General features: G+C 32.4%; 1 protein-coding gene across 16 annotated transcripts; it reads left to right on the top strand.

The window, feature by feature from the left end:
- Window positions 1–6946: 6946 nt before the first annotated feature.
- Window positions 6947–40262, top strand: LOC145246636 (putative RNA-binding protein Luc7-like 1). 16 transcript variants are annotated; one of them, XM_080108336.1, is made up of 13 exons: window positions 7342–7644; window positions 20179–20236; window positions 20617–20700; window positions 23697–23791; window positions 24778–24853; window positions 25651–25749; window positions 28271–28381; window positions 28932–29075; window positions 29224–29400; window positions 34836–35020; window positions 35953–36045; window positions 37521–37706; window positions 39212–40262. In XM_080108336.1, the coding sequence occupies exons 6-13, from the start codon at window positions 25654–25656 to the stop codon at window positions 39213–39215; spliced, it is 996 nt and encodes a 331-aa protein (XP_079964462.1). In that variant the 5' UTR covers window positions 7342–7644; window positions 20179–20236; window positions 20617–20700; window positions 23697–23791; window positions 24778–24853; window positions 25651–25653; the 3' UTR covers window positions 39216–40262. The 16 variants fall into 16 exon arrangements, with proteins under 16 accessions (XP_079964450.1, XP_079964459.1, XP_079964461.1 ...); XM_080108335.1 differs by lacking the exon at window positions 20617–20700 and having other exon boundaries at window positions 7330–7644; XM_080108330.1 differs by lacking the exon at window positions 20617–20700 and having other exon boundaries at window positions 7340–7644; window positions 39216–40262.
- The last annotated feature ends 81634 nt before the right edge of the window (window positions 40263–121896 follow it).

The following is a 121896-nucleotide window of genomic DNA, read 5'->3' as shown; positions in this document are numbered from 1 at the left end:
GTCGACCCGTTGCATTCTTATCACGGACGCTGAATCTGAACGAAATCAAACATCATGCTGTCGAAAAGGAAGCTGCTGCAATCATTGAAGCTCTTTGAAAGTGGTGCCATTTTTTACTTGGCAAACACTTCAAAGTCATTACGGATCAAAAGAGCATTAGTTTTGTGTTTGACAATGGTAGAAAATCGAAAATTAAAAATGACAAAATATGTCGATGACACGTTGAACTGTCAGTATTGTCTACCTTCCAGGAATGGAAAATACAGCTGCTGACACATTCTCTCGCATCTCAGCTCTTATGCACACTTTGCAAGACCTATGTGATTTGCATATTCAATTATGCCATTCTGGTGTTACACGGCTCTGACACTTTATCAGAACAAGAAATCTCCATAACCATGTCTAAACCTGCTGCTTTCAATTTTTGGGATGTATTTTCTTAGATATTATTTTCAGTTCATTATGGTGCTTATTTCGATCAATAAACTTTTGTTTGAGCAGACATATGTTCATCTATATATCTATATATATAAAAGCGAAAATGTATGTATGTATGTATGTTTGTGTGTCTGCTAAAAACATTCGACAGACAGAACAAAAATTAACAAACTTGGTATCATATGGAAGCTCCATCTTTCGCTCGAAAAATATCGAAAAATTGGCCAAAAACGTTCATTCTTTCACCCCGAAATCGACAATTTTCGACAGGGGGGGTCAACAAAAACAGTCCTCTCGTGACGACGACCGGTTCTACGCATCCGCCAGATGACGTCATGGCCTGATTTACTTTAAATAGTTGAAAAACTGACTAAATTTCATATAGCTCACTTTAGCTCAGTTGGTTAGCGCGTTGGTTCGTTATCTAAACATTTTGGGGTCCGAATCGTGGTGTGAGATGTCTTCTTTTTTTTTTTTGATTTTTGAAATTTAAATATTGAATCAGTGTTATTTAAACCATTTTTCACGTAACGTTCGTTTTTCTGGGTTTATTTTTTTACCTCGCTTATCCACCCCCGACCACACACCCAAAAACACTTGAGTACCCAACGATTTTTTAAATTTTAATATCGAAACAGGCTTATTTAAGCCATTTTTCAGGTGTTCGTTTTTCTGTTTTCTTTTTACATTTAACATCGTTCGTTTGCCTTACGTTAGTCTTTTTGTGTTTTTTTTCGATGTTTTGATCACCCCCCCCCCGCAGCTTAAGTTTTAACGTTGTTTTCTTTTTTTACTTCGCTTATAACAAACAAACCTGGTCATTGACCTCATTTGCTGTCGTCGTCGTTGTCGTAACGCACAACGACTTCCGTGCGCGCACCTGTCAATTTGGTTCTTAAATAAATTCAAACATCTTTCAGTAACTCATTCTGACTGGCCGATTTTATTTTCAAACTTCGCCTCAGGGCTTCGGGTTCGATCCTACCAACTTTTACCCCCCCCCCTCTCGGTTTCTTTTTTATTTAACAGCACACACACCTCCAAACACCCGGGCAACGCCGGGAACCCCCGCCATATATATAAAAAGCAAAATGTGTGTGTGTATGTATGTATGTTCGCTTTTTGTGTATGTCTGCAAAAAACTTCTTGCTCGGCTCGCTCCTTAAAATTTATATCGCGTCTAAATCGTAATATCTACGACTTAAGAATGGGGGTCGCGTGTGTATTTAATTTGCCTGACTTTTACCAGCTCGTCACGTCTTCGAAAAGCAGGGGAAACAGTAACTGGCTTGCAGCACAAAACTAGGTCAAACATCACACCACCTCCCCGCACCTGTATATTTCGCTTTATAAACCTTAACTTATCAATTCCTCTTCCCTTGTGGCCAAGATGGTTAGGTGTCTGGCTAATTTTCCCTTTCGTTTCCACCTTCGCGTCAAGGCTTAGGGGCTCAATCCTACCTTCCTATTAAAACTTTTTTTTCTTTTACACCTCCAACACCGGGTACCCCCCGCTAGTCTATCCATAAATATAAAAGTGGAAATGTGTGTTTGTGTGAGTGTGCATTTTTTCTGTATGTCCGGCAAAGGCATTTTTTCGGGTGCTTCTCGGGTTGCTCGCTCATTCTTATAACTTTTTATATGCTACCGAGATCATAATATCTAACACTTACAAAACGACGTCATAAATATTTTTTGTTCAGCCACTTTTATCTTACAACAAAATTTGCGCTGTGAATTCATTTTCTCTGCTACTGCTGCTATGGCGTGAGATTTGACCTAGAAAACCACCTTTGTTTTTAAACGCTTATTTTGGATTCATCTAAAGTTTCTGCCTTCGTGGTGTCATGCTTTGTCATCAGACTATTAACCTCAAAGCTTCGGGTTCTAGCCTACCTCCCTCCCAAAACTTTTTCCGCTGTTTTGTTTTTGTTCGTTTTTTTTTAATATTTAAATAAGGTTTTGTCAGCCTACCTTCCTACCAAACCTTTTTTTTTTTAACCGGGCAATTTGTTTTTGATCTACCCCCCCCCCAATACACACACCTACAAACACCCAGGTACCCCCGCTAATCTGAATTTAAAAATTAAAAACCGCAAGAACTTTCTTGTCAACCTGATAATACTAAATTACTCAACAATTTAAGGTGAGTAGAAAGTGCACCCTGGGTTTACTTTCAGTAGCCTCGTAACTCTCACTTCCCTTATTTTGTCCTTTAGTTTTCACATTCTATTAGCAATGTTTTCTGGATCAGAATTTTTCTATCCAACGCTTATTATTCATTAATTTTTTATCTTGAACTAATATTTTTTTTTAATCTTTTACTAGTCATATTATTGACAAAGAAAACATTCGTCCCCTGCCTGAAAAGATTCAATCTCTTGTCAATTACCCTGTTCCCACTTCTCTTCATAAACTATGGGAATTTCTTGGTTTAATTAACTTTTACAGATGATTCTTACCTCACTGCACCGAATTAGCACACCCCTTAACTGATCTTCTTTGGAATAGAAAAAAAAAGAATGAAAAGATTACATTAAGCAAACATGAACTGCACTCTTTTCCAGTTTTAAAAAAGACCTTAACGAACACTACATTTTCCCAAGACAAACGCACCACTTGCATTACTCAAAGATGCTTCTGATTTGGGCATCGGAGGAGTGTTACAACAATTCGTTGATGGTTTATGGCATCCATCATCCTTCTTTTCTAGAAGATTTTAAGATTCTGAAAGAAAATACAATACTTTCGACAATAATTGCTTGCTGCTTATTTCACAATAAAGCATATTTGATTTATGTTGGAAGGTCCAAATTTCATTATTTTTACCGATCACAAACCACTATCACATGCCTTAATTGCTAAACCTGGCAAACATTCACCCAGAGAAGCTTGTCACTTGGATTACATTTCACAATTTACTTCGGATATTAAATATATCAAAGGCACCAAAAATATGGCTGCCGACACACAATCGCGTATGCACGTCAACGTCAAGCAACCTGTTCACGATATAGATCTTCATCAAATCGCTAAGTACCAGGAAAGCGATTAAACAACTTACGATGATCTCCTGGTTTCAACTTCCAACAAGTTCCCTTGCCTTTCTCAAACGATTTTATTTGGTGCGACACTTTGACTGGACACGAATGTCCATATGTACCTCTCCAACACAGACGAGTGTTTTTTTTTTTTCGAAATTACACAGTTAATTGCACCCAGTCGTCTGAGTGACACAGAAATTGATGATGTCATGTTTCATAGGGACTGCTATTAATAAGGACGTATGCGACTGATCACGGAGTTGCAGCCCTTGCCAAAAATCCAAAGTTACTCAACATATTAAGAGCCCCCTAGCAAAGTTCCTTATTTCTTAGACTTGTTTTAAATATGTTCACATCGACATAGTGTGTCCATTACCACCTTCAAAGAACTTTATGTATCTGCTCACTTGCATTGACAGTTTCTCCAGATTGCTCGAAGCCTTACTCATCACTGACATCTCTGCTGAGTCTGTCACCAAAAACTCATTTCACAGTAGATATCAAGATTTAGTCTGTCAGTAATTATTACCATCAACAGAAGTAAACAGTTTGATTCCTATCTTTTTGCTAAACTTTCACATCTACTTGGATGCAAGCATATACGAACCATGTCTTATCATCTGTCCTTGAATGGCTTGGCTGAATGCTTCCATTGCCAACTCAAGACTTTTTTAAAGGCACATTCCGATTCTAATAACTGGATGGAATTCCTCCCTCTCATACTCCTTGGTATCAGATCTACCATTAAAATAGACATTGGACTTCCATCAACCAAGATATACCCTTCAACCAGGGTAAGCTAAGCCATGCCTAACGATACAGTGCTACCTAGTGCTACAATTTCCACCAAATCCGGCAGACAATAAAGCATCCACTTCGTGTTGCTACCTACACCTAATGAAATATATGCAGTATTTACATTCTTTCTTCTTAGATTGATTTCTTATCTAGGAGGGGAATCTTGTAGCAACCGCTATGCCCGGCCAGAAGAGGTCCCTGGTGGGAACGTTTCATAGCGATCACAGCTTCAACGCCCACACATGTGGGTGCATGGCATCATGGTATGACTACATGCATACATAAAATGGGGGGGGGGGGGAAACAGTGTTACGCTACCTCGTGTGGGAATGCAGTGAATAGGCTGGAACGGTTGGGAAGGCCCGTGTTTAGGGATTTACCCGCCAAAAATCAAATTGTTTTTTTCTCCGATTTCTCAAGAATAGCACATGTTCAGGATAACTCTGTCACCGGGAGACATTAAAACTTCCATCCTGATATTGTGTACGATCTACATGAACTTTAATTCCCATTATGGAAGATTACCACATCGAACGAGAATTGGAATCTTCCTTTAAACAATTTTATTTCGGACTACTGTTCTTATGATATGTACACACGTACGCGCATGCATTCACTTATATGATTTGTAGATTATTTTTCTCAAAGAATTTTAACTTTGAACCCATGTGTGACACTCTGATCATGAAAGATCAGTAATTTCAAGCTTAGTGCGGGTCTCACAATGTCCTCGCTTCAACTAGCCTTTCATTATGAACGTTCCAAACATGAAGCACTTATGCTGGAACAATTTAGACTAGTGCTCCTAACACGTAGATGAGTGTTGTTTTTGTTTTTTGTTTTTTTTTTTTTACATGGGGGTCACCATTTATCAAGGCCCAAAGGCCACTCAGGGATAAGTGTTATTGCGTGTACAGTAATCAATGAGATAGTATTGTAGTAATCATTAGTATTGGAGGTTTTGATAGAGTGTCTTACTTAAGGGGGCGGTTTGTCAGGAGTTTGTTTATGTTGGACTTGAAGACGCCCCAGTTGTAGTCAGGTGGGAAACAGGCAAGCGGCAGAGAGTTCCACTGGCATGCAGTTCTAAGAAAGAAGCTTTGCTCATGGAATCTACGTTTGGATTTAGGCACAGATAAAAAGTGGGGAAAATTATTGACAGTAGTTTCAGCCAGACGGGTGTTTCTCGTGAAAGATTCGCGAGGGAGGGGGACGAGGGATTGGTCTCAGATGAGCACCTGCAATGGAAATAGCGATAAAACAAAGACAGGCTCGCAACGTCTCTTCTGTGGGAGAGAGGTTGCAGGGAAGAGAAAAGGGCATCCACCACTAAACCACAAAGTATTTTGTACTCTGTCAAGGCAGGATAGGCTGTTTTTAGCAGCTCCTGCCCAGATGTGGCAGCAGTACTCCATCCTTGGACGTATTTGGCTTTTATACAGATAGAGAATTGCATTAGTAGTGAGATATCTTCTGGAGCGGTAGAAGGATTCCACCATTTTACCAGCGTCCCTGGCAACAGATTTGATGTTTGTTTCATGTTGGTGCAGAGATTTTGTGTTCTTTGTCGAGTGTCGTTATTTTCCAGATTTCATTTTTATTTTTTTGTGTATGGATGTGGATTGGTGAAACCTTTTTATTAATCGGCGATTCTGTTAAATTTGCTTTTGATGGTCCCACGGATATGCTCTCGCTTCAATAGGGCTGCGGCATGCACAGCCCCTGTCCTAGGAGTTGATAGGCCCTGGTTATAAATTTGTTATCCTACTAAATCACATTTCCTATAAGTGGTGACTCCAACGTGTCCTACAATTTTTACCGAGCTCATTATGCCCACTGTGTATGCATCAATTTCGTCATTTTTTTTGTCTTGCCAACTGGACTTAGGGCATTTTTTTTTTTTTTTTTTTTTACAGTTTTTTATAATTGGCACGATTATTCACAGCGATATGTGACTTGCAAGCCTTCCTTTGAAAAAAAAAAAAAATGATAGAGAAGAAACTCCTTATGTGCTACTGCTTGAGATATTCAATTGTTGAATGGGCAGAAAAAAAGGTACTACGGACCGTGCTATATTTAGGATAGAATTTTGAAGTTAAATTTAGGGTATATTTTATTCATTAAATTGTTAGGGGAGAGGTAGAGAATGGTTTACTAACATTATTTCAGCACTGTCTGTATTCTTCATACGTACAATAAGATAGATAGATAGATAGATAGATAGATAGAGACGTGGTAGCACAATGGGGGACAATCAACGCTCAACGGTAAATTTTTACGATGTGCCACAACGTGTTTTAAACATCCCGACCTCCCCATGTTAAGAATGGCTTTCGGAATATCCCCCCCCAACCTCGAAAGCCGTTCCTAACATGGGGAGGGGAGGTTAGGGGAGTTATTCCGAAAGCCGTTCTTAACATGGGTGGTTGGGGAGGGGTGTTATAATACGCTGGGGAGTGGGGACACATCGTAAAAATTTACCCAGTCAACAATCAATTTCATCCTCGTTTTATTTTTATAGTTTTATTTTTAATAAATATTTGATCGATGTGATTGATTTTTAATAAATAATCATAAGTTAACGTGTAAAGCCACGCAGGAGCGAGAAACACACACACGAAGTTTTATCATAATTTTATTAAATAGATTTTAAAATTATACATGCTGGTTTTAAATCAAACAAATTTCTTCATTCAACCAAGGCGGATACTTTGCTTCTTTTATTTGTTTGCAGAAAAAATTCCTTTTCCTGGTTTTATTATCGATCAACGATCAACTACTATTCTCCAAAGAATCCCATCTACTTTCTTCATATATTTTTTATTTCTAATGTGCTAGAATTTTCTATCCATATATTTAACAATAATTAAGAAAAAGCTGTACATTATATTTATTAGTACACTTGTCTATGTTGATTAATTGTATTTTAAGTAGTGACTCATCAAAAACTCATTGCGATTGCACGTTTTATTTCGCCACGAACAAAAATTTTACTCGCTACTCTTCGGCATTTTCCGTATCTTTCCGGTTGATGACGAATGCAATCTTCGTCTATTTCCGTAACTTCTTGTTCAGCTATTGACCATAAAGTAATACGTTGAAAAACTCTATACGGATCAACACCATTGTTTTTTTTTTTTATCGTCTGTTGTCTCATTGTATGTTTTTTGATCGGCGAAGGCATACAACTTAAACAAACAAACAACAAAAAAAGTCCAGCTTCGTCATTTTTAGTCGAGTTGTTTTGTAGAAACAATAAGGCGCCGCCGCCATTACGCACAGCGGAATCTTGTCCTTTTCAAGATGTCGGCTCACGATCAGATTCGAGCTATGCTCGATGAATTAATGGGCACAGGTCGCAATGGTAAGTAACAAAAATACCCCCAAAATATTTCTTCTTTAATTTAAAATGTTTATTTTGTTTAAAAGAACATTTCCGATAGAGATGATCAATTTATGTATTCAAATGAAATGTCTTTTTTTACCTCCCTCATGTTTTGAAAAATTAAAAAAAAAATGATATTTATCGATTTTAATTCCGTTTCAGTATTTATTTGTTATATTCATTTGTTTAACTTGTTTTTGTTTTCCTTGTGACGTATATTCAAATATGTATTAGTAATTTATTTCCTTGTATAATAGCAATAAAATATATTCTCCCCCCCCCCTTAATCACTTAACATAATTTGGTTGTGTACGTTTTCAGCGTCCAAAATTCTCTTTCAAAAGACGTCATTCTAAAATAACGATTCGATTTGTAGTTTTAAAGTTGGTAAATGTAGTAACAAAATAAAACTATAAAAATCTTTTTTTTTTTTTTTTTTTTTTTTAAAGGGAATTATGTATTTTTTTATATATTAGAGAGAAACAAAAACTCAATCGAAGAGAAAAATTCGTCATAGATACAGTGGAAGGACGATAGTTCTAAATTTAAGTTGTGTGTATCCATATATATGTATAAATTATTTTATGTGTAATATATATATATATATATATATATAAACTAAGGCATTCTCTTAAAATATTTTACTTTGTATTGATTATTTTTTTTCTTTGTTACTATATTTTGAATTGCAATGTAATTTTAAAACTGCTTATCTATTAGAATGACGCCTTTTGAAGAGAAATTAGGACACTGAAATCGTACACAACGTATAATTTTGTTTATCATCTTTTTCCCGTTTTTTTTTTTTTTTTTTAATTGTGAAATTTTAAAATTTTTCTATTTTTTTAGAATCACGTTTTATTAAAAAAAAAATGTTAACCCCTCCAGAAATCTTTGAGTTTCCCAAATCTAAATTATGTTATGAAATCGCCTTCAAATATATTTAGGTGACCTTAAGCAGTTAAATATGTAGGTATTTTTTTTAAAGTAGAACATTAAATGTGTTTATTATTGAATTTCAAAACTAAAAGGTCTCTTGTGTTTCTCGCATATAATGCACATTAATTTTTTATTTTTATTTATTTTTTTTTTTTGTGACTAATATCAAATATTGAGATAAAAGAAAACTGAAAAGATTGTGTAAACCTGGCATTTTTTTTAATTTTTTTTTTTTTTTTATTAGTAATTCGCCATTGAACCAGACTTCCGCTTAAGTTTTAAACAAATTGTTTTGTATAATCTAATTTTTAAATATTTCATTCATAACCTTTTATTAATCCTATTTTTTTGTACTCGTGCAGTTTAGTCAAGACATTAAAAAATGAAAATATCGAAAGTTTAAATTGTATGTATCCGTTATGGGACGAAGTTCTCTGAAAAAAAAAATTAACTTAATTTCATCAAGTATTTTTTTTTTTTTTTTTTTTTTTTTACGGCGAAAAAACAATTTATGATACCGAGCAAAATGTTCGATTTTTAGGAAGAAAAGCTAGTATTTAGAGATGGGAGGGGTGTCAGCGCTTTAACTGGAGTTATCTCCCTTTGTCATTTCTAAAATTCAAACAAATTTCAACGCGCTCTCATAAAAACGTGTTTTTTCGCTGTAAAAAAAAAAAAAAAAAAAAAAAAAAACCTACTTGATGAAATTAGTGATTTTTTTTACTTTTTTCGGAGGACTTCGTTCTATAACGGGTGCATACAATTTTAACTTTTTTTCGATATTTTCATTTTTTAATGTCTTGACTAAACTGTACAAGTACCCTATTTGTATATAAATTAAATCTCGTTACAAATCTTGATATAAAAACAATTGGTTTAAAACTTGTGGAATAAATGGTCTTTATACATTTTATTTAAAGATAAAATTACGGTAATAAACTTGGCGATCGAATATGACGTCAACACTTTAAAGGCCGGTATTACTCTAAAAATATTAGTTTTCTCTGTCTATTTTTTAAATGAAATAACCTGAAACAATTTTAATTTTTTTGGTATTTTTTAGATTAGGTCCACCTCCACAATTTTCTTTTAAATGACAACTTTTATATGTTTTCGACGATGCTGAATACGAAAATCGCAATGAAATAAGTAGTTATCGAGATATAAAAAGTTATGCATTGTATCCTTTGGCGGACATCTTTTTTGCGCGCGTGCGAGCGCGCCATAAACAAATATACTCATGCATGCGCGTGCAAAAGATGGCCGCCAAAGAATACAATGCATAATACGTTTTATATCTCGATAACTACTTATTTCTACAAAATTTCAATGCGATTTTCGTATTCAGCATCGTCGAAAACCTACCAAAGTTGTCATTTAAAAGAAAATTGTGGAGGTGGACCTAATCTGAAAAATTACCCTTTTTAGCGATTTAATAGTAAGTCATAGCCATTACAAGGTTGATTTTGATCTCGATAGTTCGAATTGAGTTGTCTCCCTTTACTGCAGGCCGGAAAAATTTTACGCTGAATTTACGATTTATCTTAAAGCCTTTTGTTGACAAAGACTTTTTGCATGGAGTTGTTTGCAAAATAGTACTAGATTTTGTTTTTGTACTTATGCACCTTTGTTACCGTGTTATGTTATTTAGAAGGCTCTTCTTAACATGAGGTGGGAAGGGCGTTTTGTAACAATTTAATAAAAATCGTAAAACTTAAATACTATTTAAAAATAGCACGGTAACGAAAGTTTTTTTTTTTTTTTTTTTTTTTTTTTTTGAAATAAGAAAACTAAAAATCTTGGTTATCAATTTTTAGTTAGTTTTTGCTTACAATTGGGGAGGGGGGGGGGCTAGCTTCATGCAACTGATAGATCTGCGGCGTCTGCGCAGTCTATTAACAAATGGTGAAGAAACTTGAAGATAACAACTAGTTGGTTAGTAAATAATAAAAATAATTTAAGCCTCGCATAACACCAGCCTTAAATTACTGACGTAATATTCGACCGCTATGGGTGGGTGCGAATTTTTAATATAACTGAAATTATTCTAGTTATTGCATGACATTGTGTAATTTCAATGTTACAATATACCATTTTAAATAAAATTATTTTTTTAGCTTAAAAAATCCTTGAAACTTCATTTTTATTTAATTTATATTTTTGCCATAACTAGCAACTTTGCCATTAAAAAAAAAGTCAGCTGTTTTTTATTAGTCTTTTTGCATTTCTTAAAAAAAAATTATAATCGTTTTATGCTTACACCTTGGAACTTGTCATTTGCGATTGTTCTTTTAAATGTGGCCTCGTTCAGTCGTGAATTTGGAAAGAGGCAAATAGCAAAGGTCGTGGGCGAAGAACGGTGTCCGAAAATTGTCCGCTTAGTTTGACGGAATAATACGTTATTACTACATTAGACTATTTTCAATATAAACTAGTTAAAATATTTTTCAAACAAACGGGAGCATTGATTATTAAAAAAAAATGGTGAAAGTTCAATGGGGACCACGCAAAGACTTTTTTGAAAAGTTGATTACGGGGAGATTGAAAATAAATGTCTTTCGGAATAAGCAATCCCCAACTTTCTCATGTTAAGAACGGCTTTTGGAATGGACAACCAGTAGTGCACATTGACCAAAAAAATTATAAAATCAAACTGCTTGTTTTTATTTTCTTTGTCATAACACCAGTTTGCCTCTTTCCAAATTCATAACCGAAAAAGTCACGTTCAAGGATTAATATGCTCTTAATCCCCCACCCCCTTAAAACAACAAAAAAAAACTATAATTCTAATTCACCTGACTGGCAACCAACCAGGGTTGAAGGGGTGGGTGATTTATTTACAATGTTGCATTTTATTATTTTCCTTTGTATAATGTTGGATTTTTATTGCAATTTATATATATATATATATATATATATATATATATATATAATATAAAGTTAAGTGTGGGAGAAGGGGCTGCACAAGCTTTCATCAAATTATAAATTTATGAGAACACAAACTGCTACAAGTAGCAGTTTTTCAGTTAATTTGGAACTGCGATTTTCACTTGTAAAATGTTATAAAAAAATATTTGAAACTTTAAACAATGCTTTATTAAATTATAATATCGATCATTTGATAAAAGTTATTACTAACTGATATTTTTCGTAATATAGAGGCCTTTTCTTGTAATATATAATTATGTATTGTTTTGATTGTACGGGCAAACGTTGTGCCAATAACAGCCAAGATGAGAATAATTGTCCGAACAATCAAAATAATACAAACCTTCATACCTCATCTAAAAAGTTCAGCGTTGTTTCAGTATCGTGCTTTATTTTCCTTAAATTGGAAAAAATCTTTGTCTCCTAATAAAATAATAGTTCGTGACTAATCATTAATATATATTAAAAATTCATTACAATTGGTTTATTTATTTAAATGTAGGGTGAATTCATTTCTATTTTTCATACATCAGTCGATGTTTTAATAATGCTTGTTAAGATAGTTGACAATTTTATTTTTTATTTAAATATGTCGTTTTAATTAAGAACAATATTATTTCATTATGTCGTTTTAATTAAGAACAATATTATTTCATTATGTCGAAAATAGTAATATATCCAAAAATTACGAAAATTCACCGATAGAACTATCATGTTTTTATTTAGATAACGTGCAATATTTTATTTGTCTGCTATCTATATATATAAAATGTATGTATGCTTTTCCTCGATGTCCACAAAAGGCTTCTTTCTCAGAAGCGCTCGCTCGCTTGACGTTTCACTACTTCTTAAACCTTTTTATACCATCTATAAATTGTAATATCTCACACTTAACCACGGAGCTCGCCTGTCTATTTAATTTTATTGACTTTCAAACATTATTCCACATTTCCCGCATCGGCACGCGTTACATTCGGTTTTCGGTATAAACAAAAAGCGAAACTCGACTCTAATCACAGGCCCAGAGCCAGTGGTCTCTAGAGAGTTAAGTAACGTTTGATCAATGTCGACTTCGTCATATCAGACGGTAGCTCGGGTTTTTAAAAACAAACAAACCGATTTATTGACCTCATTAAAAACTGTCCCGCACAAAATGCTAACTACTGAATACCTATCGCCGTCACGTCAATCAAAAACGCGCACCTGTTTTTTTTGTTTTTTTTTTCTTCACACTACTATTTTCCAACTGCGCGTCGTCAACGTTTCCTTTTTTTTTTCACGGGCACCTGTTTTTTTTCACACACACCTACAAACACCCTGGCAACGCCGGGTACCCCTCGCTAGTGGACAAATAATTTAAAATATTTCTTCCGAGTTATGTCCCCTTTGTGAGTTCTTCCTTCACTGTCTACTCTATAACATCGAACAAAAATGCAATTTTACTCAATTTCTCATAAAAAATACTTTTCACTATAAATAATTTCTAATCGATAAATTTTCGTAATTGGGAATGGTGTAGATTAGCCTTCCTTTGTTTACAAAGCCATTTGACGGAAGTGACGTCAGACATTATCTACGGATGGTCCAAACTGTATAGAATGAACCTTTTTTTTCTTTTTTATAAGTTTTATTCAAACAGTCTTTATTTGAACTTAATTGACTGTTTTGTTTTGTATTTAACTGTTTTATTCTTTTTATCAAGCAAAAATAGAACTTTTATAATGACATATTTTGGACTGTTTTTCAAGCATCGAAATTTTTAAATTAAAGTTACATTTATTTAAAAAAACAAAACAAAAAAAACGGTGTTATTTTTTTATTTTTCAATTAAATTATAAACTTCATTTGAACTTTTCAACAAACTTTTACAGACATAAAAAATAGACTTTATAGATATTTTATAATTTTTAAAAAATATATTTAACGAAAAGTTTTTTGTTTTATCATTTCATTGTTGAATAAAATTTCAGTGATGATAAATGGTGTAAAAAAAACAAAAAACTTTTTTTTTTTTTTTTTTAATAAAACTTAAAAATTCGATGTTTGAAAAACAGGCCATAATATATATTTCATTATAAAAGTTCTATTTTTGTTTGATAAAGAGTATACAACAGTTAATAAATACAAAAACAAATAAAAGTCCATTAAGTTCAAATAAAGACTGTTTAAATAAAACTTATAAAAGGTTCATTCTATACGGTTTTGGCCATCCGTAAATAAAAATGTCTGACGTCACTTCCGTCAAATGGCTTTGTAAACAAAGGAAGGCCAATCTACACCATTATTACCGTGTAATTTTTGGATAAATTACTATTTTCAACATGACAATGAAGTGCGCAATATTGTTTTTGCTTAAAATGACATATTAAATAGTAAAAAAATCGATCTGTCGACTCGAGCACCAATATATTATAGTATTCTCTAATGTAAGCTATCGATGAAAGATACCGTGTCAATTGAAATTAAAATTTATGTAACTTGTATATCTTGAAGACAATTTTTTTTTAGTTTGAGTTTTATCTAGCAGAATAAGTATGCGCTCCCTCCACCATTATAGGTATTTTTGTTATGAATATTTGCACTTTTCTTTTTTTTCATCGTGATTGTAGTCTTACAAACTTCAAGGGATGGTTCATTTTCTAATAGAAACCTTTATTTTAAAAAATGATAGCTCTATAACATGGTAATTATAAATTGGCGATATTAAATTTTCTCGCTCACTCTCCTATTCGGAATTCGTGACCTAGGACCACCACCACGAATACTCATTATGGGTGTGTGAACGAGAAAATTCAATATAGCCTATAAATTTCTTCTGTCACAAATTCGGTCTAGTTATTGCTGATTAAAACAAAAAAACAATGAAAATAGACCATATGTGTATGTCGCCTTTTTCGTTATGTGGTTTGGTTACTGTCACTTGTGACTGGATTTTACCGAACCAATGTTGTCTGCTATAGAGCTGAACTGAAAAAGTACTAGCCATAAAAAAAAAAGTTTTTTTTTTTTTTTTTTTTTTTCCAGTCTCGTTACTTTTATAGTCTATAAATGTTACTTTTTTGGGTTTTTATTACTGTACACATAGATTCGAAAAAGTTGTCAAAAAACAAATATATAACAAATAAATGTTATCAAAAGCAAAATAAGTTACTTTTCTACCAAACTGGACACATTTTTTGTTTTTATTCAATGTAACATGTTTATTCAGCTCGAAAAACAGTGTTTGTCTATTTGATTTTGTAAAAAAAACGCAGATAAGTTGAAAATATAAACAAAAACAAATTACTGTATTTAAGAGTGGAGTGAGGACTTCGGTAGGTGTATCAGAACTTTTGTAGGAATTTTTGACACCCCTAACACGAAACTGAATAAAATATAAAAACTCGTAATTTCTCTTTTAAAAGTGGGTTGTTTATTTTCTTTATGGATATACTTCCAAAATAAACTATTAAAGTTGTATAAAAAGCAATAGAAATATTTTTTGTTTTTTAAAAAACAGTAATGAAATTAATTGAATTTTACGAATTCAGTATTTTTCAATTTTTAAACTTAAAAAAATCTATCAATTTTTCTATTGATTCTATTTTTACGATATTTTCAGGGTCAATGTGAAATTTTCTGCTTTTCCCAATAAACCGAATATATCTTAGACAAACGTTTTTTTTTTTTTTTTTAATTCACGCTCCCACCCATTTTGAAATGTCTATTTGAAGATAAAAGATCAATAAATTATATATTAAAATTTAAGTTTTTTTTTTTTTTTTTTTTTTTTTTTTTTTTTTTAGAAATTTACCTGTAAAGTCCGAAGTTTAAAACCTTATTTTTTTTATTTATTTATTTTTTATTTATTTATTTATTTTTATTTTGAAACCTTGGTCCTTGCTCCTTTTAATTGAAAAAAAAAGAATTAGGGGTTGAATTGCATTTTTCGAGTAGTTATAAGCTTGGAAAGACAGGGGGCCGAATTATTCAATATTTTCAGTTTCTGACACACCTCGGACTTCGCTACCACTAAATCAGATTTTTCAAAAGTTTGAACAATAATGTATAAGCGATCACGTGTCTAACATAAATATATGTATTAAATGACATTAAAAACGTATTGGAGTTGGGATCAATTTAGTTTTACGCAGATATGGGCAAAAATGGGAAGATAAAGATATAGGAACCTAGTTTTGAAAGCCGATTTTTTTTTTTTTTTTTTTTTTTTTTTTTTTTTTTTTTTGTAGGTTTTCAACTACTTTTTGATTGTATTTGAAAGATTAAAGACTAAACTTAATTTCCAAAGGGAAAAAAATATTTATGAAAAATGTTTTCATGGCAATTAATCTAAATTTTGAAATTAAATAAATTCATTGTAAAAATTCTTTAGATAAATATTAGTTTTCTGGGTCTAAGATATTGAATTAAATAATAATAAAAACACATTGTTTGTACAAAACATAAATTAGCCTAAAAATCGAGTGATTTTGCCGTTCGCAAAACGCAACAAACGAAAGTTTTGTAAACACGTAATATATGGAAGCTCAAAAATTTCAGTCAGTCGAAAGACTGGAAATGACGTCATGTAATTAAAAGGAGGAAGGGGGATGCTAGTTTTTTTTTCTCCAGACGTGCATCCGTACATTCCTATTCTGGACGTTTGTATAATTTTTTTTTTACCATTTTATAATTTAATTTTTCTATGTTCCTGTTTTTTAAATTTTTGGTAAATATGAAGAATTACTCCACCCTCGAAAATTCTTTTAAAATTTCCACTTTTATAGGTTTTCGGGGGCGCTGGAAATGGAAATAATGTTAAAATTGTAGCAAACGAGTAGTTTCCAAGATATGAAGAAATGTTAGTGCGAAAAAGTGGGGGTCACTTTTCTATAATCTAATGTATGGCCACATTGGTGGAGAGGGGGAAAGCAACATACAATGAACACAATTTAACGTAAAATACTATTAACGTTTAACATTGCAGGAAACAAGTAGCTTCCATGAAGCATGGGGGCAGGGGGGGGCTGCCAGTTTTTGTTTTTCGAGAGGGATATTCAGTTATAGAACTTGTATAGTTTTTTAACATTTGTCGTAATTTTAAATGTTATTTCCGTTTTCAGCGCTCCCAAAAACCTATAAAAGTGGATATTTTAAAGGAATTTTCAAGGGTGGAGTAATTCTTCATATTTACCCTATTTTTATTGCCTGTTAAAAGAAATATTCTGCGTAATTTTTACGATTACTTTTTTCACTTTACTTCTGGTTGCCCCTCTCCATGTTAAGAATGGAAACATTAATCGTAAAGATGACCATATTCCGTCGTTGGAGGGCATTAAAATCATTAATTGAAATTAAGATATTTTAAAGTATATTTATAAGAATCTTGCAGACAAGAGAAACATAACTTTTCCCATTGTATTTGAATAATTTTTTTTTTTTTTTTTTTTTTTTATAAACTGTTTTTAAATTTTGATGGCAAAGGAGGAATTAAATATTGTTTGTTCATTCTCTTAAACTAGTATTATTATTATATGAAATTTTTTTTTTATTACACAGTGATCACCACTTATCAAGGCCCGGAAGCCACTCAGGGATAAGGGTTATTGCAAGTACATTACGTTAGTGTGGAGATTTGATGAAGTGTTTACTTAAGGGGGCGGTTCATTAGGAATTTGTTAACGTTGGACTTGAAGACATCCAAGTTGTAGTCCGGTGGGAAGCAGGCAGACGGAACAACAGAGTTCCACAGGCTTGCAGTTCTAAGAAAGAAGCTTCGTTATTTGATGTGTAAAGTTTTTCTGTTGATACTCAGTGTATTTACCTACAAATCAGGTTAAATTCCTTATGTAAATTTTCAATCAACTCCAGATAAGGAAAATATTAACAGTTGAGCTTAAAATGTAAAATTTCCTATTTTAAAATGAACAAGATAAACCAAATTTTATTAAAGCAACATAGGGTTGTAATTTAACTGAATTTTTAATATATTAATCATAAAACAAGTTTGTTTCCTTTTCCCAGTTGTTTTTGCAGACAATAAAACTTGCTATGATTTAAAATGTGGCTTTAAGAAGAAAATATTTGATAGTGATGAAATTCTTCTATTAAGCAGCTGTAAAACATGACCAAATTCTTTGAGACCCGTATTTAAATCTGGCAATGTTGTGAAGTTATGGCAGAAAACTTAGTTTTTGCTGAAAACCTTTTCTCCTAATCATTATCCAAATCATTAACGTTTTTCTATCGCCTAAGTTTTGCATTGTTAATGTCTTTTTTTTTTTTTTTTAGACTTTCAGCTTTTAACCTGCATTTTTTTATTCACGATGAAACCCAATATACTTCAATTTCTCCAACAAAGCACTTATAAGTTCTAGATTAACTTAAGTGATCAGCTTGAAATTTTAATTGCATGCATGATCCTCAGCTGAAGTTGCTTACTAATTATGTATTAAACCTTTTCTTTTTCCAAATGTTACCTTTTTTTTTTAATTCCAATTCTTTTGCTTGAGATTTATTGTGCATTCTAATTGAGAGAATCTAAATCTGCACAAAATTTTGAATCTTGAAATTGACTTGATTGTTGAAAACATTGAAGTTTCATCCCAATTAGGATTTATCTAACTTCTGTTATAATAAAGGAAAGTTTTTTTAGTTTCTGACTAAAAGTCAAAAACTATAAAAGCTACACTTACATTATCAGATTCAGTATGGTTATGATAAAATATTTATTCCTTTTGATCACCAGAGAATTGGGGTAAAAAATTTCTTACAGGTAGTTGCATTTAAAAAAAAAAAAATGCTAAAATTAGATCAAACAATCGGACAAATTTTTTGTTTTTTAATTATACTAGATATTAAAAGAATGGTACTCAGAGGTAGAAAGGTTTCAAGAGAAAGTTATTGAATACTTTCATTTATTGATTTATGTATTTTTTATACTAATTCTTGCCACCAGAGGGAAACCCTTATCTCGTAGAACTTTTTTTTTTTTTTTTTGCAGATTTACTTATTCCACTTTGGTGCAATAAAGTAAAAAAAAAAAATATTCGTCTTTTGACTTGCTAAAATATAAGCATAAATTAAATTCATTTTGTGTCTTATTTTTAGTATGTGCTTTTTTTTTTTTTTTGATTATATGATGTCTATATTTTAATACTAACTACTAGTTATTACTGTCCAGTTTACTGCTAGCAAATCTTTGCTTATATACATATATAGTGGCTTGGTTTTTAAATAACTTGACTTTTTCTATATGCTTTTTAAATCCATGTTTTCTGCTGTGCTTTTTGTGATTTTTTTTTAAAGCTAATTTTTATTTGGCCCTACCATCTGTTGCTGACAATGCAAATTTTTCAGACCATTGATTACAGCAAAAGTTTCTTGGATTGTAGAATTTGGTTCTAAGTTTTAAGGATTTTCTTATAAAGTCATTTTCTGATTTTTGTTTAAAAAAATCTTATTTTTAAATTAAAATCAACCTTTTGCCAGTAAATCTCTTTCAAGAGTGAAAGTAAAATTTGTGTGTTGCAGTCTTTTAGATTTACTGCTTGAAATATGTTTGGTTTTAGTTATTGTAAATGAATTTTTATGTAAAAGTCTTTTGCAATTCTTATAATTGTAGGAATTTTCGAATAAACATCCTATTTTTTTTTTTTTTATCTCTAGTTATTTTTACTTAGTTATAAAATGTAACTGCATGCAGTCACTTAACTTTGAGGATTTAAAATTAATTTTTTTTTTTAATTTTGAGGTTCTTAGATTTAAACGCATGATTCTAAATAAGAAACAGATTTTTCCCTACCTACTACTTGCTTTCTCTGTCACATTTAAGGATTTCTTACTAAATACAATTCTAGTGTGAATATTGATTTTGTACCTAAGGTTCCACAATATATTTGATCAATATGTAATTCAAAAACATCAAATCCATTTTTTTTTTTTTTTTTTTTAGTTTAAAAGTCCTTTTCAATACAGGAAAATTAAAATGGAACAAAATACAAATATAGAAAAATCACATCAACCTTACCACATGGGGGGAATCAATATTTCATCTTTTAGTTTATTTGAAGCTTTCTTGTCATGACCAGGCTTCCAATAAATGGTGAAATATCTTCCCACATGGCTAGCTTGTAGTTCTGAAAAGAAAAAAAAATGTCTTTATTAATTTTTTAGTATTTTTTTTTTTTTTTTTAGTTACTTTTAAGTATTAAAATTTTTTTCACATTCACATATTACATCAAAGTGATTAACCATATGAAACCATTGGGTTCTAGTCTGATTAGTCATTTACCTTGAGGGTCAAAATTTTTGCTATTGTTCTCGGCTGTCAATTGGCTAACCTGATGTGGACAGTATAAAAAAAATTATCACCCTCTGGTCAAATGTCCAATCTGTGTATTCATATGTCTAATCACTTTCTACTGTTATACAGTATCAGCTACAAATAATAAATATTGCTCTTACAAATTTAACAGTCCCTTCTGTGTTTGTCTAGTCATTATTATAATATCTATAATTGTTTTTACATTTGTTTTGATTAACATGCTATTTGGTTTGATTTTTCTAGTGTGGATTTCTTAGCTTATAGGTATGTATTTGTATAAAGTTGCTGCCCAAATTCTGTCTAAACACCGTATTTATTAATGTCAATCCCTATTTTTAAAGGGGAGAATGTTATGTGGTGTTATCAAGTCAGTATTGCAAAGCTGGTGAATCCCAAGCCGTGAGTTCAATTTCCTAACTATTTCCAGAGGACCCTTGTTTGCATTATTTCCACAACTACTGCTACTACCACTATGTTGGTCCATTAATTGGTCCCTATTTTTTTTCTCTCTTAGTGTGATTGTAATTTGGCATGTAACACTGTATGAATATATATATATATATTTTTTTTTTTTCTAATTCGTAAATAATTGATAAATACATATCTGTACTGATATACAAAATATAAACAAATATTAAAGTTTAAATTTTCAAAGATTATTTCTAGGTAATTAATCATAATTTGTAAGTGAAGTGTTGCCAAATAATTTTTATGTAGTTAGTTTGTTTTTATTTTGTGTACAAACCTGGGAAGCAATGAGCTGGACAATCTTTTTTCAGGTGAGGGTTCAGATTGAAGCCATACCATCATTCGCTGACGGCAATAGGTGGGGATTTTGCTGTTGCAAAAATGGATAATTCGCAGTGTGTATTTAATTTCTCCTGGATATTTGTGTACAGCTTTTCTTTTTTTTTTTTTTTTTGTGCACATTTGTTTTAAGATTTTCTCTCTGCCCCTTCCTTTCTTTTATCCTGTCCTTGAAGAAAAACTAGAATTTTACTTTTGTTTAGTAAATTGTAATTTTTTTTCTTCATAGACTGATAAATTTTGATCAATTATCATTATATCAATTTATATTAGTTTCTTTAGGCCCACAAATTTTGAAATGAATTCGACTAAACCTCCAATACATAATGTATTTTTGCTGCTTTATAAATTTTATTTAGTATTGGTTTGCATTGGTAATACCATTTAAATAAGCAGTCTATTCTAACTTCTATTAGACCATTTGTGAAAAATGAGACTTGTACAAAGTTAAAATCTGTGCCTACTAAAGGACTACTTAACATGGTTGTCATCTTATAGACTGCTTGGCTAATAAGCCACACTGTGAAAGAAAACCGAATCTATAAGTAACTGCTTACTTCAAGCTCTGCAATAAATCTTTGTTTTTATCATTAAAGGAATCATGATCTCAAAATTCTGTTGTACAAGTAAATGGAATGAATTTATTAGATCAAATATTGAAATTTATTTCCAACATTATTTATCATGCTTTTTTTCCCCATTGTTGACATGTTTGCATGTAATTCCGTCAAGTCTTTAATTCTCTCTGAGAATCCACTGTGTGGTTCATTAGTCAAGCTAAAACAACACGCTCGTGGGGTATTGTTCCTTCAGAGACACTGGTTAAAAACTTGTAAGAGTTTCATTTTTGACTTTGTGATTTTCTTTTTTTTTCCAGTTTCATTAGACTGAGTTAACTGTTACTTAATTGTATTAGCTATGCAAACCTGTATCAACAAAAAATTAGTAGGATACATAATATACTGTTAGAAACAAATTCCAATATTAACGATGTATCAGAATTTTATAGTATTTTATACTTTAATTTTACTACAGAATTATTTTAAAGTATAAATTATAAAACTATTTTTGATATAAAATCAAATTCTGATAAGGTATATTTAAATGATTTCATTTTAAGAAATTTTGTCTTATAGTAAATATACTCTTCTGAAAGCTTGCATGATTTTAAAGTTATCGATAAGTACATTTCACTTTGTATAAATATTGTGCATATGAATTTAGCTTAAAAATCCTCTCCAGATGTGTTGATTTTAATGCTACTTAATTCTGCTACTCTAGTAAATAATGAATTTATTGCTACAAAACTAGCTGTTGTATGCTGAGGAAGGTGCCCTGTTCAAGTTCTGGTAAGTTGTCACAAAAACAAAAACTGTCTGTCATGCTTTGGATCCAAGAATTATAAGTAATCAACTTTGACCCTTTCACATTAAACAGCTTTTGAGTCCTTCTTCACCATAAGATATTGTTCAGTATAGATTGGCAGTGTTTCATCAGCAGTTTGAGATTACAAGACAGAAGACACCTTCACCTTTTTACAGGGTTCTTTTCAGTGGAGCTTGACGCCTGTTCGTAAGTGTAATGCCAATCTATATGGACGTATGTGATTAAATTTTTTTTTTTTTTTTTTTTTTCCCTCTACAATTAACCTATAAAAATAATCAATTAATACTGAATTGATTTGTTTCCTGTTCCATATTTATGAGGAAAGCTAGTTGTGAATGGGTTAAAGATCTAACCTTTTTTTCTTAAATGGAGTGTTGTTCTGCTGTATATGATCTGGGAAATAAGATTTGACTGGATTTAGTTAATAAAATCATTTCGCTACTTCCAAGTTAATTAAATTTAAAGTTTTTATTATTTTTTTTTTTTTTTAAATATTTCTAATCACATAATCAAAAGCTTTTTTATATAAATTTAAAATAAAAAATTCTTGTTCAGTGTGCAAAGAAAAATGATTGCTCGCATGGCTGCTTGGTAAAATCAGCTAATGAGTTACTAATGGTAACACAAAATGAAACCCAAATTCTTGAAATGGGAAACTAAAATTCTTTATCTACCTTTTACATAAATGATGTCTAACAATTGCAAATTTAATACATGATTATAAAAATAAAATGCAACATAAATTTTTTTTTTCCCTTAGTTTCAGGAACTTGGGTTTCATTTTGTGTAGTTGCTTATAACTTATCGGATTTTGCTGAACCAATATTTTCAGCCATGAGTTCTGATCTATATGTATTTTTTATTTATTTATTTTTTTTTTCAATGCATTCAGTCAAAACTTTATTGTCCCCCTCTTTCCCCTTCACAAAAAATTAACAAAGTCCTATTCACTCTCTATGGTTATTTTCAATGAAATGTTTTTATGCACTTTTTATAGCACCTTCATTCGAGGATTTATTTTTTCCTTTCTTCAACTATGTTAATTCCAATATTCTATGATATATATATATATATATATATATATATTTTTTTTTTTTTCTAGAAAAAATTAAAAATATTTAGTGCAACGCAGGATTTGTTTTTCGTGATAGATGACAAGTGGAAGGGAAATAATTATGTCTTCCTAACATTTATCAGTTATAATTATTTTAGTATTTTTATAAGTTTAGGTTTTTTTTTTCTTGATATCATAGAGTATTGAAAATTGTATGTTACCAGTGTATTGTTAGTGACTAAATTGTAGAATTTCCAACATTTTTATAGTAAATTATTGCACTTGTTTCAATTTGTTAATGCACCATTGCTGCATATCTCCCCGACTCATTATTTCACCAGTTTTGTATAAATGTCAGTTGAAATGTTTGTGCATTACTTTAAGATGAAAATTGCCTTGACATTTAGTTCTTAATTTTGTCAGAATATAACGATCTAAGAAAATGTACCTCCCTCTCAATTTCCCTCTTTTTCTTTCATACTTTCACCCCCCCCTCTTTCCTCTATGTAGGGCTTTGTTTCTTTTTTGATCATTATGTATTATATGTATTTTTGATTTCTGTATTTGCTTCTTCTGTTATTGAGAATTGTGGCTATGCTGGATTGTTTTTAGGAGAAGGCAACAAATACAGTGTGAAGTTCAATAACCCTGGGGTATGTAAGAGTTTCCTGCTTGGATGCTGTCCACATGACATACTTTCTAGCACGGTGAGTGCTTTTTTATTTTTCTTTTACGGCTCGCCAAAACAATTCTTCCGGCTGATTTTGGTACGTAATGATTGTGCTAATGCACTTTCAGATTAATTAAAAAAAAAAAAAAAAAGCAATTATTTAGTTAGATTTAGACCTTTTTTTCCTCCCCCCTTTTTTAAATACCCAACTTTGTTTTATAACTTTCATTATAACCCTAGTTATTTCATTTTTCTCATAAAATGAACAAAATTACTATTTCATTCAACGTTGAAAAATGCAATTGAAAACGAAAGAAAAATGGTGTGCAATTAAAAATTTTAAATGATGCAGATGTTTTTGAATTTTAATGTTCCTTCTATGATTTAAACGGAATTAAAAACAAGTCTTGATTTAAGTTAGATAAGTCAGTATCATTTGAAAAAAGATTACAAAGCAAACAGCAAACTAATTCTAATTAGTTATAAAGAACACTTTCAATTTTATTTGTGCTGCTATTAATGGTTGCCCTTGTGGAAAAAAATATAGAAGGGTGCACATAAAAATCTTAATTTTGTGTTCCTCAAGATATTCCTGTGATACTTATTTTTTTATTTTTTTTTTTTTAAATATTTCACTCAAGTTAGTTTTGATCTCTTAGGGTTTTTCCTGCATGGCAAGGGCATCTGGTTAGTACATATTTTTTTTTTCTAACAATATTAAATTGTGATTTAATAATAAAAAAAAATTCCTGGGGCCTTTTGTTAGTTTTTCTATCCAGAATCTAGTTGTGAAAATAAGACTTCTAACTAAAACAATTATTACTTCTGAATTTTTAGTTTACTTTAATGAAATTGTAAATAATATTGTTTTAGTTTAAAATAAAATAAAACAAAAAAAACTACCAGCTGCTAAGTCATGCTGGAAAAAAAAACCAAACGAAAAAAACAAAAAAAAAAAACACCCTACTGCTACATGTTTACTTTCTTGATCATTGGAACAGGGTTGCTTTGTCTTCATTTCAGTAAACCATTGCTACAGGTTTGATGGAGTCTTCTTGGTACTAGCAAATTGCTATTAATTCAGTGCTTTTTACTACATGTGAGTAGCACTATCAACTGCTTTTTGTCATGATGATGATATTTTAGGGTTAGTGTTGGGGTTGTAACTTTTGTTTGGGAATATATTTTGTTAACATTGACTTTAGGGGAAACCTTAAAAATGCTGGTTGGCACTTTCAAAAGCACTTATTAAAGCATAAAAATACTAAAAAAAAAAAAAAAAAAAGATAAAATTATCAATTTTGGAACACTTAGACTTAAGATTGGGACAAAAAATTGAATAGCTTTAAACATTAAAAATTATCCCATCATAATGCATTGACAAGATATCAGTAGCAGTGTTCATTAACAAAGAAATGGCTTCAAGTCGCATTATTTTATTATTAAATACTGGATATTGTAAATGTTTTTATGCTTTAAAATGTTTTGAAATGTTGCTAAACAACATTTTTATTTTAGGGTTCTTGTAAAGTTAATGCTAACCCATATTTTAGTTTAGTGTTTATGCATGATGTTTCTGATTTCACGTCTTAGCTGGGTGAATTGCAACATTTTATGTGCAAGCATATTTTATTTCTTAAACAAAGCTCAATAAATTTAGAGATTTGAGGTGACAAAAATTTTGAATAAAGATGTAAAAAAAAAAAAAAAAAAAATTAAGACTGATCGACAATGTGGACAGGTTGTTTCAATCAATAAAAAGTAGACAAATCACAGTGATAGCCATCTATTCAAATGGGGCTTTAGAAACTGATTTTGATGTTTTGCTTTCTTAAAATAATTTTCAAATATTGTTTTCCCTGTTTAGAATTTCTCAAATCTTTGCTATCTTTACAGCGCATGGATCTTGGAGAATGTCAGAAAATCCATGATTTGGCTCTTCGAGCAGACTATGAACAAGCAACTAAAAATGAAGATTATTACTATGACATTGATGTAAGTAATTTTTTTAATTTGAATAACTTTAACCATATTTTAAAAATTATTTGTATTTAAATAAAGTCGCTAATTTCGATTCATTGATAATTGTTTAATTTTTATATTTGTTTATGAAAATGCATCTTACTTTAATTTTAAAACTGTTCAGCCCACTAAAAATTGCATGAACTGTTAGTATAACCATATCTCGCTATAATTGTTTAAATCTTTAAATGCATTTAAAACGTCAAAAGAAGAAAAATAATTCTCATTAGTTATCCTGAAATTTACATTTAGCTTATTTTAATCTCTTTATATTGTAGTTTATTTTAATATGCTAAAATGTCTGCTTTTCATAACTGCAATAATTTGTTGAATGAATTAGTTCCAAAGTATATAGGTGAAAAATCCACAACTGCAGAATCTTCTGTATAATTATAAAACTCAAATGACCTTGTAACGAGTGTTGTAACCCAACATCCGGTTTACGACTTCCTGTTGCGCATGTGTACATAATCAACCCGACAATAAAACGTATTGTTTTACTGTGTACGTTTGCAGCGTCCCAATTTTCTTTTTTTTTTTTTTTTTTCGATTAAATTAAGATATATCAAAATTTGAATTAACTTTAAGTATTATGGTATCTGAGTACTTAATGACGAGTATGGACCCTGCGCAAACATTGGTCTATTTCAGGCCATAAAAAATAATAATAAAATGCCAAAGAAAATGCTAAATTGATTTTAAACTCAAAATAATCGAGTGTTTTCTGTTTTGACTTTTTTTTTCTTTGAGTAAATTTCATTCATACTTGTATTTTGTGCTTGTTTTTATTTTATTTCATTTTAAATTTATTTTATTTAATTTTAAATTTATTATTTTATTTCATTCTAATTTAATTTAATTTTAAATTCATGTTTATTTTATTTTCTCTGCAAAATATTTTTTGTACATTTCTAATAAAAAGTGCTAACGCAACTATTTAAATCAACAAAGGACTTTGATTCTTCTCATAACTTCCACGAAAAACACTTGCATCTACGATGCAATGTAGTGTTTGTCATTAGATGCCTCTCATAAAGTATCGTGATACAAAGATTTTTTGGTGCAAAATTCATGTGTCAAGACATCCAGTAAAAAAGGATCTTTTTTTAAAAAACTTAGTTTACAAAAATTTACAAAAATTGTGTATGTCTGGTCTGGACGGATCACTTGTGTTGTCACTGCTTATCTATGCAAATTAAATGTGAGTACCATTTATCAATTTGGCATTTTCTTGGGCTTAATTTTTTTTTTTTTTTTTTTTTTTTTTTTTGCCTGAAAAAGTTTTTCATGGCTAAATAGATCATAGTGCAGGGTCCACACTTGGCATCAAGTGCCGGTATCTGTTCAGTATGGCAAATCACTTATAATTCAATGGCTGTAAGTTTTTATTTTCAAAAATAAATAATTATAAATATAACGACTCATAGAAATCTATCTATATTCTTTTTTCATTTTAATATACTTTCATAGAAATGTTTCTGTTATATCACAAAAAACTATTTTCTTTACGTCACAAGTGTCATGGTCATACATTAATTCCATAGCTAATATAACATACTGACCCAACGGGTCACGGGTAGTCTAGTTATTTCTAAAATTGTCCAGGAATAGTGTCAATTATTTCCATCTTCAGAGACTCCTCTTGAACACAACTGTACAAAATATGCCCAATAAACAATATAATGAAAAGATGAACTGGTTGTTTGATATGAAAATACCTTTGAACTCCTGTGTCCTTTTTTATTATATATAAATAAAAACGGCATGAATAACTAGTTACATCATCCAAGTTTTTCATAATTTTTAACGAGTATGCATCATTTAAGGAGTGTACTGAAAAATGACGTTGAAATCGTCTTTAACCCTCAATACACCTACATATACTGAAAATGTGCGAGCAGATCTGTGCATTCTTGCTCTGCACCCAATTGGATAATTTCTAGAATTTTCAACTTATAAAATTAACATGGATTTCATGTGCTATCCAGATTCCAAAAATGTTGTACTCTGATTAAAACGAAATTTACTTATCCAAGTACTGTAAATATTACAAAATGTATATACGTGTGATAATTTTGTGAGGTCGTGTCGAATAATTTTTTTAAGATGTTGGACATTGCTTAAATTTAGTTCTGACTAATTTAACCTTGTATTCACGTGTATGCAGATGGTTAAAAATAGTATGTTGAGATTCCACACATACACTTGAATGTGATCGGATTTACGATGCAACTGCAGCAGTGTGTTAAGATAAGTTCCTTCTTGGATATTGTCATGTGTCAGACATTTTAGGCAAGCAAACCAGGAACTGCATTTGTAGATTTTTTGAAATTGGAAATTTTTCAATTGGATGTGAATAGTTAAATACATTATCAAATTAAGTTCATATGTACAAATGTTTAATTTGATGCAATTGCTGCTTAGTATTTTTTTATTCTGTTTATGGCCTGGTGTACAAACCATTTCATTTAAAAAAATTTTTTTTTTAATCCAGGCCATGGAGCATTTGCAGTCGTTCATTGCTGAATGTGATCGCAAAACAGAGCTTGCCAAGCGACGTCTCAAAGAAACTCAAGAAGAACTGAGTGAAGAAGCAAATCAAAAGGTTTGTGTTACTATTTTAGTTTTATTTTTTATAACGTGTTATGTTGGAGAAAAAACTAGAAACTTGATTTTTTTTTTTTTTTTTTTTTTTTTAATTAGCATACAGTGTTTTTATTTTCTATAGTATTTCTATTGAGTTTTATATAAAACTAGTATTTTCTGTTCTTGTGAGTTTTCACTTTCATATATATATATATATATATGGTGATTAAGCTACACTGAATATTCGGCGTTTCATCCACTCTAGGATTCCTCAGGCTTATGCGCGAATTCTGTGGTTGTTTATCGTTTTTATATGGTCCTCTTCTATTGAGGATTTAGTTATATATATTTGAAAGTTTTGCCATAAAATTATTAATTTAACCAAACTAAGGTTATGTCTTAATTTATATTTATAAAATTATTGGATATAAATAGCTTCTAAAATCTTCATCCTTTTTAGCAGGATATTTGATAAGAATTTAATTTTAGTACTTTCTATTCAATAATGCTTCAAAATTTCCCTTTAAATTTTGATCTCGCAAAGTAATTTATTTATTTTTTTTTAACAGGCTGAAATAATTCATCAGCTTTGTGAACAGATTGGTACAAAGTTGGCCAAAGCTGAGACTGCAGGTGCAGAAGGACATGTTGATGAATCTTTAAAACTTATGGAAGAAGTGGAAGAACTAAAGAAACAAAAGGGTCAAGCAGAGGTTGGTGCTATTTTTCTTTATCACTTCATTTTCAATTTGATTTTAAACTGAAATTGCAGGTTGATAATCTTAGTTGTGTTCATTTTTATTTTTAGTCTTTAATTTTAATTTTGATTTTAAAATAAAAATTTCAATCTTTCCTTTGTAGATTGAATACAGAAATTCCATGCCTGCATCGAGTTATCAACAACAGAAATTACGCGTATGTGAAGTGTGCTCTGCTTATCTTGGCATCCATGACAATGATCGACGACTTGCTGATCATTTTGGTGGCAAATTACACCTTGGCTTCATTACAATCAGAGAAAAATTGGAAGACCTTAAGGTAATAATTATTCTAAAAGCGTAAGTGAAGCACTAGGTGTATCAGAATTTTTGTAGGAATTTTTGACACCCCTAACATGAAACTGCAAATAAAATATAAAAAGCTCATAATTTCTCTTTTAAAAGTGGGTTGTTTATTTTCTGTATGGATTATACTTCCAAAATAAACTATTAAAGTTGTTTTAAAAGTAATAGAAATATATTTTTTTTTTATTTTTTAAAAAAACAGTAATGAATTTTACGAACTCAATATTTTTCAATTTTTAAACTTTAAAAATCTATCAAAATTTTTCTATTGATTCTATTTTTACGATATTTTCAGGGTCAATGTGAAATTTTATGCTTTCTAATAAACCGAATATAATATTTTAGACAAACGTTTTTTTTTTTTTTTTTTAAATTCACGCCCCCCCTCCCATTTTCAAGTGTCTATTAAAAAGTAAATAATTAATTTACTCACCAAAGTTTTATATATCACAAATTGAAGAGAAAAGGTCAATAAATAATATATTAAAATTTAAAACAAAAAAAAGTAGTGTTTTTTAGAAATTTACCTGTAAAGTCCTAAGTTTAAAACCTTTAAAAAAAACAAAAAAAAACGCTTTTTTTAAATTTTTTTAATGAAACCTTGGTCCTTGCTCCTTTTATAATTGAAAAAAAAATTAGGGCTTAAATTACATTTTTCGAGTAGTTATAAGCTTGGAAAGATGGGGTGGAATTATTCACTATTTTTCACGAAATTTCTGACACACCTAGTGAAGCACTTGATAGACCTAGAGATGGGGTCTTCATAAAAACATTTTTTTGCATCACTAGGTTGGTGTCTGGAAGAGAGGTCTGCATATAAAAATCTTGCCTCAATTAAGGAAATGATTTTCAAAGAAAATTGATCACATTTCGTATTTTGTAAACTGTGATGGGATTATGGAGTTTATTAAATATATTGAGTTGTTTTGTGTCCAAACTTATTGAAGTAACTCTGTTATGATCATGAGAAAGAATACAAAATATGAGCTGAAATGAACAGTGAACAGGTGTAATTGAAGTTGGTGAAAATTTTCACAGCGATATGTTTATGCACCACAATGTTCGAAGAAAAAAAAAAGTTTGCTGATGAGCCTTATTGCAGTAACTTATATATTGTATTCTTACATTGACACACCAGGTTGGTACTAAATGAGTGATTATTTGGAGAATAATACTAGGTACTGTCTGTGCTCTCTTCTTATGCCTGCATTGTTTTTAGTCAATCTAGACTTCTTGTCACTGAAATCCAGCAATGCCAATTCAGAAGAGATTGCGTAATTCTTGCTTCAAAATTACACGCACAACTCTCTTATGGTTTATCTCTAAAGACTGAACAGAAAGCAAGATTGCAGTAAATGTTAGGTTGAAAAGGAAGTATTTGCTGGGCCAGATTTGTATGGTTATGTTAAAGAAAGAAGCTGATTTTGAGTACATGCATGAAGGAAATGGTTATAGCGATGGGAATCCAAAAGGAGAAAACATAGGATTTGGTCTTTGCATGTTGATTGCAAATACTTTTTCCAAGGAAAATAAAATCCATTTTGTTATGTATGAATTTGGGACCGAAAGCAATACCTGATGTGGAAAGCACAAGCTGGTTATTTGCAATTTGACACTGAACAAACCTCATGACGTAAAGAGAAACGTGTAGAGGTTGAATGGAGAATGAACAGATACATTTGTGGAAGAAACTGGAGATTTGTGGGTGAAAGAACCATCAAGTTAACATGGTGGTAGAACGAGGAATTTGAGAAGTGGAGAAAAGCTTTACTGAATCTGGTTTGAATTACAAGTATTTTGAAAAGAGATGATAATCAGTTTGCGTGCAAGAAGACATAAGACAATAGAGATGGAGGAGAACTCTAATTTTGAGAAAGTATATTTGGATTGCAATGGTTTAAGGTTGTTCCAAGTTATTCCTTTGGTTGACATCATTGTATCACAAAAAAAAACCTAGTCTGGTTGCAAAAGTTAGGAGTGGATAGAGTAAATGCAGGAAATTTCTGCTATTTCTAACCAGCAGTACATTATTACTGCTGACCCAGGAAGAGCTTATGTGGTATGTGATGTATAGAAATAGAAGTGAAACTGGGCCAGATGATGTGTGTTGCATATAGAGGATTATAAGAATGATAAAATTGATATTTAATGCGAGTCCTAGAGTCTTAAATCTGCTAGAAAAAAATATATGCAAAATAGATTTTGTTGGTATAGCCGTATGGAAAAAGTGGATGAGAGAAATGTAGTGATTGAAGAAAACTAGATAAAGACTTGGCTAGAAACAGGTTACTTAGTTTGAATGTTAATTTCTAAAAACCATCAAACATGCCCCAGAACATAAATCAGATGTTAACATTTACAGATCATATTCAGATTATTAGTATATTTTAGTTTTGGAATTTTTTGAGATGAGGATTGATAATTTGGATTACCTCTTTCAGCATCCAAGGACTTGTGGTATAATGGATATAAATGCCAAGTAATAATCGGTTCTAAGTTGAACTTGTGGAAGTTAGATTCACAACTATCTGTGAATGTGCTACAAATTGTCAAATATATTTCCTAGATGCATCCAGTGTGGTTTTCAGAGATGCACTTCCTTTGCTGCTAATTTCAGGCTGTTTTATATCTGCTCAGACAGCAATCCCGACCTGAAAAATCTTTTTTATTAATGACAATTATGAACTTTCTTATAGACACATCAACCTATGAGAAATGTTCTTTCTTCCTGCTCTTGTATAATGTCTTATCTATCTTATTTCTGCATCATCCATCCAGTGTGGCCGCAGCCGAGATTAAACTCCTTACTCGAGTTTGTAGTGTAATTCAAATCTTGTTGGTAGCTGAATACTTGATGCTTCGTCAGGGTTATCAAGGGTATTTTTTATTGTGACGCCATCACTAGACGGGGTGCCTACCACGGCTTGAGAGTCCCATCTATTCTTGAGAGAAGGATAGACTGCGTCAGTTTTTCAGCCTATTATTTTACCTTGCGGTACATACAGCGCCTTGCCTTCACAAATGGTCACCCTTCTGGTCCTGGCCAAGCTCAACGTTGCTTAACTTAGGTGATCTGGTGAAAACTGGTGTTGTGATTGTGCCGTGTTTCTTAATTCTAATTTTTTTTTTTTATAATTTCCCATGGGTTTGCATTTAAGTAAGTTGGTTTTATTCTCCCTCTCCTTTTAACTAAATAGTCTATATTTTTATTTGGGGGTGGGGGATATCTGTTCTTTTACTATATATAGTATATCATACTCTGAGGCTTTACCTTTTTGTTTTTATTGATCCCTTCAGGTATTACCTCCTGGAGGGGGGGTATAGTATGTGTTCGTTCCACATATCCTTTTGTGATTATCTTCTCCATTGAGAGATGACATTAGTGTACTATTTGTTCTGATGTCATATCTTTTCCATTTACCTCTTCCTTTAGGGTCAATTCACCATGATACCCTCCCAGGCTAGCAAAATATAAAAATGTGCAAGCAAAGCGAGCATATATTTGCTAGTAAATAAAATAAATGAACATAATAAATAAAATAAATGAACATAGTAAATAAAATAAATGAACATAATAAATAAAATAAATGAACATAGTAAATAAAATAAATGAACATAGTAAATGAAATAAATGAACATAGTAAATGAAATAAATGAACATTGTAAATGAAATAAATGAACATTGTAAATGAAATAAATGAACATAGTAAATAAAATAAATGAACATAGTAAATGAAATAAATGAACATTGTAAATGAAATAAATGAACATTGTAAATGAAATAAATGAACATTGTAAATGAAATAAATGAACATAGTAAATAAAATAAATGAACATTGTAAATAAAATAAATGAACATAATAAATGAAATAAATGAACATAGTAAATAAAATAAATGAACATAATAAATAAAATAAATGAACATAATAAATGAAATAAATGAACATAGTAAATAAAATAAATGAACATAGTAAATAAAATAAATGAACATAGTAAATAAAATAAATGAACATAATAAATGAAATAAATGAACATAGTAAATAAAATAAATGAACATAGTAAATAAAATAAATGAACATAGTAAATAAAATAAATGAACATAATAAATGAAATAAATGAACATAGTAAATAAAATAAATGAACATAGTAAATGAAATAAATGAACATAGTAAATGAAATAAATGAACATAGTAAATGAAATAAATGAACATAGTAAATGAAATAAATGAACATAGTAAATGAAATAAATGAACATAGTAAATGAAATAAATGAACATAGTAAATGAAATAAATGAACATAGTAAATGAAATAAATGAACATAGTAAATGAAATAAATGAACATAGTAAATGAAATAAATGAACATAGTAAATGAAATAAATGAACATAGTAAATGAAATAAATGAACATAGTAAATGAAATAAATGAACATAGTAAATGAAATAAATGAACATAGTAAATGAAATAAATGAATAGGATGGATTTAAAAAAAAAAAATCACATTAAATGAATGTCATGAATTTGACGAGAACATTCAAAATGCATTATAATCACCATATTAAATTAAAACATTGTTAATTTTCACACTAAACTTCCTTGCTTGAAGGAAGAAGAAAAAAAAAATTAAGTGCATTAATACTAAACAAATCTTTCAATTCGATTATACACACACTATAACTGAACAGGTTGATGTGCCACTTGAAAAAAAAAGTAAACATGTCACCATAATGTATGAAAAAAAAAACAAAACCACCTTAATAATTGTTTTACTACTTGATTCTTTTTCAAGGCTCTGAACTTTTTAGCCAAATCCATTTGAATGCAATAACAATTTGTCTATACTGTGACTGATCTGCAAAATCTCTGCAGACATTTTCCATGTAGGGCTGTACTGAATCTTTCTATTGTCTTAACATTGTTTTACCAGTTCCTAGTGTTTTGTCCATTTCCTCATTAGCTAATGTGATGGATTTCTCCTATGATGCCAACAATTCCCGTATAATGTATTCGTTCTGAATGCAAGATCAGTTCAGTTTAGTGTTATTGCTATGTGCCTAGAGAATTTAAAGTGGGATTTTCAGGTCTGTTATCAAATTCCAGTTATTGGTGGAAGCTAATTGGTCTACTCTCTTTTCTGTTTTGAATTCTGCATGGGATTCTGCTGAGGGTGATACTAGTAATACAAATTACTCAAGACTTCTACCTGGTTATGACTGATGGAATGAGAGCCAGCTACCCCTGTGGATTAAATAAAGGTTCTGTTAGTTCTTAATGGATTCCAGAGTTCAAAAAGACTCATTTGGAGAAGATCGAAGCTTATCTTGGTCAAACTATTTTTTCTAACGTCCAGTTAGAACAGTAGTCAAATATATTTTTAAATACTTAGAGATGACATTTTGTAACTTTACAGAAAAGTGTTGCAGAAAGACGTGCTCAAAGAGAAAAAGAACGAGAAGAGCGACGGAAACGTGAGCAAGAAAAAATTGGTGAAAGAGAGAAGGAGAAACGTAAAAGTCGAAGTCCAAGCCGAAACCATCGTAGTAGCAGAAGTCGTAGTCGTGATCGGAGGAAGCGTTCTCGAAGTCGAAGCAGAAGGTGAGTATTTTAAAAAAATTTTAAACTGCATTTTGTGGTGGAGGGGAGAGGGATTGTTTGGCATTAGGAAACTAAATACATTTAAAGCAAATTTCAATCTTTATATGAAAGCTGTCAACCTTTGTTTCCTGAAAATATTCTGATGTGCAAGAATTCTTGAATTTTGGGATTGAGTTATGCATGATTAAAATTCCATTTTAATTATAATTAGCAGGGATGTGAGACTTCCGCTTTTTTGTAATTCAGAAAAAGCAGAATTCTATAGAAAAAAAATGTGTATGTGAAGAAATCTTTGTCTTGACTCTATTTTAGTTCTTTTTCTTTTCCTGTTTTTGTCTGCCTCTCTTTTTTCTTTTTCGCATCAGTCTTTGGAAATGTGAATTTTACCAAACTTCAATTCTTGATGAGTAAGGGGGATTAATTCTTTAGTTTTTTTTTTTTTTTTTTTTCCTTTTTTTCTAAAAAGAATGATAATGTTAATGAATTTAAAAGCAAAAATGAACTTAAAACATAAATATACTTTTAGTATGTTTTAAAAATAAACTTTATCAACAACAACAAAAAATTCTTTTAGGTAATTATGTGAATACCCTGAAAAAGTTGAGAAAAAGTTATTGTAAAATTTAGACTAGATCAGTTTCCCATAGGAACTTAACCTGAAATTACCTATTTCCGAACAGTTAACCAATTAAAAAAAAAAAAAAAGGTTTTCTCGCCATGGTTGATAAACTGAAACTCTGCATTATTGCGCTACATTTTTATATTAAAATTGTCAAATATAACATTACTTTTATTTTGATATTGTTTTATCATAACCGTGTCGGTGTTACTGAATTTAGTATTATTTTGTAGAAACCTTTCAAATTGTTAACACATTTAAAAAAAAAAAAAAAAAAAAAATTGTGTATTCATTCTAATGCTTTTGATTTTAGGTCTGGTAAGCATTCTCGCTCAAGATCTCGTTCACACTCCAGACGATCAGACTCTCGTTCCAAGCGATCTCGTTCTCGGTCTAGCTATTCCAGGTGAGATATATATGTATACTTACTTATTTAAAAAAATAATTTTTTTATTCTTTGGAAGTCTTTTTCTTTGAATCAAAACTTTTATAGGCAGAATGCCCTTCCTGATGCAAGCGCAGTAAAATTAACTTAAAATATTAAGTGCAGAAACATTCAATGTACATTTAATGCAATTAGTTTAAGTGTTAAATGTTAACAATTTCTTGTCTTTAACTTCATTGAGTTCACCTGAGAGAATATTTTTCATTTTTTTTTTTTTTTTTTTTGTAATGAAAAATGAATGAATGTGATTCATATTGTTGTGTTGTTAGAATCCTTGTCTTGTAGAACTTTTCTTTCAATTAGACTTTTAGTGTTTACAAATTACTGTACTTGTCCAGAATCCCCCCTCCTTCCCTGAAAAATAAAAATAAAATCTGTATATTGTATGCACCCAGGACTGAAAGAAAGCATTGTACACCAAAAATCACTTGATCAAGTAGTTTTATTTTTAAATAGAAAAATCAAATTTTGTGGCCAAATGAGCAGTGATGTCATTTTGAAAACAAGGGAAATAATTTCAAATTTGCAAGAAAACCAGTCTTAACATGTGGACATTGGAAAACCTGAAATTTACTTAAAAATGATTTTCTTTATAAAAAGTAAAACTACTTGATCAATTTATGCAATTTTTAGAATACAATATTTTCTTTGTCATGGGCATGTACAGCATACAAATTGTTTTTATTTGTTATAAGGTGAATTCTAGACATGCACCCAGATTTTGCAAAGGACAACTTTAATGATTTTTTTTTTTTTACATAATACAAATGTTATGCTTCGGCCAGTTGTTATTTAATGATTATAATAAGAAAATATGAAAGTATAATTACTTTGGTACTTGTACAGTTTAATCAAGACATTAAAAAATGAAAATATAGAAAAAGGTCATATTGCACATATCCGTTTTGGACTGAAGATCTCCGAAAAAAAATTTCACTTAATTTGATCGAGTAGTTTTTTTTTTTTTTTTTTTTTTTTTTTTTTACAGCGGAAAAACACGTTTTCATGAGAGCGCGTTGAAGGCAGACACCTTGGATTTGTTTTTAATTTTTATTTGAATTATAGAACATGTCACGAAAAGAACTCCAGTTAAATCGCCGACACTCTCTCCCCATCTTTGATACTAGCTTTACTTCCTAAAAATCTAACCTTTTGCTCGGTATCATAACATTGTTTTTCCACTGTAAAAAAAAAAAAAAAAATTTTTAAAATAAAAAAAAAAAACTACTTGATCAAATTAAGTGTAAATTTTTTTTTTTTTTTTTTTTTTTTTTTCGGAGACCTTCATTCCATAACGGATACGTACAATTTAACCTTTCTTCGATATTTTCATTTTCTAATGTCTTGATTAAACTATACAAGTACCATTACCTTAAATCCAAATTTTGGTGAAAATATTTTTTTTTCTTTTTTTTTTTTTTTTTTTTTTCTTTTAGCAGACATTCCAGTAGCAGGTATGGCAGAAGACGTTCTCGATCCAGAAGCAAAAGCAGAACTAAATGTAGAAGATATTCAAGAAGTCGCTCACCAAGTATTAGCTCGAGGAAAGGAAGGGACTCTCGTGAAAGATCTGGTAGCAGTTCTAGGGAAGAAATGATCAGAAGAGATGGCAGATTAGATGGGTATGCATTGTTTTTTCTTTTTTAAACTAGCAAATTGACCTGGAATTGTTTGCCATATCAAATATGTTGAATATAACTTGTATTTGGGAAAACTATTCCATTTATGGTTTAATACTGTTTCAACAATTTGTTTACAATTAATAGAATGGTTCCAGCATTGTAGATGATTGTTGTTAAAGTAAAACAATCTTTTCTTATCTAATGTTATATACTAAAGCTGAATGAGTGGACATTTCTTTTACTAAGGGAATCATGCAAAGTAAATGTTGAAAATTCGATTTTAATTTGCAATTACATTGTCCCCTCCCTCTCTTGAAGATTCTGCATGTGTTTCAGCTTCTTAATAGATATTGATTTAACCATCCGTCAATATTCTTTGCTTCTGAGTATTTAGAAAAAGAACAACACTTGATCATTGCGTATTTCTATTTTGCCATATAATTTATATGAAGAGTTAGTACACGCTGTAAACACATGTGAATTAGATATCACAATAATAAATCTTGCATCTATATTATCCACATAGATAATATAAAGATAAAGAGATTTATTACTTTTGGTTTTGTTTATGTATTTTTAAGTGAAATCAAAGTGGAATAAAGTTAGTAGTTGTGCCCCAATTAGGGGTATTATGGAGCTAGGATTATAACTTCATAAATATTGTAAAAAAAATTTGAATTCAAATTCTTTTTGTTTGATATTTCAGATCAGTTATACTTGAGGCACCCCAGAATGAACCATAATCTAAAATACATTTTTTGGCTTAACACTGATTTCTTAAACTTTTACTGACGATTGCATTATATACAAAATAATACCCACATTTATAGCTTACTTTCAAAGATTTTTGTTTACAAAAGGAAGGTTATATTAAATATTGGTTTCAAGAATTATAAAATATTAAAAGAACTTTTAAAAAAAAATTTTTTTTTTTATAAATAAATGACTAAAAAAAAAAAAAAAAAAAAAGCATTGCAGAGATGATGCAACTATTTACTTACCTCCCTATGAGGATGATTACTGACAAGGTTGATTTTTAATGTAGATAAAATCTAGCTTCTTAAAAGATTCTGGATTGGGGCAAAAATTATAATTGATTCAGTCTGGAAGAATTTCTCCTTCGCTGAATGCTAGATTGTAGAAAATTTTACTTGGATTTTCATTCGAAGGAATTATCATATGAAAGGCACTCGGAAAAACCTTTTTCGAACTGAGACACCTCTGCATAACATTCACTTTTTTAAAAAAATAATACATTTCCAAAGTTTACAAAATGCTTTGTTTTTTTAAATAAACCTTTTTTTCTTTTTCATTAAAAAAAAAAAAAAAATCTGCAAAGGGTGTATGGTTTTATTATTAAAGTGAAATTAAACTTGTGTCCAACCACAAAATGTATTTTGATCATCGGTCATTCTGGGGTGTTTTAAGTCTAATTCCTCCAATTTTTCTCTGAGATATTGCTTTTTCATGTGTTTGTAATTGATTTTCCTTTTTTCTTTTCTTAGGTAGATCTGAGTGCAGTTGATGTTCACCTCCAGTGCATGTAAAAAGTTACTAGCTATATAATTACCAAAAATGATGTTCAATCTAAAGGGAGCCTCCATTTTTGGTGACGAGTTGCTCTCACCATCTACAAGATACAAAGAAATAAGATGTGTACAAATATTTGGTTTTTCTTTCTTTACCTAAATCTAGATAATTTGATAAGAGAAAGACAGCAGACACCAGAAATTTTTTGAACGTTGGGAAACAAAAACTAGTTCTTTTAATTTTTCTCATTCTTAACTTTGTAGGTAAAAAAAATCCAACAAAATCATTTTATCTTACGCAATAAATAATGTGATTAGATATATTGTTGTAAGATAAAATTATAGAAAATTTGAAAACCAACTCTTCAGCAGTTTTGTCTTCAAAACATTCAAGTGCCTGAAAGGTTTTTAATTTTCTCGGATTGTTTGTGCAAAACAATTTTTTATTTTTAATTATTTATAATTTCCATTTTGAACCAAAGTATTTGGCTGCTCTTTGCCACTTCAATCCCATTCGTCTGATCGTTTGGGGATGAAAATAGTTGGCAAATCTTGTCTGCACCTGAATATCGCATCACTTGGTTGTCAACTTAGAATCTGTAAATGAGTGCCAAAACAATTTTAGTCATCGAAAATTAACTTTTCCTTCTTGAGGTATTAAAATATTTGTACATTATTACATTAGTCGTACATTTTAATACAAGTGACTTTGAATTGGCAGTTGTTTACATATTTAAATAGCAGTAATATTTTAAAAATATACCTTTTTTTTAATTATTAATCTCTCAAATCTTGATTATTTGCAGAAGTTTAATTTATAGATTTAAGATACAATAAAAACCTTGTATATAATAAATTAGGGCTGATTCTTTTTCTTGCCTTATTTCCAAAATCTTACTGTTCACTGAAAACATCAATTGTTGATTTATTTGGATGCCCACTTCATGTCATAACCTCTGCATGGTTTGTTGCAACTCTGTTAACAATTTTGTAAAAATGTCAATAAAAAATATTACTTTAAAAACAATTATTTTATTTGTTTTATTATTTTATTAAAAAAAGAAAATGTTCAATACATTTGATACACCATTTGCTTTGGGTTTCTTCATGATGCATCTCACTGCTATGGTCAATTGATTGGGTGCATCAAACTTTGATTTTATTTTTTATAAAATTCCATATTCGGCTAAGTCAAAAAACATTTTCCTTTACAAAACAGCCAAACCAAACATCAGAAATGAATATTTGAAGATATAAAGAACTTGAAGTATAAAAACTTTTTCCAAAATTACTGGATTCTTCATTAAATAACTCAAGAAGGGTTGATATGCTGTGAAACAAAAATCACACTCGATTGGATGTGTGGGGTCAAAGTTTGACAACAAAATTTGTACAAGAAATGGCATTTTTTTTTTTCTTCTTCAAATTTACCTTTTACTCTGGATGTCCTTGCTTAGAATTCCTTATCAGAATACTTAGCAAAATTGTCAATGTTAGCTTATGTTAAGCAATGATTAATATCACTGTCAGATTTGAACATCAAACAACAGGTCTCTTCCACTAAGCCACTGTCAATATTATTACTCATATTAGCTGTTATGAAAATTTTTAAATAATGTCATAATATTCAACATTGAGCTGTGGCTGAGGGATGTTCTACTCGAAATAAATTTCGTCTTGTAAGAAATATAAATGAAACCTTCCAGTTGCATGCGTACATAAACATAAACCCATTACAGCGTAAACAAATAAACACAAATCACTACGCAAGGACTTGAATAAATATTTCTGTAGATCGTGGTGACGGTAATACATGTACAGGATTAATATATCAGGTATGCCTTCATAACTGTGATTTTTGTCATCCCACATCAGACAGAGGCTCCTTGAAAATGAGACTTGATCTATATGCAGCATATGAAGAGGTTCTGAAGCTTGAGACAGTTCAGAGACAACGTCATACACTTAGTTGGACTCCTTGATTGCTTCTACATCCACAGCTAAAACAAAAGTAAAGAACAACCAGTGTGTGTAATGAATAGAGCTGTGACGAGAGAATCTTCTTTTCATTGTTTTGACTCTCAAGTATATATCCGACACAGACAATCGAGAACCACATCACTCTACATAAAAACATATAAGATATCAATGGGTATATACCTGAGAATCAAAACAAGGAAAAGAATATGCTGTTGCCCTAGTAATAAGCAACCCACAGTAGGAGCACTCTCAGGACAAATGTTTCTTCTGTGAAAATTCAAGACATGACAGGACTAGATGCTCTGCCAGATATTCAATTTGTAAGAAGGGCATTTTGCATGCCTGTAGATCACCAACAACAGCTGCTTATAAACTACCAGCTTAGGTGCCCGGCATTGCTGTGGTGTTTGGAGGTGTGTGTTGAGCCCCCCCCCCCCCCCCAAAAAAAAAAAAGTGGTAGTAGGCAGGCAGGATTGAACCCGTACCTTGAAGGAGGAAAAGAAAGTGGGGGGGGGGGAAACCTGACACGTTAGCTGTTGCGCCCATCACCCAACTGGAAGTGGCGTAGGTTTAAATTAAGGCTAGACAATCGAAAAGAGCCGATGACTTGCGAATAAAGCGAATCCCTGTACCCCTCTCCCTGTAGAAAAGTGCCCAGATGAGGGTGAAGGAATTAATGTTTTTGTCCAAATTTCTGATATTTGTCGTCCGAAGAGTCGAGTTTCAAAATGATACTGATCTCGTGAAAATCTGTCAAATTTCTGCGAGACATACCATCCTACATACATGCATACATTTAAACACAGGTGAGATTTATATTATAGACTAGCGGGGTGTCTGGCGTTGTCCAAGTGTTTGTCGGTGTATAAGAAAAAAAAAATTTTGGTAGGGAGGTAGGTTCGAACCCAAAGCCTTGTGGCAAATAGCCTGATAACTTGCTATGAGGGCAGAGATGTGATATGATAATGGTTGAAATTAAATGTTTAAAAAAAGCAGGTGGTTAAACGAACGTCAACGTGTGGGTTTTCTAGGTCAAACATCACGCCATAGTAGTAGAGAAATGAAACCACAGTGCGAATTTTGTAACATAAAAGTCGCTGAAATAAATGATATACGCGACCTTGTTTCGTAGATTAGAGATATTATAATCTAGGAAGTATATAAAAAGTTGTAAGAAACTTTGACCCCCACTGAGCACCCCCACCCTCCAAAAGCCTTTAGCGGACATACCAAAAAAAATGCACACACACACACATCTTCGCCTTTTAATATTATAGATGGTGAGTCTCTTCTGGCTACATTGGTGTCTCCTTTTTTACTTCTCGGAGAGTCTTTTTCAGTCTTAGGAAAAAATCAAAGGTAAACCTATGAGGATACTCGTCGATACTTGGAGCTTTGAAAATTTCATCCGTCATAGCGTAAAGTAAAGTCACGCCAAGTTCTGAGAGAATTGATGTATAGCGGTTCTCATTCGTCCTCTATTCTCCAACATTGTGTTATATCTTCGCCTGAATGAAAGGCATTCTGATAATATCGATCTGACTGCCATCAAAAATATAATCTCACTGCTGATGCAATTCTCTATCTATATAAGAGCCAGGTACGTCAAAGGATGGAGTACTGTTGCCACATCTGGGCAGGAGCTGCTAGAAAGGACTTATCCTACCTTGATAGAGTTCAAAATAGACTTTGTAGCCTCGTTGGGGATGTCCTTTTCTCTTAGCTGCAACCTCTATCTCACAGAAGAGATGTTGCAAGTTTGTCTCTACTTTATCGTTATTTTCATGGAAAGTGTTTGACTGAGCTTCAATCTATGGTCCCCTCTCGCCAAACTTTCACAAGAAACACTCGTCTAGCTGAAAACGCTATCAATAATTCCCCCACTCTTTATTTGTGCCTAAACGTAGATTCCATGAACAAAGCTTCTTTCTTAGAACTGCACGCCTGTTGAATTGTCTTCTGTTTTCCTGCTTTCCAGCCAATATGTCTTCAAGTCCAATATAAACAAGTTATTGATGAGTCGTTCCACTTAAGTTAACAAATTTACCGAATTTCCATTACTAACGATTACTATATTGTCCAATTGACTACTGTACACTCGTAACCCTTATCCTCGAGTGGTTACTGGGCCTTGATAAGTGGTTATGCCTATGTAAAAAAAAAACAAAACAAAACAAAAAACCCCTCTTTCTTTACGAATTTAACGTCAATAGCAGTTAAATCCAGGAGACATACTCTACCTGATGCAAAATTTATTCAATTAGAAATATCCCGTATGCTAAAGGAAGGTATTATAGAACCCTTCTAATATTCATGGTGAGCCCAAACACTTGTAGTAAACTTTTCCACTCTCCTAAATGCTTCTCCTCTTCTTTAAATGGAGGACATGGTAAATGAGATTGTCACTTACCAAATATTTAGCACTCTTGATCTAACTAGTTATGACAAGATCCCTGGCGACACCCGATGATCTTGCTTTTCAAATAGAAGATGGGAGAGGATGAGGCATGGGGGGGGGACATACTGACACTTGGTCAAGGAAAAACAGATGTTTATGAGAGAAGAAATAGGAATATTTCGATGGGAAAGAAAGAAATAAATAAATATGATAATGAGATTCTCGACTTGGCAGAAAAAGCAATACAGGGTCGCCAGCCGAAAATGTTTGACGAGTCACTCATGGAGATAAATAGTTGTCGTTTATCACATCAGGGCCGGGGTGGGGTTTTTAAGAGAAAGATAAACAAGAATTTGTTCCGATATCATGGGTGTTAGAAATCCGTTAACAACCGACGACGACCCGAAGACGAATTCGACCACTAGACGAAACCACGGGTAGCGCTACATGTATCGGCTACAGGTGCATTTCAATCACGAGCCTATGCACGTGAGCTGAGCTGCACTGGAGGGGTTACATAGTGTCTATTATCGATTTGCCATTCAGCTGGAAGAACAAAAATACATAGCCTTCAAAACTTTTGGATTTCTGCATCAGTTTTGTCGAATTCCATTTGGAGTAGCAAATTTCCAACGAGTCATCGATGACGTCATCAAGCAAGAAAACCTCTGAGAAACCTTTGCCTACATTGACATAGTTCTGTTTGTGGTGAAAATCTTTCTGATTCTCTCTCTTCTGATCTTGAGCACTTGATGCAACGGGGAAAAAGGTGGCTGATTAATTTTAATGCAGCTAAAACCAAACTTCTCTCTTTTTATCATAATCGCCTGGAACCCTATCAGGCCGCAAATGAAATGAATGGTTTCCGTCTTCGGGAAGCACCATATCTTGACAAGCTTCTGGGACTGACCTTCACTTCTCTGAAATGGAACACATAGATCAAATCTGTTGCCAAGATCGCTGGAAAAATGGATCACTCTACCGCTCCAGTAAGTATCTCACTGCTGATGCAATCCTCTACCTATATAAGAACCAAATACATCCTAAAATAGAGTACTATTGCCACATTGTGGCAGGGGCTGCTCTGTATCTCCTATCCTGTCTTGATAGAGTTCAAAACCAGCTTCAAAACCTAGTAGGTGATGCCCTTTTCTCTTTCCTGCAACCTCTTTCCTACAGAAGAGATATAAACGTGTCCCTCTTCTTTTGTTATTTTCGTGGCAAATACTTGTCTGAGCTCCAATCTATGGTCACCTCTTACCAAACTTAAAAAAACACTCGACTATCTATGACCACTATATACGATTTCCACCACTGTGTGTCTAAATTCCATGAACAGAGCTTCTTTCCTAGAACTACCTGCACGTGGAACATTGTTATGTTGGCCTGCTTCTCGGTTGACTACAATATGGTAGCCTTCAAGTTCAATGTAAACAAGTTGTTGAGCCATCCCCTTAAATAGTCAAATTCTATCCAATTTACACTATTAATGATTACTACATTACCACCTTCCCCCTAGCAAGTGCAACCATGGCGTGGTTAGGGGGCTTGCGTGTCTTTAGGACCCGGATAGCTATGCTGGCAGAAGATTTGTCTCCTGGTAGGGTCACCCAAGCCACACAGGTTGAAGGGTGGAGATCAGACTAAAAGCACTCACTGGTCCTCAAGGTTGGGGGTTAGAATAGGGCCAACATCTCAATTCTGTAAAAGAAAAAAAGTTACAGAAACCGCAACGGCATCATCTGTGGACTTCTGGGTCCGGGAAGGGTCCTCTCTCGTAGAGTTCATGACGCGAGCGGGTGAAAGCCTTCGGGAAGCCAGTGCCCTGATAACCCTTCTGACAGCATCCAACATCACCAGGCAGGCTCTTGAATGGAACCCGTAAGGCTAGCGTAAAATTGGTCGCCCGAGACAGACATGGAAAAGAAGCATTGAGGCTGAGACTTGGGCTGAACTGAAGAGGACCAGTCAGAACTGGGTTCATTGGAGGAGCGTTGTTGCGGCCCTATGTTCCCCCAAGGAATCAAGGGGCCCAAACACACTACCGCTTTACATTCATTAACCCCTATCTTTGAATGGCTTAGGGCCTTGATAACTCTTGACTCCCTTGTAAATAAAAAATGAATATAAGCAAGTGTCATTACTTGCTCACTTTTGTAGATTTGTTTGGATAAGCAAAGGTTTTGGTAAACCCTGACCCTGACAGACTCCAAGGATTTGGTGATGGATTTGCCTGTTTCTCAAGACTTTCTTTTCGACGAGCTATGGGAATGTTCTCTCACTACTCCAGGTGGATATTGAACTTCTCTAAGAAATTACATCTCCTAACCAAGATTACCTACTTTCCCCTAACTAAGGAACAAGCAAACGTTTTAAGGTACTTGAAGAAAGAAATTGCTAAATCATCCCTGATAGACATAGACTCTTCTCTCCCTCTTGAGATCAAAACGGATGCTTCAGAACATTCTATCTTTGCCTCTTTGACCCAGAACTCTTGACCCATGCCCTTCTTTTCAAGAACTTTAACCTCTGCTGAGCAAAAGCACTTTTCAGTTGAGCAGGAGGCTGACACAATTGTAAAGATGATCCATTCATGACATTTACTACGCGCGAAACATTTTCAGTTGATCACTGACCAAAAATCTGTCTCTTTTATGTTTGACTTCAAAAGTAAGAGCAGAATAAAAAATGAGATTACGAGATGGAAGCTAGAACTTACCTGTTTTAACTCCGCCACAGATACAAAATGTTGCTGTGGACATCTTTTCTAGAATTTGTTTCTCTAGCACCACTACTGACAGGTTAGATTCTTTGCATTCAGACTTATGGCAGCTTGATGTAACCAGAATGCTACATTTCATCCAGAGCAAGAATCTGCCATATTCTGTGGAAGATGTGAGATCAGTTTTTTTTTTTTTTTTTTTTTTTTTTTTTTTTTACATGGAAATCACCACTTACCTAGGCCTGGAGGCCACTCGGGGATAAGGGTCATTGCGTGTACAGTAATCAATGGCATAATATCGTAGTAATCGTTAGTAATGGAGATTTGATAAAGTGTCTTACTTAAGGGAGCGGTTTATCAGGAATTTGTTTATGTTGGACTTGAAGACATCCAAGTTGTAGTCAGGTGAGTTATAAAGGCCTATTGGGTCTGTTCTGAAATAAAACCTAGGTTCCTTAAAGTGGCACCTCAGACCATTATAAAAGCAACTCAACCATTTGAAAGAATAAGTGTGGACCATTATCTTCAAATTCTTGTGATTACTGCATACTGTCAGTGATTGATGAATACTCTGGTTTTCCGTTTGCTTTCCTTTGTGGTGATGTTTCTGCTGTAACTGTCCGGAAACTCCTGATTGCTTGTTTTATATATTTGGAAATCCTTCTTTTTGTTTAGTTCAATCAAAACATGATAAAATGAAATTATTGAAAAAAAAAAATATATATATATTGTACGAGCCCGTTATGGAATTAAGTTCTCATAAAAAAAAAAATTCACTTAATTTGATCAAGTATTTTTTTTTTTTACATAGGAAAATCAAATTTTACTGAGATCGATCATATTGTTACCATCTCGCCAAGGGAGATAACTCTATCACCACTTACCGTTTCTCAAAATTTGACGAAATTATTTGGAAACATGGGCAAAAATTTTTTTTTCACTTATTTTACAGTTTCTCTGTCCCTTTTTAATCCCTTTTTTATTTTGTCCTTTGTTAATTCCTTTTCCAGAACCCCTTTCCTCGTCTGCAAAATAGGCAAGATGGCCGGGATACAATCGATCTCATTAAAATTGGATTTTCCTCTGGTAAAAAACCCCCCCAAGAAACTACTTGATCAAATTTGTTTTTCTTTTTACCACTTATCAAGGCCAAGAGGACACTCGAGGATAAGGGTTAAAGAGTGTATAGTAGAAATTCGACAATATAGTAACCGATAGTAATGGAGATTCGGTAAATTTGTTAACTTATATGAAACGGCTTATCAAAAACTTGTTTACGGTAGACTTGAAGACAACCATATTGTAATCAATTAAGTGAAATTTTTTTTTAATAAGAACTTTATTCCATAACAGTACGTACAATATAATTTTTTTTCAATATTTTCTTTAAGTCTTGATTAAACTAAACAAGTACACTCTGATTGTAGAAGGGCTTTCATGCCGGATGAACTAAAGGAATTCTTACTTTCTCAAAGCATTGCTACCAATCCTCAAGGTAATGGACAAATTGAGAGATATAATGGTATCATCTGGCAAATGGTGTCTGGCGCTACGCTTGAGAAATCTCTATTACTCAGTGGGAAAGAGTACTAGATGTAACTCTCCATAGCATTCATTGCTTTTCATCTCCGCTAATTTTACTCCCCATGAATGTCTCTTCAATTTCCCAAAGAAATCAGCCATTGGAGATTCCATATCTACATACTTAACAAACACTAAATCTGTTCTCTTAAAGCGATATGTATGTAGACGCAAATATGAGCCCCTAGTTGAGACTGTTAATGAACTTGAACTCAATTCAAACTATGCTCATGTACGCTTTAAAGAGATAATAGTGTCGCTATCTTCATTGGATGATAGAACAAGCAGTTTGGAAGCCGAAATTGATCCGACAGCTACAGAATGTACCTCTGCAGTTCAACACTTTTTCTGATCCTCTCAAAAAAAGTGCTCTCAAAAACCCCATCCCCGAGAATTTGGTTCCTATATCTCCCCACTCTCTCCACTCGGATGATTGTCAGAGGATGCGGATGTGCTGAATCTTCAATGCTTTACTAGAATTAATCTAAGCCCTCCGTATTTAGCTGCAGACTATCAGCTTTGAACTTTTGTTTCTTTTCTCTTTTTCAATTTAAGCAAAGACCTGTTTCCGAGATTCCATATAACACTTCCTCCCAAAGCAATTATGTGGCCTCAAATTTCTAGATGAGAAAAAATAATTAAAAAAAAAAAATGTCCAGCCCAAGGTAGGTTGTTAAGTGTTGAGCCATTCTGTTGAATAAAAATGGTGGCAGTTGATCCAATTGGTGAAGAATAAATGCAGTCACGATCTCGAGTATTGAGTAATTCTCTAGAACAAAATGGTGGCAGTTGATCCAGTCGTTTAAAGACGGAGACTGACATATAATTTATAATGAGGTCGGAGGCTTCTCATTGGTTAATTGTCCTAACTGTAGTTATAAATAAGATCGTGCAAGTGTTGGTAGTCATACCCTCAATTATAATCAAAAACATTTTAACAGAGGTAATTCCACAATAAAAACCTTCTTTCCTTAGAGTTGTCTCCCTTGCATTATGTTTTTTTTTAAAAAGAACGAAAATACACGTGGATGTCTATCCATAGTTTCGTAAAACATTTTTTTCTTCTAATATCGACAATTAGGATAATGATATAGTTAAAATTAAATCATAGGAAAGCCTTAAAAAATATCATAGTGACCCCTGAAGATTGACCTTTTTTTAAATTTAAGCCCCCTTCTCCTTAGTTGAAAAAAAAAAACATGAATTTCACACCCGAGGAAGGTCGTAGGTTACAACGACCGAAACGTTGTGCCAATAATACCCAAAATAAGAATAATTGTCCGAGTAAGCAAAACAATACAAACATTAATATCACTTTCATCTCAAAAATTCAGAATTGCATTTTTTTAAAAATTCAATTTTCACCCCAAACAAGGCACTGTGCCACTTTGAAGTATGGGGCTACTATCGAGGACATAAGTTGAACGGACATTATGAAGGGAGATGTTACAATATTTTTGCACTATAATGGGGTATGATCCCGCACAGTTGGGAGATTCTATTTATAAATGATGCTGTTAGGAACTGCCAAATCGAATTAATTCATGTTCTGCTACTAACCAATCAAAAACCAGAGTTGCTCCATAAATATTAAACCTTTCTGTAGCAATTTCGCATATGTTTTTTTTTTCATGTCAACATGGGAAGAATCTTTTGCTCTATCGATTCCAACTCGAGAACTGTCTACTGCGAACGAATCATATCCCAGGACTTGTGTAAAACAACGAACCATCAGAAACTGTTCTGAAACTGAACATGGCTTACACTTCTAGAGGAGATGAGCAGCAAGATGTCTGTTCACATTACACTTGAACTTCTGCATGTTAGTACAGTTGGGAAAGCAGAATCCCAGAAGGGAGTTCCAAAGTCTAGCAGTTCTGGGGAAGAAACTATTGGAGTAAAAGGCTTTCTTACACCTAGGGATTTCTACTGTGTGGGGGTGGGATTTAGCTGCTTGTCGGGTTTGTTGGGGGTATCTACGTCGAGGGGCCACAAGTGCTTGTAGTTCGTCAGAACATTCACCATTAAAATACTTGTAGAACAGGTTGTAGTTCGTCAGAGCATTCACCATCAAAATACTTGTAGAACAGGCAGAGAGATGCAACATTTTGTCGATGGGACAGAGGCTGAAGCTTAGATGACAGTTCAGGACCTGTTCAAGAGTGAGATACTAGTAGCAGATGCACCAGCCCAAATGTGACAACAGTACTCCATACATGGGCGAATGTTGGCCTGCCTTATAGAGGTACAGGATACTTTCAGGAATAAGTAACTTTCTAGCACGGTAGAGAGAGCCCACCTTCTTTGCAGCAGCCTTGGCAATGCTCTCAATGTATCTGTTCCAACTTATGTTCCCGGTGAACATTAGGCCGAGGAGTTTAAAAGAAGTACTTTAAGGTAATGTGTTTTTGACCATTGCTATTGGTGGTAGAGAAGGTTTTTTATAATTATTGAAGAAAACAAGCTTAGTCTAGGCAGCATTGAATGTGACCATCCATTTTTGTCCCCATTTCACTACAGACTGGAGGTCTTCCTCTGGTGTTTCTGCCATTTCCTTAGATATGTGTTCATTTGTTTTCCCCTTGTGCCTGTTATAGAGTGTAGTGTCATCAGCAAATATACCCATCTCAGCGACAATTCTATCAAGGAGATCATTTATGAATATCAGGAATAATAAAGGTCCAAGGACAGACCCTCTGAAGCACTCCCGCATTTATATCATATTGTTTAGACGTACGATCATCAAGGACAACCTGGGTTCTTCTGTTACTTAAGAAGGATTTAATTATGTTATGTATGCATCCATAGAATGTTTTTTCGATGTTTCTATTTTTAGTTAAAATTTTTTATTTTATACTCAGAAATACATGCACCCCCCACCTCGACAACAGGGACAACGTGGTGACACATTTGCCCCAGTGCAAACCCACTTGCAAATCTTGTGCATCTGAATTCGATCATAGTGCACTAGCCCCAACATTTGAACATTCATTAATCCCCCAAAACTGTCCATCAAGTTTGTGATGCATGTGTTACGTTGTGTGTGCATATGAATATTTTCCAAAACAACGTACATATTGAATAGTGGGCTTTACATTTTATCTGTATATTCAAGTACGTGTAAATACGTGTAGGTATATACGTCGTATCATTTATTTGATCGTCTAATGTGTATGTTTTTACATTTATGCAACAAATCTAACAGGAAACGATTGACGTGGACGTATCGAAACAGTTGTAGAAAAACAGTTCTTTTTAACAGCTGTTAATAACACAACACATACCTGGATTATATACGAACATTTATTTTCATGATTCTGGCCAGCATCTTCAGAGATTACAACGTCTTCACATCTTGGCTGAGAAGAAAGAGGAGAAAACGCCGCTCCATGCGTCATGGAGAGACCAACTCCCTCTTGAGTGGTCTGTTCTCTCTGATGTTCAGCTAACGACTCTCGTATCTCTCCAAATCTATATATCATAACGTGTCTAAGACCCCAACTGCTGACGTAACATAAATCTGATTATTTGTTTATCCAAACCAAAAATTATATTTTCCTGTATTTTCTAAAATCACATTCTTTTTGTAGTTGTTTATCATTTCATCTGTCAATCTTTTTTTTCCAAATCTAATTGTTTATTTTTCTAATCATAATAAATGATCCAGCGACCCGCCGGCGCTCGAATCAATTAATGATAATAATAAGAATGTTTTTATCCTTGCCCCTGCTTGCCACAATTAACACAGATACTACGCTATGATCACAGCCAAAGGGTCACAACATTACATATGTAACTGTCAACTAACTCGTACTATAGGCAAATAACACCACAGTAAAAGACTAAATTGCCAATCTCAGTCACCTCGACTACACGTAATTACAATACCTTTGTGTAGAGTTTGCTACTTATCTACATAATCTTTCAAATTATCAACTAGGTGAATGATGTTACGTTTTTAAATTTTTGTGATGAGGCTTGGTTATTTGTATTATTTGGCTTCTTCGGACTACTGTTCTCAACTTGAGTGTGATTTTTCACAACGTTTTGGTCAATGTAACCTCCTACCTTCTTCATATGTATCTTTTTGAACTCAGGATTGTTTCTGTCGAACTCGGGAATTTGGATGGAATTTCAAACAGAACCTTTTATTTACTTCACGAGGGTAGCATGCTCTCGTTCTGTCATCCATGACTGGGTAGAGATCATAAGTAATTTGAAATTGTATTCTTTGGTTACTCACACTGAGTATTGAACCTTGAACTTTCAAAAGAATATCATATTTGCGATTGATTTTTCCAAGTATTCTAATCACTGCACCATGGGTCCTTGCTACTCCTATGGATTAAATAAAGTGTTTCATTCGAAATTCTGTCCAAATTCCTGAGTTCAGCAAGATACACCTGAAGAAGGTTGGAGGTTACATCGACCGAAATGTTGTGAAAAATGACCCTCAAGATGATAGCAATAGTCCGAAGCATCCAAATAATATAAGTAGGTGAGTGATAGGTTATTGTTATTAGAATACTTGAGCAAAGGTGCCCAACGCCAGATTAAATGAAGATTATCTCTTGTCAGATTAAGTGAAGATTATCCTATGTGAGCCAGAATTTGCATTATTATACACGGTTCTCATAGCTGAAACATGATATATTGTCCTATGAGATGAACTTCAAGATATATCAATAATCGCGGTAAAAAGTGATAATTTTGGAGTAATTTTTACAAAATGTACTGTTTCCTTCACACATTCTGTTTAGACGAGAATAGAAAGTGGACCTAGGGTTTATTTTGCATAACCTCAAAACTCTTGCTTCTGTTATTTTGTCCTTTAGTCCTCACATTCCATGAGTAATATTTCTGACAAAAGGAGAAGAAGTGCTGTTTTCTGGGTCAGAATCTATCCATCTAACTCTTATCATTGGCTGGTTTTTGACCTTGAAGTAGAATTATTTTTTCATCTCTTTACAACAAGGGGCTTCATGCTCTGTCTGGAGCGATTTCCATAAAGATCTATCCATCTATCTCTCTCTCTAATATATATATATATATATATATATATATATATATATATATATATATATATATATATATATATATATATATATATATATATGAACAAACAGTTAATAAAATATGTTAAAAAACACTTTGAAATGAGTTAAAAACATTTAATCTGAAAAGGAAGCACTAGATAAATGGATAGTCCTTAATCCACGGAGTTTCGAAGAAATACTTTCCTTCTCATCAGAGGGTAGGAATTAGCAAAATGCGGGATCGGATTTTGCATGCAGAAGTATTTGATGAAACAACAAGTAAGTCAAAGATCTTACTTGAAAACAAAAACAGTGAAGCAGAGGGAATATGGTAAAGAAAAAGGTGATTACACACGAATGGATAGTCTGGTGGAAGATAAAAAATCCAGTGACGGTAAAATCCAAATGTAAAACTTCAAGAAAGTTAAAAGAATTTCCATTTGTACAAGTAAGATCCAAGGAAATCCCGTAATTAGAAGAAGATGGTCCATAATAATCCAAAGGCAGAAATCCATGGAATAATTCACAAAAATGTGTACAAGGAAAAAAAAGAAAAGATTCCAATAATATTAATAAAAGAAAAATAAGATGTGCTTTTCACTCTACTTCCGAGACATAAATAAATATATATATATATATATATATATATATATATATATATATATATATATATATATATATATATATATATATATTCAATTTGCACGGCTAACCTAATACCTTGCTGATGACTGTTTTACTTCTTTAAAAAAAAAAAAAAATCAAATCGTTATTAAGACCCATGGACTAACACTGTTGCTTGCAGAATTTTACCATGCAGACCAGAAAAAAGGTGGGGGGAGCTTCTTCATTGACAAGGATGTACAGCATCGAAATATATCTGATTTGATTAAGCAAATAAATTTGTTTATATATATAAAAAAGGCGTTTGTTTTTTTAGCTTTCTAAACGTTATTCATTTACATATGTAATTCTTTTTTTTCAATATATATATATATATATATATATATATATATATATATATATATAGTGTTTGGACAATTAATCAGAATCGGGGACTTTTTGGTGGATCAAAATCGGGAGCGTAAACAGAAAAAATTTGTGGCTATTTTCCGATGCCAAAAACGATTATTTTCACCGTTTTTATTTTTAGTTCAGACTTAATTTTACACGATTCGTATGAATGATGAAATGATGAATATTTATTGATTTTAAATTGCCAGTAAAACTAAAATCTATAGATCAACTCCAATAAGTGTATTTTTACGTTTAGGAAATTATATGTGCATATTTCATTGTTTTTGGGTACCCCCTCACAAAAAAAAAAAAAAAATAAATAAATAAACAAATAAAAAAATGACAAAACTATTTAGAAATTTAAAAGATTTGGAATCAGTAATTGTATCGGAATCGGAAATTTAGAACAGAATTTGTAACTGTGTCGGAATCAGGAAAAATATTGGAACTGTCCCATCACTAATATATTCATAATATAAAGCTGAATGTGTGTGCGTGTGTGTGTGTGTGTGTGTGTGTGTGTGTCTGGTCACGAATAGGCTCCTATATGGTTGACTATTTTAAAAAACTGATTATATACAATGATAGAAGATGTATCGAGACACAGGAATGGGTATGTTTGATCTGGAAGAACGGTGGTTCATTAAAATTGTGGGGTCTACGTTCACGCATGGTCCAGAAAGTATGGAAATAAAAAAAAAAAAAAATTAAAAAACGTTTACAAGTGTTTTTGATATAGATGTACATAAGAATACTTTGATAAGTATGTTTTAACTTAAACAGGGATGGTTTAATAAAATTGTGGGGTCTGCATTCGTGCCTGGCCTCCATAGAATGGAAATAGGCAAAACGTTAATAAAGACTTTTCATATCTATCTGAGTAAGTATACTTTGATAATTATGTTTCAGTTTGAAGAAATATGGTACAATAAAATTATGGGGTGTTCGTTCGCACCTGACCTCCATAGAATGGAAATATGTCACAAAGTTTAACAAGGTTTTTTTAATATAGATCCACAGAATATTGTGATAAGTGTTTCAGTGTGAACAAGTAAGGTATAATAAATTATGGGGTTTATCTATTTCATTTTTACTTTCATCATATTTTGCTTTGGTTTTGATACCCCCAGATTCGAAGCTATCTCTTTACAACCCTTCCTTTTCATAACCTATCATACTTTCATAAATCAGAGTCCATTTTCTGTAGGCTGTTTTGAACCCAGTCAACGACGGGTACTTTTGCTAGTATATATATATATATATATATATATATATATATATATATATATATATTATTTTAAAAATATAATTATCCACTGACATGTGTTTTGTCGTCTACGACTCATCAGAGTGGCTGAATCTAGCGAGATTTGAAATCGGGACCACCTGATGAGTCGTAGACGACGAAACACGTTTCAGTGGATAATTATATTTAAAAAATAATATATATACCGCTCCCCATGTGGGGGTACCAAATTGGTTAAAGGGAAAATTATTCCCAACTCGCATTTAGGTAAAAATGCACTTTCGTAAATAATTGAATTCATGCAAGACGTATAGCAAAAACAAAAACAAATAACACACACACACACACACACACACACACACACACACACACACACACACATATATATATATGTATATAATATTCAGAAAACTTTTTAATCTGTTTTCATCCAGAAAAAAAGGGCTGCTAAGGAGTCAAAATTGAAAAATGTGGGAGTTATCAGAATTTTATCTGTTTACTAACTGTTTCACGAATGCGCATGCATGAATAGTTCACATTGCAGATTACTTCTGTTAAGAATAAATAGTTTGAAAACACCTTTTAAAGATCATGTCATTGATTTTAGTAAAGAGACAGACAGGAGCAGAAGCACCGAAAGTCAATATAGGATGAGCAAATAGATATGCAAATTACATACCTCTACCCTAAGGTAGAAGATAGCATCTGCAATGAGATATCTACTGAAACGATAGAATAATCCTACCATTTTTCCAGTGACCTTGGCAACAAATTTTATATAAGTAGAGACAGTCTTGGGTTTGCGATGGTTAAAGACAGTTTTGAGTTGAGGACAGTTGCCAGTTGGACACAGATGAATGCAAATTGTGGCTCGGAGCAGATTGAGATGAGCTAATGGCAACTGATAAACACAGAACTGGCAGAGGATGTAAATGTGGAACTTAGCATACAGATGGTCGATGGTAACACACTTCACTGGCCGCACCTTCACGGAAGAAAAAGACTCAAGAACGGTTGTTTATCTCCCCCACCCCGAGGTGGAAAGGACTCAAGAGTCAGGTATAGGGACGTGTTGTCCAAACTACTATACAGCCTTATTTCGCATACAGTGCTCATATGGACACAATACAAAGCACGGTCAGCTTCAGACATATACAGTTATCGCCCTTTATTTCCAGCAGTTGCATTTTTCAGCCCATAGATGGCGACATTGATTTCCTTTCCCCCCCTTTTTTTTTGTTCTCTCTTTCTTTCGTTCTCTTGCACCTGGGACGCCATCCTGAACAGATATATTAAGACCACACTCCTCATGACTTTCTTATGCATGTCTTGTATGTACTACCCATAATAAATTCAAACGGTTTGTAAGTTAGTCGAGTTAGTGAGGGTTATTTCGTTATTTGCTGTTCACCTGTAAATGTTACTTTTCTGACGTCATAGACAACATTCAACAGCTCTTCCACTCAAGTGAACAGAAACGAAATGCTATTAACATCTATACATGCACAAACAAGAACCAGGTAAGCAACACACACACAAACACACACACACACACACACACACACACACACACACACACACACACACACACACACACACACACACACACACACACACACACACACACACTGCCATGTTGCCAAACGTGGCATTGTGTAATGTGTATGTGTGTATGTGTGTAATTACGTGTATTACACACGAGTTATCGTTCTTGATTATCAAAGGGACGTAATTCAGTCACTGATTAAAAATTATTTTGTTTACATTCTTAGTTGAAAGACTTTTAGTAAAACCATTTTGACAGTTTTCTAACTTTCAAAGTCTGTTCGAGCATGTTTTCCCTCACATATACACACCCACATGTACGCATGCACGTACGCACATACACACACACACGCATATACACAGCCTCATACACACACTCACATTCATGTGCATACACACACCGAACTGTGACGTCACTTCCTTTTAAGTGAAAACCAGACATGCGCACCCAAAACACTAACTCTAGTATAAAAGTCAACAAAACCTGTCAACTTCCTTTTTCGTCCAGACCAGCGTTCAACCTGTTGAGTCGACGAACTGACCGCGCATCCTAACGTCACTTTCCCTCCTACTATAATGTGGGATAAGCGCATGCACACTTTATACGCTTTCTCTCTCCATGAACTGGATTGACTTTCTCACTCTATCTCCCCTTTGGCTTTGTTCCATCAAAACAGACATATGCGCGACTCTCTACTGAGCTTAACCCTCTCTTTCTACAGGCCAGCTTCCACTTCACGTTTCTCTATTGCATTCCCCTTTCCTTCCATGCACGTAGTCGTCAACAGCGGAATGAACATGTGTACACCCAAGACTTTCATTTCTCAACAGAAAATAAATGACATGTTTATTTTATTCCAGCATTTGAGTTCTTTGTTTCCTTCATTCAATTCGTTTCATTATTTTTTCTTGTAGCAAGTTTAGGGTATTTATATCCTGGTCCGCAACAAGTCATACTTTTCATATCGTGTGAAAACGTTTTGGTTATTTTAAATATTTCACCTCTTGGTTGACATTTTTCTGTAATCGGTGTAGATTTTGTTTACACACGTATGTGTGCAATACACATAATAAGGTGTGCAATGCCCGTAATAATAATCATTACGTATATTACACATATTGTGCATGTGTGTAATACATGCTGCAAACGTGTATTACTTATACACGATTGTTCACACATATTAATCCCGAAAGAACTGCGCTCATTATCGATGTCACAGTTCCAAATAATTTTGGCCTTAATAGAACTGAATGGGAGAAGATAACAAAATATCAGGACCTAAAAAATGATCTAAAAACAGGGTCTCTGAAAGAAATAAACATTATACTGGTTGTGATAGGAGCAACTGGCTTAATAAAACAGAATCTTCAGAAATACTTAGAAGCAATCCCTGGAAGTCCAAGCTATAAGGAAATACAAATAGCAGCCATAAAAGAAACAGCGTCTATTGTTAAAAGAACCCTCGGATATAAATTTAAATCGTAACGGAATCAAGTGTTAGCTCCAGGAGTTAGCTCCCTTTGATCTCTTGAAACTTACTGAAGTAAAATAATAATAAAAAAAGAGGGATATAATATGATTTGGATATTTCTAAGCTCTGTGACTATTTATTGAATGTTCTTCACCAAACATGTATTTACATTGTGAACATTTATTAACATGAAAATAACTTTTATATTCGTATCTCTTGTATAAAAATGTCTTGTTATAAAATTTCTTTTTTCTCCATTTTTGCATTTACAAAACTCTGTTTATGTTTTAAGTTGCACTTGCTACCTGGTGACCCCTTTATTCTCTTTCAATGTTTCTTTTTATTCCCATTTCATTATGCCTGCATGTGCCCTCATGTACGTTTTTTCCTTCGCTAAAACATAACTTTTAACCACAATTTATGTTACATGTCGGTGTGATTCTTGGCACTATCCAAAGATGCTATCATCATCCTCCAAAAAACGCCTCTACCAAATCCAGGGACCGTACCACAGTTACACTGGGTTTGCATAGAGAAATAGTTGATATAATAGTGTTATACAACATAAGATAGGGCATGTGCGAGTCAAAACTATTTACTAAAACAAAATCTGATATTATTGCAGATTATCAACTTCAGTTACCCCCCCCCCCCCAAGGCTCTGGTGATTATCTTGAACACCTTGGTGGAAAGCAAACAAACAAACAAACAAACAAACAAACAAACAAAAACACTTATTTAAAAATTTAGTGTTAGAAATTAATTCTGCATATAAATTTAATAGGAAATTCCACTACATTCCCATCTCATTCTGGCGTTTAAAGCAGTAAACAATCTTTTTATAAGAGCTAAAATCTGTACGTTTTCTTCATTTTCTTTTAGTGGTTCTACTTTTTAGGCGATCATGTGGGATTTGACAACATTTCTAGTCGAACTTAAGGTTAGTTAGATAAAAAAAAATTTAATTCACAATTCTAGAAAAATAGAATAGCACAATTATGTTAAATTTGTACACACAACTAATCCCCAACTCTAAATTAAAAAAAAAAAACATTTTTTTTTTTTCCGGCAAGTTTTTTAGTGTGTTTGCACGTGATTGCTTAAAAAAATGTATAATCCCTAGGTACGTGCAAAATGAATGCCGATGCTCAAAATGAATAAACATCTTCCTTTACTTAAAAATTCACCAAAAATCAGAAAATTAACCAATTTTAATAGAATTTACAGTATTTATCAAATAATGATCACGGAATATAATGGACCCATTATTTTTTATTTAAATATCAGTGGAAATGTATTATTTTGTTTAAACAAAAAATACCTTCACTAAAGTTTGTCTCTGATGTATCGTTATTTTCATGGAAAGTGTTCGACTGAGCTTCATTCTATGGTCCATCCTCGCCTAACTTTCACAAGAAACACTAGTCTAGCTGAAAATACTATCAATAATTCCCCCCACTCTTTATCTGTGCCTAAACCTAAACGTAGATTCCATGAACAAAGCTTCTTTCTTAGAACTGCACGCCTGCGGAATTGTCTTCCGTTTTCCTACTGTCCGGCTGAAAACAATATGGTTGTGTTCAAGTCTAACATAAATAAATTCTTGATGAGCCGTTCCATATAAGTCATCAAATTTACCGAATTTTCATTACTAATGATTGCTATATTGTCCAATTTCTACTGTACACTCTTTAACCCTTATCCTTGAGTGGCCTCTTGGCCTTGATAATGTGGTGATGCCTGTGTAAAAAAAAAAAAAAAAGTTATGGTTTTCAGTAGTAAAAAAAATGCATTAATTCATTTTTGCTTTTTTTTTAATGAAAATAAAACATCATAAATTATAACAATTTAAAAAAAAAAATTATTTAATTTTTACAGGAACATTATGAAAAAAGCCCGTAAAGTCCGTATTAATGAATTCAATATAACTCAAAGAAAAATTAATTTCTCGAACTACCGATATTATCATTGAATTAAGTGTTGTTTATTTAATATTTTCACACAAAAAAATTATGATTGCAAAAAAATATTTCTACTTTTCTTTTTTTAAATTATAGGTTTCGCATAATTTTTATATGTAAGATTATAATATTTTCCTTGCTTGCATGAATGTGAAACTTTTGGCGTAACATAATTTTTATATAATCTTGAAAAAAAAAACATGGATTAATTTAAAAGTAGGGACATAGAAAAATAATTAAATTAAAAAATCGTAAAAATCATACAAACGTTCATGATAGGAATGTATGGATGCACGGCTGGAGGGGGGGGGGAGACCAGCACCCACTATCTCCGTTTAACTACCCGACGTCATTTTCAGACAGCTTAAGATTTTGGGCTTCCGTATAATCATTCTTTACGGACTTCAGTTTTATTGACATTCTGCCAAGCGATAATCTCTCGCTTTTGGGAGCTAATTAAGTAATATTTTGTACAAACAATGTGTTTTTTTTTAAATTCAATATCTTAGGCCTTTACTTTACTAATTATTATTGAAATAGACCTAGAAATATTTATCTTTTAAAGGATTTTTACTATGAATTTATTTAACTTCAAAATTCAGCCGAATTGGTTAGCTTGCCATTAAAACCTTTTTTATAACTTTTTTTTCACGTGTACAAATTTCTTTTTCCTTTTGGAAATTAACTTTAGTCTTTAATCTTTCAAATACAATCAAAAAGTAGTCGGAAACTTGCAAGCCGTTGTGTAAAACGTCATCATTATACACATTAAGTAGTGACGACATCATTTTGTGTGTTTACCATAGTTTGGGTCGATTTCTATGGAAGATCATTTATGCAGAAATTTATGAATAAATAAAATGTACAATAAAAAATGGATAAAAAACAATATAAGATTTACCTTTTATAAAACAAATAGATTTTTAATAACGCACTACACAGACAATAAAATTAATTTTAACCTGTTCTGTTGATACATGTATCTAAAAATTCCGCTGCCTACAAGCGTCCATAGTTTCTAGGAAAAAAAAGCGCAAAATTGGATTAAACGATTTTTTTAAAAGTCGATTTTATTTTTGCAATTTTCATTATCTCAAGAGTTATATATTCTATTATATGAATATATTTTTTTATTCTTGGAAACCTGTTATACAAAAAAATCTGTTCAAACTTCATATCACGTAATATTTGAATTTAATATCACTTAAAGATTTTAAAAAATAATTATTTTTTAGAATTCTGTTTTTTGTTTTAATTCAAATAATTTATATTACCGAGAAAAAAAAAATCAAGAAAAATTGTTTATTTTATTTTTTAAACATAATAATATTGATTTTATGTCCAATTTTATTTACAACTTTAAGGTAAGTGAAAAAAAATGGCGGGATTTTATATATATGTAAAAATAACTATTTTTTTAATTATTTGATCTTTTCAGCTTTAAAAAATGTTGAAATTTTTATCGACGTACATTTATTTTTTTTGGTTTTTGTAACATGAAATGTGAGGGGGGGGGGGACAGAACACCTAAAAAACGGAAAACAAAACAAACAAAAAAAAAAAAACAACAACATATTTCCTCTAATATATTTAACCGAACCTACTTTTATCATGTAAGTTTATTTAATAATTAATAAATATCGAAAATTTCAGGAAAATATACCTATTATTTGATTTTTACTAGATTTTTAAAACATGGGAGGGTGTGCCAACGGTTTTAAAAACGTCACTACATAGGAACGTTGTTTTAAAACGTCGATAATGTAAACACGATTTTTATCTCACATTTTAATTATTTTTGTATGCTGTAAAAATTAAAAAAAAAATATTAGCAGTTTATTTGAAGCTTCTTCTTTTAAATGGTAAAAAAGTTAGGATGATAATATCAAATTAATTTACAGTTACATTTTGTTACATATGCGGGGGGAGGGGAGGGCCTGTGGCGCGCATTGGAGGTACCTAATGTCTCCTTATACCACCGTTTTTTGCCTGTACCTAATAATCCTATATTTTTCTGGTTTGTGTATGTAAGTAGGAGAGAATTTAGGTAAAAATGTTAATCTCCAAATTTATCCAAGATCTTTTATTGCAAAACTACAGGGATTACAAAAAATATCAACCAAGAAATGAAATATTAAAAATAACAAAAACATTTTACACATTATAAAAGTCGTACGGCTTTGAAAGTTAAAACTTAAAAATGTAAGAAAAACCCCCAAACTCCCCATTTTTAATCAGCAACTGAATTACGTCCCTTTGATAATCAAGAACAATAACCCTTAAAATTTATTATAAGAGTTATCGCCGCTTATTTCGTTAGATTATGTCTTGAGATTTTTTTTCTGTTAAATCGCAACTTTTTTGGGCCTAAAATATGAAGAACAAAAATGGAACAGAAGTTGTATTACACCAGTTGAAAGAATGCCATTTGATTGGATAGCGAAATATTGGCGTCATTTGATAAATAAAATGGAATAATGAAACTGACAATATTAGAAAACAGATTTTTTTTTTAAATAAATGGTTTTTATTAATGCAGGAATTTTAAAAACAATTTTTCGATCGAATTATGTTACTTAAATATGATTAACTTTTAAAAAATTCTTTTACAGTATTATTTTTTTATAATAATTATTAAATACTTAGTAATTAAATTCTTTTACAATAATTTCAATTGTTAAATTCTATCCATATTTGATCATAATATCTGGAGAGCTAATTAACTTTTTTTAAAATTTAAAATAAAAGTAAAATAGTTCACTATAAATAGGCGATCGAATTGACTTTAACTTTTTAAAAATTCTTTTATATTAATTATTTTCATATTATTTTTAAATACTTATTAAATTCTTTTACAATAATTTCAATTTTTAAATTTTATCTTAACTTAAAAAAATTAGAAAATTCTTTTACAATATTATTTTTTATATTATTAATTATTAAATACTTAGTTATTAAATTCTTTTCCAATAATTTCAATTTTAAAATTTTATCAATATTTTATAGTAATGACGTCAATATTTTGCTATCCAATCATATGGCATTCTTTCAACCGGTGTAATACGACTTCGTTCCATTTTTTTTTTCATATTTTAGTTTCCTTAAAATGCAAGACGGCCACTTTTTTGATGTAATAAATACCTTGCATACTTTGTTTCATTTCGAAATATCAGATTTTAATTGTATAGTCTGAGATAGTACAGAGAAGAGGTAGTAGTATTTTATATGTTCTGTTGTTGTGAGATCATCCTCCAGGAATTACCTCCTCCTGTGGAAAGATAATGTAGTATATGTTTGTTTGTCATAATTTTTCCAGAGATTATTTCCTCATTTGCAGGAAGTTAAGCAGTATATATTCGTTCGTCCTGATACCATCATCCCAGGCATTAGCTACTCCTTTCTTGGGAGAGGGGTAGTTTAGTATATGTTGATATAGTTGTTCACAGATGTCTCTTGTCATACATGTGCTATTGTTGGAAAGTTTTTGGTACCAACAATTATGCAGCCCCCTGTATAAATTTATTATATTTTTATTCTGGTTCTTATATTTGATTTTCTGTATTTTTTGCACTTTATTGAACTTAGTTTCGTATATTTGGGGTTTGTACGAAACTCCCTTTAATTTGAATAAAAGGTCAATGCTAGCTCCCTGACAATGATGTCACTGGTTCAATGTGAAAATCGGACTCTTTTGGATTCCAGCGCGGGGTGGGAGGCGGGGGCGGAGATTAGACGCGTTTCATTGCCTGTCGGGGACGAGGATTTTCCCCAACCTTTCCTTCAAAGAAGTTTGACCCGGCAAAAAAATACCCGGTTGCAACGAGGCGAACTTTTGCAAACTTTATTTACGCGGCAACGTTTTGCGCATATTTTGAAGGAGAGTAATTTCAAAGACTTTAAATTGAGAAAAAATTCACATGTGCTGTCTGCCATCTACTTTGTGAGTACGTTCCTTAAAATTTATTGTGTTTATTGAGAGATTGATTAGGAAGTACTCCTAGCTGAATTTTCAATACTGCATTCGTTTGTTGATACAACATTTTTAATATAAGAACCAACGTTTTTTTTTTTTTATTGTATTATATTTTGTTACCTGGCGTTCTTTGTTTTTGTATTTAATGCCTGCAAAGGAAAAAATTTGCAACTTTTTGTAAATAAAATCTCTTCTTCGTTTTAAAAACAAGACCGTTTCTATTTTATTCTTTCTCCACTTTTTTATTTCATCCTTTTATTTTTTTTTTTGCAGGCTAGTAGTTTCATGTCAAATTTATCTGAAAGAGGATAAATTTCCAACACCATTTGCTGTTTTTTTTTTGCCCTCAAATTGTTAGACTGGATTATGACGTGTGTAGATGCTTTGTATGTGAAAGAAAAAAAAGAAAGACAGTCCGTTTTGGTTTTTATTAGCGATGGGACGATTCCAATATTTTTCCCGATTCTGATACAATTACAGATTCTATGCTAAATACCGATTCCGTTTCTTTATAAATCTTTAATTATTTAACTGTAAGATTGTCATTTTCCCTGATTTCCGTAAAAACACATGTTAAATGTGCAGATATTTTCCTAAACATCAAAATACACTTGTGGAAAGTGATCTACCAATTTTAGCTTTACTAAAATCAATAAAATCAATAAATGTTTATTATTTTATCATTATTACCAGCAATGGAAGATTTTACTTTAAACAAAATCAAATAAAAATAATAATTAAAAGAATCGTTTTGGCATCAGAAAATAGGCATCAATTTTTTCGATACTGATTCCGATAACCCCAAATCTTCTGATTTTTCCGATTCCCGATTCCGATTCAAATTAATCGTCCCAACACTAGTTTTTATACTACGTGTAAGAGTTGGAAGTGAATATATCTTGTGCTGTGCTTGATTGAAAGAAACTTCTGACATATTTTTGTCTAATCTGGAGTCGATATGTAAAAAACAGCATTTTCTATCTTCACTGCTGCTAATAATACTGTTTTCAGCGACACATTTTCGGCTAGCTATTTTGTCAGTGCTGCAGTTGCATTGGGGTCTTTTATTTGAAATGCAGGATTAATATAACGTTTACTTTATATTTAAAACCCTCTAAAATCTTTATAATATTTTCCTCGTTATAATTAAGTGTTTCAAATGCCGATATGAGAATTTTAAAGTTCAGTTTTGTGTGGAACAATTAAGTACAGACGTCGTTCTGAAAGCAAAGTATCCCATTTTATTTTTAACTGAAAGTTGAAGAGCTTCGGAGATAGGAGTGGTACCATTAAAACGAACGACCTTTTGAGCTCCAGAATTTATTCTTCTATGATACGTAACCACCAGCATTCTCAATGCACTTTTGCCAGCAGTGGACAATGGGCGTCCAGAGCATGCTTTGCCATAGAGGGCTGCCCCAAAAGTAAATCCTCCTATTTTTTAACTGAAAAAGTTGAAGAGTTATTAAAATAAGCGACCTTTTGTGCCCCAGAATTTATTTTATCTTCATAGTCACCACTATTCTCATTGCACTTTTGACAGGAATTCAAGTTCAAGACAGGGATTGTTTTCTTAGAGTCTCACACTGTCAATATCTGCAACATAGAGATGAAGCTTTCAGTTCATGAATTGCATAAGTTCAGTCATCATAACAATGCAGTTTGCAGTCTTCTCTGTTCCATTCGAGGGAATGAAAAAAATAGGAAGACTTAATTTTTGGAACACTCCTTGTATTAAAATAATATTCTTGAGTGGAGAAAGGCTCAATGCTGCAGTTTCTTTCAACAAAACATCAGCAAGAATAATTAACCTGAATTCTGGCACGTAATATGAAAACCAAACATGCTAGCCTTCAAATCCAATGTAAACAAGTTCTTGTTGAGCCGTCCCCATAAATAATCAAATTCTACTCAATTTACACCATTAACGATTACTACACTATCATCTTACATCAATTAACCTTTATCCTTGAATGGCTTACGGGCCTTGATAAGTGATGATTGCCAATTAAAAAAAGCGTTCATATCAATCAGTTTGCGATTAAGCCACTACAGTCTTCCTTCATTTTGCTTTTATTTCATCCAAGGATGGAGTACTGTTGCCACATTTGGGCAGGAGCTGCTAGAAAGGACTTATCCTGCCTTGATAGAGTTCAAAATAGATTTCGTAGCCTCGTAGGGAATGTCCTTTTCTCTTCTCTGCAACCTCTTTCTCACAGAAGAGACGTTGCGAGTTTGACTCTGCTTTATCGTTATTTTCATGGCAAATGCTTGACTGAGCTCGAATCTCTTTTTTTTTTTTTTTTTTTTTACACAGTGGTCACCACTTATCAAGGCCCGGAAGCCACTCAGGGATAAGGGTTATTGCAAGTACATTACGTTAGTGTGGAGATTTGATGAAGTGTCTACTTAAGGGGGCGGTTCATTAGGAATTTGTTAACGTTGGACTTGAACACATCCAGGTTGTAGTCAGGTGGGAAGCAGGCAGACGGAACAGAGTTCCACAGGCGTGCAGTTCTAAGAAAGAAGCTTTGTTCATGGAATCCACATTTTGATTTAGGCACATATAAAGAGTGGGGGAAATTTTCACAGTGGATTCGGCTAGACGAGTGTTTTTCGTGAAAGATTGGCGAGGGGGGACCAGAGATTGGAGTTCAGACGAGCACCTGCCATGGAAATAACGATAAAACAAGGATAGGCTTGCAACGTCTCTTCTGTGGGAGAGAGGTTGCAGGGTAGAGAAAAGGGCACCCCCCCATCAAGCCACGAAGTCTATTTTGTACTCTGTCAAGGCAGGATAGGCTGTTTTTAGCAGCTCCTGCCCAGATATGACAGCAGTATTCCATCCTTGGACGTACTTGGCTTTTATATAGATAGAGAATTGTATCAGTAGTGAGATATCTTCTGGAGCTGTAGAAGGATCCCACTATCTTTCCAGCGACTTTGGCAACAGACTTGGTCCTCCCTCACCCAACTTTCACAAGAAACACTCATCTAGCAGAAAAGACTATCAATAATTCCCCCCACTCTTTATCTATACCTAAACCTAAACGTAGATTCCATGAACAAAGCTTCTTTCTTAGAACTGCACGCCTATGGAATTGTCTTCCGTTTTCCTACTTTCCAGCTGACTTCAATATAGTCGTCTTCAAGTCTAACGTAAACAAGTTTTTGATGAGCCATTCCATATAAGTTAACAAATTACCGAACTTCCATTACTAACGATTACTTTATTGTCCAATTGTCTACTGTACACTCTTTAACCCTTATCCTCGAGTGGCCTCTTGACCTTGATAAGTGGTGATGCCTTTGTAAAAAAAAAAAAAAGAAAAAATGTGCGCATATAACAATTCAGCCTGTTTGCTTTTAATTTTTTTTTTTTTTACACGGTGGTCACCACTTATCAAGGCCCGGAAGCCACTCAGGGATGAGAGTTATTGCAAGTACAGTACGTTAGTGTGGAGATTTAATGAAGTGTTTACTTAAGGGGGCGGTTCATTAGGAATTTGTTTACGTTGGACTTGAACACATCCAAGTTGTAGTCAGGTGGGAAGCAGGCAGACGGAACAGAGTTCCACAGGCGTGCAGTTCTAAGAAAGAAGCTTTATTCATGGAATCCGCGTTTTGATTTAGGCACAGATATAGAGTGGGGGAAATTTTTCACAGTGGATTCAGCTAGACGGGTGTTTTTCGTGAAAGATTGGCGAGGGGGGACCAGAGATTGGAGTTCAGACGAGCACCTGCCATGGAAATAATGATAAAACAAGGATAGGCTCGCAACGTCTCTTCATTGGGAGAGAGGTTGCAGGGTAGAGAAAAGGGCATCCCCCACTAAGTCACAAAGTCTATTTTGTACTCTGTTAAGGCAGGATAGGCTGTTTTTAGCAGCTCCTGCCCAGATATGGCAGCAGTATTCCATCCTTGGACGTACTTGGCTTTTATATAGATAGAGAATTACATCAGTAGTGAGATATCTTCTGGAGCGGTAGAAGGATCCCCCCATCTTTCCAGCGACCTTGGCAACAGACTTGATGTATGTGTTCCATTTCAAATCAGGAGTAAAGGTCAAACCCAGAAGCTTGTCAAAACACGGGGCCTCACCCAGACAAGAGCCATCCATCACAATTGATGCCAGATGGGGATCAGAGTGTTGATGATGTAAGGATAGGAGTTTGGTTTTGGATGCATTAAAGGTAACCACCACATCCTCCCCCACTGAACCACGCGCTCGAGATCAGAGGAGAGAGAATCAGAGAGAACTTTGTCCTTTACAGCCTTTGATGTGTTGCCGTAGATGGTCGTGTCATCAGCATAGATGTCAACGAATGATTTAAGTATGTATTTAGGGAGGTCATTGATGTAGATCAGGAAGAGAGTTGTGCCCAGGATTGACCCCTGAGGGACTCCAGCATTTATATTGCAGGCCTCCGATTTTTGTCCATCTACCACTACTCTTATAAGCCTATCGGAGAGAAATGATTTAATGATTGAGAAAACATTTCCAGTTATACCGTAGCTGGAAATCTTGTGAAGTAGACCCTTATGCCATACCTTGTCGAAGGCCTTTGATATGTCAAGAGCAATTGCCCTAGAAAGGAAGCCTTTGTCAAGAGATTCACTAATCCTGTGGGATATAACCGTCAGCACATTTGTGGTAGATCTTGCAGAGCGGAAACCATATTGAGTGTCACTAAGAAGGTTATTCCTGCTGAGGTGGTTGACTATTTCTCTATTTAATATGGATTCCAGCAACTTACTCATAACACACAGGAGACTTATTGGTCTGTACTGAGAGGGAGATGACTTATCACCTGAATTCTTAAATACAGGGCAAACTGATGAGGTCTTCCAGGGAGTCGGAAAGCACTTCTCCTTAAGGCAGCGCTTAAATAGTTTCGTAAGTATGGGAGCAAGTTCTGGTTGAAGCTTTTTTAACACTATAATTGGGATGCCATCAGGGCCAGTTGCTTTACTGGAATCTAGGTTCTTGATTAGCTTGGCGACCTCATGCACGGATATTTGTATGTTACCTAGCTTGTTCTGTGTTATAGGAGGAAATATGGGGAGTTGATGGCCTTCGTCGCATAGGGTAGAATTAGCTGCAAAGTTCTTTGCAAATAGTTTGGCCTTGTCTGACGCCGACGAGATGACCTCTGGTCCATTGATAATGGTTGGGATAGAACGCACACTTCTGTTCAGGATCCTATTTGTTATTTGCCAAAACTGGTGGGAACCAAGCCGCTGATCAGCTACCTTGGATTTAACAGACTGGGCATATAGCTCTCTTGCATTTTTTATTACTCTTTTACAGTGGTTGCTAGCAGTCCTGAAAGCAGCTTTAGTCTCCTCAGTGCATCTATTACGTTGGTAGCTATGGAAAAAGTGATTTCTGTGCGCGATAGCAGCAGCACATTCTGGGGAGAACCATGGCTGGCTGTTAGGTTTTTGTTTGAATTTTTTAGATGGTATGAATCGGTCTATGCCTACAATTAAGCATTCGGTCAGATCTGATACTATAGAGGACACTTCCTTTTTAAACATCAAATATCTTTGTTAAAATGTGCGGAAAACATTATGGTCCCGGGGGGGGGGGGTGTATTGTTTGGTCCAAAATTTATATTTCGGATCTATTTATAAAAAATAATCTAATATTTGAAAAAAAGAATTTTTTTTTTCAATTTTATCATAAAAAAATCAATATTTTTTATAGATAAATCTGAAATATAAGGAAATATAACCCTTTAAAATTGCAGACGATTAATTGACATGACAGCCGATTTGAATGAGAAACTAGAAAATCGATATTTTTGCATAACACGTTCTTGAAACTTATATTTAAAAAGAAATTGAATATTTTCCCTAAACAAACGGCTTTTTTATCAAAAATACAACGAAAAAGCCTATACTACTACCAACGGCCGTTACTCTTAAAATAATTTTTAAGAGTTATCTTTCTTAGTAGGTCAAGGGACGTAATTCTGTCTCTAATTGGGAAGTCGTAATTTTCATATTGTGGTTTTAGTTTTGTGTTTGCTGTTTTAAACAGTTCACTACTTGGTTGACATATAGTTACATGTCATTATTATGGTTGTATTTTTGCAATAAAATATTTTGGTTTAAGAAATAGTTTTGGTTCTTATTTAAATTGGCACTTATAACGGCAATGGCGATAAAAATAATATCAAAGTCTGTAGTGTTCGTTACGGGACAAGATATCATATTCAATGTAGTTTTTTTTTTTTTTTTTTTTTTTTTTTTTTTTTTTTTTTTTAGTGGGGGTGGGGTATTTGTGATTTGGAAGACCACACGAAGACTTGCCATTAAAAAGTGAATTTTTAGCGGTATTTGGGTTTGTTTTGAACAAATATCACATTTAAAATTGTCGCCGGCAAGTAGTTCTCAAACCTACATTTTCCGATCTATTCCTATAAATTCACTGGTCGCCATTTTGAATATTGTTGCTTACAAGTTAATCTGTCCTTGTTTTTGAAAACAAGTCGACCTGGTCTTGTTAATTTTATTTATTTTATTTGTTTTTTTTTTTTTTTTTTTTTTTTTTTTAGAGAGAGAAGGGAATTTGCGATTAGAGAGTCCCGTCCGTGCAAGGAAAGTTTTTTTTTATTTAATTCTTTTTATTTTCTAGATGGGGTAGATCATTTCCGGCAGATTTCCCTTTTTTGCTCTCATTTATAATTTAAATTTAATGAGGGGGGGGGCACGGGGGAAGGATGAGTGCCCTCACCACCCCCACCTCAAAAAAAAAAAAAAAAAAAAAGAAAATGAAATTATAAATGAGAGCGAAAGACAGATTTGAATCCTCCCTCCCTTCCCACCTGGAAAAAAAAATTTCCGCAGATTATAATCGACTGGACATTAATCTACCAGATTATCCAAAAAATGCAAAACATTCAATATTTAAAGATTTTTTAGAGAGTGTTCGCTTTCTAACACAATGTTCTGGTAAATCGATCCCCCATATTATAACCACTCCACGAGAACACAAAAGTGAATTATTGCTCACATTGTTGGGAGAGGTAAAGGTTTGGGGGTGGCTTTTTCCCCAAAATTTGTTGGAAGTTAATGAAAAATTATTATTGTCTTATTTAAAACAGTCGATCCATACATTGTTATGATCATAGGTTTTAAATTATTATGGATAATCTGATTGTTTAATTATTAAGTACATCAACTTGCCATGAAATCATAATTAATTCTGTCATTGCTTTAATGTCTAGTTATAAAATTACTGGATGTAATCTCCTAAAATTTTAAAATCTTTTAGACCCCCCCCCCCCACAATATATATATATATATATATATATATATATATATATATATATATATATATATATATATATATATATATATATTAGTGTTGGGATGATTAATAAAAATCGGGAATCAGAAAAATCGAGACTTTTGGGGTTATCGGAATCGGTACCAGAATTGGAAAAATTTGTGCCAAATTTTATGATGCCAAAAACGATTCCTTTAATTATCTTTTTTATTTGATTTTGCTTGAAACAAAACTTTTCATAGCATGGTTGTAACAATGAAATAATAAATATTGTTGATTTGAAACGAACAGCAAAACTAGAATCTATAGATGAACCCCCACCCCACCCCACCTCCACAAGTGTTTAAGAAAATATCTGCACATTTAAGTTTTTTTTTTTTTACGATAATCGAGAAAAACTAAAAATTTTATAGTAAAATATTTAGAGACTTAAAAGAATCAGAATTGGTAATTGTATCGGAATTGGTGATTTAGTACAGAATCGGTAATTGTATTTGAATCATCCCATCACTAATATTATATAATATATATTAGTGTTTGAACGATTAATCGGAATCAGACACAGAAACTGGAAAAATCTGAACTTTTTAGAGTATTAGAACTGGTATCGGAATCAGAAAAATTTGTGTCCAAAATGATTCTTTGAATTGTCTTCTTTTTTTTTGTCTTTGTTTAAGATTTAATTCAGACTTATAAAAAAAAAAAAATAATTTTGTATTTTTAGCTATCAGTAAAACTAAAAGCTATAGTTACCCCCTACCCACAGGTGTATTTACAGTAATCCGACCCCCTCTCCAAAAAAAAAAAAATTATAGCTAAATATTAAGATATTTTAAAGAGTCAGAATCGGTAATTGTATTGGAATCAGAAATTTTAAACAGAATTGGTAATTATGTGGGAATCTGGAAAAATATTGTAATTGCCCTATCACTAATATATATATAATTATATAAATGTAATTCTTGGTTCGTTCGTTATCAATAAAACCATATTTCTACATTACCAATTAATTTGAAATTTTCAGACAATTTATCTTTAGAGTCCAGGAATGTGTTTATGTTATTAAAATAAATTAACATCACAAATTATAAAAATATATTAAATAAAATAAAAATATTTTTCGTAAATGCGGAACTATTCTCTTCATTTTATTTCCAGTAGAAATGTGCGGTTCCAAATATACGAGTTAATGACTTTCGATTTACAATATTTCATTATTTGTTTAATCAATAAGTATAAAAAAACATTCCCTATTTTTTTAATTTACATTCATTTGTTCATCTTATTAATTTGTAATTTCAAATTCATTTGTTTATCTTAAGGCTTTTCACCCATCAAACATTACGTTTTAATTGTTTAGTTTTTTTCACGACATCTAACGACATCTCGATTTCCAAGAATCCATTTTTTTTTTTTTTTTTGAAGGTCCGTCTCACGTTCGTATATAACAAAATATGTTTTTTGTAGATTTCGGTGTGCTAAAAATGAATCTGCAAACAGTTTCCGTCGTAAAAAAAAATATTTTTCATGATATGAAGAAATTACTTTTTCGAAAAGTTGGTGATCACTTCTCCATGTAAATTTAGCTTAACATGAGCACCCACTTTCTGGCCACCTGAGAGAGGGGACATTTTCTTTCGTGTTTATTGGCTAAAAGGTTTTTTAACAAGGCAGTTCGATACGCGAGTGCATATTTACCAGTCTTCATTTATGCTCGTGTGTAGTGTAAATGAAGGCTAGGGCTGTGAAATGGAAAATAGTCCCAAAGTTCAGGGGTTATCAGCCAATAAACACACAAAAGATGCCACCCTCTCAGGTGGCCACAAAGTGGGTGCTCATTCTAAGTTAAATTTACATCGAAAATTGATCACCCACTTTTTTTGCGACGGAAACGGTCTGCAAATTCGTTTTAAGCATACCGAAATCTACAAAAAAATATTTTGTTATATACAAACGCGAGACGGGCCTTAAAGAAAAGAAAAAGAACTAACCCTACTGTTAAAAAAGAAAGAAAGAAAAAAGAATTAAGTTAACTGTTAAAAAAGAAAGAAAAAAAGAAGAATTAAGTTTACTGTTAAAAAAAAGCAAAGAAAAAAAGAATTAATCCTACTATTAACAAAGGAAAAGAAAGGAAAAATGTAGAAAGGAAATGAACCATCACACACATACACACACACACACACACACACGCACATGCACACGCACACACACACACACACACACACACACAAATAATTTTAGGAAAAATGTTGCATGCGTAAACGAACATTAATTAATTTGAAAAAATACATAGAAGACATTGCCAAAGCTGCTGCAAAGAAGGTGGGTCATCTCTACCACACGAGGAAAATACTCATACTTGATAGTATCCTATAAAGCAATCATTCGCCCATGCATGGATATTTTTGCCACATATTTGCTGGTTCATCATCCATGTCGATATTCCCTGGTAGAGTCCAAAAACGAGTCTCCTCTCCAATCTAATAGGTCCCACATTGTCAAACAAGCTCCAACCCTGTCCCATCACCACATGTGCTTGTATTACAAGTACTTTAATGCAATGTTTTCTGACAAATTGATGCCACCTCGACATAAATATTCCCAACTAACTCGACAGGCAGCAAAATCCCACCTCTTCACTGTAGATGTTCCTGAGTACAAAGAGCTTTTTACCCTGAAAGTTTCTTCCCTCAAGTTGCTAGATTTTATAATTCTATCACTGTTTCTTGCTTCTCCGACTGGACTTACATGCAAAAATTTAGATGCAATTTGAACAGACATCTCGTCGCTTAACTCACTACTACTAGTGTCTCTGTAGGCATGGTCCATATATGTAAAATTTTGGAATTAAATTCAGTGAATTAAAAAAAAATTACAACAAATTTATTATTCGACAAGGAATACAAAACTTTCAAGTTATTTCCTTAATCCATGGATTTTTAATAAATGTTCATATCACTAGAAGAAAATATGATTTTAGCAAAATAATGTTAATAAGGAGTGAAAATCTTTACTAGTTGGCACGTAGGTTGAAAAACTAAAAAGCTTGCATGAGAAGCCTAAAAGAAGCCAAAATTAAAAAACGATATTCCATGATTTGTATTTCTTGTTAAGTAATAAATATGCCGTAATTTTTTTTTTTATTTACTGAATTTAATTCTACACTTTCACTTATAATGTTGCTCTATCTCATATATTGAGCTTTTTTTCTTATTTGATTGGGATTGGCTTATAAATATTGATACTAATATTTATATGGACTTTAATTTTACAATATTATACAAGCTGTAATATGAAGGTATTTCAAAATTTCAGTTGGCGACAGAGTTAGCTCCCTTTGATACGTAAGAAAGATACACTATAAGAGTTATGGTCGCTGATAACAACGATAGCTAATAGATAATTGAATGATAAATCAATAAATATATATATATATATAAACAGCATTAGTTGGAGCAGATCTATCTAATAATTTATAAAAGTTACTCTGTGTGTGTGTGTGTGTGTGTGTGTGTGTGTGTGTGTGTTCATTCCTTGTAGGTTTCGAAGCGGCTGGGCCTGTCTTTGCAAATTTAACACAAAAGTAATTTATATATGTCTGGCAGTGTTCTTAGATATGTTTTGTACAGAAATTCATCCGATAAGTATCGAAAAGCGAAAAAATCCGATCTTATAAATAGTCTTTCTTCTCTTATTAATAATAATAAAAAAAGATTTTTTACGGCAGAATATTTTGTGTACACCGGCAGATGTAACGTAAAATATTCCCCTGTAAAAAGACTATGTTAAAGATCGTCAAGCTCAAATATCAGCTGACGTGATATTGTAAACAAACATAGACGGAATTTAATGAACGACATTATCATTATTATTTCTTCTTTTTTTTTTTTTTTTTGCAAATTAGTCCACCGGGCAAATTATTCCTAATCAATAGAGAATTGATTTTATATTAATACATACACAATCTGCATAAATTAAAATATCATGTTTAAGCATATTATGTGACCGGGCAACGCCGGGCGGCCAGCTAGTATTTAATAATTTCTTAAATATCAGTTTCACAATGTAATTTAAATTTGATATAAAACTTCTTTTCTATACCAAATATTTTTCGTGATTTTTTATAGAACTTTTAGGTCTATGTTATAAGATGGTATTTATTTTTCTCTTGAGCATTACTGATTTTAATGAATCTCTTATTCAATTGTTTTATATACATATACACAATACACACATGCACCATATCCTTTTTCTCACTTTATCCCGTTTTTTGCTTTTTTAATCCCATTGAATCCCTATAAACTGTCTCTGACTGTTAAATGACTATTTTGATGCAAATATGATTGGTTTCATATTGTTTGTTTCCTTTTATGCATTAACCTGCAAAATTTATTGTATGTTTTGCAAATTTCTTCCCTCTAGTGAGAAGAATTACATTCTACGAAACTCCATGGAATAAGGGGTTTCTTGTTTATTTGTACTCCTTGTCGAATGATTAAAATTTTGTATACCTTCCTTACAGGTTTATAAGTCTTTTGGAAAATTTGAATTCATTTTCAATAACAAGATTTTTATTTTATATATATATATATATATATATATATATATATATATATATATATATATATATATATATATATATATATATATATATATACTTGTACTTTTTTGTAGAAAAAGAAATCCCATACAGTGCTCTATTATTAGGGAAAAAACCTTTCTCGAAATAAGAGCAATATATTTTTTGTATAATATATACAGGAATTTACATTTATATCGGTAGTCGGTACCGACAGTTTCAAGCCCGGTAGTTGAGGACGGCTCTTAATGTAACGACAGTTTATATATATATATATATATATATATATATATATATATATATATATATATATATATATATATATATATATAACTGTCGTTTAGGCGGCCGAGTTTCGATCCTGGCTTGAAGTAATTGCTTGTCTAGCCGCACTGATGAGCTGTGGTTCAATGAAACAGTAATGTTTGTGGATGACTATAATGCTCCCTATCTTGTTGAGCATATTGGGAAGTGATATACAAACTGCCATTAGCATATTAAGCTTAGGCGTTTGGACAATGTCAAAACATCGTTAATTCACTATCTGTATAGCAGCAGCCAAATAGCGTAACGATTAGAGGCCTGGACAGTCGTTTTGGGCGGTCGAATTTCGATCCATGCTTGAGATAGTTGCTTGTTTAGCTGCACTGATGAGCTGTGATATAGCAAAACAGCAATGTATGTGGCTGAGTATATATATATATATATATATATATATATATATATATATATATATATATATATATATATATATAATAGAAGTGTATAAATAAAATTATATTTAATATCTAATCTGATAGACCCCAAGTTAATTATTCCTTCATTGTTTGTGAATTCGCTTAGTTTATTCTTAAAATCTCTTACGCTAGGTTTTAACTTGACTAAATAATTTGTCTCGAAAATATGAGGATCATCCAAAAAAGTAAAGTCTCCTAATTTTTTTAACTCAAAAAATTGAAGAACTATGAACACATGAGTGGTACCATTAAAATAAGTGATCTGTTGTGTCCCAGAATTTGTTTTTCTATATAGTCATCACTATTCTCAATGCACTTTTTGCCGTGGTGAGCGATGGCTGTGCATGATCATCTGGAGCGCGCTTTGTCATACGAAGATCGTTCAAAAAGTAAAATCTCCTATTTTTTTAAACCAAAAATGCTGAAGAGCTACGAAGACGAGAGTAGTACCATTTTATACATCGTCACCACCATTTTCAGTGCACATTTGCCAGGAATTCGATGGTGCATTTCTGCTTTTGACATACATCCATGATAGGGGTTGATTTCATAGTCTCACACCGTTAATATCTGCAACAGAGAGATGAAACTTTCAGGTCATGAATGCATGATTTCAGTCATCATAGCAATGCTTTTGATATATGTATACGATTTATGGATTGATTCCTGCATTTTCTAAAGAGATGTGTAAGTCAGCAGGCTCCTCATTGAACGTGTTGAAATAGCAGTAATATATTTGAACTAGCAGAGAGATCCGACTGGGTCCGGGATTAAATGAGGATAAACAAGTGTTCCACTCTCCCATACTTTTATTCTCATCAAAATCGGTGAAATCACCCATTTAAAAAAATTCTCATAAGAGTATATATTACAGATCTGTTTCGTTAGGAATTTTCAACAAACAGTAAAAATATGTTATCCCTGTATTTTTGAATGTAGAAAACTCTTCAGACAATTCTATGGAGAATAAAAAACATATTCAAACACAATATTTACATTTCACAAATAGTCAGATTCATACTTCTGATGTCGAGATTGTATCCCTTATGGATCTCCTAACGTATATACAACTAAACAGAATATATATAGTAGGTTTTAAGGCGGGCTAGCTTTCCACTGCGCCACGAAAACTGAATTGAAATACCTCTTGTTTTTATTCTACTTAAACCAAGCAATGACACGTTAATGAAATGAGATCGATCGGTGACGTTTTATTTTTTTTTTTCTCTCTCTCTCTCTCTCTCTCTCTCTCTCTCTCTCTCTCTCTCTTTCTCTCTCTCTCTCTCTCTCTCTCTCTCTCTCTCTCTCTCTCTCCCTCTCTCTCTCTCTGTCGATACGATGATTTAATCTCTCTCTTTTTCTATCTCTGCCGATACGATGATTTAATCTCTATCTGTCTGTCTGTCTGTCTGTCTGTCTGTCTGTCTCTCTCTCTCTCTGCGTTTCTCTCTCTTTCTCGCTCTGCCGATACGATAGGAATCGGAAATGGAAAGAAACTCAGTCTGTGTATTAAAAAAAAAAAAATGGGGAAAAATGTAAAATAAAATGTTTTAATATATATAATGTTTTTATAAATATATTTCGAGGTTACACTTCATCCTCAGTATTTCGTTCTTTTCTTTTTTTTTGGTCATGTTGTTGGAGCAGAGAATCAGCAAGTAGAAGTCCATTTGTTGGTTTTTGGCTTCAAACGTATCTAATACGTATTTTATTTGATTCAAACTCAATCGACGCTTTTTTCAAGGAACACACACATTTAACGTGAATACCGCGGAACCAACGTACCGTTCCGACGTTTCAAAACACTACCATGAAAAACAACAAATGGACTTCTACTAACTGATTCTCTGCTCCAACAACATCATGGCAAAAAAGAAAAAAAAAGAAAGAAATACTGAGGATGCAGTGTAATTTCGAAATATATTTATAAATTTCAAACAAAACTAAACATCTGTTTATTTTCGTAATAATGCGTTGTTTTTGGCTTCAAGCGTATCTAATATGTATTATATATATATATATATTTATATATATATATATATATATTTATATATATATATATATATATATCTATATATATAATATATATATATATATATATATATATATATATATATATATATATATATATAGTAATTTATAAAATATATATGGCGATTAAGCTACACTGAATATTCGGCATTTCATCCACTCTAGGACTCCTCAGGCTTACGCGCGAATTCTGTGGTTGTTTATCGTTTTTATATGCTCCTCTTCTATTGAGATTTTAGTTAACCAATCAGCTTTCTAGTATGAGCACTTTTGAAGTAAATACTTAAAGTTTACGCATAAACCTATACCTTCGTATATTAATTTTATGTGAGTAAATTAAGTAGTTATATATATATATATATATATATATATATATATATATATATATATATATATATATATATATATATATATATAAGTCATTGCCAGATTGAAGGTTTAGTCACATTCTATTTAAGATACACCGAATATCCTAACTTGTGGCCATTTTCCTGAAAGTGGACCACATGGAAGAAAAAACAAATCCAGTTATGAAAATCAAACGGGAAATAACTCTTTTAACTTAAATGGGAAACAATTCTTATATCTTAAAGGGGAAATAACTTTCATAGCTTAAGGGGGAAATAACTCTTGTAATCAATTTATAACTTACAATATTGCAGCATAAGGAATTTTTAAAAATTCAATTTATAACATAATATAATCATTTCTTAATGCTACAATATTTTAAGTTATATATTCATTATATTTTACTAGAATATCTTGTCCTTTTCTTTTCCAATTTTAACAACTAATCCTTTACTTTTCCATGTTTAAACTTAATCATATTAGTTTTCATGCTCGCATTTTTCTATATAAGACGCTTTTAGCAATGTAGAATACCGTGATTGTGAAGTGACGTGACGTATGAACAAAAACAAAGGAGCGGAAGTTTTATTCTCATTATAAATCTTCGTATGTCTTTGTTTTTTCAAAATCTTTCACACATAAATCAGTAACTATGGACTTATCGTTTAATATAGCCGATATGGTAGAATGTTTTTTTAAAAATAATTTTGAGAAATACCTTTGAATCTTTGACGTGGTTTCGATAGGCATTTTACCTGTTTTTATTTTTCAAATAAAAATGCTTTTCATGTGTAGGCATTTTTTTAAACAAATGACCCCCCCCCCGCAAAAAACAAACAAACAAAAAAAAACAGCACTGATTTAATCTTCTATTGTACTATTTTGAAATGTAAATCTTTAAAACATGCTTTCAATTTTTTTTTTATCGTTTTAAAATGCGATTGATGTATGAAATATTGTATACATGCATCCGATTAAAAGTGATTATATGTTGCCGCTATGTTTAATAGTTTGTTTGCATATCTCATTGTGTGTGTAAAGGTATTCTGGTCCACAAAGCATACACATAATGTGTTGTATGCAAGTTTTTTGTCTCTAAAAGAAAAAAAAAATAAACGGTGAGAAAGAGAGAGAGAGAGAGAGAGAGAGAGGGAGAGAGAGAAAGAGAGAGAGAGAGGGCAGCGAATATCATCAATGCTGGAGCGTCCAGTGAACAGAAACAGGAGAAAGAAGAGAGGTCTTTCTTTGATGCTTCCGAGGTTCTCTTTGCTGACTAACCGTGATTCGTCAAAAGGGTTAAAGAAATTCCTTAACCGACAGATGGAATCACTGCGTCCTGCAGTCAGTGGTCAGTGCTTGGTCAAATCGCTTACAGAGACATTGATTCGCGAGAGAAAGTAAGTCTTTATTTTATCTGCTACAATATCAAACCAACTAGTCAATAATTTCTCTTCTAGAGATGCATTCAATAATTAAAAGAAAGAAAAACTATAAGTTTTTAAAAACTATATTAACCGTAGATTAAATAAATCTATATCTTTTGCAGTAAATACAAAATATAGTTAACGTTACTATTAACGACATAAAAGATTTTAACGAAAATCTAGTTGAGAAATTAGTCAGAAACATTTATTTATGTGACGTATGTTCATTAAAAAAAACAATTTAGCAGAAAATATAAGCATGTAAAATTACTGTTAGTAGTAATAGTTGATCATTCGTCGTATATGTTTTCTTCCGGAAGTAAACTCCATAATGGTGACCTTCATAAACCCTAGCCACATTCAGCCGAGTGTCATGTCAGAACAAGAAAAAACATGGTGACATAAGGCGGTCATCTTGTGAGTCTCAATTATCGCCCCAAACTCGAAAATTAGTCATTTATCGGATGTTTTTATTTCTACGTTAATGTCGCTTAATTTTGGCCTTTTGATATCCGTCTATCGGTATCTCAAATGGTAATGAATAACGCTGGAGCGCTAAATGTTTGAGTTTCGATTCTAACTAATGACAACCGTCATATTTTGAAAATCACTACTATATATTGGGTATAACGTAATAATAAATAGAGTGTGGGGTCTATAATTATGAATAAGAAATCTGCATAAATTAAATATATATTTAAGCATATTTTACAACCGGACTAGGCCGGGCGACCGCTGCTGCTATGCATTGGGTACAATAACGTGATACGAAATCTGTACAAATTAAAATATATTTAAGCGTATTCTAAAACCAGGCACACACATCTCTCTCTCTCTCTCTCTCTCTCTCTCTCTCTCTCTCTCTCCATATATATATATATATATATCTATATATACATACATATATATATACATACATATATATATATATATATATATATATATATATATATATATATAATTAATTATTTTTAATACCTAAAAACACCAGTGCTTCCGGAATAATCAGTGCAAGGAGTTATGATTGTCGCGTGTCGTGGGATTCCTTTAATATATTATATATGAATATAGCTAGGAAATTAGTTGAAAACAATTTATTTTCTTTAACCTACTCGTTAACAGTCACTGTATTAGTCCTTATATATATATATATATATATATATATATATATATATATATATATATATATATATATATATATATATATACTATAATAACCCTTTCTGTCCAATCTGACGAAGTTGCTGGTTCGTGAATACGATCCGGTAACAGAAACATGTGTAACTAAAACAGATAAAACGGCAATAATATATATATATATATATATATATATATATATATATATATATATATATATATATATTTGTGTGTGTGTGTGTGTCCCAATCAAATGTATATACTCTTTAAAGGATCATAAAACCAACATTTATTATAAGAAAGAAAAGTTTCATACATCAAAATACTATGAACAAATACAGAAACCAGTTAATTATCGAAAGTGTTCAAATTATTGGCCATTGTGGTCCATGAACAGCTGACAACACTTACTGAGTAAATCAAAAACGTTCCTAATTAGTTCAATTGGTATGTTGATACATCTTTTTTCAATGGTTCGTTTTGTAGTTTGGACCCTGTGTTTAACATACCCCCCTCCCAAAGAGAAATATCTAGGGGAGGTGGAGCCAAATCCGGTAAGCGTGGACAGTACTCGATACTTCCTCTTCGTCCTAACTATCTGTTTCGCAGGTGACTGTCAAGATATGCTCTTTCGTCATGATGATAGTGGAAGTGCCCTTCTTTATTCCTAAACATCTCTTGGGAACGTGGTATAGCGTATTCATGTAGCATGTTGAGATAATTTAAAGAGTGTATACATTTTATTAATAAATAGAAAAGAGGCTTGCCTTTTTTCTGTTGTTCTTGGCCTTCAGGCTTGGCCATGTGCCTAAGTTTTTTATTCATCCTTGATTTTGACTGTATTTTTAACATGAATAAAAGATTTAATATCTCAAAGTGTAGTATCTGTTCCGGCAGATACTGCAAGCAAAGACCATATGTGGGAGCAATCCCACATATAAGACTTTGGTCAATGTAGGGGCAACCCTTCATACCAATTGTCACTGTCCAGCTCCCCTACTCCCCGGGGAGTTGGTCCCCATTTCCCCTTCACCCCTCACATTAAAAATCGGCCTTGTGCCTAATTTGCTCGGTGGGGGAGCAAATAAATACCCTGTTGTTCTTGTCCTTCGGGCCGGGATCAAAGTGTAGTATCTGTCTGCAGATGCTGCGCTTAAGATAATTTGTACCAGTCAATGGAGGGGAAACCCTCTACACTGGGACAATTATTATTTTTGGTAACCAGAGTGCCCCCCCCTCTTTTGCCTACTTTTAGGGGAGCTGGTTTTTACTCCACATTAAAAACGACATTGTGCCTAATTTTGTTTGGTGGGGGAAGTAAATAAATACAATACATTTTATTGGGACACCTTATATATATATATATATATATATATATATATATATATATATATATATATATATATATATATATATATATATACGAGCAAACAGTTAATAAAACATGTCAAAAACACTTTGAAATGAGTTAAAAACATATTTAATCTGAAAAGGAAACACTAGATAAGTGGATAGTCCTTAATCCGCGGAATTTCGAAGATTCTGCTTCACTTTTTTTGTTATCAAGTAAGATCTTTGACTTACTTGTTGTTTCATCAAATACTTTTGCATGCAAAATCCGATTCTGCATTTTGCTAATTCCTACCCTCTGATGAGAAGGAAAGTATTTTTTCGAAACTCCGCGGATTAAGGACTATCCACGTATCTAGTATTTCCTTTTCAGACTAAATATGTTTTTAACTCATTTCAAAGTATTTTTAACATGTTTTATTAACTGTTTGCTCGTATTATAAGCTCTATCTCCTATTTGGTTTTATCGAGCTTTTACATCTGGCTGAGATAACTTTATAAATATTAATTCTTTAATATTTATAATATACTTTAATTTTACCATCTTTGATCATTTTGGTAAATTTAATTGTAATTTATATATATATATATATATATATATATATATATATATATATATATATATATATATATATGTGCGTAACGACAATTGTATCAATCTGGAAGTATATATATATATATATATATATATATATATATATATATATATATATATATATATATATATATAAATTGTTTTCAATTAATTTCCTGACTAAATTTACTTTAAAATCTGATAGTAACTTTTACCATATTTTGTAATTTCTTCGAGAGACATATTTGATAATGTCGCCAATGGTAATGTTTACTCCTAATATTTACACGTGGCCGATTAAAGTACAAAATGAATAGTAAAAATAATTTTAAAAAATCATCTAAAATTTCGTTAGCAGAAAGACAGACAATTTTCATTTTTATATATAGATAAAGTCTTTGTTCTTGTTTGTTTTGGTTTCTTATCTGAATATAAGGAAACCCCTGGACATAAACTCTTTGACTATATCAGACAAAATAAAGTCCAACGTTTTTGTTAAGTTTGAATAAAGATGGCTGGTTGAAAAAAAAAAAAAGGTGTGTGAGGCGGGCTTTTATTTTGTAGCTATTCAATTCTTTTTTTATTTGTAAAAATGCTTATTTTTCTTTACATACATACATACATACATACATACATACATACATACATACATACATACATACAGGTTTTGTTTCTAAAATTATAACTTTTTTTTGCCTAAAATTAGGCCTGTATTCTTCAATTCTTTTAGCAGAGATTTCCTTTTCTTTTCTTTCCGCCATATTTTTTTTTTGATTCTGGTCTTGTTTCTTTTTTCATTCAATTCGACATACACAGATCGAGTTCAATTCTAAAAAGAACTGTTTTCAATGAAAGCTTTTGAGTCGTCAAAATCTTTCAGATTCTTTTCATCGATTTCAATAAATACTTATTTTTATCATCAGAAAGATCTTTTTTTTTAAAATGTTTTTCATTGTTTTTTTTTTTTATGAAATTCGAAATCTTTTTATTTTTGTTCTTTTCTTTTCGTTGCCTTCTTACTCGTTTCTTCTCTTTCGTTTTGGTCTGGAAACTTCCGACGATGCCCAGAAACTACTCAAGATACATTTATAAATAGAGGATTATTATTGTGTAATTCTAACTGTTTTGTCTTTATCTCTTTCAGGACTTGTTCATTGCCAGTAGACAATAAACAACTACTGGACAAATAAAGTATAACCTTATCTATGAACAAGACCCGAAGAGTAAGAACAAACACATCTAGTCCTGAGTAATAATGCCCCACATATTGAGTCAGCAATGCCGGACATAACCCAACTAACTGTTGATAGCCATGTAATTTCGGATACCACCGTATCGCCAAGCCGACCTCAGAATATAAGATCTTCCAGTCAGCCAACAAACCAGTTCCCCTCCCCTCGCCCCGGTGTACGCACGTCGAGGAGATCTGGCCGCACTAAAACTACATCGAAATGGTTCAAGGACTTCGTCCTAACAATTGAAAACCCACAATAATCCTGAGTCACCTCAAGTCCACTCAACGTGTTTTCCCTGTACTCATACAGATCCCCCCCCATGACTATTGTTGTCGTTTTGTCAGTCCTTAAGCCTGTCCCACCTAACATTAGCATCGACACATACACAAAGACTTGAGGGGATAAAGAGGATTATTATTGTGTAATTCTAACCGTTTTGTCTTCATCTCTTTCAGGTGTTGTTCATTGTCAGTGAACAATAAACAACTGCTGGACAAATAGAGTACAACCATCTATAATATAAATCTCACTTGTCTGTTTAAATGTATGTATGTATGTTTATATGCATGTATGTATGTACGTCTACGTAAAACTTTCAACAGAGGCGACGGATTTTCACGAGATCGGTATCGGTTTGAAGCTCGACCCTTCGGACGACAAATATCGAAAAATTGACTAAAAACATTAATTTCTTCACCCTCAACTGGGCACTTTTCTGCCAATATTTTCGAAAGTTCTTTTCAATTGACTAGCCTTAATTTATTCATTCGTTATTCACTTCCGGTTTGGCGGTGGGTGCAACAGCAAAGACGTCACGTTTTTTTTCACGTTCTTTTCCCCCTTCGCGTTACGGGTTCGAGCCTGCCTACTACTATTTTTGTTTTTGCTCCACACACACCTTCAAACATCCGGGCAATGCCGGGCGTCCAGACTAGTATCTAATAAGCCTTAAATATTTGTCTTGGTTTTGTTGTTTAGTTTTACGGCATATAAACCTTTTTCGTTGATTAAACACCGTATCCAGTAATTTTGTAAAACAATTTTTATGGTTCGAGTTCTTTATATCTTTAAATATTTATTCACGGTGTTTGGTTTGGTGTGGTTTGGTTTTACAACATATCAAACCCTTTCCGGTTATTTAATGCCGAATCCAGTAATTTTATTTTGAGGGGAAAAAGGTTTTATGCTTCAAGTTCTTTATATCTTCCAATATTTATTGATTGTGCTTTTGTATAGGAAAATTTAACTTTGCAGAACATGATTGAGTTTTGCAAAAGGAAAGAAAAACAAACAAAAATCAAACAAAAAAAATCATTATCTTGAAACCGTCTAATCAGGTAGTACGAGAAACATATTTGGATTCAACATTCGAAATATATACTCTAACAAGTATAACATCTATGTCAAAAATGAGGGAAAAAATTGCTTGGCCATTGTCCGTACTACTGACGCAATCCTCTACCTGTTTAAGAGCCAAATGCGTCTTTAGATTAGATAGCATGACTGGATAGAGGTTTTCCGTGAAGTAAATAGAGGGTTCCGCTCGAAATTCCGTCCAAATTCCTGAGTTCGACAGAAATATTCCAGAGTTCGACAAGATACACCTGGAGAAGGTCGGAGGTTACATCGACCGAAACGTTGTGAAAATCACACTCAAGATGAGAGCAGTAGTCCGATGAATCCAAATAGATTATCATTCATATATTTTTCTCATAGATTATCATTCATATATTTTTGAGTTATTTTTAGTTTTTTTTTTACATAGGCATCACCACTTATCAAGGCCCAGAGGCCACAGGATGATAAGGGTTAAAGAGTGTACAGTAGTAGAATTGGACAATATAGCAATCGTTAGTAATGGAAATTCGATAAATTTTTATCTTAAGTGGAACGGCTCATCAAGAACTTGTTTAAGTTTTAAGTTAAGTTGGAAAGCAGGAAAACAGAGGAGAGTTCCACAGGCGTGGAGTTCTAAGAAAGAAGCTTTGTTCATGGAATCTACGTTTAGGTTTTGGTACAGATAAAAAATGGACGGGAGTGGTGGTGTGAATTATTGGTAGTGTTTTCAGCTAGACGAGTGTTTCTTATGAAAGTTTGGTGAGGGGACCATAGATTGGATCTCAGTCGAGCAGTTGCCATGAAATAACGATAAAGCAGAGACAAACTCGCAACATCACTTCTGTGAGATAGAAGTTGCAGGGTAGAAAAAAGGACATCTACGAGGCTACGAAGTCTATTTCGAACCCTATCAAGGCAGGATAAGTCCTTTTTATTGATATAGGGGTCGATAAGTATAACAAAACTTTACCCTTGATTGTGATCTTACAATAAGAGTTTTAACTTTTTCATTTCTTCTTTTTAATTCATTGAATTCTATTAAATCATTTTTTGTGCGTGTGTATAAACAGAATGTTCAAATTTTATGGTTTTTGCCAAGAAGGTTTTAAAAAGTTATGTCTTTCCCTTTTCAATAAACACCAACTGGTTTCCATAAAAAAAAAAACGTCTATGGAATTATGCATATAGTAAACTTTATTTAAAACTAGCGGGGGTACCCGGCGTTGCCCGAGTGTTTGTTTCCGGGACGGGGGGGGGGAGTTTTAAAAAATGTTATGGTAGGTAAGTAGGAAGGATCAAACCCGGAGTCATGAGTAAAAGTAGGAAAATAAAGTGTGAAAAAAAAACAAAAAAAACATCTGCAACGTTAACAGTTCGGCCACCAAGAAAAATCCATTCCAGTTGTTTAGGAAAAAAAAAAAAAAAAACGACTACGGTAGGTCGGCGCGAACGTAAAAATATAATGTGAATTGTCCATCACGCTAACCACTACGCCACAGAGCACTGCAGCTTCGTTTAGTGATTTTAAATAACTTGACATGAAAGAACTACGAAGCCAAACCGGTGTTCTCTTCTCAACTGTTCCTTGTGAACGATCCCCAAACGGTGTTAAGTGGTGGCAGGGGGAGGAGGAATTTATAAGAGAGAAAATATTTTACTACTTCCATTGATCTTAACCGATTTTGGCCGTGACTTCTCAGCAGAAAAAGTATAGAAATCTAAGATTATCGAGGAATTTGAGAAATAATAAGTCTATAACACACCTCAGATATTGTTCTGCCGTTTGTGCATATTATATTTGCATGAAATATCTTGATTTTTAATCCTATTAAGGTCAAAATCCGACGGGAAAAAATGAGTTCATTTTATTTATATAGAGATAGCGGGGGTACCCGGCGTTGCCCGAGTGTTTGTTTCCGGGACGGGGGGGGGGGAGTTTTAAAAAATGTTATGGTAGGTAAGTAGGAAGGATCAAACCCGGAGTCATGAGTAAAAGTAGGAAAATAAAGTGTGAAAAAAAACAAAAAAAAACATCTGCAACGTTAACAGTTCGGCCACCAAAAAAAATCCATTCCAGTTGTTTAGGAAAAAAAAAAAAAAAAACGACTACGGTAGGTCGGCGCGAACGTAAAAATATAATGTGAATTGTCCATCACGCTAACCACTACGCCACAGAGCACTGCAGCTTAGTTTAGTGATTTTAAATAACTTGACATGAAAGAACTACGAAGCCAAACCGGTGTTCTCTTCTCAACTGTTCCTTGTGAACGATCCCCAAACGGTGTTAAGTGGTGGCAGGGGGAGGAGGAATTTATAAGAGAGAAAATATTTTACTACTTCCATTGATCTTAACCGATTTTGGCCGTGACTTCTCAGCAGAAAAAGTATAGAAATCTAAGATTATCGAGGAATTTGAGAAATAATAAGCCTATAACACACCTCAGATATTGTTCTGCCGTTTGTGCATATTATATTTGCATGAAATATCTTGATTTTTAATCCTATTAAGGTCAAAATCCGACGGGAAAAAATGAGTTCATTTTATTTATATAGAGAAAACTAGCGGGGGTACCCGGCGTTGCCAGAGTGTTTGTTTCCGGGACGGGGGGGGGAGTTTTAAAAAATGTTATGGTAGGTAAGTAGGAAGGATCAAACCCGGAGTCATGAGTAAAAGTAGGAAAATAAAGTGTGAAAAAAAAACAAAAAAAACATCTGCAACGTTAACAGTTCGGCCACCAAGAAAAATCCATTCCAGTTGTTTAGGAAAAAAAAAAAAAAAAACGACTACGGTAGGTCGGCGCGAACGTAAAAATATAATGTGAATTGTCCATCACGCTAACCACTACGCCACAGAGCACTGCAGCTTAGTTTAGTGATTTTAAATAACTTGACATGAAAGAACTACGAAGCCAAACTGGTGTTCTCTTCTCAACTGTTCCTTGTGAACGATCCCCAAACGGTGTTAAGTGGTGGCAGGGGGAGGAGGAATTTATAAGAGAGAAAATATTTTACTACTTCCATTGATCTTAACCGATTTTGGCCGTGACTTCTCAGCAGAAAAAGTATAGAAATCTAAGATTATCGAGGAATTTGAGAAATAATAAGCCTATAACACACCTCAGATATTGTTCTGCCGTTTGTGCATATTATATTTGCATGAAATATCTTGATTTTTAATCCTATTAAGGTCAAAATCCGACGGGAAAAAATGAGTTCATTTTATTTATATAGAGAAGAAAACTAGCGGGGGTACCCGGCGTTGCCCGAGTGTTTGTTTCCGGGACGGGGGGGGGGAGTTTTAAAAAATGTTATGGTAGGTAAGTAGGAAGGATCAAACCCGGAGTCATGAGTAAAAGTAGGAAAATAAAGTGTGAAAAAAAAACAAAAAAAACATCTGCAACGTTAACAGTTCGGCCACCAAGAAAAATCCATTCCAGTTGTTTAGGAAAAAAAAAAAAAAAAACGACTACGGTAGGTCGGCGCGAACGTAAAAATATAATGTGAATTGTCCATCACGCTAACCACTACGCCACAGAGCACTGCAGCTTAGTTTAGTGATTTTAAATAACTTGACATGAAAGAACTACGAAGCCAAACCGGTGTTCTCTTCTCAACTGTTCCTTGTGAACGATCCCCAAACGGTGTTAAGTGGTGGCAGGGGGAGGAGGAATTTATAAGAGAGAAAATATTTTACTACTTCCATTGATCTTAACCGATTTTGGCCGTGACTTCTCAGCAGAAAAAGTATAGAAATCTAAGATTATCGAGGAATTTGAGAAATAATAAGCCTATAACACACCTCAGATATTGTTCTGCCGTTTGTGCATATTATATTTGCATGAAATATCTTGATTTTTAATCCTATTAAGGTCAAAATCCGACGGGAAAAAATGAGTTCATTTTATTTATATAGAGAAGAAAACTAGCGGGGGTACCCGGCGTTGCCCGAGTGTTTGTTTCCGGGACGGGGGGGGGGAGTTTTAAAAAATGTTATGGTAGGTAAGTAGGAAGGATCAAACCCGGAGTCATGAGTAAAAGTAGGAAAATAAAGTGTGAAAAAAAAACAAAAAAAACATCTGCAACGTTAACAGTTCGGCCACCAAGAAAAATCCATTCCAGTTGTTTAGGAAAAAAAAAAAAAAAAACGACTACGGTAGGTCGGCGCGAACGTAAAAATATAATGTGAATTGTCCATCACGCTAACCACTACGCCACAGAGCACTGCAGCTTAGTTTAGTGATTTTAAATAACTTGACATGAAAGAACTACGAAGCCAAACCGGTGTTCTCTTCTCAACTGTTCCTTGTGAACGATCCCCAAACGGTGTTAAGTGGTGGCAGGGGGAGGAGGAATTTATAAGAGAGAAAATATTTTACTACTTCCATTGATCTTAACCGATTTTGGCCGTGACTTCTCAGCAGAAAAAGTATAGAAATCTAAGATTATCGAGGAATTTGAGAAATAATAAGCCTATAACACACCTCAGATATTGTTCTGCCGTTTGTGCATATTATATTTGCATGAAATATCTTGATTTTTAATCCTATTAAGGTCAAAATCCGACGGGAAAAAATGAGTTCATTTTATTTATATAGAGAAGAGAAGAGAAGAGAAGAGAAGAGAAGAGAAGAAGAGAAGAGAAGAGATAATAATATTACCATGAACAAATTAACTAAGTTAACAAACATTCGACTGAATTATCCAACAGATTTTTCTTGATTAAAAAAAAAAAAAAGAAAGAAAGAAAAAAAAAGAAAAAGCAAAAAAAAAAAAAAAAAAAAGAAAAAGAAAGAAAGAAAGAAAGAAAAAAGAAAAATTCCTGCATTGGTCACTTTATTATTTATATTTAAATTACTTGTCTGGATTTTAATGGCTTCATTTTTTATTATAATTTATCATTTGCTTTCATTTTAAACCTTATTAATCGTTCGCATTTATTTAAAGATATCATTCGTTTTCATTTTAAAAAATTGTTTAGCGTTCATTTTAATTTTTAAAATTATTTATCATTCGTTTTATTTTAAAAATATTTATCGTTCGTTTTCATAAAAAATATTTAACCAATTCGTTTATACTTAAAAAAAAAACAACATTTATCGTCTCTGTTCATTAAAAAGATTATTTATCGTTCGTTCTCATTTTTTAAAATTATTTATCGTTCACATATATTTAAAAAAAAATGTATCGCTCATTTTTAATTTGTTTGTTTATTTAGTTATGTTTGTCTATTCCCTTAATTCATAATTCAGTTTTTGCGGCGCTTGATTGCCTCCTGCTTCAATCATTCATGATTTTACATATATAATTCTTTTTTTTTTTTTTTTTTTAATTTTTATTGAATAAAATTCAATTTCGGTATAGACTGAATCGCGTTCCTTTCTTTTCATGTTATAAATGCAGTTTTTATAAGTTTATAAATGCCTTTTGTAAAAAATTATCATTCATTATTGACAGTGTGACTATTCAACAAGTCTTGCTTGCTTGTACCTTGTGCGTGATATCATCTTTCAGAGGACGGACTTCCTCTTTACGACACCCATGACTCGACTAAACTTCAATCTATGCCGTCTTTCTTGGGTTATTTCATTCACAACAAAACTCGTCTAGCTGCAACTACTATCAATAAATTAATTTTCTCCTTCTGTGTACTAAGAATAAAGCAAAAATACTACAAGTTCCTTTCCTAGAACTGCTTGTCTGTGAAACGGTTCCACAAGGCTGCTTCCCGGCTTACTATAACATTGCTGTTTTCAAGTCCAATGTAAACAGATTCTTATTCAGCTGTCTGTTTGAATAATCAATTGCTGACCACCCCTTGTGGTTCACCGTCCACTTCTCAAACCCTCAAGTGGCCTGTAGGCCTTGATAAGCGGTGACTTCGTTAGTAAAAAACAAAACAAAAAGCAAACAAACTGTTTGCATTAATATTCAACTTCACATAAAATAACGATTTAATTGGCGAAGTTAAAAAAAAAAAAGACGTAACCAGAAAAAAAAAAAAAAATTCAGGCCAAACTGAAAAGTTTAAAAAAGAAAGAAAATAAACATCAATTAATGTAGAAAGAAAAAAAAAAGGAGAAAAGAAAGAAAGCGCCACATTATGGAAATAGAGTGTATGTGTTTTTTTTTTTCCAAATTCATTTCAGACGACGGGAGAGGTTTAAATTTCTATGTTTCTTTCTTCTCTAAACATTTGAAATTAATTTCATCCGGTACATTTTTATTCGATAACTTTTGCGTGACAGGACGGATGAGTATTTATATATTTACAAATCAATACACATTAGTCGTTATTATAGTATTTTAAGCGGCATTCACACGAAGCCAAAGTTTCTATGGAACATCAAATTCACAAACGGCATCCAATCATATGTCTATTCCCGTCAAGGAAGAGGACGGCGTTAAGTTTTTGTAATTCTTGCAAGGAGATGTCGACTACCCTCTCCTACATACAGCGCATGATATTCCAAATGACTATCCATCTGGTACTGGCCAGGTCCAACATTGCTAAACTTCGGTGGTCTTACGAAAACCGGTATGTCAACGTGATTATGCCGTATATATTTTTATATATTTTTTTATAGATTGGATGCTATTTATTTATTTTTTTCGTTCACTAGGAAATAAATTATTGCATGGGGATTTGAAAAAAATATAATTTCATTTATTCTTACTGGCAAATGTTCGAAAAACAACACTGAAACTAGCTCAAACAGTCGCCTGCTGATGACTAACTTTGTCTTTTCCATTTTTTTTATTTTTTTATTTGGTTTTACTTCTTATCATTCTATTTTTTTTTCCTTCATTTTCTTTCTGCCGGGGGGGGGGTACAAAATCAAACCAATATATTTCTATAGTAAAAATTACTATCAATGTATTCATACACTTTAACATTATTTACTTTTAATAAATACTAGCAGGGAGACCCGAAGTTGCCCAGGATTGAATGAAGATCAACGAATGTTTCAAACTCCCATTTTATTGTCATTGAAATCGGTGAAATCACCCCTTTTTTTAATCAACTCGATTAGTTGCTTCCGCTAGTTGGGGACCCACCGCAGTGCTTCGGGAGGAAGATTCATATGCCTCCCCTCAACGACTTAATCCACAATACATTGTAGTTTATATTGCACTGTAGTGAACTACTGTTGATTTTATAAAATTATTTTTATATAATGGCTCGAATTAAAGTTTAAAGTGCAAAAGTCACGTATCATGGTTCAGTTGAACTCTAAATAGAATGATTCCTTTTACAGACGCCATTGTTATAACAAAGAACCTACTGTCAATCATACATGCCGGAGACTTCTGCTTGTGCGGTGATAATGACTTGAATTAGAGTTTAAACTGCAAAAGTCAAGTATCATGGTTCAGTTGTGCTCTAAACAGAAACATTCATTTCGAACGCGCCCCTGCCATATCAAAGAACTTGCTGTTGATTTTATATGCCGGACCTTTCTGCTTGTGCGGTAATAACACTTCTCAAATGCATTTGTGATGTTAGGCTGTATAAGGTGTTAACTTTTATCAAAATCGCCTATTCTCTTCTTTCATCGGATTTTTTTCGATTATCGATACTTATCGAAGACATTCCGATACAAAACCTATCTAAAAACATTGCTATATACATAAAGCAATATTAAAAAAAAAAAAATCGGCCTAGCCCTTTAGGAGTTCATAAGGAACTTACACGCAAAGACAAACACAGACCCCTTCCCCACATACATTCAAAGTTTCTTTTTACATAACAGCAAATAGATAGATAGATAGATAGATAATGTCATGATTGTTTATATATACAGGTCGTAATAGACATAATAGGCATAAAACTTCAACGACATGTATGGATAAGGTTTTAAATTGCCACCCAAATAGCTTGTGCGAGTTATCTCTAATTATATGAAAGGCACGTTGTCTGCGTGCATGTATGTAAAAAAAAATAATGTATGTGTGAGAGAGAGTGAGTGAGAGAGAGAGATAGGTAGATAGATAGATAGATAGATAGAGAGAGAGAGAGAGATTGCTCTCTTTGGACTCCAAAACGGCTGGGTCAATTTTTTTTTTTTAAATTTCACATAAATGTACTTTATGTACCTGGGAGTGTCCTTAGATAGGTTTTGCATGAAAACACCTCCGATAAGTAGCGAAAATCGATAATCGAAACAATCCGATTAAAGAAGGAATGGTTCGATTTTGACCAAAGTTAATACTCTTATATAGTCTAACACCACAAGTACATTTGATAAATTTTATCACCGCACAGATTCGGTTAATACTATTAAAAAAAGAAATACCGGATGCTGAAACCCTGGATCGAATCAGGAACCTTTAATTATTTAGTACGAGTAGCGATACCAATGTTGCCTCAGATGAAATTAAGATCAACGAATGTTCTACACTTCCAATATTTTTGTCATCGAAATTATTGAAATTGCCCATTTTTTGATTAAAAAGATTGATTGTGCAGTAGTCTTGCCTTACCACGGGGCACCGGGAGGAAGCTTCCCACGCCTCCCCACAGTGACTTAGTTTACAATGCACTGTGGTCTACATTGCACTGTAGAAAATCTACGGTTGAATTTATAAAATTATTTTTATATAACGGCTTAAAATTAAAGTTTACAATGGAAAATTAAGTATCATAGTTCAATTGTCACATATGCATCGTGCTCGTTCTTCGCAGGGAATTCTTCGCAAGATCTCTCGGTGCAGTAGAACTCATTAATCGAGTTGGTCGATGTCGATTTCACCTTCAGGTTGATATGCCGCTGTCACGCTGGAAGTGAATAGATTTTCATGCACGCAAAAGAAAGACGGACTCAGATATCTCTATTCTACTTGGTTAATTCAAGTTAGATATATACACTTATATACAATCATTCAGTTGTTCATTTTTTAACAAACACTATTGAGTCCCAATTAGATTTAATTACTCTCAGTTTTGGCGGCAGCGATGGACGGGAAGAGAAGGGAGTGGCGACGACGCTTCGATTAGGATTAGATTCGCTCAAAACTCAGCTCCAACTTGCTGATTTTGGCGCGGGGATTCGCTTATGTACAGAGGTATTGGGGTTGGGTAGGTTGTTCTCTAGGCCAATCGTCGGTAAGTACGTCATCCTAGGGGGATTCCCGATTCTCTGCATGCATCTGCGAATCTGCGAATCTGCACAGATATGGTTCTCACGATCAGTAGAGGTTAACCCCGTGACCCCTCCTCTGGCTTCAGAAACGAAATTATATCTCGTTAAGTCTCTCAAAGTGACATTAAATTATCAGTTTCACCAAACAATGAGATTTATGTCAGTTTCATAAAAAATAATAAAATTTGTAACTTAACTCTTCCTTTCAGCAGAGTCGGCCGCCGCTGCCCGGGCATACAATAATACTTAACAATTAACACAAGCATAGTTGCCCGGCATTCTCCAGAGTTTCGGCAGTTACAACCCCCTCAAATGGCGAGAGCTACCGCTCCTTGGGACGGTCACGTCACAATGGCACTTAAGTCATCTATTTTTTTTATAAATAATTTTACCAAGAATTCCTCATAAGTTTTGGTTTCGGTTTCGATGATAGCTAATAGCACTCCAATAAACTATTTAAAAAAATAATTTCATCAAGAATTCTTTATAAGTCTTGGTTCGGTTTCGAAGTAACCTATGTATCAACTCTTCAGGCCAAGATCATAGTCTAGTATCTGTTCCGATGTTGCACTTCACCTTTTCTATCCTCGGTCAGTGGAGGAGAAATTCTTTATGATTGAGACAATTTTTATTTTTGTTCCTATCCAAAGTGCCCTCTTTTAGGGAGCTGGATTTTTCCCACATTAAAAACCGACCTTATGTCTAACTCTGCCCCCGTGGGCAGACAAGTAAATAGGAACATATATATAGTTTCAGATTTTTTTTTTTACAATCATCTTGATACGAACTGTTAACCCTGGTTTTTTTTTAACAACATTATTCCTATTTTTTACTGTTTCTACTAACCGCCTAATCTGTACAGAAAACTGTTTTCGTGCTATTTTATTTACTAGAAGATGTACCCGACGTTGCCCGTAACGTTAAATTAAAAAAAAAAAAATGAAGTAAAAAAAGAAAATGGAAAGAAACTGAGGCATGTGCGTGCGAGTATTATGTTTTTCCCCTTCTTGTAAGTAAAAAATAAATACTCGTGCTAAGATCAAAACAAAAACCTAAAGACAGTGAGTACGATAACCATTAGGTCAGCAAAACACGATCCTCCAAAAGTGTTTTCAAATCTACTTATTCCTATGATGTGAACGATTTGTTCATACGCAGTCATGAAACAGTTTTTGTTATCATTTAATTATTATGTAGGAATATTTAAAAAAAAATTATTTTGTTTTCCTACTTTCCAATTGACTACAATATAGTTGTCTTCAAGTCCAACGTGAACAAATTATTGGTGAGCCATCTCCTTAAGTAATCAAATTTACCAAATTTCCACACGTAACAATGATTGACATGTTCCTCTTGACCACTGTACACTCATTAACTCTTATCCTCGAGTGGCCTCCGGACCTTGATAGGTGGCGACTCCTTTGTAAAAAAAAACAAAAAAAAAAAAACAGGTAAAAATTCGATGATCCCTAAATACCAATTTTTCAATTTTTACCCTTTTTTCCAGATGAAAACCAATTAAAACGTTTTCTATATGTCTGAATACCCTATATACCAAATTTCAAGTCTGTAGATCAAAAATTCATGAAGTATATAGCTTAAGAATTGTCCTCACTCACATTCTCACTTTTATAGATATATAGATCGATTATTTCATTATTTTTATTTTTAGAATCTTTTGAGATGAGGTTAATAATTTGTGTATTCATTTTTTGCGGACTGTTATTCTCATCTTTATAGTTGTTGTTGTTGTTTCACCCCATTTTGGCCAACTTACCTCTGGCCTTCTTCAGGTGATTAACCTCGACAGGATAGGAATGCTGAGTCTTGTAACTGTATCCCCAGTAATTACTGCCTTCCATAGTTGCTGTTGTATCACCGCGTTTTGGCCACCTAAACCTCTTGCCTGCTTTGGGTAGGATTGAAACCGTTATCTTCAGACAATGCTCAACTGAAGAAGGCCGGAGGATGAGTTGGCCGAAACGTAGTGAACCACCACCACCACCACCAACAACAACAACAACTATGAAGTTGAGGATAACAGTCCGCAAAAAAAAAAAAAAAAAATGAATACGCTACTTTATTTTTTTATTCCTTTTAAACGACGAATGCGGTGGCCGTAAAAATCCAAGAAACATGTCAAACAAAGTCTTGCGGCTTTAACTACACAGGAATTTGCCCTCAGTCAATGGAGGGAGAAATCTTTCTATACTAAGAAACTTTTATTTGTGCTTACTTCCAGAGTGACACTTTTTGGAGAGCTGGTTTTCCCCACACAAAAAACGACCTTGTGTCACATTTTGCTTTCGTGGAGAAGCAGATAAATACCTACAGGGCTACCTTTTAGTCATATGCTGAAGCAGCACATGGAAATATTTTAATCGCCCCTTGGAGCCAGTAAATGTGGCGTTCCGGGGCAATAAGAATGCGACAAAGCCGTGCGCAAGTTCAGTGAACGTGAGCGACAGAGAATGATCAAGAACCATGAGGCGAAGAAAACGGCTTTGCAAAATTGCTCTTGTTTCAAAGCGTGAAACATCAAATCAAACGCGGGTAAATGTTTTATGAGACACGAGAGGAGTAGGGAGGAACGTCGGAGGGGGAGGGAGGAGGAGGAGGCGATAGGCGTAACTGCGACTCTGTACTTTCTACTTTTCATATACGTGATATATGGCGGCCGGTAGCATATACCCAACGCATACATAATTAAGTGAATTAAAACACAGCTGGCCCTGGTGGCGACAATCTATCAATGTCTCTGCAAAAGCTAAGAAAGAGGAACTGATTTGGAGTTAAAAACTAAACAATCTGTCACTGTCTTTGGAGCGATAGCGGCAAAGAAGCGGCGATTTCCCCAAAGGCCTACGTACATCATCGGTTTCAATCTACCGTGGAAGAACAAAACCAAAACCAACCTCCCCCTCCCCCCCCAAAAAAACGAAACAGAGAGAGAGAGAGAGAGAGAGAGAGAGAGAGAGAGAGAGAGAGAGAGATGACGAACATTGACAACAACAAAGAAGTTTGAAAAAAAAAATCTGCAAATAAAATTTGGAAAACAAGAATAATTTAAAATTTTTGAAATGAAAATCATCGAATAAAAAATATTTTTCTACTTTTGCTTTTTAGATCTTTCTCTTGGAGGAATCAACTTGATTCTGTTGCTAACACAAGTTTGCGTTGAGTTCAAGAAGACATCTCAAAAGTAAAGTAAAACACGCACACACGCACACACACACGCATACACACACGCACACACACACACACACACACACACACACACACACACACATATATATATATATATATATATATATATATATATATCTGGCCGCCCGACGTTGCTAACGCAACTTTGCGTTGAGTTCAAGAAGACATCTTAAAACTAAAGTAAAACAAACACACACACACACACACACACACACACACACACACACACACACACACATATACATATATATATATATATATATATATATATATTTTCATATGGTGGAAAGCTACAATAAACATCCATATGAATACTTTGACCTTAGTTGCTGATTTCAAAAGGCGAAGAATTAAAAGATACATCTGCCTATACTTTTAATGCTAGCTTTATTTATGGTGTCTTTTACATATATTAAAAACCCTTCCCAATACTTTGCTGATGAGGAAACTTTATTTGTTAAAAATACTATATGTAAAAACTATTGTCCGTGGCTTAATGTCTACCACAATAAAAACATTGTTTTCCGAAACGATCGTACAAATTATTGATTTTGTTGTTGTTCCTTCTTGTGAAACGGATTTTTAATTTAATTCTAATTTGAATTTTAAATTATCAATCACATTACTGAATATATATATATATATATATATATATATATATATATATATATATATATACTAGCTGGTCGCCCGACGTTGCCTGGTCGTACAATACACTTAAACATGATATTTAAATTTATGCAGATTGCGTGCGTATTATTATAGAATCAATCATCTATTGATTATTATATATTACGAGGAATAATTCGCAATAAATAAATAAAAATAAAAAATAAAAAAATAAAAATTATAATGTCGTTCATCAAATTTCGTCTGTGTTGGTTTGTTATATCACGTGAACTGATATTTGGGATGAACGATCTTAAAAACAGTCTTTCTTCTTTTATAGTTAAAAAAAGAAGAAGAATTTTAACAGGGAAATATTTTATGTTATACCGACCGGTGTAACGTAAAATATTCTTTTGTAGAAATTCTTCTTTTTATCTATAAGCGAAGAAAGACTATTTTTAAGATCGGATTTTTTGGATTTCTGATACTTATCGGATGAATTTATGTATAGAACATATCTAAGAACACTGCCAGACATATAAGTTACCTTTGTGTGAAATTTGCAAAAGATAGGCTCAGCTGTTTCGGAACATATAAGGAAGGAGCACACACACACACACACACACACACACACACACACACACACACACACACACACACACACACACACACACACACACACACACACAAAGTGACTTTTATATAATAGTATATATATATATTTGCCCAAAATTGATAGAGGGAAGACTAAAACTTGCTGCTATGGTTTCAAATGATCTGAAATAACACCAAGGGGAGACTGGATTCCAAATATTTCTCATATGTTATATCTCTCCTCTTTTGGAAATAATGTACGAATATGAATATCTCCAGTATCAAATAATCTTTATACGCTGTGAAATTTACTTTATGTATGAAAACTAAAGAGGAGAGATATAACATATGGGAATATGAATCCATGTTGTCTAACTAGCAGAGAGCGACCGGCCTTGCCCGGTCGTAAATTACGCTTAAATATATTTTAATTCATGCAGATTTCGTATTTATTATTACAGAGACAATTCTCTATTAAATATCATATTGTACCTAATATATAGTACTGATTTCAAAAGTAAAATAAAACAAAAAAAACCCAAAAACCAAAAAGAAAAAACAAAAGAAACTCGGATGCTATCAGCTAGAATCAAAACCAATACATTTTGCGCTTCAGCCGTGTTCCCTACTATTTGAGCTATCGACAGCTAGATAAGAAAAATTTAAAGTTTTTTTTACACGGGAATCACCACTTATTAAGGCCCGGAAGCCACTCGAGGATAAGGGTTAAACCACTTCAAGCTATGAATGAGTTTGCGCATGCACAAAATTAATAGGAATATGCCGGCAAGTTGAAATGAACAATTTTCATTTCAACTTGCCGACGTATTTCTGTACACGTTATTCATCCATCCATCCAAACAAAGATTTTACTCATTATAAGCATGCTTGATGTATGATTATTATTTCTTGTTAATTTCAGTGTTATTTGGTCAGTAGTTTAAGAGTTTTTCGGTTAAATGTTTACACAGAGAAAAGTAATATGGTTAAGCTTAAACATGGAAAAGTAAAGGAATAGTTGTTAAAACTGGAAAAGAAAAGGACAGGATATTCTAGTAAAAAATATAAATATATAACTTAAAATATTGCAGCGTTAAGAATTGATCATATGATGTTATGAATTGAATTAAAAAAAATTGTTGATGCTGCAATATTTTAAGTTATAAATTTATTATATTTTTCACTAGAATATCTTGTCCTTTTCTTTTCCAGTTTTAACAACTATTCCTTTACTATTCCATGTTTAAACTTAACCATATTACTTTTCATGCTCGCATTTTTCTATTGTAATCCATGATTTTTCCAAGTTCCCAGTAAATTCACTTGTTCTTTATTTAATTTCAGTCTTATTTTTTTTTGCCCCATAAACATAACATACACATATGTAATAACAATGTATGGCACTCGTCTGCTTTCAATAAAATACCCCCAATTATTTCACTTTCATGCTTTCATTCTCTCTGCTTCACTTGTTACTTCTTTTTTCGCGAGAGCGGTGAATTGGTAGCAACAGTAGTCATTGAACCGACGTGGTTGCTATGGAAACCAGTCATAAAATGCGTTGCTCACCTTCTTACGTATTTTTTTTTACGATTTTGAACACCAGTAAATTCATCATAGCTTCTGCTTTACTGAACGAAAATTAAATTTTTTTTTCACAATATAACTTAGAAGGTGACCTATAAGCTGTAATAATTGTTTGAAATTTGGTCGAAAAATGAGTGAGCGATGAAGCTTTAAAGCAGTTCTTAATGACTAAAATTGCCACTTCACCATATATTCAAACACCGTAGCGTTTGAATAATACTCCAGTTTATGTAAATAAAGATTTGCCCAAAATGGTGTCGGATCTAATCCCATTGGAATGCCTATAGTTTGGAGTAATATTTTGTTTCCTATTTGAAAATAACTTTTTTTTTAATAAGATGATTTATAAGTATTTAAAAAATACCTTTGGAAACATTAGTTTTTCTGTTTTTACTTTTACACGAGAAAGCTTTAGAGTTTGAAAAGTCTATATATTTACCTTTACCACCTTAAAAAGCTAGATATAACCTATTGTTTAATTCTTTTATAAGTTTTTTTTGTGTGGAATTTTAGTGTGTAGCATACTAAAATTATAAGTCACTATAGATTTTGATCTTACTCTGGAATTTATGTTATCTAATTTTCCTTTTACTGGGCGTGAATTTTCTTTTCTGGTGGAAATTATTTATTCGATTTATAATTAATTTAAACACTTTCGATAAAGTTTTACTTAAAGGTTTGGTAATGCAAGTCTTTGAGGATCTACTATAAACCTAGCGTTAACTAGGTTTTTGTACATTTTAGGTATCCAGTACATAAATGGAAGTTTTTTGCTTTTTTCTTCTAACTTTAGACCTACTTTGTCACTAATAATGCTATTATTCAGAATAATGCTGTCTAGAGAAAGATTCATATAGATTTATATATTTATATTAACATAGGTCGATAGATTCGAACCCGGCAACAGAAGCCATCTCTGGCTTTATTAGCAAGGGCTAAATCCATTCGGCCACCGTTAACCGTGAGAAAATTATGTTGAAATTTAAACATTTATTTTAAATGTTTTTTAACGTCTGTGAAGTGAAACTTTATTATACATTTATAGAGATCTGAAACTTTATTATATATTTATAGAGATCTGAAACTTTATTATATATTTATGGAGAGCTGGAACTTTATTATATATTTATAAAGATCTGAAACTTTATTATATATTTATAGAGATCTGAAACTTTATTATATATTTATGGAGAGCTGGAACTTTATTATATATTTATAGAGATCTGAAACTTTATTATATATTTATGGAGATCTGAAACTTTATTATATATTTATGGAGAGCTGGAACTTTATTATATATTTATAGAGATCTGAAACGTTATTATATATTTATAGAGATCTGAAACATTATTATATATTTATGGAGATCTGAAACTTTATTATATATTTATGGAGATCTGAAACTTTATTATATATTTATAGAGATCTGAAACTTTATTATATATTTATGGAGAGCTGGAACTTTATTATATATTTATAGAGATCTGAAACTTTATTATATATTTATAGGGATCTGAAACTTTATTATATATTTATAGAGATCTGAAACTTTATTATATATTTATAGAGATCTGAAACTTTATTATATATTTATAGAGATCTGAAACTTTATTATATATTTATTGAGATCTGAAACTTTATTATATATTTATAGAGATCTGAAACTTTATTATATATTTATAGAGATCTGAAACTTTATTATATATTTATAGAGATCTGAAACTTTATTATATATTTATAGAGATCTGAAACTTTATTATATATTTATAGAGATCTGAAACTTTATTATATATTTATGGAGAGCTGGAACTTTATTATATATTTATAGAGATCTGAAACTTTATTATATATTTATAGAGATCTGAAACTTTATTATATATTTATGGAGAGCTGGAACTTTATTATATATTTATAGAGATCTGAAACTTTATTATATATTTATAGAGATCTGAAACTTTATTATATATTTATAGAGATCTGAAACTTTAGTATATATCTATAGAGATCTGAAATTTTATTATATATTTATAGAGATCTGAAACTTTATTATATATTTATAGAGATCTGAAACTTTATTATATATTTATGGAGATCTGAAACTTTATTATATATTTATAGAGATCTGAAACTTTATTATATATTTATAGAGATCTGAAACTTTATTATATATTTATGGAGAGCTGGAACTTTATTATATATTTATAGAGATCTGAAACTTTATTATATATTTATAGAGATCTGAAACTTTACTATATATTTATAGAGATCTGAAACTTTATTATATATTTATGGAGAGCTGGAACTTTATTATATATTTATAGAGATCTGAAACTTTATTATATATTTATAGAGATCTGAAACTTTATTATATATTTATAGAGATCTGAAACTTTATTATATATTTATAGAGATCTGAAACTTTATTATATATTTATGGAGATCTAAAACTTTATTATATATTTATAGAGATCTGAAACTTTATTATATATTTGTAGAGATCTGAAACTTTATTATATATTTATAGAGATCTGAAACTTTATTATATATTTATAGAGATCTGAAACTTTATTATATATTTATGGAGATCTAAAACTTTATTATATATTTATAGAGATCTGAAACTTTATTATATATTTATAGAGATCTGAAACTTTATTATATATTTATAGAGATCTGAAACATTATTATATATTTATAGAGATCTGAAACTTTATTATATATTTATAGAGATCTGAAACTTTATTATATATTTATAGGGATCTGAAACTTTATTATATATTTATAGAGATCTGAAACTTTATTATATATTTATAGAGATCTGAAACTTTATTATATATTTATAGAGATCTGAAACTTTATTATATATTTATAGAGATCTGAAACTTTATTATATATTTATAGAGATCTGAAACTTTATTATATATTTATAGAGATCTGAAACTTTATTATATATTTATAGAGATCTGAAACTTTACTATATATTTATAGAGATCTGAAACTTTATTATATATTTATAGAGATCTGAAACTTTATTATATATTTATAGAGATCTGAAACTTTATTATATATTTATAGAGATCTGAAACTTTATTATATATTTATAGAGATCTGAAACTATTATATATTTATAGAGATCTGAAACTTTATTATATATTTATAGAGATCTGAAACTTTACCTATAATTCCTACTTCTAACAATAAACGTTGTATCAAATATTTTTTATCATATAAAAGCTATATTATTTGCCGTTTTATCAATGGGAACTATTACAAACTTATCTTGAAGTATTTAAAATTGCTGAAGAAGGTCAGATGTTACATCGACCGAAACGTTGTGAAAATCACACTCAAGATGAAAACAGTAGTCCGATGAATCCAACTAATACGAATAACTATTGGTTGTTGCTCTTTTGTCTGGAGCTCATTTGGTAGTAATTGTATGATTTTTTGATTATTTAATATTTTAGGTGAATTTATATTATCTAATTCTTTATTTCTATACAAGACTACACAGACATTTCTAGGTTTAGTTTTTATACTTTCCACAGGTGGCTTATGTAATTTAGTGTCCATTATAGCCAGAATATAATCGTACCATTGAATGAAATAGTCTTTCCTATTGCATCCGATTGTAACAATATTTTCGATGCTATTTCCTTCAAAACGTTTTTTGTTGGACAGTTTTCTAATATAATTGACAGACTCAGAAATTTTGGTAATTATAATATTTTTTGTTTTTTTTTAAAGAATTCATCGCATGAAATAGCTGATTCTCTATTATTTCTATTAACATAAGTTCTATCCCTAATACAACAGCGAGGCAAAGCTGGATATAATCGACCTACATTTTCGGAATGTTGTAGGTTATTTTTCTTAACTTTAATGTTTAAACCATTTGGGTAAATTACTCGCATTTCTTTTGATTATGTCGTCTTCCTTATCCTGACGAATCTTTAGTATATAATTATCTACATTTCGTAAACTATTATAGCCATTATTTTGAAATTGTTCAATAGTTTGTACAGAAAAAGACGACTGACTCCAGTATTGCTGAACGTATTTAATAACATGGATAGAGCCCTTAGTACTAGTTCTATACAAATTCATACCTTTATTCAGAGGCATTACGGTTTCACCTACGTATTGTACCTATTTACTATGCCTCCCCACGGGACAGAGTTAGACACCAGGGTCGTTTTTTAACGTGGAGAAAAGGTACAAAAATAAAAATTGCCTCAGTCGTGAAGGATTTCTCCTCCACCGAAAGAGAACAAGAAATAGAAGTGCAGCATCTGAAGAACAGATGGTATTTATTTGCTCCCCCACCGAGCAAATTAGGCACAAGGCCGATTTTTAATGTGAGGAGTGAAGGGGAAATGGGGACCAACTCCCCGGGGAGGAGGGGAGCTGGATAGTGACAATTGGTATTAAGGGTTGCCCCTACATTGACCAAGGTCTTATATGTGGGGTCGCCCCCACATCTGGTCTTTGCTAGTCATAGCTAGTCATAGCTTGCAGTATCTGCCGGATCAGATACTACACTTTGATCTTGTCCCGAAGGCCAAGAAAACGTATTGTAGATTACAATTTTTACATGACAAATCTTCAGTACAGGATAATTTATTTTAGTCACGTTAGATTTATATTCTTTAGAGGTTATAAAAATATCACAGGTTTTACACAATTAAGCTCAACAAGGAGCAAAATATTCTTGCAGTTCAGCTCGGCTTTGCTCGAGCCCTATGCATTGTTCATAACTTGATGTGCATATGTATACATATATTAAAAAATTGACTCATGTCCAGGTAAGCTACATCTAAAATTTCAAGTGTTTAGACCTAAAATTGGCGGAGGAGTTTAGTAGAGTCTGCAAAGGTCAACTCTTTCAATATTGACCTCTTAGTAGCCAAATATTCGGCCCAAAACTGATTAACAAGTTTGCTGTATGTCTGAATACGCTTTATGTAAAATTTCAAATGTTTAGACCAAAAATTGGCTGAATAGTTTGCTAGAAATCGCAAAGGTAAAATCTGTTGAACTTTGACCCCTTGGCAGCAAGATTTTCGGTCATCTCACCTGTCTGTTTAAATTTATGTATGTATGTATGCCTAAAATTTTGGACAGAGGTGACGGATTTGAACGAAATCAGTATCGTTTTGAAGCTCGACCCTTCAGACGACAATTATCGAAAAATTGGCTAAAAACATCAATTCCTTCACCCTTAACTGGGCGCTTTTCTACAGGGAGGGGTCGTTTCTTTAGGTGATATTTTCGAAAGCCGTCTCCTCTTTTCGATTGACTAGCCTTAATTTAAACGATAGTCACATCCGGTTTGGCGATGGGCGCAACAGCAAAGACGCCACGTTTTTTTAACGTTTTTTTTTCACGTTTTTTCATCAATTTACAAAAGAAAACATTCGACTCAATTTCAAATTTGTTTTGTTTATGGGGGAACAACCGATATTTGGATGTCGATACTGAATATTTTTTCGTGAACTTCCCAGATAAAATCTTGGACTTAAGAATCTAGCAATATATATATTATTTTTAAAATATAATTATCCACTGACACGTGTTTCGTCGTCCACGACTCATCAGAGTGGCTGAATCTATACATATAACTTTATTTTGAAGTATAGATATGTATTATATTTAACAGTAATGTCAGACATTTTTAACCCCCCGCCACCAAATTTTGTTCTATGACAAATCATTACAATCTCGTTGTATCTCATTAGTCTGAAATAATTTGTCCACTACTTTTGAAATTGATATAGAATGCACATTAAAAATTAATGTCATATTGCTTAACGGTATTTTTCTTTTCGGACTGTGATTGATTACACGAACGAATGATTTTTTTGGTTTGATGGCTGAAATATTTGAACGAATTCTGAACGTATTTTGGCTGTTTTTGTAAAAGTAATTTCAATTTTTATTAGGTATAATTCGCTGAGTTTTATTCCAATTCCTTTTTTTTTTACACGGTGGTCACCACTTATCAAGGCCTGGAAGACACTCAAGGATAAGGGTTATTGTAAGTACAGTACGTTAGTGTGGAGATTTGATGAAGTGTTTACTTCTTACTTTCATTAGGAATTTGTTTACGTTGGACTTGAAGACATCCAAGTTGTAGTCAGGTGGGAAGCAGGCAGACGGAACAGAGTTCCATAGGCGTGCAGAAAGAAGCTTTGTTCATGGAATCCATGTTTTGATTTAGGCACAGATAAAGAGTGGGGGAAATTTTTCACAGTGGATTCAGCTAGACGGGTGTTTTTCGTGAAAGATTGGCGAGGGGGACCAGAGATTGGTGTTCAGACGAGCACCTGCCATGGGAATAACGATAAAACAAGGATAGGCTCGCAACGTCTCTTCTGTGGGAGAGAGGTTGCAGGGTAGAGAAAAGGGCATCCCCCACTAAGCCACGAAGTCTATTTTGTACTCTGTCAAGGCAGGATAGGCTGTTTTTAGCAGTTCCTGCCCAGATATGGTAGCAGTATTCCATCCTTGGATGTACTTGGCTTTTATGTAGCTGTTAATTCGAACCCGGAAATCATGAAAATTGCTCAGTCATCTCATAAGATGTACAGAAATAACACACTGAATTTTCAAGCGTCCATGACAATTTTAAATGCGTGTACAAAAACGTCTGCAAACTTATTGAAAGGACCTTCTACTTTATGGAACGACCCAACCATTTTTTCAAGCGAATTGCGATATCAAGGTCAAAGGTTAAAGTCAAAGTCATAATAAAAGTGTAGGTCACAAATTTGGCGATGAATTCGATTTTATTCATCATTGCGATTCGCTACTTGGCCGATATTGTATCGATTTAGTTCCCATTTTACATGCCCTGTAAATTATTACGAACTAACAGGATAACCCGACGTTCCCAGGATTGAACGATGATCAACAAATATTTCACTCCCACCTATTTTTATTGCCACCAAAATCAGTGAAATCGCCCATTTTTTCAATCAAATCGACTGATTGCCTGATTTAGTTAGGGACCCATCGCCGTGCATCGGCTAAGCTCACACGCCTCTCATAGTTCATAATAAATTGCATCGTAGAAAACCTACTGTTGATTTTATAGAATTATTTTGTATATAATAACTTGAATTAAAGTTTAAAATGCAAAAGTCAAGTATCATGGTTCAATTGTGCACTCAACAGAAACATTCATTTCGAACGCACCTCTGTCATATAAAAAAAACAAAAAAACTACTGTTGATTTTATATGCCTGGCCTTACTGATTGTGCAGTGATAATAGCTTGAATTTAAGTTTAAAATGAAAACGTCATTCAATTGTGTTTTAAGCATGCCTCTTTCATCATAAAAAACCTACTGTTGATTTTATATGCCGGACCTTTCTGCTTGTGCGGTAATAACACTTCTCAAATGCATTTGTGATGTTAGGCTGTATAAGGTGTTAACTTTAGTCAAAATTGCATTTTCTTTCTTTCATCGGATTATTTTGATTATCGATACTTATCGAAGATATTCCGATACAAAACCTACCTACGAACACTGCCAGGCACATAAGGTACCTTCGTGTGAAATTTCATAAAAATCGACCCATCCTTTTTCGAGTCTATAGGGAACTTTTTCTCTCTCTCTCGCTCTCGCTCTCGCTCTCTCTCTCACATACATACATACATACATACATACATACATGATGATTGCAACGTCTTGTCAGACGAGTGCCACTCCCTCAGACACTTAAAGTCCATGAGCCCAAATGCCTGAGGGAGTATCTATACAAAGATGATGTTACAGAGTCTTAGCATTGTACGACAGCTAAGTCTCTCTCTCGGTTCAAAATGTTGAGATCCAGCAACAAGCAAAAGCAAGATAGCCAGCAACAAATTAAACTGCAGACCAGCTTAATATGGGTACTGGTCTTCCGCTTTATGGTTTTTTAAATCAGAGATTTGCTTCTCCTAGAAAGGTTGCCTTCACCACGGCTTACGGGAGCCCTCTCTACCCCAATACACATATACACACACACACACACACACACACACACACACACACACACACAAATATACACGGTGCTAGTTGGTCGTTGACCCAGAAAAAGAGTTCATTCGGCGAATGAACATACATACATACATACATACATACATACATACATACATACATACATACACAAAGTTTTATATAATAGCAGAGATTTGATGCCGAATTTTCTGTGTTTTTTGTATAAGTTAATGAACATATCTTTTTAAAGAATACGTTCTCGACGGTAGCTTTGCCATTGTCAAGCTGAGGTATAGTTCTGTCAAGTCATATGATGCGAACCCTATAAGACTTTGCCTTCTCTCTTTGAAAAGTGGTTAGTTCATTGCTAATCACCGAGACGGCCGTACCAATGGAGCTGCTAAAGCAGTGTGCTTCTTCAAATACGCTGGCTTTTACAAAACCTCACCTGACATTATGTCTAATTTCTTGAAGACGTAGCTCGGACGACATTCTGAAGGTATACCCAAGAGCTCATTTCCTGGCGCCTTTCGTGTCTCGTTTCTGAGTTATTTTATAATAAGTTTACACAAATACGGGAGGCAAGTCTTGCTACATCCTTCACCGCCTAAAAGCAAGAACAAGGAAGGTGCAAGCCCAAAGTTCAACCTTATTAAAAAAAAAAAGAAAGAAAAAGAAATCCGGTGTACGTACCTGTCAAAGAACGAAAGTGTCATATTCCAACAATCAAGTAAATTGACCAATTAGTTTTTTTAACTAAGAAAATCAAATTTTATGAAGAAGTGAAAATGTCGTGCCTCAATCCGTCATATTTAATAAAGAAAGGGAGATAATTCGAATTACCGAGATCAAAATCAGCCTTATAATGGCTACGATTTACTATTAAAATCGCTAAAAATCGTAAAAATTGTTTTCCCATATAGAACCCCCCCCCAAAAAAAAACACTTGATTAATTTACGTGATATTTGGAATATGACCTTCTTGTTCTGCGACTGGTACGTACATAACAACGATTTTTCTGTATTTTTCTGTTTATTTTTTTTAATTAGGTTAGATTCTCGACTTGCGCCACCAAGGAAGAGTAGATAATTTGAAAAGAAAAACGTTTTTAATGCTTGATACAAGGGTGCACTTTGATTGCATAAGCACTGTTTAAAAAAACAAAAAACAAAACAAACCAAAACAAAACAAACCAAAACAAAACAAAAACAAAAAATAAACAAAAAACTAAAACTAAAAAAGTAAAACAAAAAAACAGACAAACAAAAAACCAAAACTAATTATTTTTATATTTTTATCTTAGATTAATACACTGTACTGAATGACCTTGCTATTAAACAAAAAATATATCAGAATAATTGAAATAATTGGAACGGTGAAACTATTTAAAATCTCAAAATGCACGGGAGTGAAGAATTTTAAACTCAAATACTAGCATTAAACATAAAGCAGATATTTTAACAAGTATGGGATTTATATCTTCAAGACGACCCCGAACTGTCGAAAATTGAACAAGCGGGATAATTTTATGTGTTCCCCACCTCCACGCACTTTCGAATAGTAGGGTCTCGATTTCAGTCATGTGCTATGGCCGCCATCTTGGTCCGATGTTTCGCTTTCCCACACGTTAACGCCCTCTGGGGAAAAAGAAAGTTTTAAATGAAATGATTCTCCAAAAGCAATAATGAAGTAACAATTATTCTGGAACCTTCCAATTACGCTGACACTAATTGGATGGAAGGATTTCGGAAAACAATGATTTCCCCGTCGTCTTCTGCAGGTTTGCAAGGCACTGCTCTTTGGGACGCTTGTGGCACTGGCACATCCCTCTCGAAGAATGACGACGGCTTTTCCGATGTCTTTTGTTAGTAGGAAGATCTTTTCAAAAGCCCCGTCATTGGCGGAAAGAAAAAAAATCCTTTTATGTCGAAATCCATTTATTTCAAAGCGGATATAATCTTCAACCAAAGCATTTGTTTTGTCTACAAAACAACCCTTCAAGCCCCTTGTCCTCTCCCCAAGCAGACGCTTTCTTTCTGTATGTCTATCTTTCTTTCTTTCCAAATGATTATATATATATATATATATATATATATATATATATATATATATATATATATATATATATATATATATATATATATATATATATCTTATGCATAGATAATCGTATAACGATTAGATCACTCTCTGGCTGACGTAAAGAACATTTAAAATTAAAATGTTTAAAATTCGACGATATTTCAAGCGGTTAATGGTGGCCGAATGGATTAGCTAATCGAGCCAGAGATGTCTCGTGATGCGGGGTTCGAATCGTTCGACTAGTATTAATCGTGACACCCTGCACTGAAGATTCCCGAAAGGATGAAATACTAGTGTCTGTAGGTATTTAATTATTATAGTAAAAAAAAATAATTATATATATATATATATATATATATATATATATATATATATATATATATATATATATATATATATATATATATAGATAATTATAAAACTCAGCTTGCTTGCTTAGGAGTTTAAATCGTATATCCGGTTTGTGACTTCCGGTTAAAAAAAATCGTCTGCTTACCTATTTTATGGCCGCCCTGTCTTAAGTTCGATATTAAAAGCCATTGCTGTGGTTCAAAGCATAGATAAGGTCAACAATACAAACGTCATTTTTGTTTTAACTTATTTTAACATGTTTTCTTTTCAAATAAATGTAACCCTGTTAAAAATAAAAAATAATTTAATTATAAATATACAATTTATAACTATAATAATATTTATAACTATATTAACTACTTTTAGTAGTGCTCCTGTGGAATCTGACGATTCTTTTTCAAGTCTTATTAAAAATATTTTCTCTTCAATGAGTTGGGGGAAATAGAAACTTGGTTTTAATAGTGCTTTTAGTAGGGCCTCATTAATTTTAATTAGTGCTTGCAGTAGTGCAGTAGTGCTCTGGAGGCTTCCTGAGTTATATTTTTTCACTTAAAAAATGTTTCTCAAGGCAGTAAAAGGCAGTATAATCTCAAAATCACTTTTTATTTTGAACATTTTTCATCTTACCTTTTAAGGGCAAACGGGTAGACTAAATAAAAAATAATGACGGAGGAGGGAGGAAGAGGGAGCAGACCGAACTTTTCTCAAAGTTAAAACTCGCACCCCCCCCAAAAAAAAACAAAACAAAACAAAAATAATGATAATGGCGGAGGAGGGGGGCTGAAGGAACTAATGTAAAATCGGTTCTTAAAATGGGGGATCGATTTACTAAAACATTGTATGTGAAACCGAGCCCCCTCCCAAATCTTTAAATATTGATTTGTAATGTTTTTTTTTAATAATCTGGTAGCTATAATCTGCAGAAATAGTTGAAAAAAGATGAAAAAGGAAAAAATTGTAAAGGGGTACGGATTCTTCAGGTGCACCTACATAATTTTTAAAAATATTTATTTACCCAAGTTGTGCGTGATTAAATCTAGAACTTGATAAAAAAATACCCTAGGTTTTTCGTGTCCAAAATTATTTATTTTCGATTATTTTATTTGTATTTTTCATTGCAAGTTGAAATTGTTTTCAAACCAAAAAACAAAGCAAATATGTTTTTCTAAAAAACTACTGGATCAATTGACATATTTCAAAAACTATCCGTTTTTATACGACCCAACCCAGCTTACCTTCTAACAAGAAATGAACATCTACTCTTTTTGGCTAATACGTTTAAACGGCCTTTAAAGATAATATAAAGAAGGAATTAAAATTTTTTAATATTTTAGCTTGGGGGATCAATTTCCTATATAAATTTAACGTAAAATAAGACCCATTTCTGGCGACGTAGTGAGATATGTAATCGTTAGCATCTTTTTCAAGCTTGGTAGCGGTGGTAGGGGAAGAGAGGCGAAATAGGGTGGGATTGGGGTCGTAAGTTTCAAACATTTTAAAAATACGTAGAAACACTTCAAGACGTGTGCATGTGGGGGGACTTTTCATGTTTTTAAAATTTGCTTTGAAAAGGTCTCACCGTTAAATATTACTTAATCAATTAATTTCCTGATAGTTTTAAGAATGCCAACACACGCACACATACACATACATTAAAAAAAACTAGAATGGACCTGTATATTGCACCGACTCGCCTTGTATTTTTTTCTTTCCGTTTTTTAAATTTATTTTCAAAGGATTACACCCCTCTTATATAAAGTATTTTTCATTTAAACTAAGGGAAATGATGTTAAAATTTTATTATCCAATGTATTCTGTATTGTTTTTGCTGGTTTCCATGTTTGTAGCCCTTAAACTTCTGTATTAAAAAATAGGAGGCTTTACTTTTGGAACGACCCTCATACGTATAATTAATATTAAGTTAAATAATTTAACTTCATATATATATATATATATTATTTTTTAAAATATAATTATCCACTGACACGTGTTTCGTTGTCCACGACTCATCAGAGGACTGAATCTAGCGAGATTCGAAATCGACACCTCGTGATAAAAAGCCTAAACCTCTACCACGCGGTTAACCTCGCCGGACTACGAAATGTATCACTTTTACGTAGATGGTTTTATTTGTTTTTGTTAGCGATACTTGCTTGAATTAATTCAAGTATTTATACGAAAGTGCATTTTTACCTAAATGCTTGTTGGGAATAATTTTCCCATTATTTCACTTTTTTCGACGGGAGAGTCAATTATATATATATATATATATATATATATATATATATATATATATATATATATATATATATATATATATATATATATATATTAGTCCTCGCACGAAAGCGCAGGACACAAAATGTTTTAAATAATAATAATAATAGAATAATAACAAAGTCTTTCGCTAGCGAGGACTACTATTAAGCGTAACCAGTTATACACTCCTTTTGAAATTTTCATCTCTATTTTTTTCGTTATCTACTGAATATTTTTGATGAAACCTATATGAAATATCTTCCTTATTAAATTGTAAAGATTTTCTATTCTGAAAGAATTTAAAAAAAATTAATCTAAAAAAGTTATTTTAAAGTTTTTGTTTAAAAAAATCAGATTTTCTTATTATTCAGACATGTACGACAAAGAGAGAGTTGCAAAAAAGAGTTGTGGAGTGAGGAGAATTACAAACTGAAACAGAGAGAATATTCAGACCTGTAATAATACAAAGAGGGGGTTGCAAAAATGAGTTGTGGTGTGAGGAGAAATACAATCTGAAATAGAGTATAGGAGAGTTTTTATAAATACATACAAAATCACATTCATCTTTTTTAAAATCCAAATTAATAAATTAAATAAAATATAATCTTAAAAAGATAGGATACAAGTAAGAAAAGCATTTCATCCAAGGCATGAAAATTGTTAAACAAAATGTTTTTACCATAGGCTTTAAAAATAAAGGCACAAGATTCAATTTGAAATTTATTTATCTCCAAAGTGCACTTTTATACATTTTACAAAGTAAGGTATTAAATTTGTATACCTTACTTTGTAAAATTTATAAAAGTACACTTTGAAGATAAATAAATTTCAAATTGAATCTTGTACCTTTATTTTTAAAGCCTATAGTAATACAATTTTCATGCCTTGGATGAAATGCTTTTCTAACTTGTATATATATATATATATATATATATATATATATATATATATATATATATATATATAAAATTGACTCTCTCGTCAATTTCGACGTATAAGGTTCCACCACAGCAACTAAGTTGTTCGGAAATCCACACTTTTCGCTATTACTGCTAATCCTTGTCGGTGCAGATGACTGCCACAAGACAAAGCACACAGTACAACGCAGGTTTTTACATCAGAGTTACCTTCTCCAAGATGCATGTCTTAACTTAGACTGGGTGGGGGGTGCATCGCTCCCAGTGAATTAATGCGCCTCCAGATACCAACCTGGAAATTTCTACGACTCGGCGCGGTACATATGTTACAAGAAAAAGTCTCCTTTTCTTGTAAGTAAGAAAAACATTAAATAAGTAAAGATGAGATAGGATAGACCGAGATTTGAACTTGGTAAGCTAGGTTCGGAAATGGATTCAGGAAAGAGATTCAGAAGGAATTCGATTGTTTAGAGATGTTATTGTAAAAAGGAATTTTGATTGTTGAATTAGAAAAACGAACAATAGCAAATTTAAATAGGTTGGAAAATAGGTTAGGTCGAAAATATGTTAGAGAATTCTTGTCTGCAGACATGTGAGGATCACGCATGTTCAAGCCACGGGATTTATTGAGCACGTTTTTGGCCATGCGATGACGTCATGGCTGAGAAATGAATTCTCAATATAGTTGCTAGTTTGAGATAGAAACGGGGACAATGGAGGCAGAGTCGGACAGACAGTCAGAGAAACAGACGGGAGACAGAGCTAACAGTGGTCAGAAGGCAATCCCTACCCCCTTGGGAAGCGAAGGGTTAGAAAGTTGTGATCATGTAGTGACTTTGAATTTCTGGATGTCATCAATCATTGACGGGTTGAATGAATAAACGAACATCATCATAATTTTGTGACTGCGTCTTCGTCTTTCGTCATTCTCAACAAACAAAAGTAATGTGCATTTTTATATGAACATTGTCTCCCTCATCTATAATTAATATATTCATGCATTTTCTTATACACTACCAACATAAATAACCCCGAAAATATGTTTTTTTTTAATTTGCGTGACAAACAAATAATCAACGCGACAATAAAACGTATTGTTTTACTGTGTACGTTTTCAGTGTCCCAATTGTTTCTTTTCGCGTTTAAATTAAAAGATATATCAAATTTGAATTTAACTTTAAGTATTATGGTATCTGGTCAGTGCACATTTACCTATAAGTATGGCAAACCACTTATAATTCAATGGCTGAAAGTTTTTTTTTTTCCAAAATAAACAATTATAAACAGAACAACTCATAGAAATCTATATATATTCTTTTTTCATTTTAATATACTTTCATAGAAATATTTCTGTTATGTCACAAAAAGCTATTTTCTTTAGGTCACAAGTGTCACGCTCATACATTAATTCCATAGCTAATATAACATACTGACCCAACAGGTCACAGACAGTCTAGTATTATTATAGAGTCGTGATATCAAAAGTGAAAAAAATGTATTTGGGTGCTATCAGCTAGGATCGAAACTAGAAGCAAAACTGTAGCATTCAAAGCTGATGACGTTACCATTGTACCAACGTGACACGCATATGTTTCGGAGGAGATTCAGTTTGAAAATATGGAGACAGACAGATAAACAGACAGACCGACAAACAGATAGACATATAGCGGTGTATATATTAGATTATATAAAATTCACTGTGGTTGTATGAGTTCGTTCCTTATAGGTTCCGAAACGACTGGGCATATCTTTTGCAAATTTCGCACAAAAGTAATTTATATGTCTGACAGTGTTATTAGATATGTTATGTACAAAATTCATCGAAAATCGAAAAAATCCGATCCGGCAAAAGACAATAAAATCTTAGTAAATTATTTCTTCGTAAAAGAAAAAAACAAACAAACAAAAAAACAAAAAAAGAAAACAGAATTATTGACACCTAGAACATTTGACTACAGATGGAATAACCCCCCTGTTCAAGCACGAGTGTGCTTCACCATTTTATTTTAAATCGCTGCAAATCATTTCTTCATTTGCATATTTTAAAACTAAACATTAATAAGAAGTGACATTAGAAACAAACACAGAGAGAATTTGATGAACGACATTATCATTATTATTTTATTTTTTATTATTTTGCCAATTAGTCCACCGGGCAAATTATTCCTCATAATGCATAATATACAATAGAGGATTGATTCTATAATACATAAAGGTATTGTACGACTGGGCAACGCCGAGCGTCCAGTTACTATATATATATATATATATATATATATATATATATATATATATATATATCACAAAAGTGAGTACACTTCTCACATTTCTTCAAATATTTAAGTATATCCCTTCATAGGACAACACTGAAAATATGATCTTTTGACACAATGAAAGGTAGTCTGTCTGCATCATATATAACAGAGTTAATTTATTTTCTCCCCAAAATAACTCAAAATATAGCCATCAAAAACTAAATCTGTTTGAAAAATGAGTTATCTTCCGTTTATCGCGAGTTCTATCGCCATGAGAATCTATAATCTGGATCCTCCAAAACTTAGAAAATTCTAATGCTTCTTTGATCAGTGTCACACTAGAATAGTAATATATATATATATATATATATATATATATATATATATATATATATATATATATGTGTGTGCGTGTGTCTGGTCACGAATAGACTCCTATATGGCTGACTATTTTAAAAAACTGATTACATATAATGATAGAAGATGTATTGAGGATCAGGAATGGATATGTTTGATCTGGCAGAACGGTGGTTCATTAAAATTGTGGGGTCCGCGTTCGCGCCTGGCCTCCAAAGTATGGAAATAAAAAATGAACAAAAAAAAAAAACGCTTACAAGTGTTTTTGATATAGATGTACATAAGAATACTTTGATAAGTATGTTTCAACTTAAATAGGGATGGTATAATAAAATTGAGGTGGTCTGCGTTCGCGCCTGTACTCGATGGAAATATGGCACAAACTTTAATAAAGACTTTTCATATCTATTTGCGTAAGTATACTTTGATAATTATGTTTCAGTTTGAAGAAATATGGTATAATAAAATTATTGGGTGTTCGTTCGCGCCTGACCTCCATAGAATGTAAATCTTATTAAAGTAAAAGCACCCAAAATGTCGGAACTTTAGACAATTCTCAACACAAATTTTGCATAACTCTGTTTTTTTCATTCTTCACTTGCACGTGGCACTCTTTCGAAAATAGATAAATAGATAAATAATGAAAAATAAGAACGTTACTTGTTATCGTGTCAAAAGAAGGAAAAAATCCTGCTTACGTGATTACGTGTCTTTTTAAATACATTTACATAACCTTTTTATTTTTATTTATATATCTGTTTAAGATTTTTTTGTCAGTGTACTAGAAGGAATTCAGTTGATTACAATCCTTGCGTGTTCTTCACATTACAATAGTACAACCCTGAATCCGACAGCGCAATATTACACCGTTCAATACTTTAAAACTGAAATGAAGCTGTTCTGCATGAAAAGGGTGTCATTTTCTTATTCATATTTATATCGATTCTTTGCTTAAAAAAACTAAAGTAATTACGTATTTACTTTTTTAATATCCCATTTTGCTGTTTCGGATTATTTTACTTAAGTAAGTAAAGCTTCATTATTTTTCAAAACTGTTTCTTTGTTTTTCGATATTTCGTCGATATTATTTAGTGTTTAGCAGAAAAGCCAACAAACGACTACCCGAAAATAAATATACAAAAAATAAATGTTACCATAGTCAATAAAAGTTCAGTTCATGTTTTTTTTGCTTTGAAATAGTTTTTAATGCTCTTTACTTGAAATAATTTCAACGAACTGAAATTAAAACGAAATTTGAGGCGATAACTACTTAAATAGAATTTTTATATAAACTACACATACCATAATCGAATATTCCTCAAGCACAAAATAACGGAAAATATTAAAATATGTTTATAAATATTCCTTACGTTGCCGGAACTCTCTTAAATTGTTAACACAGAATGCTCAGGTGCGTCTCCTTCAAATTGAAACCGAGTCTCTCCATTTAAAAGGCGCTGCCATTTTGAATTTTTTTTAAACCGGTTCGTGAATTAAAAAAAAAAATTTTTTTACAAACTACTTAAAAATACAAACCAATGAACTTTTCTACGACAAAAGTAACTTTTATTGACTATGATAACATCATTTTCTTGTATATTTATATTATTATATATATATATATTTTCTTTACACGGTGGTCACCACTTATCAAGGCCAGGAAGCCACTCAGGGATAAGGGTTATTGCAAGTACAGTACGTTAGTGTGGAAATTTATTGAAATGTTTACTTGAGGTGGCGGTTCATTAGGAATTTGTTTACGTTGGACTTGAAGACATCCAGGTTGTAGTCAGGTGGGAAGCAGGCAGACGGAACAGAGTTCCACAGGCGTGCAGTTCTAAGAAAGAAGCTTTGTTCATGGAATCTACGTTTTGATTTAGGCACAGATAAAGAGTGGGGAAAATTTTTCACAGTGGATTCAGCTAGACGGGTGTTTTTCGTGAAAGATTGGCGAGGGGGACCAGAGATTGGAGTTCAGACGAGCACCTGCCATGGAAATAACGATAAAACAAGGATAGGCTCGCGACGTCTCTTCTGTGGGAGAGAGGTTGCAGGGAAGAGAAAAGGGCATCCCCCACTAAGCCACAAAGTCTATTTTGTACTCTGTCAAGGCAGGATAGGCTGTTTTTAGCAGCTCATGCCCAGATATGGTAGCAGTATTCCATCCTTGGACGTACTTGGCTTTTATATAGATAGAGAATTGCATAAGTAGTGAGATATCTTCTGGAGTGATCCCATCATCTTTCCAGCGACCTTGGCAACAAACTTGATGTATGTGTTCCATTTCAGATCAGGAGTAAAGGACAAACCCAGAAGCTTGTCAAAACATGGGGCTTCTCCTAGACGAGAACCATCCATTTCAATTAATACCAGATGGGGATCAGAGCATATATATATAATATTTTCTCTTTGTAAGGAAACATCATTTTGTTGGTCACTCTTGGCTACGAATGGAAACAAAGTTGATTTCCATTATTCTCATCGCATATATATATATATATATATAATATATATATATATATATATATGTGTGTGTGTTTATGGGTACTGTGCATGTGTGTGCATAAATATATAATACATTTTATGATAGTTACTTTAATTCCTATGAATATATAAATTTTATATACGGAATATTTTATTAATTCCAATTTCTTGAATAAATTAGTTCGGTGTCCTATTTTCTTTTACATTTTATGTGGAAATTATACAGATATATGTTAATTATGAATAAATTTTGTTATTTTTCCTCCACCCCCACCGATCTAAATCAACTGTCGAAGTAAGGAAGGGATGTGAAGAGCCAATATTTAGAAAAGGACATAGATCTGAACTTTACATGTGCAACTCATATTATTAAGGCCGATGATCCGGAGTCAAAGATGTCGAAGATATTTGCTTTGTGTTTTAAATGTTAAAGAATTACATGAAAAATATGAATATAGGTACAAACATTATTTGCTAGCATTATTTATTAGCATTATATCCTAGCATTATTTATTAGCATTATTTACTAGCATTAATTGCTAGCAATATTTACTAGAATTATTTACTAGAATGATTAATTAGCATTATTTACTAGCATTTTTTTCTAGCATTATTTGTTAGCATTATTTGTTAGCATTATTTGTTAGCATTATTTACTAGCATTGTTTGGTAGCATTATTTATTAGCAGTATTTATTAGCATTATTTATTAGCATTATTTGCTACCATTATTTATTAGCATTATTTATTAGCATTATTTATTAGCATTATTTGCTACCATTATTTATTAGCATTATTTATTAGCATTATTTGCTACCATTATTTATTAGCATTATTTTCTAGCATTATTTATTAGCATTATTTACTAGCATTATTTGCTAGCATTATATATTACCACTATTTGCTAGCATTATTTATTAGCATTACTTTCTAGCATTTGCTAGCATTATTTATTAGCATTATTTGCTAGCATTATTTATTATCATTATTTGCTAGCTTTTTTTGCTAGCATTATTTATTAGCATTATTTTCTAGCATTATTTTCTAGCATTATTTACTAGAATTATTTACTAGAATGATTAATTAGCATTATTTACTAGCATTTTTTTCTAGCATTATTTACTAGAATTATTTACTAGAATGATTAATTAGCATTATTTACTAGCATTTTTTTCTAGCATTATTTGTTAGCATTATTTGTTAGCATTTTTTGTTAGCATTATTTACTAGCATTGTTTGGTAGCATTATTTATTAGCAGTATTTATTAGCATTATTTATTAGCATTATTTGCTACCATTATTTATTAGCATTATTTATTAGCATTATTTATTAGCATTATTTATTAGCATTATTTATTAGCATTATTTGCTACTATTATTTTTTAGCATTATTTATTAGCATTATTTGCTACCATTATTTATTAGCATTATTTATTAGCATTATTTATTAGCATTATTTACTAGCATTATTTGCTAGCATTATTTATTAGCATTATTTACTAGCATTATATATTACCACTATTTGCTAGCATTATTTATTAGCATTACTTTCTAGCATTTGCTAGCATCATTTATTAGCATTATTTGCTTGCATTATTTATTATCATTATTTTCTAGCATTATTTGCTAGCATTATTTATTAGCATTATTTATTATCATTATTTGCTATCTTTTTTTGCTAGCATTATTTATTAGCATTATTTATTAGCATTATTTATTAGCATTATTTGCTAGTATTATTTGCAAACATTAATTATTAGCATTATTTGCAAGCATTAATTATTAGCATTAATTATTATTATTATTTTCTAGCATTATTTATTAGCATTATTTATTAGCATTATTTTCTAGCAT

This window comes from Euprymna scolopes, chromosome 24 (genome assembly GCF_053919585.1).
Source record: "Euprymna scolopes isolate OS-2025 chromosome 24, ASM5391958v1, whole genome shotgun sequence".
In the NCBI taxonomy this organism is placed as follows: Eukaryota; Metazoa; Mollusca; class Cephalopoda; order Sepiida; family Sepiolidae; genus Euprymna; species Euprymna scolopes.
Note: the sequence above shows the minus strand (reverse complement) of the source record. Positions and strands in the feature narration are given on the sequence as shown.

Excerpts from the sequence above, each read along its gene's own strand:
- LOC145246636 (XM_080108322.1), top strand. The coding sequence starts at position 7,584 with ATGTCGGCTCACGATCAGATTCGAGCTATGCTCGATGAATTAATGGGC. Across the intron at positions 29,076-29,223 it reads AACAAAAGGGTCAAGCAGAG|ATTGAATACAGAAATTCCAT; the intron begins GTTGGTGCTATT and ends TTTCCTTTGTAG. Across the intron at positions 35,021-35,952 it reads TCTCGAAGTCGAAGCAGAAG|GTCTGGTAAGCATTCTCGCT; the intron begins GTGAGTATTTTA and ends TTTTGATTTTAG.